The following is a 144179-nucleotide window of genomic DNA, read 5'->3' as shown; positions in this document are numbered from 1 at the left end:
TTCCATTTTTTTTTTCCATCTTGTGTCCATAATGTCAGATATCATCATCAGCCCTTTCTTGATACTTGATGAATACTATTAGCATTATAAATCCCAACAAAGTACACAATGACCCAAACACAAGATAAGCAATGCCAAGAAATGGGTTTTTCCCTCCCATCCAGGAGACACTGCTGAACACAACCTTCTTGCGCCCTTCAAAACTTAAAACAGGAAAATCTGAAGAGAAGTTAAGGTTTTGAACAATACATGAAAATGGTTATAATGCCTTTTTTAGTTAGCTGCCTCAAACCAATTTACCAGTTTGGGCATATAGTGTCCAAATTACAGACATATTCACTTTTTTTGTACATTTTTTTTGTAAGTCATTTGTCATCTTATATTAGGCAAAAAAAAGGATACTGTAAATGATCTTTAGCAAATACTGCCCCACAGGAAGTCCTTCTGTGAAATTTCCACTCTCAATTCTACGATACAATTTCCGAAAAGTTGGCAAAGCAGCTGTACGCATCCAAACAATGAAATCCTCGTTGATAAAGCCATTGTTAAATGGGTCGTCAGACAGGTTGAAAACTGGGTTTGACCAGTTCAAAGGCTTTACAGTAACTGTGGTGAAAGAGCATAAAGGACAATATATAATCACATAAACACACACACATTTCAATGTCAGCGGTCTATGAGCAAATCCTTCACTTTGTTTTAGACAAAAACAGGACACACACTCTTAAAGCATCTTAAAATACCTATGTCATCTGTGCACATGCCTGTACTCATGCTTATAACTCCTAGGAATTAAGTCGTAAGAAACTTAGAGATGCTGCATAAACCACCATTGACATGTATTTAAATGTAGGCTCAGTAAAACATCTGTAAGACATGAAAAATGTCCAATCTCTGCACCACAGACCACTTTAGATAAGTAATATGCACATAGTTGTGTCTAAATCAAACCTTTGTGATCATCATTTATCATCAGGCTACCCATTGTTCTCTGTTGTTGTGAAGGGGCAGGACTGGCCACGTGTAGGAGCATGGCCAAACATCTTTCCACGATTCAGGCCTAGGGCAACTCCTTCAGCTGCCCCTCTGCAGCTGGCAGGGAGACTGGATCCCACCCCCCTAAGCCAGAATAAGTCACTAACGGGAAGCATGGCTTCACCTAGACACTCTGGTCTACTCCAGAGGGGTATCAGGCATGTCTATTTGGTACCATAATTCATGCTTTCATGTATTAATATGGACATATATTTCTGATTCATAATTCGAATATACTCATTGCAGTAGGATTCACAGCAGGTTTGCATGAAATTGTTTGGTGTGCTTGGTATTTAACATACAGCTTATACAAACCTTCATAATTACCTTTAAAAACATCGCTTATGTTTCCGTTGCCGTTGGTTGGATTCCGAAATTTAATATTGTAATCTGTCCACCAAGAGATACCTTTTACAACTAACGGAACTTCAATATATGCCCCATTGTCATTGTAGTACAAGGTAAAAACATCTGGTATTGAAAGAAAAAGAAAAAAAAATGTGGGTAGCACCAAGATTAATCATTTGCAATGTCACGTTTGCAGGGAAAAAAGTAACATTTCAGATAATGCCCAGTTGGAATTCTTAGGTCTATATACAATAAATAATTTTTTTCATGTTCAGCTAAATGTTAGCATATCAAATATTATTCTCTCTTTTGAGAAGAAGAGGTGCAAGAGGTGGTTTTAAACTGCTGGTTTACCCAAAGATATTTGTGTTAACAGCTTTCTAGGAGATGTGAACGGTTTCAATGCACACACACACACACACACATTAACCCTATATGCTCCCATACAATATCGCATTCGCATGGGTGTGTAACAAACACCATACGCGCTAGCACCACACATACACATGCGCGCACACAGACACACTGGCAAACACCATACTTACATAACTTTGAACACTAACACTATGAACATGTAGAATTGTATATTAAAGTGGATGGCTGAGGGTCATGAGAGTAGTACTGAGTGAATCTCTGTTTCTTGGCATTTATTGTGTCAAGTCAGTAAGCAGCTATGTCCATTGAATGTGTGTTTGTTGATTGTTTGCGAGAAAGCTTGCAGGGTAGGTGCAAACCCACCCTATATAAGCATTCACTCTGTATTATTCAACAGACTATACTTTGGCTCTTGCAGAGCTCTGTAGTTTACCTTGACTGCCATTGTATTTAAGGTAAACACTTCTCAAATTCTACCTGCCTCCATATCAGTCAAGAATACCACATACACACTGACTGGCACTACAATGCTGTAGACATACTGACTCTGGCACTATACATATACACACACATGGACACTAACACTACACTACTCCCACTCTCACCTTGTAGAGACCAGCCACGCAGCTATCTTCTGCCATCATAAATGCAGTACCCTATGATTTCCTGTGGGTGTACTGCGAGTCGAGTGCCGTGAGGCACCCACTACACCACGGCCCCACAGGAACGCATAGTGTGCCGGATTTATGATGGCAGCCCTGCAAACCCCCGGGTGACCTGGTGGGGTTTGGCCCAACTGTACATCTGTAGGTCATTCATCATTTCAAATCACTTACCATTAAACATGCTATTAGCAACAGCACCACATGGAGCATATGGCTTATGTTCTGAATTCCACTGATATGGTGCACAATAATTTGAAGGGTTCTGTAAGGGAGGTAGAGGTTAACTGCAAGAGTAGGCAACAAAAATTGTGTTGATGTAATTTGATTTTATGTGTTAGCACTTAAGACGTCTGAATAGATGTTTTAGTATTGTAAAACTTCGCTATTCTAGATCTTGAGAGAAAATTCGTGACAAAAAAAAACAAAAAAAACAGTTTAAACGCAAAGAAGCCAATTACAGTTCTACTCAATAAAGAACAGCTTTCACTTCACAGTCATGGACCACAAGACATATAGAGTAATGGAACAAATATACCACACATAATCACAACATTGCATACTCTATATCATTGGTGATCTTTTTTTCCTTAAACTGGACCTAAGCTGAAATGTTATCACATATTTAAGAGGGAAAAGTCACCATCACAGCCTTTAGCACAAGCTAATTCACTTACTAAAGCTGTCCACAGCTTGTGCTTTTTGTATGCAGATCAGTAGAATTGTTTGAGATATGTAATCCTTTTAATGCCAACTTCATATCACATACAAGGTTGACAATGCTTTTAGCCAAATATGGCTGCTTGTTATCATGGGGATTAAAGTCGCACCATGTTAGCTGAATGATGGGAGTTTAGCCCTGCAAAGCGGGTTCACCATAAAGGTTGACATACCTGTGGATATATAAATATATTTATTATTATTTATATAATTACAGTATATATAATAATAAATATATTTTATTATTATTTTTTGGTTTGTTTCATTAGCATGATTATTGAACTTAACCCCGTTCCTATTGGTGCCTAAACTGTAATATGTACTGTAATGCTAAAGAAAACTATCTCCCTAAATAGAATAAATAAATAACAGCCAAAAACAAAAATGGAGAGTGGACTATTTTTTTGCGCTAGTGATCATCTATGGCTGGTTTTGATCACTGTTGCAAATAAACCTGGGCAGCCAAGTGATTGTAAAATTACTTTCTCAGTATAAAGTAGTGGAGAAACCAAAAGCCTGATTAATTTCATAAACCAGATTCGTCTGAGCCATGCTAAGGAGATCATGATCATCATCGTCTCTTCAAATCTTTTGCAGAAACTTAGAGGTAAAACGCCAAACAGAAAAATGCCAAGTGGATATGGCATTGTGCGATTTCCTATTGAAGAACAGCTAACATCTGGCCGCAGCGTTTTTTCACTAATAAAACGCCGTGTGGCTGAATTGGCGTTATTATGGGCGTTTTTGCAAAGAATACCCAAGTGGAAACCCAGCCTAAGGAAGGTTTTTCAGCTTGGCATTACCTTCAGTGGACACAATCTAAAACATGCCAATAAAGGGGAAGCTGCATCAACAACATAAAAAAAAACAAAAACAATATGGGTAGTGAGGAATATTAAAGTTAACCAGCACCTGAAGGCTGGTCGGTGTTTACCCTTTCACACCTTATACCCCCATTCACATGTTGGCTTAGAGCCTGGCCTTCTTTTGACACAGATCCTTCATTATTAGTAGGACAGAGAAAAGAAAAAAAAAAAATCAAATGCAATTTTAAAAAAGGCAAATCTTTTAAAGGAGAGGGTGAGAAGGAGCTTTTGAACAAGAGCACCATGCAAAAGTATTAGGTGTGATAAATGATTAAAAAAATAAACAAGATGAAGAGTGAGTGAGTAGAAGAAATCTAAATCAATATTTCGTGTTGCCATCCTTTGCCTTCCAGGTATACTTGCACAAAGCCAGGGATTTTGTAGGCATATAAATTAGGTGTTTGATTAAACATTTATACCAAACAGGTGCTAATGATCATCAATTTAATATGCAGGTTGAAACAGAACCGTTAATTTCAAGACCAGACAGGTCCAAGTGTGGTCGGTCAAGAAAACTTTGGAAGATGAACGACACATCAAATTGCCAAGGGAAGTAAGCATGAAGATGTCCAGGAGTGCCATCAGCTCACCATTGGCAGAAAATGGTGTATTCCTGATACTGTCTGGAGAAATCTAGTCAGAAGTGTGATCAGATGTTTTTATGGAAGACTCACAACCAAAAAAATACCTCCAACATGGAAAGCACAGGAACTTGAGCACAGAAAAATTGCAGCAGGTTCCCTGGACCGATGAATCAACATTTTAAATATTTGGCAGCAGCTGAGGCAGTTTGTTAGCCCAAGGGCTGGAGGTATAAGAATTAGTGTTTGCAGGCATCAGTGAAACATGGTGCAAGTTTGGGGCTGCAAAATTAATTCTGGTCTCCCCAATGCTGAGAAGTACAGGTGCAGTGGCATAACTACAGGGGTCACATCTGTCATAACTGTGATGGGGCAACCACTTGTTCCCGTCTCCTTTTACCGGTTCAAAATGTTTAAAACATATCAGGGTCATATCACCCTATGGTGAAACGGAAGCTGCTTGCACATTGTAAGTGCACATTGTACATTGCACATTGTAATTTGTGTTAGTGTGTTGGCATTTGTGTGCCAGAATGTATGTTGGAAGGTGTGGGTGGGAGGAAGGTGCACAACATCTATTTGAGGGTACTGACAAGCTGGGGGAAACTGGCTGTTTGGGGGTTAGGATGGCACGATAAGCTGCTTGGGGCAAAGATGGCACTGTGGGACACCTTGCTTGGTTAAAGTGGGGCCCCCCCATGCAACTTTACATCCCTGTACAAGGGAAAACCTATCCATCGTGCAACACCATCAGGGAGGCATCTGAGTCACCCCAAACATACAGCCAAAGTCATTAAGAACTATCTTCAGAAGAAAAAAAAGTGATGGTATGGCCCCACAGAGTCTGTCTAGGATTACATGAAGAGAGAGAAGCAACTAAGGCTGCCTAAATCCACAAAAGAACTGTGGTTAGTTCTGCAAGATGTTTGGAACAACCTACCAGCTGCGTCTCTTAAAAAACGGTGTAAGAATTGATGCGGTTTTGAAGGCAAAGGGTGATCACCCTAAATATTGATTTAATTTAGATTTTGTTCACTCACTTTACATTTTGTTAAATAATAAAAATAAACTATTAACGTGCCTAAAAGTTTTGAACAGAACTGTAAATAATAATAGTAATAATGAAATACATGCTTAGCGTTTGAAATGATGACTACTGAGAAACATACCTCTAGACTGTCGAGGAATCCACTTAGCTGTTTGTCATCTCTAGAGGTCATATAACGGAAGTGGTTCTGGTAGAAATTTGATAGCTCATAATACATAAAAACAGGCCCCTAAATGATAAAAAAAAAAAAAAAACATCACATCATTCATTATTAAAGAAAACACACAAATATTTTTACATGCACAAAACCCCTCGTGCTGACTGTTTAGGAGAGGTCACGGTTGCCTATCATTGAGTATCATTCTGAAGAGGAGACAATTTTTTTTTTTTTTTATCTAATACAGGTTTGTCTGTATGCTTTACCTAATGGATAGCTTTGTCAGTCTGTCAATTCTAGTTGTTGTACCTTTTGAATGTATGTATTGTAAGAAGTGCTGCTTAAATTGTTGACGATATATAAAGAAGAGAATAATAATAATAGTAAATAATGTGGCATTTACCCCCCCCCCTAAATTTTTGCTGGGTCAACCTTTTCAAAATATTGGTTCTCCAAAATTGTAGAGTCAATAGTTCTAGTGCAAAATTTCGGAAGTGGTCACCTTATCAGATAATTTAGGAGCCCGGAGATTAAAGCACACTTTTCTAAAAACAATGTATTATAATCCTAGCATTCTGTGTGTTTGTGCCAGATTTGTTTCTAATTCATCAACTTCTGCCATGTCCTTGTTAGATCTGCACCAAAATTAGTTGAAAATAACGAATGCAAAATAACATCAATTTCCTATATTCCAAGCATTTGTATTGTGATCCACAATATGAAAACCATATTTACCTGGAAGAACTCTGTGATGTTAAAGGTGATATTGCAATTGCAAGGGCTTAAACCACTGGCACATTCATAACAATTATCTCCTGGCTGGGCACCAGTGTAGTCATACTACAAAAAATAAAGTAAATGTGGGTTATGAATAAAGAGCATTTTTTAAAAAAATAAATGTATTAACTTTCCATTGGAGACACAGATTGTAGCCAGTTACATCATTATATTGATAATACATTTCAAAAATGTTACTTTGTATCTTGTATATCTGTCTACATTCAAACATGTATCTTGCCACCGGTAAGGGTATCGGCGGGCGAGACAGTGCTAACCTGAGCCGGGGAGAAAGATGGAGAGAGCCTTGCAGTCTCTCTCCGCATCTAGTTCTGTCTGTTATTTGACCAAGGGGCCCAAGTTTTTCAACAAAAAAAAGAAATGTTTCTCCATTCTGTGTTGGTAATTTATGTATGTTATAATGTTACTCCAGTCCACTGGTCCTTGTTGTTTTCAACCACTGGCTATGCATATCTTAATTGCAAGTAAGATATTAATGCTTAGGTCTCCTTAAGTTTTAAGTTTATAGGGCAGATTTATATGGAAAAGAAACATTAATGGCGAGAATCTCTTGCAATAATTTGTCTGTCTTTTGCTTAAGGGTTGTAAGTTTTTCACACGCCCACCAAATATGAAGCATAGTCCCCTTTGATTTGGAACATCTCCAACACGTGTCAGGCATTGTTTTAAACATTTTATGAAGTTTTGAAGGTACCAAGTACCAGCGATGTAAAATTTAAAAATATAGTTCCTGATGACTAATGCAATGAAATGATTTCCTTGTAGAGGACCATGTTGTATACCAGATCTCTTGTTTAAGAGTTTTTCCTAGATCAAGTTCCCATTTTACTATAGAACTCAATTACTCTAAAATTCCCTCTTTATCGAGTACATGAGTAATTTTTGCTATAGGTTTGGTCTTATGCTTTGCTTCTATTAGTCTATTGCTGTGGATGGAGCCACTTGATTTAAATTTAAGTAGCTCTTAAATAAGTGAACTTTTCTTTATTCATTAAACTATATTTAAATCGAAGATCCTCAAATCCCATTGGCGGTCAGAAGTCATCCTATCCATCAATCTTTTTATTCCCGAGTCAGACCAAGATTTAAAATGTAGATCTTTAATTTCTCATTGTATAACTTCCAACGGAGTAAAGGACGAAATGGAATTATCTGAAGTAAATCTTTTTCTAATTTTAGAAAATGTTTTGAGAATTCCTAACACAATGGGGTTTACAATGTTCAGATTTGTAAAATTTGTCTGGGGATAACCAGTGCAGCATTAGAGGTTCTATATTACTACAAGACCACTTTTCGTATTTGTACCATCTTAAGTTCCTGTCTTTCTTTGTTTCCCTAGCATACAAATGGGCAAACATACAAGATTCATAGAGTTCTATCAGGTTGGGATCATTTAATACATCATATTTCATCTGTCTTTTCAAAATATGCAGAGGAATTCTAGATTTTTTTTTGTCATGCCATACAAATTCTCAGAAGATTTTGTCAAATTTTTGTATGATGAAAGTTGGAACTTAAGTCAATTGTTCTAAATAAATATATCAATTTTGGTATTATATAAGCCTTCAGCACATTTATTCTTCCCAACCATGATAGTTCGATTTTAGCCCATTCTGTAAGTTGTGCCTTCATGTCATTAGCAAGACCTAAGTAGTTACTATTTATAATTCCATTAAAATCTGTTGACAGTTTAATGCCAAGATATTCTATATAACTTCACCCCCAGTCAAAGGCTAGATTATCTTTTAAATATCTTAATTGCTCCGTGATGTACTACGGAATAATAAGTGTAATGCAAGATTGCAAATCAGCAGATCTCTTGGGTCATGCACAAATCTTTGGTCTTTTGATTTATACATTCTTGTTATGCAGGGCGCGGGGTAGTACATGATGCTGAACCCACGTAGCAGAGACAGGGCAGCGAACTCTCGAGGTAGCAGAAACACAGATCGATAAATCCAGTCCAAGGTCGGGGCAGGCGGCACAGAATCAAAGTCCAGGATATCCGAGGTCAAGGCAGGCAGCACAGGATCAAGGTCAAAAAGCAAGCCAAGTTTCGGTACACAGTAGACACAGGAACAAGCGTAAAGCGAAATAACCAGAGCAAATTACAGTGTGACTCTTTGAACGGGCACTGCAATAATGGGACTGAAGGTTTAAATAAGAACAAGGGCGGGAAAACAAACAACCAAAACGTGTATGACGTCATCGCGACCGACACAAGCGAATAGTGTCGTCGTGCATGTCATACCATAGGCGTGCAGTGTCTGTGTGTGCTACACACCTGAGCATTGCAGACGTGCCACGTTGACACGCACATTCATTTACTGTGCGACTGCCATGGGAGTGCGGCACAGCACAGTTTCTTTGTTTTGTTTTCTATTTTGAGATCTTTCACACAATCATTACTTTACATTGTTCCTCGGCGGCTCGCACACTGCTGTGCAACTGCTATGGGCGTGCCGCACAACACTGTTTTTTTGTTTTGTTTGCTACTTTAAGAGATTTTTCACACAATCATTAACTGCTTATCTCCTCAGAGTGAAGGAAAAGTAGAAAAATAAATTAATAAAAAACAATTTACTCGAGTTTGCTTGAGTTTAACCACTTCTCCGCGTTATCTCTGTAAACCACGATGACATCCTGGACATGCAGCCTCGATCGTGCAGAGTCCTTCTGCATCCCACCTCACACTGCCCTCAAGCCGCTCCCAAAATCAATATATCAATATATATAAAAAAAATTTACTTCCCTGAGAAAGCGTACGAACGATTTCCCTGAGAAAGCGTACGAACACTCGTTGGATCCTAAGGCACAGGGGCAGCAAGCTTTCAGACCCCAGTGGCCCTCGCATCCCAGCCTGCAATATCTAAGATGTCAGATTTGGCCCAGAGCTCATGCTCAGCGGAGTTCCCCACCATCCCATCCCAGACTCATGTTCCCATCGCTGCCAACAAAGGCAGACTTCAGTGTGATGACTGTAGACATAAAGCAGGCCTTTCCGAGACAAAGTGACCATGTTGAGAGCAGATTTGGCAGGGATGAATCACCACCTGGAGACCATGGAGACAGCAACATCGCAAACACAATGGCAGCTTAAGGACCTCAAGCTTCTCATATGCCAACCAGGCAAAAAGCAGGCTCTGGCCCAAGACAGCTCTTGAGTGATAATGCTGGAATACCATATTGTTCTCAGCACAATGACGGTGTATGGGCTCTATGGTATTTTAACCCTATATTGATCTGACTTAACACTCCTGCTGCCACAAACACCATATGGCCACCCTGTTGAACCTCTGCAATATGCTTCAGGCGTATATATATATATATATATATATATATATATATTCATTTTTTTCTTCTATTGCTCCTTATGTTCTGCGTGTTGGAGGCTATTCTACATATAAAACTCTCACAAGTACTCTGAGGGTGTGGGTAGTTACAGCCACATCTTGTGTGTTGATGTTGTGAGGCAGGTGATGGACCCCATGTCTCCTTTTGCTGTGGGTGTGATGCTCCTTCACCTGACATCTTACTTGCTTTCCAAGTATAAACTTTCACTAAGTATTTGTGGAATGCTGCAAAATGTCTGGTACTTTGCTTCTGGAAGGAGAGGCACCCCCTTTGCTCTGGGACTGGATCACCATGGTAGAAGAGATTAGGTCCATGGAAGAATAAATACATTTGTGACCATCGAGAACGTGGTGGCTCTCCTGGGCTCTCAGGTTGGGGTGGAGGCATGATTCCTGGACAGGCACATATCACCCTTAATATCTCTCCTTTCTTCTCTCCCTCTTGCTCTCCTTCTTAAATTTGTTTTTGGGTCTTTTTTGCCAAATGTCACTGCTAGCTCCAGTGTAATGTGGCAAAGGGGCTTTCTTACAAGGAGGGGGTGGAATGCGTGTGCATTAGGATGCAACAAATGCACCAACTGTCTTTCTTCCCACAAAACAGTCCCACTTCAGGACACAATACTCCATTTACTTTTCTAGAAGCTCCAAAGTTATAAAACATCTTGTGAAAGTACAGGAGATCAAATAAACAGTTTGTATGTAGAGCACATGTGAGAAAGGTATATAAATCATCAGGAAATTAATAACTTCCTTCATATACAGTGCTTAAGTGGAAGAGCATGTATAAAATGGTAGAGCGTCACATGAAATAAGAATTAATGAAGGGTAGAAAAGACACAGGCTGGGCACAGAGCATATGAAGCAGCTCAGGCGGTACCAAGTAATGTAAATTATTTATGGTTTTGAGTGTAAGAACCTGGATTTTAAATAGAGGATTTGTATGGACACTACTGCCAAACATGTGAGAGAACATGGTGGCAGCACCTTCCACCAGTTAGCACCATATTCAACACAGCAAATCAGCTAGTAATATCTTAGTTTTAAAGTAAAATTTACTTTTGCAGTGCATTTTTTTTTTACCATCATAACAGCTGTATGTGACAAACAAAAAAAAGTGAAGCAATGTATGCTTACCTCACATTCTTTGATACGATCGGAGGTATATAATAATCCAATTCCAATTGCTATAAAAGACAATCCTGCAAGAAAGAAAAAGGGAAGAACAAGACTAGCCGATAGCAGCGGCTGCCAAGCTGGCAGTCTCTGTTGAGTGAATGCAGTGTTGTCAGGTCTTTGAGATGGGAGAGGTTCATGTTTGTTGGGGAACTCTTTTGACGTTACGTTCATTTCCCAAATATCACTACAGATAGAGAAGAAAGAAAGTTTAGTGAAGTCTATACCTCCATATTATCGTTTGATCCTTAATGATAATAAAAATGCTTAGCACCACTCAGCATTTTCTTAAAAGCTACAGACGCTAGCATGTTATATAAGAGGGTATGCAAAGAAGTGGATCAGGACATCTTTCGAGGTACCTGCTATAGCGACCAGGAACCCCAATGCATAACTGAGGAAGGATGTACGTATAAAGAGCGGTGTAATACGTTGGTGCTTAATAAATAAAAGGATAATAATAATAATAATCTATGTTACAGGTGCACATCCAGACAAAACTGGTATGTATACACGTCAACGAGACAAACAGCTGCAGGACCATGGAGCTGCCACGCCTTTTGGAAAGTGTGAAACTGGCTGAAGCTGTACTAGTTAAATATATTAACACAAAAGAGGGGTAATGTACACATTGGACACTTTAACCCTTTTAAATACCAACAATGTATATGTAATATGGTTTGCAATCATGTATTTCATTGCTTTTAGCAATTGTATAAGTAAAACAAAAAAGTGATAAACACATTGCTCATTCTCTCTCGAATATATATATATTACACACACACACACACACACACACACAGGCTTGGACTGGCCATTTTGCACATGGAACAAATGCTTAGTTTGCTGCTGGCCATCAGCACCCGATACTCAGCCAATCTTTCCCTTCAGCATGCGCATAAAACTGAAGCGTGTGGCCACGCATATCCAGCAGTCGGTCATTAAAGGGTCAAGGGTAGCCTTGTGGTTGGCAGCCTGGCCCTATGTGTGTATATATGTGTTATTCAAGGCCATCCATGGTTAAATAAAAATAAAAAAAAATGTGTCGCAACTCCAGGTAGTCAATGGTCAGAGGTAGCAAGTAATTGGTAAGGACAAACCAACAATCCCTGTAGTTATTATTTTAATCCATCCTATTCAATGTTTAAAAATAAATAAATAAATAAATAAATACAACACACAGAAGAATGATTCATAAATTATAAACATGGACAGCAATCCTTCTATAAAAGGTTCAAGTACTGTCCAACAACCTATTTGGTTGCAGTTTAGCATTTGCTTATTTCAAAGGTAGCAAACTGGTACCAAAATACTAGCTAAAACATGAACCAACGACAGTCCTTGGTCTAGCCCTGCACCTTTGGGATTTGTTGCTTGCCAACAGATGAAAAGTATACTCGATGGTTGTATGTACATTTTTGAGAACTAGGTTACTAAATGAGGAAAATATTTCATATGAATGTTTTCACTGTACATTAGTACAGGGAAAATCAACTTTTCAATTAAGAAGGACTGAACTGGCCTTGAGCGTTCACTTTGTTGTTTTTTTTTTTTTAAGGGCGGATCATGTTTTACCAATTTGGGGGCAAATGCATAGATTTAACCCCACCACAGATAGATTTTTTTCATTCCTGAATAGCTCAGTGATTAAATGTTGATAACAGTAAAACATTAATTGTTGTGGAAAAACGTGTGCATTGAGTTAAAAGCTAGAGGTTATAGCAGAAGGACACACAAACCTGACAACAAAATGTGGAAATCTGGTTCTTCCTGTCATTGTCTTTAAAACGGTCTTCTTTCATTTTTTTGGGAAATGGTTGTATAACCAGATCATTTAAGACCAATTAACAAAAGGTTACATAGCCCACATTTACTAAAAAATCTCGTCCTTCAACACACGTTAAGGGTGTGGATCCCAAGACACAGTTAACTTATGCTTTTCTTTTAACCATGGATGAATATAAAAATATGAGTATGGGTGCAGTAAATGCACCCATACATTTTCCATAAGTGTCATTGATTAAAGATGCCTCCAGATCACCCTACCTACCTTGTTACATTTACATATAGTTGGACTAAACAATTAACCAAGGAGCCAAGAAAAATGTGTACAAAATGGGCTCAATTAAAATGCAGTGCTGCTTTTATAACAAAACCTCAGTTGAAGGCCTCATCTTACCACTATACATAGGACGAAAGGATAAGGAGTAGCGTCTCAGCTTACACAAAACTTTAGACTGTTTCCAATACCACACGAGAGAAGGAATGGTGGAAAGACACTGTAAATATGAACCCTAAAGTCCTTCAAAGTTTAAGATTTCCTCACATGTGAATAGGTGGCTCCTTCATTAGTGTAGATAGATGTCCCAGAATGACCAAGATTAGAAACTGATTCACCTGTGAGGAGATCCTACAACCATGCCCTTTTAATCAGTACTCCTGAAAACATTTAACTCATTAGATGTCAGATGTATGAACATTGATCTTTAGATTGAACATCGCTCTGTTATACAAGAGCTAAAAGAAAAGATCAGATTTATATTAGGCATAGCGATCTTCTTTTTTCTAATTCTCATGTTCTATTTAACTCCTTCAGTCTCAGGGATATTTGGTACCTCGAAGCCCCGAGCAATTTTGCCATTTTTGCGGTATGTCGGTTCAGCAATGTACCCATGTAAACTATATATTGTTTTTTCAAGGAGAGATAGAGCTTTCTTTTGATACCATAGTTAGATAATTAGCTGAAAATTTAGGATGAGAAATTTAGTAAAAAGTAGCAAAAAAAGTGGGATTCCAGGCTATCAAACGACAGCCTGATCTCCTGCAAGAAGGGCAGGACGTACCAGTACGTCCATAGGGGTTTCTTGGGATGCATTTTTTGGATGTTCCGGTACATCCATAGGGGACTGAAGGGTTAAAAGAAAATTGTCTGTTTTTAGAAAAGGGAAATAAAAATCCTGTTTTGAAGACCCTTGAATTATTGACTCATAGCCATAGTGTCCTACATGATGCTACTTAGTAAGCTCTACAACCTCAAACAAGTTTAAGATTTACGTATTAAGTCAGTTGTTTATGTTTTCTCAACAGAAGCTGGGGAAGATTTGGTATAATAAATGGTGGTTTCTACCTGGCCCTCATAACTTTACTAGTCACCAAGAGAGTGTCTAAGAGTTCCAAAGTATATGCAAAAAGCTGTACTGACAAATTCCAGAATTGCAGAATCTGGATGCGTTGGCCAGCAACATGCAAAAGTTTTGTGTGGGATGCTGGATGTGACATCCAGCATACCACACAAAACTTTTGCATGTTGCTGGCCAACACATCCAGATTGCTTCCTTGGAGTCAGAGGCGTATCTAGGGTATGGCACCTATGGCTCGTGCCATAGACATCATTTGAAAGGGGGCGCCAGTGAGCGCCTTCTTTTTTTTTTTTTTTTGATGCGGAGGAGAGAGGGGGGCGTCTAGCAACCGCTAGGAGAGGGGGTAGATATAAGTAAAGAGTGTGAATTAATGTGTGGATGCATTGAGTGAATGAGGGAGAGCATGAGTTAATATGTGAATGTATTGTCTGTATGAGGGAGAGCATGAGTTGTCTGTATGAGGGAGAGCATAAGTTAATATGTGGATGAGTGTTCTGAATGAGGGAGAGCATGAGTTAATATGTGGATGAATTGTCTGAATGAGAGAGAGCATGAGTTGTCTGAATGAGGGAGAGCATGAGTTAATATGTGGATGAATTGTCTGAATAAGGGAGAGCATGAGTTAATGTGTGGATGAATTGTCTGAATGAGGGAGAGCATGAGTTAATGTGTGGATGAATTGTCTGAATGAGGGAGAGCATGAGTTAATGTGTGGATGAATTGTCTGAATGAGGAAGAGTATGAGTTAATGTGTGGATGAGTTGTCTGAATTAAAGTGTGAATTAGTGAGTGACTGTAAAAGTGTTTGTGTGTATCATAGATGTATAATTGTGGAAGGGCAAAGATGGCACTAGCAGGAGGTTTGAGCCTTGGGGACCAAGATGGCACAGGCAGGGTATATATGGGACAAAGATGGCACAGGCCAGGCTGTTTGGGAACACAGTTGACTTGTGCTGGGCTATTTGGGGACAAAGATGGCAAATCTTATGTGGGTTATCTGGGTGCCTGCCAGGTTCTATGTGGGCAGTGTGGACGCCACGGCTGGCTTTGGGGTGTGCAACCTGTGATCTATGCCTGTAATTTAGGGGGTTTTAAATATACCTTTTAATGCCGTGTTTTTATGTGAATTCCATTTGATCTATACCTGCAAAGCTGGGTTTTTGTGTTATTCTGTAGATCCATATCTGCTATGCTATGTTTCCATACATTATTTATGTATACCTGCAAATACAGGGTTAAAATGTCTTATTCAGTTGATTAATACCTGCAATGCGGTTTCCATGTATTTATTTGATCTATACCTGCGATGCTACGTTTCATATATTATTATTGTGTACCTGCAAATACAGGATTTGTATGTCTGATTCTGTTTATTTGATATATACCTTCAGTGCTGAGATCACAAGTGAATTTCAATTGATCTGGGTTTGTGTGTTGATCTATACCTGCTATCGGCAGAAGGGTCTAATATATATATATATATATGTCCTCCCTCCCCGAGATACGCTGCCGCTGTCCTCCCTCCCCGAGATACGCTGCCGCTGTCCTCCCTCCCCGCGATACGCTGCCGCTGTCCTCCCTCCCCGAGATACGCTGCCGCTGTCCTCCTCTGCCCCCCCCCTCCTCGACTTACTGGAGCAGACTCCCGGGTGTCTTGCGGGGCCGGCGAGGGACATCTACGCAATACGCGTATGCAACTTCCGGTACCGGTACCGGAAGTTGCATGCGCGTATTGCGTAGATGTCTCCCGCCGGCCCCGCAAGACACCCGGGAGTCTGCTCCGGTAAGTCGGGGGTGGGCAGAGGTAAAACGCTTAGATAACCTCCCGTGCCGGCACCCCCCCCGTGGGAAGTGCTGGCAGGGGAGGCTGTCTGAGCGTATCGGGGAGAAGGATGCAGGTCCCCTGCACCGCTGCGGGGCATCTGTATCTTAACCCCGCTGCCTGCGCGGCGCCCGGGACTGCATGTCCCGGGCGTCGGGCGCTAGACCCCGAATATAGGCCGCACCCCCACTTTAAAAACTTAAAGTGGGGGAAAAAAGTGCGGCCTATATTCGAGCCAATACGGTATATATATATATATATCGGCAGCAGGGACTAATATTTATATATAATAAATGGGTTTTAGATATTTGGACAGGGGCGCAATTTCAGTGCTTGCCATAGGCGCTATTTTAAGTAGATACGCCTCTGCTTGGAGTATAAGTAATTGGATTCTCCACATACTACTCAGTAACACTTTACATATTGTATGTCAGTCAGCAATATGTAAAATGTACATATGTCCTGGAAAAAAACCAGTTTGTTATTATACTCATTATTCTCATACAACATGTTAAACAGCAATATATAATGGGTTATACCGACAATAACAAATATAAGCAAACAGAGAAAGAGGGTGCGGAGGGCTGTTAAACCTTGCAGTCTAATGGTCACTCTACTACCTTACGTTAAAGTAAGATTTTTCACGTAGAAGCCCTTATGGGATGTTTGGTGTACCAAGACTACCAAAAAGCAATAGGATCCATCCTATATCTTTGAATGGTTTATGGCCACCACATGACAAAAGCAGCGTCAAAGAAGCTTCATAAGTGACACTGGGGCAAAGCATAAAATCCTGCAACCTATGTCAGGGAACTATGAAAGACGTTGCGTACACATTAAAGCTACATGTTGTATTCTTAATATATTTAGATCATGAAAACCTAAATCCTTAATAATGACTAGGTAGCTATAACATTCCCATTATTTAAGTAATGAGCAGTCAGATCCTACTTAATTAACAGCGCCATTTACAACTTAATTTTGAAAGAAAATAATGGTACTTACCAAGCATCTACACCCAGAGAAGTTTTGCTGATCTTCTGAACACATGAATTCAAACAGGATGCAATACACTAAATATTTCTAAAGCTACTCCTATGTACAGACGTGAGAAACCTGTTTGCTCACATCTCAGCCCTTAATGATGTCTTACTTTGTACATAAGTGTACTGTGACTTTTGTTTCAGATTTCAGGGTTTTATTGGTTGTTTATCCAGTTTCATTTCTAAAAGACAAGTGCTGTTTCCAGAGAAAAACAAAATGCGTTGATTGAAAACTTGTGATTTCGTAATGAAATGCTTAACCTTGGTTTCTGGGGGAAAACAGAAGTTTTCATGATTTCTTCAGATGAGCTCATATATCAAACAGTGTCTGCCTTCCAGTGAGTTAAAAATAGAAACGGGGATGGGGAATTGTCACCAAATGTTTTTTTTTATTATAAAAACATACAAAAGATTGTGTTTTTTATTGTTTTAAACAATTCTAGGTTTCATATAACATTTTTAGAAAGTGGCATAATACCCATTTGTATGTGTTTTAGCTCTATTATCTAAGCTTAATATACTAGACAAACACCCTTAGTCCTCAATGTACAGGCTGTCGGGGCCAGAATGGAGATGAGATAGCACTTTAGACTGATGATGTAAGTGGGGCCGATGGCTGGTTATAGGTGGCTGCACGCTAACTTTTTAATGCACGTATAGAGTATGACCAGTCATTTCCACCTGGTGGCCGCACGCTGCAGCAGTTGCCTAGTGTACTACCGCCTTTATCAAAATTTGTGATGGTATTTTTTTTATGTTTTTTTTCACGCACATTGTACTTCAGGTATAAATTTACCACTCCTGGTATATGTCACTGTCAAACAACACCCTTATAGGTGTTCAGCAACATTACTTGAGTACAGTGATACACCCCATTCATGGGTTTGTTTGGTTGTTTGGGGGCTAAAAGGCCACATTTGGGAATTGCGCCTTTTTTCCATTTTGGTCAGTCTGTGCCTATGAAATTTGATGGGGTAAATTGGAGTAATTTACCCCATCAATTTTTTTTTAAGAAACTAGACACGCCTTGGGTATTTGAAATACTAGTATTTTAACTCTTTCCATGTCAGGATTTTAGGTAAGATACAGCACTAATTTTAGCACTTGCTCATAATATTAAACTTTATTTGTTTTATTTTATTATTATTGGACTTTTACATTCTTTTTTTTTATTCAAAAGTTTAAGAATATCGTGAAGAATAACATGATCACTGTTTTGTTCCACTGAATTTTCATCTAAAAATGTTTGCAGTAGCAAATGTTTTGATTCCAAATTCAAAGGGCAGTGTACATGTATATGTGTGTGTGTAAGGGCAGTGTATATTTGTGTGTGTAAGGGCAGTATACAAGTATATGTGTGTGTATAAGGGAAGTGTACATGTATATGTGTGTAGGGGCAGTGTACATGTCTATATTTTTCTTTAAGGACAGTGTACGTGTATATGTGTGTGTAAGGGCAGTGTATGTGTGTGTGAGGGCAGTGTATGTTTATTTGTGTGTGTGTAAGTGCAGTGTACTTGTATATGTGTGTGTGTAAAGGCAGTGTATGTGTATATGTGTGTTTATGGGCAGGTGTGTGTAAAGGCAGTGTGTAGGAGTCCTTGGAGAGAGACTGACATTAGCCTTTTTGTAATTAAAAAAAAATCTCTGCTGCTGTGGACTACTCTTCCAATGATGCTCAGCCAGCATTATGGTAGACACCTGGCTGGCCGAGAATCATAGGAATTTTAGTTCACAGTTAGCATCTGCAGCTTTACTGCTACAGCTTTACAGTATGTCTGGCTGAGCCTTATGGGAATTCAATTCAATGTGGTGGTTATTTTCAATATGCATGACTGCGCTGACAAAAATAAAGCGTGTTTTAAGTGGCGATGCAAGCGCGACATTTTAAAGTGCAAATGCTTGTATTGGTGAGTTCCGCGAGATTTAAAAAAAAGTGTCCCTCTTTCACATTTTGAAATGTTGGGAGGTATGACACTGGGACTGCTGCCAAACCACAACCAATGAATAAGCCGGGACAGTGGCCAAACCACAACCAATCAATAGGCTGGGACAGCGGCCAAACCACAACTAGAACACTGGGAGAGCTTCCAAACCACGACAAGCACACCAGAACAGCAGCTAAATACTTCTTCTCACAACAAGAACCTAAATACCTAGGTAGCGGGACTCAGCTCCTTATTCAATGCAAGAGTCCATTTCAAATTTTATTAAACCAAAAATATTTAAAAAAATTAAATGTAATTTGAATTTAGCTGACATCACAACAATGAAAGTTGCCTTCATTAATTTTATTCTCTCTTGGACTGTTACTATTTCATTTCATGTGCATTTTTTAAGCTTGGCACTAGATATTTCTGTTTTAAAGTCCGACACGTCATTGAACAGGCGCCTGTTACTTTAATGCCTGCCGACAGCCTGATCGGCCCTCTGTCAACAAGAGCCAGGAGCATCACTGTCTGCATGACAGATACGTGGTGGTAGGAGGGATCCATTACAACTCAGACCTGACAGGTATAAACATGGTTGTTTTCTGGGGGATTTTGTATCTTTTTGGCCGAATGTTGATAATTTACCTATTTAAATGTGCATTCTTTTCCTCCCCCGTTGTCCTCCTACAGCCATGACTCTTACCCTTCTTACCTAAAAAATTGCGATCTCTCTTATTTCTCTCTCTTTCCCCTCCTGTAGCACCACAAGCGCTCTACTAGCCACCATCTTCATCCAAGCTGTAACTCGCCCATTGGTTCATTTTATTTATACACCCTAAAACCACTTACCCCTAGTTACTGCAACAAGAGAGCTACTACCCCTGATGTATCTGTTTGTATTACTTTACATTTGTTATGTGTGTTAACTGCCCCAATTAAATTGTCCAGCTCTCCGTAATTTGTTGGCACTTAATAAATGAAAGGTAATAATAATTCTGTGCAGTGTTTTTTTTATTTATTTTATTTTATATTCCAATCAATAGACACATAGATAGAAAATCCACATATAGACAGAAAACATAAAAGTCTCTTTACGGTATGTTTCTTATTATGGTGCCTTGATCATCCTCGTCTTTGTCGTGGACTGGGACAAACATACAAGAAAAAAAGAAAAAAAAACTAGGAGTTGTGCAGGGGAGAGGTAAATCAATCAATATAAGTTTATAATCACTCTAACCATTTTGTCTGGTGTTCGATTCTCAGGTCATGAAGGCATTTTTGCCTAATCTCCATTTTCATCTGATAGCATCATATGTCTCCCAAATATTGAACGCTCCTATCCTCCCTCTTTTAGGTTATTTGTTAAGGTACCTGCCTTTATTCTGGGTTTTCTGCCATTCCATCTGGTGAAAGATGTCTGTATCATTATGAGCCATGGTTTAGGAATCTTCAATGGTATAATTCGTAGAAGATAACAAAGTTTTGGAAGAATATATAATTTTAAGACATTGATTCTGCCCAACCAAGAGATTTCTTTATTTGTAAGATCTTTTAGTTGTTTATTCAAATGATTAATAAATGGTAACAAGTTTGACTCCACCATCCTACCGGGATCTCTTGTCACTGCAGTTCCTAAGTATTCTCAATGGTTTTTTTGCCCATATGAATTTATAGTCTTTTTTTTTATATAATCTTTATCATTTTTTCTTAAATTATTGCCCATTATTGTTTATTCTATATTCAATTTATAGTCAGAGTGTGCTAAAGCACCCAATCACTTTCATAAGTTCTTTCAACTACATTGCAATGAGAATATCGTCAGCGTACATTTTGATTTCATATTCCTTATTTTTTAGTTTATATCCCACAATGTTGTTGTTACTTATTATTATGAGTGTCTTGAGGAATGCCCATCCACCCTTGTTAAAGGCTTTCTTGGCGTGTAACAGGGCTAGTTAAGTTGCATATATTTTTGCTCAGCAGTGAGATAGGGCAGTCATTTCATACTAAATCAGAAGGCTTACCAGGTTTCAAAACTGGTATGATATTGGCTTTCAGCATTTCTTCTAGTGTGTTCTTTTTGTTCTACTATTACATTGAATGTTTTCATCATAATCTCACCGGTAAAGGTTTTATAAAATAAGTTTGGATATCCATCTGGGCCAAGGCACTTCCATTTTTTTTTTTTTCAACATCTCTAAAGCCGATTTTACTTCCTCAGTTTTGAAAGGGCAGCATAGACTCCAATTCTCTAGATACACCGTAGATCTCATATTTTTATCTGAGGAAGACTTCTGTTTTATCATCTTTTGTGAGATTTAATTCATAGAAGTCATGAAACGCCCCTCGAATGTTTGCTGGGGGTAATTTGTATGCCTTCTTTAGTTTTGATCTTTTGAATGTAGTTTTTCTCCCCCTTAACTTGGCTAAGATTCTTTTAGTTTGATTGCCTATGTAACACCCTTCAATATGTAACAAAAGGATTTGTAAATTTATTTGGTCTGCTTTGATGTTATTTATTTTAGCCCTTACCTCTCTTATTCTGTCCTATAGTGATTTTGTTGGATTTCGTTTAGTTTCTTCAGTCATTGCAGCCAGCGATATATACAGATTTGACAAGGAGGCTCCTCATCTTTTTTTACTTCTCAATAAATCGAAGAGTTCTTTGATGCTCTATTCCGAACCAGGCAGTTTTTTTAAAAGCTAATATTGTAGGAGCCCTGCAAACTTTGATCCTCCTCTGTATTTGTATCTTGAGGATTTAATATTGTAGTGAGTTGTGAACTCCCTTTTGTTTTATTACATAACGGAATGGATAATTGTTGATTTGTAAGAACCCACATGAATGGGCAGAGGATTCAGTAAAACAGGGTAAGTTATAATGCAAGAGCCCAGATCATATCCACTTTAGTCCCAAAATCAAAAGGTGGTGTTTCATATAAAGGGCAGCCTTGTAACATCTCAGAATGAAAGAAATGTGGCGCAGGTTGTCCTTCGTACCGTGTCTGCAACCAGCAAGTGGAAGAGCAGGTAGCGTCACTCACCTTCAGTAAATCCTTCTACTGGGGCAGCCAGCATTCAGTAAGACCATGAGGGAAAAACAACCAGTATATTCATTGACTTGGAAACCGCCCTACAGGCCTGACACTTCTATTTATGGGGTAAATGGCAGATTGTTAATTAAGTTCATAGTTTCTCAGTTTAATGACTTCCTTACACAGTAGACAAAAGCCATGACCAGCTAGTGCTGAGATGTAAAGACAATAGCCTTTAGTTTGAAAAATGTACCATGGGTACAATGTTTTATTGAAGGAAGTTACAATATGCAACAGGTAGAGAACACAAGCTCCAGAAACATCCAGATATTGGCAGCTTGCCCCTATAAAAGACAAAACAAAAACACACATTAGCCAGTCTAACAGTATATAAACATTAAATAGAAAGTCCCATATCTGCAGTTATACAGCCAGCCTTCCCACTAAACAAGACTCGGGATGCTGTATTCAGAGTGGAAAAGTAATCGTCAGTTATCGCATCGGACGGCACTTCCTATTCCATAGTCTCATCACACTACAGGATTAAATAGCACCATTAGAGTCTAATCAATGGAGCAGAATACTTACAATTTTAAAACTGGCAGATCCTTCACTTTGGCACTGAAAAAAAAATGCAAACTTAATCCCTAGTGACAATGGTTTTCATTAATGTTAACGTCATCAGGATGTAGTCAGAAAGACACATGTCAACAAGAAAATTCTGCCGGTAATTCCAGCTATTTTATGTTGTTTCATCATAGACATCCTCTACTTGAAAGCGGTCCGTTAACTAGGAAGTCACATTAGCAGTTATATGGAGGTTCTTGGAAACATCCTAAGTTTCCCAGGTGACATGACCAAGTCATAGTAAATGCCAGTGTTCATTTGCACCACAAGCTTCAGTTATTCCACTTTAAATTTACTGTTATTACTGTTATGTTCAGCCTTCCATGTTTTAAGTATTGCATACCTTTTGCTCCTGAATCATCTGTGTGCCAACAGCTCACCTACAAGTGCAAATGTAGGAACGCTGCTTGAAGAAACTGCTGGTACAAGGAAAAAAACCGAAACACTATTAACCTTAGGGGCAGGTAAACATAGTACAGTAAAATGTTAGACAAGCTTAGAGGATGTGCATGGTCTGCTAAAACTAGATGTGCCCCACCAACAAGTTTAACTCAAATTTCCAGGACACCATGGAAATATGCTAGGGCCACATAGCTACACCAACATGTTAGCAGTTTGATGTAGTCCCATTGGAGGGTATAAGCCTTTAAAATCTACACCCTTTTGAGAGATTTCTTAGCTTTTGGAAGAGGTTTAACCAAGCTGCTGGTTTAACATAAGCATCTAGAAGTATACAATAAGACCCTTAAACAACCCTGTAAAGCAGGGTCATAGTGTATGCCGACAATGATCCAACATTGATAACACTTGTTGACTTGCTAGTGCTATGCCAACATAGCAAGCATCAAGGGCCAGCCATTGTAACCATGAGAGATAACCCATATCCAAACATCTTTAACAAGGCAGAACACATTTCATGTTCTAAGTGCCTTTGAAACTGTGCTCAGTCCCATATCCGCAAGATTCATCCAACAGTCTCCAGACAATAAGACTCATCATTGCACAGTCAAGATTTGCTTATCTTGAGATATCAAGCTTAGTTATAAGCCAAGTTTCTAAATGCTTATTTCCCCACAATACTTCAAGCCCTATGACACCCGTGTTTCATGAATCATGGCGCACATTGGAGTCTTAAGAGATGATCCACAAACAGTTTGCCAAGCTAGTGCTGGAGTAGACTAGGAACCCATGAAAGGAGAGATGCCTGTTCTGCATAAACCCCATAAGCTATCGAGTGGGCAACATGGAAATTACGTTTATGATAACTGGTGTCCCTTTAACATTTCGAAAAAACAATGATCCAAGACACCAAAAGCCATAGATGTATGAAGGGCAAGATCACAAGATTCACTGAACAGAAAACAAATGACAAGTTGCCAACTGAATGGACATTTCTTCAGTGAAATTTTACCTTTAAAAGGCATGCCATGTAGTTGGTCCGTCCCAGCTCTTTCCCTGCAAAGAAGAAAAAGGCTTTAAGTTTCTCATTTCAGTTAGCTTGCAATATACGAGATGTGCCATACAAATTGAGCAGCATCAGCTTGTTAGAATCCATTCAATCTGGCCAGTTTAATAGGGAAAGATGTCAATACAATGCAGCATTGTAAGAGGGTTGAGTGACAGCTTGTAGAACCAAGAAAACACAACCTGTCAAAGCCCCTCAGTTTTTCTAGCATGCTGTTGGAGAAACTGCTGCCATAGTCGGTTGCAGCCCTCGGTTAACATGCATTAGCAAGGTGGGAGCCATCAATTTAGGATATTGCAATACAAGGACTCAGTAAAGTAGAATGGCAAAAGGCAGGACACCAATGTAAGTGCAGCCATTAGGACAATGGCCACGTGTCCCAGTCTTTGCTGCATAGCAGTAACTAAAAGGCAAGTACTTAGTGGGTCCCACTGCAGCAAGCCTGTACTAGCAGCTTAGTTTCTGGTCAATGGGCCATAACTTAGATGTCTTACAGCAGATTGAAGGACAAAGTTTCAAATATTGAGAACTAAGCAGCCATCGTATAGCAGCTGACAAAAAAAGTTTGCTATTACACACATTGAGTTTCCTTAAAGGAACAGTCCATTCCAAGTAGTTTGTCTTATTGAATGCATTCAAGTTTCAAAATTAAACACATCTCATCAAACTCTGCCTCTGGTCACCACCAAGTGTGGAAAGCATCAACATGTTAAGTTCTTACACATGCTCAGTAACACGCAAAGCAGCTAAAGGCATGTCCTTCAGGCATTGTTAAAATAGATTTGCTATCATTGTCTTCTAACATGTGCAACTTTATATGCCAATGATTCCTAGACAACATATAAAGGCAAATTATACTTTCCAACTCCAATATCGCCTAAATGCAAACATTGGAGTGCGTGGATCCAATATGCTCCTAGGACAAAAGCTTTGTTGAGTCCTTAAACTTCTCAATGCAATTTTAGACTATCACATGGCTTTTAATGCACATACTAACCAGAAAGTCAAAATGCTTTATAGCTTGGCCAGTTACGCAGATTCCAAGTGGTTACCTGCAACAGAACAAAATGAGGTAAAAATTTACATTTGACCATAACAAGTTGCCATCATAGGATGTTTGCAATGATGCACTAGTGCACAAAAAGCCTGACCATGTGTCACTTTCTGAAATGTTGCTAGTCAGTCACAAAGTTATACTGAGCAGCGACCGTCAAGAAAGCATTACTCTTGGCTCACTTCTATCCACACCAGCTATGAAACTGCTGCCATGGCTTGGATTGGGGCCGTGTAAAAGACATGAGGTTACTGCCATCTAGTGGCAGGAAGGCTTTAATAGATAAGATTCATTGAAACTGAGTAGTTAATATTCACGCCCATCTATATCATAACGGAGAAGTACATACAAGGAGAGTTATAACTGGAGCTAGGGTGTCAGAAAAAGGGTTTGAATTAAAGAGAACACTGCACATCGCGGGCGACATGTCTCACTTAAATTATAACAAAGCAAGTAAAGCAGTTACCACATTTGACAAATATAATTACCTGTAACACGCAGGGAAGGATTACGCACGGAAGCACCATTCCGATATCGTACACGGCGGTAACCTGAAAACATACAGAAATAAGGATTCGTTAAGGACAAATCACGCATGCGCAGGCCTACTTCCAGGCAACAGACACATGCATCTTTACAGAAACGAGTTATTTGAACAGTTTATCATGTAAACACGTTGTATTTCCCCGTAATGTTGCTGACTTCTGGCACAAATAAGCCCGAGCAGCGACCGTCAGTGGAAACAGACTTAATCTGGGCCTCTGTTTGACCACGTTAGTTACACAAAGCACTAACCCGGCTTCGATCAGGGCCTGCGACGACAAAAGTCGTAAACACGTTACCAATATTTACCTGGTCTATCTGGCAAAAAAGGTATAAGAGAAAAGCCGTACACACGAGGCATGACAGCTTACACTCAAGGCGGATGGCTAAGGAGTGCCATACAGCAATAGCGAGTTCTTCCCACATGCATGGCTGCAAAGTCGGAGCACGAGAGAACGAGATCACTCAGTCCTCGCCCCTTTATACCTCTGGAGCGCGCGTTTCCTGACTTGGTTTCATTGGTTGGCCCCGTCGGACTAGCAAGCAAAGCATTGTGGGTGTTGTAGTTTGATTAGACGTTCCGCAAAAGAGACGTTTGTCACTCTATCCAAGCGCCCAGTATCCACTGTTCCAGACAACATTAGCCATTCCTGCTGTAGAGAGAGTGGAGCCCGAAAATCTGGACAGAGTATAACCCAGGTTGTGACCGCTTCCCAATAGAGTTATGAAAAATTATATTGTTTTGAGATTCCGTCCAATATATGGTTTTAGAAACTCCACATAACCATTATACCCCCTGAGAATGTGTCACTATTTCTGCAGTCTTCCAGCTCTACAAATATTTAAAAGGCCAGTTTACTATCAGAGACCCCACTATAGAATGCACATCAAAATACTCAGTGCTCTTACTTCTTGGAATATGCACATAACAGACCTTACACGAGGTAAAAAAGCTTTAGGTGCCCTCATTCGCAGAGGATTCTTGTCAATTGGCAGCTTGAAGCAACTAAGAAAGTGCTCCCATTATTATTATTATTATTACCGGTATTACTATTACAGTATTATCCCAAATTGCTTTGTTATACCGTATTTGCAACACACGCCCTCTGGTGTCATTTCCGAATATTGCAACTTAGTGTTGCTTTCCTTTTTGAGACATCTTTCTCTCTGTGACACCAGAGTAAATTGTTTGGTTGTTTGTTCAGATGTTTTTATTAATTTTTTTAGTTGCAAACTGCATTTAAACTCCATTAGAATCCTTCAGTGCTTAGGTGGCTTTTGACAAATCCCTATGTGTGAAACATGTTAAGTGTTCGCCTCATTGCAGGATGAATTCGTGAGATGCACTTCCGTGCATCTCACCTTCCGTTTGATAATGCCCTGCCTGCTGTATAATTTACTGGCTCGAATATAGGCCGCACTTTTTTCCCCCACTTTAAGTCTTTAAAGTGGGGGTGCGGCCTATATTCGGGGTCTAGCGCCCGACGCCCGGGACATGCAGTTCCAGGTGCCGGGCAGGCAGCAGGGTTAGGATACAGATCCCCCGCAGCGGTGCAGGGGACCCGTATCCTACTCTCTGATACGCTCAGACAGCCTCCCTGCCAGCACTTCCCACGGGGGGAGTGCCGGCACGGGAGGTTGTCTAAGCGTATCGTGCAGACGTTCACCGGCAGCAGCGATGCACATAAACAGCCTCCGCTGCTGGCACGTCTGCACGATGTGCTTTAACAATCTCCCTTGCCGGGAATTCCCACGGGGGGAGTCCCCATGGACGCAGACCTTCCCCGACTGTCAGAGAGAATTCCCTGCAACTCTGATCTGTGACAGCTGGGGAAGGTCTGCGCGATGGACGCAGACAATCCCCGCTGCTAGCCACACCTCCTTCCGGCTGCAGCGTAAGTTGTCTACGCGAATCGCGTAGACATCTACACACTGCCCCGGCTACACACCGGGGACTCAGAAGCACCGGTAAGTGGGGAGACAGGAGGATCCAGGTCCCCTGCAGCTGCTGGGGATCTGGATCTTAGTCGTCTCATAGTCAGACCTATTTGAGACGCATTTGCTCTGAAAAAAACCTCGTCTTATAATCGAGCAAATATGGTACCGTATATTCCGGCGTATAAGACGACTTTTTAACCCCAAAAAAGCTTCTTAAAAGTGGGGGGTCGTCTTATACGCCGGGTACTTACCAAGCCGGAGGTTCCCACGAAGCCACCAATCTCTCTAATCACTACGCGCCGGCTATTGATGCCGAGCGCAGGGATGCCGTCATGTCCCGGCGCCCGGCATCAATTGCCGGCGCGTAGTGATGAGGGAGCAGGGAAGCCGAGGTCTGAAGTGCCAGACCTCGGGCTTCCCTAGGTCTGGCACTTCAGACCTCGGCTTCCCTGCTCTCTAATCACTAGGCGCCGGCTATTGATGCCGAGCGCAGGGATGTCGTCATGTCCCGGCGCCCGGCATCAATTGACGGCGCGTAGTGATGAGGGAGCAGGGAAGCCCGAGGTCTGAAGTGCCAGACCTCGGGCTCCCACAACTGGATGGAAGAAAGAAGACAGAAGATAAGGTAAGAGATGGGGAGAAATATATATATATATATATATATATATATACACACACACACACACACACACACACTGGTGTGTGTATATATATATATATATACTGGTGTGTGTGTGTGTATATATATATATATATACATATATATACACACACACGTGTGTATATATATATATATATATATATATATACATATATATATACACACACAGGGGTGTGTGGTGAGGGCAGTGTATAAATGTGTATGTAAGGACAGGCATATGTGTAGATATATATATAGATATATATATTATATATGTGTGTGTGTGTGTGTAAGGGCAGTGCATGTATGTATATGTCAGCAAATCAACCAGCAAATCACCGGTAAGGTACATCGCTTGCCGTGATTGGCTGGTTGTTGTACGCTGGGTAGAGGGGTAGTCTTATACGGCGAGTATAGTCCAAACTCTATATTTGGACTGTAAAAGTTGGGGGTCGTCTTATACGCCCAGTCGTCTTATAGGCCGGAATATACGGTACTTACTGTTAGATGAGTTGCTGTCTGAGCAGTGTGGATGCCATCAGGAAAGTGGAGGGAGGGTGCAATTGGCAGTGAGTCAGAAGGGGGCAGGGCCACTTGGCAGTGTGACTGCAGGGAGGTACTGGGAAGTACCGTAGTATCTACAATCTACAACCACTGTATATGACGCACCCAGTTTTTAGACCCAAAATATTTCGAAAAAAGGTGCGTCTTATACATGGGGAAATAAGGTAAATCAAGATGGTGTACTATGTCATGTGTTGTTGTTCATTTGAGGTTGTATTTACCTAATTTTAGACCTGCTAAGGACAGATTATTATTTCACAGGACTGTATGTCCTGTGTTAAAATGTAGCGGACGTTATTGCTGGAGGTCAGTGGCAGAGGCTGTCTTGGACGCCCTGTGGCAATACGATTGTGGCATTTTAGGAGTTAATGTTCTGTGCCTTCAGTTAATGTTTGAAGGGAGCAAATCACAGTCCATGTTGTGCTTCTGTGGAGGACCAGCATTGAGTTGCTTCCAGGTCAATTGCTGTCAGCTAGATGCTGGATCATCACCCCAGGAGGAAGAAACAAGGCAGGCATAAAGACCTCTCTCTCTAATACAGTCTTCTGTGCAGATCAACAGTCATTTTCAGCACTCATCCAGAAGAGAGAGTACTCCAACAAAGATTCAGATGTAAAGGTCTTCTGACCCGCTGCTTTTCACCATTGCTTCAGACATAATCAAAATGTTTGAGATCTGGTTTGGCAGAGGTAGTGACAAGTTATTTTTCTGCGCAACAAGGTTCTTCCCGTGCTGCAGTACGTGGCTCAGGCATGGCCCTTGTTCACTACAGTCAGTCGAGCCATCACTAGGACAGCTTTTTTGCTTCATCCAAAGTAACGTGCACATTCTTGTATAAGGACCCTTCCAAGGGTGGCAAAGGAGTGCCTGACATACACCCTCATGTGCAACTGGGTGCCCATGACACTGAGAGAATGTCTATGTCTTTATTCTTTTAAGGTTATACGCTCCCCTTTCTGTACATATGGTGCTGTGGAGTTCTACTTTTAACCCTTTTGGAGGATTCTGAAATAGGACAAGTGAGACAGCTCCATGCCTTACAACTGGAATACATCCTAGTTTCACCCGGATGTTAAACTTTGTGAGTGGAACACCAAATGGAGGGGATGAAACTGGACTTGTGGTCACCTAGGGTGATCAATAAACATATGAGAGCCAAGGACATTATGGAGCAGATTCCAAGGCAGGTGGCCATTCCACCCACATCCAAGTGGGCCATGGCCCTTGTCACCAACCCCTACTTGCCACCCTGAGACATGGATCTAAGCTTCCATGATATTATCTTTTAAACTAAATGTTTAAAAATTACACTGGAGTTAAACTGGAGGGAAACAACATACCAGGTTCCACTGCAGAAAGCAGCTACAACACATCATCGGAACCAGATCAACATATCCCCATCCAAGCAGTCCTCTCCTATTGTCTCACTTCCCCCTCAACGATTAGACTGTAAGCTTGCAAGAGCAGGGCCCTCTTCTCCTTTTGTACTAGTTTGTTATTGTATGTTGTTGTATGTATTTTTGTATGTGAAATTGTTCTACTGACTGTAACAGCGCTGCCAGTGCTTTATAAATAAATGTAATGTAATGTTAATGGCATTTATTTTCTAAACTGAGAGTTGTGGTTTTAATTCACTATGCATAATGAAGAGGCAACATGGAAAATATTCTACAGTAATTAGAGTTGAGCTAACTGTATAAAATGCATAATGCAGTGTGTAAGGAGAAGCTCACCGGGGATGGCTTCTCTTATACAAACAATGTCCATATTTATGTATAGCCGCTTTACAATGCATAGTGAAATGAAAGAGCTGAAACAACTCTCACGCCAACTCTTTAGTGAATAAACCACCATCATGCCAAACAAAAAGCAATATGTAGTTTTAATTAATAAATGTACGCTAAATTCCGTGATGGCAAAACTTCCCCGTTAAGTCTACCTATAGCACGTGCAGATGTTTGGTGTAAAAGGGACTTGTCACTGAAGCCTCCGTGCCATGGGCTCCTGGAGGAGACAGAGTGCCACATTTCCCAAAGTACAAGAGACTCTAAAGACTGTGGAGCTTGGACAGATTTGGGGTTCCTGCATTTTGGGAGGGGGTTTATGGGTGTTTTACTCTCCATTGGGTCAGGACTTACAGGACACAGGCCTTTATGGCCAGTATGTGTACCTGGATCTGACATCCAGCAGGTTTCAGCCAGAAGTCAGGAAAACGCCTGTGTTTACCATCCTCCCCACAGACTGCAGTAGCAACCCCCTTACTGGGCTGAGGTGAGCCGAGTGTAAATACTGAGCCACGTGCAAAGGAGGACCTGATGGAGAACTTTGTGTGGCTTGTGTCTATTGTATGTAAATTACCCCTTGTACTGTTTAACCCCTTAACGTCCATTGTTGGGTCAGGCTTGCCACGCAAAAATGGTCACTTAACGACTAATGACGTGCCTGACATGTCATTTCATTAAAACAAGCTGGTTCTATGATCACTTTCTTTGTTTAAACTGTTTTGCTGTAATGCCTCGATGTCGAGGCATTCAGCAACTCCGAGATCGGCACCAGGGACCATGTCTGGCCCCTCTCCGGGGCGTCAACATCCGCCATACACTGTATGGCTGGGGACACCCGTTTTAAAAAGTTTAGTTTAAACTTCAATGGTGTCGCTCAAATGCCTCGATCAAGATATTTAAATAATAAATATTTACAGGTGAAAGCTGACAGGTGAGCAGACTGGATGTGATAAGGGAGAGGTTGGAGTCACCGGGTGCCATCCATAATGCAGAGAACCGGTTTGGAAATAGGATGGGCATAGAGGTGGTACTGGAAACAAAAGATATTAGTTTGCCAGAAGAGGTGTAGACTGACAAGAAGTATAACAAGGTTCAGTTAAAGAGCGATAGAAGAGGACACTAAAAGGTATAGCCCGAGATATTGTCAAAAGGTGAATTGCGCCACAAGTGAGCCATGTCACAGCTACTATACAAATAAACAGTTTTCAGGAGAAAGTTTGGTCAATAGAGCAAAAGGAATGAGTAAGGTGAAGCTAGCTTTTGGAAGCTTTTATTCTGTTAGGTTGAAGATGCTGGTCCGTTTCTCATACATAAAATCTGTCATGCCATTTATTCTGAGACCCCCCCCCCCCAAACTACACTTGTCCCTAATTACTAGTCCCCTTAATGACACAGTGAGCTCAATGGTCCTGATACTCTGGAAAACATATTGATGTCTACAACTGATAGGAAAAGGTCAATCAGTAGTGTTATAGCTGTATCATTATATATCAATAAATATCTTAAAAAATTACTTTACCAAAGCAAATACCATTTAGGAAAAGACACAAACATAAAAAAAGAATACTTTATTAGGCCTTAAAATGGAAAAAAAACAAACAAAACAATCAAAAATTACATTAGTGACCAGCCACAAAGTAACACTAAAGAAGACAGACAGATTCTGTTAGAGGGGAGGATGTACAATAGTCCTATATTCTCCTTGGAATGTTTATTTTTTTAGAAACGTTAGTTTTAGCTCTCCAAAGTGTGCAGGTAATTTATTCCTTCCATTTGAGATGGTCCAGGGACACCTTCAGCATGTTTCAAACCTACATAAAGTTTTACCTCTCATTTCAACAGAATGAGGCTCACCAGAACTTACACATAATTTATACACCAGCCCTTCACACATCTCTACATAATACAAAATAAAAAATTTTAAAGGAAAAAAAAAAAAGTTGATTACTGTGGGTTAAGTTTAAAATATGATTTTGGAAGTTCTGGTTTTTTTTTTTCACCCCTGCAACAAATGAGCTGTTAATTCGACTGGATATTCCATAGGTGTATATGAAGAGGTTTTTAGATACTTTTAGTGGACATTTATGTAGCAAGATGCAATCTTAAACAACTATACATCTAACCCTATAAACATTGGCACTGAAAATTTATCACAATCATCTTTAAAACAATCTAACCTTGAGCACATACAGCAAAAGATTTTCCAATTTATTTTTGAAAATAAGATGTGGATTTTAATCACTGTCTGCTAAATTAGACAAGTGAAAGAATACAATTATCACCTCGTTAGAAGAGACAGCAAAGCCTCAAACCCATGAGAAAATGGAGGACTTGATTTGACATATCTGTATCCAGTTAAGATGCCGTTCCCATTTTAAAACCAGTGAGACACTAGGTGTGTAATATATATATATATATTCTATATAAAAATTAGCTACTCTCACAACACAGGTTTCCTTATCCCAAAAACCTCCATTTTCTAGAAAAGCTTTACTACCTCCATGAATCTTTAAAATAAATATTGTAGTCGATTACTACCTAATAACTTCTTTCTAAAGAAGGAAGATGAAAATGAATGCATATTAAGATAAATGTTTATTTAAAACATCAGTGTGCAGTCTTTATGATGGAAAAATAACTAGAGCATAACAAATGATGTAACCATTCAAAGTTCCACTCCATCAGGAAAACAAGGTTTGTAAGAAGACTGGAAAATTAATGCTTGGTTGATGGTTGGTCTGGTAAAAGTTCATTCAGAGATACTTGTAATTCACTATAAATATATATGTCATCATTAAGTGTAAATTCATTCCTCACACTTCGGAAGTCTATAACTACAAAGTAGGCGCAGGGACTCCTGGCGTAGCCTGACGAGGTAGATTATACATGACACCAAGGAACTGGTCTGCGATTCGGCCAGCCTCCCTCAATCCACTCAGGAGCGCTCCATGGACAGTTGCAGGGTAGTTCCGAATTGTGTGTTCCCCAGCAAAGAAAAGTCGTGGAATGGGCTAAAAGATAAACATAATGCAAACTTTGCTTGTTTTTGCCTCAAAAAATATTAGATGTCTGTGTAAAATGAACATGAAAGAGTGAAAATGGGAAACGTCATGAACAATCTTTACAGATAGAGAGGAGGTATGTGGAGGGAGATAGATACAGAGGGAGGCCATTGAGTTATGTAAAATAGAGTAAGGACAAAACTGCATTAAATGTATTAACTTAAGGATTTATCCGTTTGTTGTTAAAGAATGTGTAAATGTTTAGTAGTTTTTCTGCTTAATTCACCTGTGGCGCTCCAGGAATCGCAGGTCCAGGAGTTATTGGTTGAGCCATCAAATCATAATCATTCCCAGAAGATCCAGCTGCCACATATGAATAAGATCCACGGGCCCATGGGTCAGCACGCCAGCGGCTAACAACAGTTTCTTTTGGCTATTGGAGAGTGGACAATAGAAGTATTTTGTTAAAATCTATTATGCGGTTTTAAAAAACAAAGAAAAACCCACAGGACCACCGAGTTAGAGATTATACATCATATATGGTTGCAAGGATAATTTTCTGCATCACTTGAAATTATAAAGCTACCCAAATTGCAGGATTCGTGGTTATAGCTGGTATGTTATAACATTCTCTTGTCCACAAAAACTTGCTACAGTACGATATTTAATACTCCAAAAGAGGGGGTGAGACCCTCCCTGTTACTTGACCCAAATTAATTTTTTGGTGTCCTTAATATATATACATAGTTACACCGCAAGACAGAGGTTTAACCCCTCCAGTCACAGGGGTTTTCATAACCAACAGGGCCAAAATGTGTCATTTTTACCATGTTTGTTAATCCCTTTGGGGATATACATTTTTTTTATGCTTGTGACATCATGGTGACATCACTGGGCTTCCAATCATTCTTTTTAAATTGAATTTGCATTTAGTTTTCCCTTATTTAACTTTTTTAAACTAATCTTCTCCCTCTCCACAATGTGATCAGCAAGCAGGGTTCCAAAAGCCCTGTATTGCACATTGCAAACGCAAGGCTTTCCTGTCCTCAAGCGAACATCCGCTTGGTGTCAGCAGTGACACCTACCGAAAGGAATGCCCGATCACCTGATCCTTAAATGATAGTGTACAGATGCTCGTAGCGATCACTCTTTCACAAATTCAGCTAGCAAAATCTGCTGATCTCCCGCAAAACAGCAGGGAGATGTCCCTAAGGTTGCAACAAAGTCAGGACATACCTGTATGTCCTAACAGTCCTAACAGGCTTCTTTTACAGGATGTAAAGGTATGTCCTAAGGGGACTGAAAGGTTTAATCCTTAAAAAAAAAATAATTTCATAATTTACAAGGACTCAACAATTATATTGTCTTTCTGGCTACTGTGCAGCTGTGCTGGGGTGACAGATATTAATTAACTTCGAGAGAGAAAAATTGTGTAAGGACGAAAGGGCCACAGGTCCAATGATTGCGACGCTGGTGATCTCCACAGAATTTTCACAATTTAAACATAGAAAACCTAGGAGATAGATAGATTCCCGATTTACATTTCAACAAAAATTACTTGTAAATGGATAATATGTTTTTTTTCTCCTAAACAACTTAAGCAAAATAGTAAAAGTAAACAGCCTTTTATTAAGATGCACCAGTAGAAATATAGTCAAAGGTCTAAGTAGCTGGTATAGGAAAGAATACAGGAATCAATTATTCTATGATATTTTAAAGAAATATTAAAACGTACCTGTGGAACAGCGCTGCTTCCAAATATCCCTTTGAGAATGGCCAAGCAGCGTCCAACTATAACGTCATCGCTGATATTTTCCATTATGCCTGCAGCTTCACCCGCCACCAGGGCCAGCAGAATTGGTGCTATTGCCAAAAGAACAATACATGTTGTATGTTATATTTTATCCTTAATATATTAACTTGAAATATACTCTAACCTTCATCACGGATTTCATATCTTGTTGTGAATACTTCCAATTAATAATTTTCCTTGTATAGCTACCAAAACTAGAAGTATGAAAAGTAAAAAACCTTTAGTGGCAAATCACCAAAGCTTTGGAAATGAACATGCAACAGAGAATAATTATTTCTAAAAATCTGTCCACTGTCCTGCTAGAGGTCGTCAAAATAATTGGCAGGTTTCAGGTTCACAAAAGGGACTTAACTAGAACAAGTGCAGCCCTATTGCAACAGCTTCGCGTTCTACATTGCTTTGTGTAATAAATCAAATATAATCCTTTAAATACTACAGGGAATACACAGCTCTTACATGTGGCATTTTAGTGACTGCTGCGATGAAAAGCAGTGAACATGATGCAAAAGAAATCTTGTTTTTATCACCAGAAGGTGACACATTTACATCAGTCAAATGCTTTTACATCTTCCCATAGATGAAAACAGCATGTCACAAGAGAGCGAGAAAAGAAGTAAATACATACCCTTGTAGAGATTCCAAAACAGGAAAAGCTCGCCTCTGCTAGCTGTGGTGCTACCAACATGACCAAATAAGTTTACCGTTTGATCCCAAAACACTCGGTCAAAGCACAGCACAACCTGGAATGTTAAGAAAGGGATGTTGACTTTTTAAGTTTATTTTGCATTACAATATATTTCATGACACTCCTTACGGTCCTGCATATATGTGAACATTGGCTATAGGTAGTTTTACTAAAACAGAGAAAAACTGCACATGACAACCAGTCGATTTCAGACAGTTACCTTGTTTAAGTTCCCAAAGCCCATTCTTTGCACCGCTGACGTCTTCCACTCTGGAAGTGGAGGCACAAACTGGACCGCAGGAGGCTGTTGTTTTAGCACACCCAGGGGAAGAGTACACAGTACAGCATCACACTTGTATATGAAGGTCTGGCTGGTAGACCGTGTGTTCACAGCAATCACCTCGCAGCCTAGAAAAATTGGCAAGTATTGGAAAATGCATTATAAAATATGCTCTACATACATTTCTAGGCAAAGAAAAAAAAATTAGGTATACTCCACCATGACGTATTTGCTGGTGTTTTATGAATAATTAAACTACAACCCCTGTCAAACCTCTCCAAGCTGCTGGAGAGAAAGGGAATGCATAGCAGCGCAGGAAACGGACAATGTGCTGACATTCATTTTTATCTAGCGTTATTTTCTGAAAATAAGTACCAGCGTGTTTACAGTGAGCTGTAAGGGATGTCTTGAAACAAACTATGCATTAAGCAGGGCCAATTTAGCTCCTTTATGCAGAAGATCTCAGTGTTAACCCTACATAGCACATGGGGAGACTTAGATTTTTTTTTTGTTCTCAATGTTGGACCAACATAATCACATTCATTAAAATTATCTGACAATACAAGAGCAACTCAGAATAAAGTACAAAGTAAAGCTACATCACTTACAGGAGAGACAACACTTTAATATTAGATTAATCTGTGGGACTAAAATGTTTCGGGAATCATATTTATAGGTTGATTTACATCAATTATCCTATAAAGAACAAGGAAAACGCATTCATTTCCAATTTAAACATTGGAAAACTTTGATATAGTTTAAAACCTGCATCCCAGTTAAAACGACCCCGTTCGTTTATCTTGATTGTTATTACATACCAGATGCTGTGTAGCGCACTTGTCGGACAGCTGTGTTTAGCTTGATGTCTAATCCTTCCGCCAGTGCCACAGGAACACAAGAATAACCATTGCGAACGGTTAAATGGCTGCCAGTGAACTCAAAATCATCATCCTTAGAAAGTAGACCAAAAAATAAAAAATACATTAAAATGCTGAAGGAGTGTTGATATCTAGACAGCATCATAGCCTCAGACTTTATGTTTGCTTTTTACTTTTTAAACACACAACATAAGTCATCCTTTGCACTGCAAGCCTCCATCTTTAACATCAACAGATGTTGATCTGGCCCAGATTTGAACGCTAAATTAGGACAGAGATTGTGCGTTTACACACCATAAATTTTACCAGATCACAAAGAATGATTTAACAAAAAGACAGGATATACCTGATCCCAGTGCTTCAAGGAGAGGGTGGACAATGGTGTTGCATTAGCAAATTCTAAGTTTGCAAAATGCCAGTCAAGTATTTGCCTGTCTCGTGAGGACAAGTAAACATCACTGAAAGAAAAACAAACAGGACAAAGATAAATACATACAAATGTTTTAGAGTTATATTTCACCATTCATTTTTTCTGACAAATATTCACATATTCTCACCTTGGAGGGTTGGCTTCAAGTTCCTGCAATTTTTCCTCTAGTTTAACCTGGGACTCCGATAATTGATCATATTCCTAAAGAACAGAAACAAAACCTCACGCGTTAGAGAACTCAGAGCATCCCGCGTAAGCAAACATTCTGCAGAGCTATAATAACCGGTACCTTGATAAGTGCGTTTAAGTCCCTGAGTTTGCTTTTAACCAGGAACTCGGCTGTAATGTCTCTTGGAGGTTTCACCTCTGATGCCTCTTTATACTGCTGATGAAGCTCCTTGATCTTCTCTTTCAAGTTGACCATCTGTTAACATTAAAAGAAGAGTGTGAATAAAACTACGGAGTTAAAGAATTTTCCAGATGACAGTTAAGACAAATCAAAAACACATTCACAAGGTTAGAAAGAAATCAAAACTGTTTGAATCGTGTGCTATGCAGATAAAACATTTTAATATAACAAGACACTTGAATTCCCCACCAAAATCTTGTGACATATGGTATGATGGTTTGGTTGCATGTTCTGCATGTGCCTCGTATCTAGCGTAGGTGAAAGTCAATGCTAATTAAATTCAATGGAGGCAACACACTGGGATTACAAAAAGGGCAGAAAGCAAGCAAATTTTTGTTTTAGATTAGCACTAAACATTTTGACCAACAACTCTAATAATCCTTTATGTCTAACAAAAGTGAGTATCAAACAACATGTCCACCATGAATGATTACATATAATTAGCCTGATATCTAGCATGGCCCGGCTGACACACCAAGGCCCGGCTGACACACCAAGGCCCGGCTGACACACCAAGGCCCGGCTGACACACCACAACTAACTACAGGGCAAATTACGCCAATGCTCCTTCAGATGGGCAATTACTTACTATGTCAACTGGAACTACTTATTCAGTAAATCAGCACAAATTACATTTTCTATGAAAGGTCAATTTATCAACTCATTTCTACACAAATACAAAAAAAAAAAACCTACCTTATTCAACAGGTCTCTTAGTTCCTCTTGAGTTTTCACAATTTTTTTCCAGTGTTCAATTTGTTCATCTTTCACATGTTTTTCCTGCAGTCTAAAGAAACAGAAAGGAAATATTGGGATCATTTTTTTATTATTATTATAAAGTAAAAATGTCCTTAAAAGCCCTTTTAATCCTCCATGGCGTTGCATGCCATGAAAACATTCAGGCCACATTAAATCTACCATGACAGCATACCGTTAACCTATTCTTGACAGAAGAGACGTTACATCAAATCAGTAAAAGCTAGCAACGATGACGAGAGCGGAGACCCAAGGCTGTCTAACAACAGCCTGATCTCCCGTGTAACAACAGGGCAACGTCCCTGGCGCCGTTAAGCCATAGGATGTACTATTACATCCTTGGTCATCTAGGGCTTGTTTCCAAGGATGTAATAGTACGTCACAAATTGGATGTTAAGTAGAAAACAGTCTAATTTCTGTCGGCTTAAGCAATAAAATAACAAAATGAAACCTACTGTATAACAACCTCCAGTGCCTGCCCGAGTGACACAGGCTTGTTGTTAAGAATATTAAAGTCCAACTGATGGCTGAGGTAGGATGTCGCTTCCAGGAGTCTGTTGAATTCTTGTTCCACCATCTCATCTTTCTCTTTGGGTACCTGAAGCTCAAGTTTGAACACATACTTACAATTTGGGTTCTACTTAAAGACAGCAAATAGAATATATCAAAGGAAAAAATGCTTATCAGAGAGGTCATATCAACTTACAGCTTGTCCATTCGCTTCATAAAGAGGGCATTTTTGTTTGATTTTTGCAAGTTCCATGTTTACTTGTTTACTAATTACAGCCATTGGATTGCCACCTAAAACATTGAAACATTTAACAGATGTCAAACGCAACTTGTTACTCAAGCATACAAAAAAACAGATACAGGAACGTCTCGGAACAAAAACTATGTATTCTCTATACTGATTTAACATTGGTTACATTTTCTTTTCATAGATGGTTAATATACAGCACTTACCAAGGCCTGTGACCACCATCGCACCTAAGTCAGCAACATAATTTCCTTTACGGAAAGTGGCGACTCTTCCTCCGACGCGGTCCTATTATTTTTGGTTTAAAAAATAAATACATAATATTCTCACTTAGACTCTACTCAGCTGGATGTTATATAATAGATGAATATTTGTCTACTACTCTACCAGTAGCATAAAATGAAAAATAACCAATAAACAATCAATCTTCAAAATGAATAGGTACTTACTCTGGCCTCCAGGACTGTTACATCCATGCCAAAGCTCTGCAACTGTCGGGCTGCAGCCAGGCCAGACACACCTGCACCAATGATTATTACTTTACCGGTTTTCTTGGCTAAAGAACACAGAGACATAAAAATCAGAACCAAAGACAACAAGGTGACATTTACACCACAACTACCATTTGTATTCATTTCAAGATATGAAAACATTGGGGGGGGGGACCACTTACTTGGCAAAGGTTTCAATCTTTTGTAGATTCCAAAATTTATTAAACCATGCCTTTCAAGGTAGCAATGTACTCTGTGGACAAGCACCGAATCACCTGCAACAAAAGAATATAGTAAAACAAATACTATCATTAAATAATCTTGTAAATTTATTTAAACGTTAAAAGATATTAAGGGATTTTTAAAATGGCTATTGGTTGACCTTTCACCTAATCTCACACACACAAAAAAAAAAAACCTTGGAAGACAACTGAAATATTTTAACCCCTTCTTAACCAGGGGTTCGTTTTTTTTTTTTTTTTTTTTTTTTTTTTTTTTTTTTTTTTAAATGTGTTCCCTTCGTGATGGAGGCTATTTTAACATTTCTGTGATATTTGTGTTTAGCTGTAAATTTTCTTCTCTTAGTGTACTCACACCAATTATATAGTTTTTTTCAGGACAACAAAGGCTTTCTTTAGATACCATTTTTTTTTATCATATCTAATTTAATAAAAGAAAAAATATGGCAGAAATTGGTAAAACAAAAAGCATTTTACTCATCTACAAAAAGGCTAATGAAAAGCATTGTAAATAGATTGTGCTATTTGACCTGAGTTTAGAAATACCCAAGTTAGGGTATTGCAAGTTGCAAGTTAAAGGGCAATACGTACAAATAGCAAATTGCTATTTAAACTTTTTTTTTTTCTTCAAATCTGGTCATCCTGCACCCATATACTATTTGGGACATGTTTAAAGATGACCAATTCAATGTACCTCACCAAACCATACATTTTTGAAAACTAGACTCCCCTGGTGGTATTTTAACACTTTCCATGCACTCATTCTACCAATGGCATGTGCCAAAGTTTGTGGTAGTAATTCTATTTGTGTTTTAGTTTTTTTCTCACACACACGTTCTATATCAGGTATGAATTTACAGATCTTTGTCACCCCAGTGTGGTTCTTACGTATATTACTGCAAACTACTGTATCAAAACAATAAAGTAGCTTGAACAAAGGGACACTTGTGTAAAAGTTATCTACATGCAAGTGGTACCCTTTGTCCATAAGGGGAGATATTAGATCTTGGCACTGGTTCCTAGATGTTCTGGGCAACCTGGAGAGTTGAGGTGGCTATCCTTCATATACCTGGAAGGCTGGAGTATACCCAGTCTCGCCCTCACAGCCTATACACCTTCACTCCAAAGCTGGAGCACTCGGAATATACTGCTTGAATCCCAACCTTTCCTTATACTTAACCAGGGATTCATAGTTAATTGTTTTCTAAGCTCATTTAAACCCAGGCAGAGCAATTGTGGTTAACTGTATGCATTTCTGTGGTATGTCAATTTTTCAGAAGTTTAACATACACCAGAATAAACTTGGCAGAAATATGTGTATTTTTTTGTGAGATAGATATATATACACGTATGCGCACACAAAAAAACAAGCATTCACTTACTATTGTAGGGTGCTTCCAGCTGTTGAAGTGTTGCCTCAAATGTAAGTTGAACCTTTGGGTTGTCCAACCACAACTGTAACTATTTTAGACAAAAGAAGAAAGGCGTTTCCCCATTAGGTTAAAGTTACTTAACCCAGTTCATTGCACTTTTAAGAAACAAAAAATCCAACTATTCATAATACGATAATAACGAATCAGCAAAAGACAACAGCAAAATTACAGGCATTATAATGAATACAACGTGGCTTGTCCGTTTCAGCTAAGGTAAATAAGCTTAAGGCCGGCAATAATTCCACAAAATACCATAGGTGGTAAAACGTACCAACCCTACTACTATTCCAAGAGACAAATTATATCGTAACAAATAAGTATTTTAGTAGTTATTTCCTATAAATAGCACACAAAGGGAATTACTTACAGTTCGATTTCGGATATAAAGGAAAACCTTCTGGGTTGGCTGAGGGCCACTGATAATGTCTGGGAAGCATGCTGCTTCTTGGGAGGTCATTCGGTCATGTGGAAGCCTACTCTGGAATGCAGCACCCTCCACTCCTATGAAGAGAAATCAGCAAACAGTGGATAACATGGTATATGAATAATAAACAATTCATATAAAACTAGCAAGTTACTGCTGACCTGCTAAGTAACACACAAAATGAAAAAAAAAAAAAAAAAAAAAAAACTCACCAGAGGGCTCTTCAGGCTCACTGTCGATTTCTTCTTCTGGAGGAGCCTGCGGAGGTGGTGGTGGCACTTTTTTCTCTCTTTCCGCCTTTGCATTTCTCTCCTCTTCGGAATAATATTCATCTTCAGAAAGGTTTGCAAGACTTTCATCCATTTCTCTGTATTCAACCTTGAATTTGAAAAAAAAACCCAAAACAAATATTAAAGTAATGCAAAGAGAAAAAAAAATAGACACGTACTGGAACTTATCATGGCAGATAGCTTCACCAGCAACACACAGCCCGTATATCCTGATCCAGGAAGTGAGCAGTTTATATCATATAGTCCCTATACCGTTTCATAAATGTATTCTGAAAACTCATTATTAGCTATTTCGAATGAGGACAAGAACTGCTTTACATGTTATCTAAACAAAAAATAAGGGCGGTAATATTTGGACAGATCTACGCTTTCTATATATCATATAGTTATTATCAACAGCCCTATAAAACAAAATTACACTGTTTATATTGTTGCTCCCAAAGTAGCGTTAAAATGTTAGCAATGCAAATCTCACTGGGTTTTGTTTATTCAAATTGTTCTACAACAGGACAAGTCCATTAAATGACTAACGTGACCTCAGGACACCCTACATGTCCAACAGACTTAGAGAACAAGAAACAGGGTGTGTGGGGGGCAGGGGGGGGGCAAGATGGAAGAGGGTCTTCTTCTGGTGCTATACAATAGTAGCGACAAAATATGTTATAACATAGGGAGCGGTAGATGAATAACGCTCTCCAGTTTTAGGTTTACAAGTGACAACCAAAGAGGACAAGATCTTTGACTGCAAGCCCCCCTGGACATGTTCAAATAAGCATAACTTTGACAATTCAACTGTGGCTAATCCCTTTCATGCCTATGATGATTATGTGAATACGATGAAACAGTTCAAAATAACCCAATAACCTTTAATAAATTAGAACGTTACATGATATAAAATTTTAAAAAAAAGGGGTTGCACAGGAGCAACGACGTAAGTTTCTATAGATGCATTGCTTTCAGAGTTCATCGCGTATGGCATGTCCTACTCGTTAGCAGTAAGGTGAAAAGGGAAATGTCCCAACTGAGTTAAAAGCATAAAAAAAAGGCATAATCAGGAACTGAAAACCATCTATCGCTTGTTTAAAAAATAGTTTTATTATCCATTTATTTCATCACAAAACGCAACCATGATTTAGGAATTATATAAGACACACGGCCTCCACCATGTCTACCACTAAGGTGACACTTGAGAAAATCTCATGGACAACCTAGGAACAGCTCAGACGAAAAAGGGGGGGGACCCTAAAAATGCCCAAAATGGGTTATTTGGAGCCTCTTGGAGAAGTTCATAATGCATATTGATGTCAGCGAGGAGAAATATTCAGCTCACCCGCAAGCACCTGCTTTATGAATTAACAACAAAATACTAGTTCTGTTAGACAATGTGGAAGATTTAAGACCAACAAAGTAGATCCAAGCGGTAGGCGTCAGTAGCAAAGCTATGGCTAGATGGCAGTATGGCTTTGGCCACCACGGTGGACTCCTTTAGATCTGATGTAGATCCATCGAAGGTAAAAACCATCAAAAAGTCAGTTTTCTGGCCCACTTGGCTACCCAATGTGTCTTCTGTGTGACCTTTAATCATATATTATTCCACCAAGTGAAAGGTTCTATGAAGAACAACATGGTTTTGAAGGCCCCTTGCAACTGCTCCATCTTCCACGTTCTCGTCACCCCCTGGCGGTGAAACTTACGGCAACAAGCAGATATAAATCGCCTCATATGGAAGCCTCTGCTATAGGGAAGTGTTGTGTCAGATTAGCAACGTGCTCTATTCACTAAAGAGAGACTTCAGCTCCTTGACGTCACCACACATTATGAAGGTCCAACCCCAGTGAGCTTCTCCTGCAGAAGGATCTTGGACGCCCCTGTGTAACGTACAGTTAAATTAACGAGTTCTTGAAAGTCTCCTAACATATTGAACTATGCATTATGCAGGGCCACCTGAGCCCTTGTCACAGGCCCTTTGTAATGAATAGTGACATGAATGAGTTGAAACCAAGCGTTCGTGAACAAACCCCCCAAAATTCGAGCGTTGAAATGAAATATGCTAATAAGCCTCTTCTTTATCTTCTTTATGCTATACGTATCATCAAGCGCGTGATATAAGCAGGACACCCAGGACTTGCCCAGTAGCCCCAACTTCCAGGTCGTCATCCTCTGCCTCCCAGTATAAGCCAGTTTCTCCGCTGAGAGATAAATGGCCACAGGCTGGGAGCCTTTTGTTAGAATTGGGCTTCCCTGTCTTTGTTTCCAGCAGCAGATGGTCTCTATTCTACAGCACAAGGGCCAGACGTACCAACACAACAAGGAGGTCTCCTACCGACCACGTCCAAGTCCTCTACCCCGCGGGCCCGCTCCAGGCCAAGGGGTCCGGCTAAAACAGGGGCCAGATGAAAGGCCGTCTTACTGTATACAGCTTTCAGGGCGCTATTTAACCCCTTCAGAACTGCACCACCTCCAATAAAAAAAGAAAGGCAGCCATTTCACTGTAGAGATGGGACCTTACCCCCACCCCAGCGGATACCGGTTACCAGTTTGAAGGACTCGCAGCCAGCAGTAACTTTTTGGGGGCCACAGCTCCATGGCTTTAAGCCATACTAACCGAAGTCTGGCGGCCACAGGGCTTTTTAATGTGAGGAGCGGTATCCCTGTATACCAACACACGCTAACACCCTCTCTGCTGCAACGCGCACACCAGTCCCTTATTGTGGGCAGACGGTATACCAGGCACTGTGCACATTTACACAGATTGTTCCGTCTGCAGACAAGACTGTGGAGGCTTTACGGCCTTACATAACACGAGAGATATATTCACGTACACGCTCCACGGGCCATCCACAGACACGACAATAAAGGAGATCATGATAAGCACAAAAGGATAGTATGCAGGCAGGCTGGCTGCATACTCGGCGCTGTGCGCGCAACGAAACGCCTGCCCCCTCACACGCGTAGGTGGGAAAGATAAGCGGCGCTGTACAAGCAAACGGAACACCGGAATGGCTGTGTGGGGTCACATGCAGGTAGTATACTCAGTGCCGCTCGCGTATGCACAGGGGGGTGAGGCAGACAGCATTCGCAGAACCGTGTACACTAGCTGTATACAGAGGATTGCGAATCAGCAGTGTGCTCAGCACCGTGTAGACTTTAGCAGACAGATATAATAGATACAATGGGCTGGAGGCGGGCAGCGTACTCGGCGCTAAACATAGAGCTGCATAACCAATTGAGGAGGTGGTAATTCTACCCCTAGAGTGTCAGTGCCACCTACCTTGGCCCTCTTTCTCCTACTGGTCCTACGACCCTCGGGGGTCTCCGGTAGCCCCCCATCCGCGCCCGCCATGATACTCGGTCCCGATGAGGATCCATGCTCGGCCCCGGGAGAAGACCTCTCTTTTTTTCTTGGGGTCCTCTCTAAGGGCGCCCCTGTGTCAGGCGAGGCCATGATACCGGAGGAGGACGACGATGAGGATGAAGAAGAGGCCGGGGGCAATGGCTCGGTGCCGTTTTCGCCGCCCCCAATTGACTCGATTTTCTTAACTGTAAGCATCGAGGGGGGAGGAGGGATCAACAAGTGGGGGAGGGTCGGGCGCACAGCCGAAAGATGAGAGCGATAACGTATTTGCCGAACTTTCCTGGTAGTAGTAGAGACACAGCCCTGACACCAGCGGCAGCCGCTTTGTGTGGAGCCAGGAAGACCAAGAACCGATGTACGAGCGGCGTGGACGCGCACTGAGATCCGTCTCCGCCCACATGGGCTGTCCCTCCCGTTGCCCATAGGTGGCGCTGCCATTTAAGAATCTTGGTACGCCTTCATCAAGAGCAGACTTGGGCACGACGCTGCATGGGCGATGTGGCACAAACCGCTGTAACGTTCACTTGGTTTCCATGGTGACCGTGCCACGGAACGGTATCTCGCAGTGGCATTTTATGAGAATGCCCCATTGGTCCAAGTGGGTAGATGGCGTAAGGCACGTGTAGCAGATGTCCGCACACTAGTAACCCCACAGGAAGCATAAGTAACACGGAAAAATATTATATGCCGCATTGGGAGCTCATGTTGACAGCTATACGTACCAGTACTGTATACCGGTGGGGTTGCAAATCATACCCATTGAATCCGTTGCCCAAAACCTTCCAGTTCAGTAAATAAACCCCTCAGATTTTATCCAAATATTAGAAACAAGTTATTTACGTACGTTTCTCCCACATGTAAATGTTTGGCATATACAGTATATGATGGGAAAAGTCAAGACTTTCCTAGTGCATTATTTTAGTTCTAGGATAAATACATATTAATTATACATTTAAGGGCTATATTTTTTATTTCAGACTATATCGGAATTTTTGTGTTGTGTTGTTTAGACAATAGTATAAGATTTCAGGCAGGGAAAGCTTTTAATGAGCAAATGCATATAGGCGGATTCAGCACTTGCAAAGATGATTTAATTGTATATGATGACTAGAGTGTCCCTTTTTGATATATATATATATATATATATATATATATATATATATATATTTATATATAACTATATCTGTTTTGTGATTTTCCCAATTTTTGCATTAGTTATAATAGCATTAGGGGTACCCCTATTAGCATACCTGGGAACTTCTCGGCTGCGGCTACCCGGAGCCTTCTCTTGTGGGATGCGGCCGGACTGCACACTGCCATTTTGGCGGATTTGTTTGCGAGAGGTAACGTCCGTGGAAATGCGGACGAAGATAGAAAATGAAAGAGAGAAGAAAGAAGATGCGGAAAAGGTTGCCAAAAGCAGAATTTTGTTCCCAAATTAAAAATGCTCCTCCCCATTTTCGTCCAAACCAAATTGGCAGGGAGCATAATTTGTTGCCCGAAAAACGAATGGGCCAAGAACCAATCCAAAAATTTTAATGGTTTTTGGCCCATTTGCACATGTTTATTAGGTTAAATAATAAAAATTAAATAAGTTATCGTCTAAGAAGATGTCAATAATTTAGGACAATTTGACCTCAACTGTTATAAATGGGTTATATCCTTTTGAAATGTTGGGAGATAGTTACTATTGTTACATAGTTACAAGGTCTGTCGTACAAGACACTATCCATGTGTTTGAACTTCATATTCATGTTCAGACCCCATCATGGGTTTGTCACAAAAAGTGTACAGCACATGCACACCTCAATACTGTTGCTCAACCTTCCCCCATGAGTGATATGGGATATCTTCTTCCTTTCATATTGATAGAATTGGGTATTGGAGTACTGAAGCTGACCAGTAGGTGATATTCTTCCATGAACATTATTATAACATAAAGTTCTTTATTTTCAATATCACCAGTCTGTTCTGCAGCTGATCTTTCACAGAACAATGTTGACAGGGACCTGTAATGACTTTAATACGGATTTTATATAAAGTTGCACATTGTGAGGTTGAAATAGTTATGTAGAAATTAGGAGATTATACCGTTCTCTCTTCCATTGCCGCAAGAAGCCCTGAAAGCGAGGAAAATGAAAAATGTTAAATTAAAGTTTAGTTCTTGGTTTTCAGCCAGAAGAACACATTCAGAATTCACATTAAGGTGACTGACTAAGGACGTACTGAGGTTTCAGTGTGTTTATGAACATGAGTATGTCCATGAATGTATTAAAGTGTCAGTGTATGTATGTACGAATGGTGGGAGTGGAGTTTTGTATCACACTATTATTAATCATTGACCTTGTTTAGAAATCTTTATGATTCGTAAAGGATCAAGCAAAGATCTATGTTGCTCAAACAACAAACAGCCAATCTATTGCAAAGAGTAAACACAAGCTTTATTAATATGTCAAGGAGTAAGATGTGGAAAATATCCCATTAGGGAACAGAAAAACAAACTGGACCTTTACGGTTCAATTGTTAAATGTACTTTAGTGTCTGTCACAGACAGAGGGCTGCAGAAAACCTTTAACCCAATTTCAATGTTTTTCCTGTTTTATGTTTCCCAAAAGGAGTATAATCATACCCCTTGTGTACCGGACCCTCCTGAATTAATCCTTTACCCCGTTTACTTCCTGGATTCCCACTTCTCCTCATGGCTTTCCCACGTCCTCTCCTCTGATGTCCCTTCTGTCATCCTTGGTGACTTCAACATCCCAGTAGACACCCCTTTAAGTCCCGTGGCTTCAAAATTTCTTTTTATAATCTGATCCTTTTATCTCATACAGCAAACTCCCCTACTCACGACGATGGTCACACCCTGAACCTTTTTTTTCTAGCATGCGCGTTCACTAACATCACTAATTCCCCTTTCCCCTCTCTGACCACCACTTTTTATCTCACTTTGCCTATTACTCTTTCCCTTTGCTCCCAACAACTTCACCTAACCATAGACCAGGGGTGTCCAAGTTTTTTCTGCAGCGGGCCACTTCATCAGAATTGTATACGTGCAAGGGCCGCACTCATTTTTCAGTGTGAGAAAATATGGCCTTTAATAAAATATGCAGATTAAAATAAAGTAAATGACATTTTTCCTCTCACTGATTTCTGGGCCTAGAAAGTGTTGTGACTACAAATTCAGGATAATTAAAAATGAAATAGTTCTAACAGCAATCACACTCCTATCATACCCAGACAGGCAACCAGTAAATGCTGGTACCTAGGCATGATGGGACTGTGCATGCTGTGATTGCTGTTAGCAATCATACTTCTATCATGCCAAGTCAGCCAGTACATGCTGGTACAGGATGGCTGTAAGTGATGTGCAGACCCCATACTTCTGGCAGCATCAATACACAAAGGGGGGCAGCTAGCCAGGTTTCAGCATGTACTGGCTGACTTGGCACAATAGGAGTGTGATTGCTAACAGCCAGGGCCGGCTTTTGGGGTGTGCGACCTGTGTGACCGCACAGGGCGCCACACTCCAGGGGGCGCCGCGGGGTCCGCTGCCGCCAGTAGCGTACCTAGCAGGGGGGGGGGCGGTCCGCACTGGGTGCCGCTCATCAGGGGGGCACCCGGCACCCCTCCAGAGACGGACAGTAATGTCCGCCGCTGGAGGAGCAGGCTCGCAAGGGAGCGGTATCGGAGGTCTTTAACAGACCTCCGGCTCCCTTGAGTGATTTTAAGCCGGTTCAAGGATCTCCCTTGAACCCGGCTTAAAATCACTCAAGGGAGCCGGAGGTCTGTTAAAGACCTCCGATACCGCTCCCTTGTGATCCGTGCGGCAACAGCTGCTGTGCGCCGGCGTTTGTTGTCAGATCCCGGCGCACAACACTGAAGCCGCGCCCACCGCTGTCCGTGCCCTCTGACCCGGAAGAAGATAGAAGAACTGAAGAAGAGGAGCGAAGAGAAGGAAAAGGAGCTGTAAGGAGAAAAGAGGAAAGGTAGGAAAGCATTCAGTGAGAGTGAGAGTGGATTGGTAAATGTGTGGATTAGTGTATGTGTGGATTGGTATATGTGTGGATTGGTATATGTGTGGATTAGTATGTGTGGATTGGTATGTGTGTGGATTGGTATATATGTGTGGATTAGTGGATTGGTGTATACGTGTGGATTGGTATACGTCTGGATTGGTATATATGTGGATTGGTATACGTGTGGATTGGTATACGTGTGGATTAGTATATGTGTGGATTGGTAAGTGTGTGAGAGTGATGGGTGTTATGCTGAACCATTTCCAATGTCTTTTTCATGATCTAATTATGCTCTAAAAGTACATCATAACTCCCATCACTCTATACTGTTCCATACAGTGGCAGAGCTGGGAGGCAGAGGCCTTGCACCCCCCACCGCAGGACTCCCGAAAGGTAAGTGAACTTCAAAGAGGGAAAGGGTAGATAGTTAGGAGGGGGTAGATAGGGAGAAGGGAGTGAGACAGGGGAAAGGGGGTAGATAGGGAGAAGGGCGTGAGAAGGGGTAGATAGGGCAGAAGGGAGTGAGAAGGGGTAGATAGGGCAATCATACTTCTATCATGCCAAGTCTGCGAGTACATCCTGAAATCTGGGTGTGCCTGGGCATGATAGGAATGTGATTGCTGTTAATCATATATATATATATATATATATATATAATATTGTTATTTAATTGTTTTGTCCTATTTTGGTGTGTTACTTACTTTAAATAAAAGTGTTAGATTTTTTTATGGTGTGGGGGGTCATATTCGGTTTTGGCCAGGTAAATGCTGCACTTTCGGTTTCAGTCTAGAATTCGTTTCGGTGCATCCCTACTACTAAGCCAGGCAATGAAGTGGTAGCCCTACACCACATCAATGTTTGTGGCGTAGTATATAGTGATTGGGGTTTTGTTACAAGTTTTTATTCCTTTCTTTTTTTGGGATGGGGGGGTGCCAGAGGAGTAGTCCGCACAGGGCGCCAGAACAGCAATCACAGTCCCATCATGCCTAGGTTCCAGCACTTACACATCCATGATATCACAGACACACTCATTCATTCATATACTCATTCATTCACAGATTCATTCCCTCAATCATGCATACTCATTCAAACACCTTCCCCACCCCCTTACCTGCACTGCAGCTCATCGATGCCGCTCACAGACTTCAGCAGGGGGCGCGGCCTCCCTCTGCGTTCTCTGGTACTGCTCAGAGGAAGCAGGACTGGAGCAGAGTCATGTGATGTCACGTGAACTCTGCTGGGTTCCGCTTCCTCTTTGCAATATATAAGACCCTCCCACTGGTAAGTAGCAGGGCTCTTGTTGTAGCAGGGCTTGAGGTATGGCCCGAGTAAGATCTGTTGCCCTGGCTGCATGTTGGACGCCACTGCCATAGACCTTAGCTCTTCCGAATTTCTCTTCCGATTTACTCCCTCTCCTCTCCCCCATCTCAAGCATGTCATGCCTTAATCTTGCTACCTCTCTCTATAACTCCACCCTCACATCTGTTCTTGAGGATGTAGTCCCAACTACTACTCGCTCTTCACAACTCTCAAATTTTCAACCCAGGTACACAGTAACCAGATACCTTCGACATTGCTGGCAGTCTCATTCTATGCCTGACTTCCTACACAATAAATTCATACTACCTTCCTGCTACTCTGCTCTTACCTTTGCTAAGGAAACCTACTTCACCTCCCTTATCTCCATTATCTCCTCCCTGTCTCACAACCCTAAAACGCCTCTTCAGTACTTTTTTCATTCTTCACCCATGACTACCCCTTCAACTAACCTTACTTCCTCTGACTTGGCCACATACTTTAATAATACAATTGAAACTATCAGATGTGATATATCTGCACATCTATATCGGCCACTATAATTAAGTTGAATCCAGGAGGATGTGTGATTGTCCATGGTCACGTAACATTTACATTGAAGAATAGTCTACAGCAGGATAATTTAGTGACGTGAGTTTGATAGTGTATATATCCGTATGTTATTGTGGACGTGTGTTTTTTTCTGGGTATGTTGTTATGTATCTGGGTATGTGATTGTGTGTCACGGGGTATGTTAGTGTGGACACATGTTTGGGTATGTCAATGTTTGCATGCCCCCCAACTGTCCCGATTTAGTCGGGACAGTCCCGATATTGGGTCTCTGTCCCGCTATCCCGTCCTCTGTCCCGCTTTGCAGGGGCAAAGGAAGGGTGAGGCGAGATCTGTACTCACCTCAGGTGCAGCTGCAGGGGGCGCACAGCCGCCCGGTCAGGAGCTGCAGCCTGCAGACTAGATGGGAGATCGCAAATCTCCCTGTAGTCGGCTCAACATTAGGGAGCACAAGGTCTGTCACCTCAGACCTCGTTTTACTGTTCCCTAATTACTACCCGCCGGCAAATAATGCCGACCGCGGGGATATGACATCATCCCTACGCTCTGCAGCAATAACTGGCGCGTAGTGATGAGGGAGTAGTAAAGCGAGGTCTGAAGTGACGGATCCCACCACAGGATACAGGATGGAGGCAGAAGGAAGAAGGATGGTGGATTGTGGAAGAGGTAAGAGATGGGGGGGAAAGGGGTGTAAGTGCAGTGTACATGTATATGTGTGTGTGTGTGTAAGGGCAGTGTACATGTATATGTGGGTGTTTAAGGGCAGTGTATGTGTATATATATATGTGTGTGTGTAAGGGCAGTGTATGTGTATATGTGTGTTTATGGGCAGGTGTGTGTTAGAGCAGTGTATATGTGTGTGTAAAGGCAATGTATGTGTATATAATATCTGTATCTTTAAGTTGATATTGCATGGCCAATAGAAATCCTGTGGGTGTGTAATGGCAAGTCAGTTTGTGCCCTTGGTGATGTAATCAGCACCATAATAACTAGGTGGAATTACTTTTTACTAATTATGTGGTAGGACAGAGTGGGGGGGGCACTGGGTCAGTGAGTGTGGTAAATGTTCAAGAAAGTATTTGATAGTTGTGCTGGAAAGTGTCTCTGGAATTATTTTGTTGATAACTATGAATTACACTCACTGGCCACTTTATTAGGTACACCTGTTTAATTTGCTTGTTAACACACAAAGCTAATCAGCCAATCACATGGCACATCAAACTGAGCATCAGAATGGGGAAGAAAGGGGATTTAAGGCAGGCTGGTCTGAGTATTTCAGAAACAGCTGATCTACTGGGATTTTCACGCACAACCATATCTAGTGTTTACAGAGAATGGTCAGAAAAAGAGAAAATATCCAGAGAGAGGCAGTTGTGTGGACGAAAATGCCTTGTTGATGTTAGAGGAGAATGGACAGACTGGTTCGAGATGACAGAAAGGCAGCAGTAACTCAAATAACCACTCATTACCGCTCATCTGACCGCTCAATGTCAAACTTTGAAGCAGAAGACCACACCGGGTGCCACTCCTGTCAGTTAAGAACAGGAAACCGAGGCTACAAATCACACAGGCTCACCAAAATTGGACAATGGAAGACTGGAAGAACGTTGCCTGGTCTGATGTGTCTCGATTCCAGCTGTGACATTCAGATGACAGGGTCAGACTTTGGCGTAAACAACATGAAAGCATGGGTCCATCCTGCCTTGTATCAACTGTTCAGACTGGTGGGGGTGGTGTACACTTTGGTCCCCTTAGTACCAATTGAGCATTGTTGAAACGCGACAGCTTACCTGAGTATTGTTGCTGGCCTTGTCTGTCTCTTTATGACCAGAGTGTAGCCATCTTCTGGTGGCTACTTCCAGCAGGATAATGCATCGTGTCACAAAGCTAACATAATCTCAAACTTTTTTCTTGAACGTGACAATGAGTTCACTGTGCTCCAATGGCCTCCACAGTCACTAGATCTCAATCCAATAGAGCACCTTTGGGATGTGGTAAAACAGGAGATTTGCATCATGGTTGTGCAGCCGACAAATCAGCAGCAACTGTGTGATGCCGTCATGTCCATATGGGCCAAAATCTCTGAGGAATGTTTCTTGCACCTCGTAGAATGTATGCTACAAAGAATAAACCCAACCCGGTACTAGCAAGGTGTACCTAATAAAGTGGCCAGTGAGCGTATGTTCCCAGCATGTTCTCAATCGGGGAAAAAAAGTGTTGTCTTAACAACCATAAGAGGGAGACAGAGTTCTACAACTAAAAGTCCTTCACAATAAGAAACATGATACAGCAAATTAAGTAGTGTCAACTATACAATTTGCATTACTAGTGTTTGAGTTGATATGCTTCTTAAAAAAACCCAAAATGAGGCCATAGACTGCCAAAGCATCTAAAGTATGTCACAAAATACAGAAGCAATATACCAAGGACAATTTTTAGTAGCATTGGTTCAAGTGAACACTGATTAAATGTGTACATTATTATTATTATTATTATTTATTATTATATTTTCTTTATAGTGTCAAAGATTTATGCAGTACATGCATTCAAAGATCAAAATTAGAATCATTAAGACAGACTTAGGAATAGGTAAAGAGGGCCCTGCTCACAAGCTTACAATCAAGAGGTTTATAAACCAAATTACTGCTTGTCCTTCTGCACTATGAACATTCTGTGGATTTACTAGATGTTGTTTGCCAATGACCATCAACTAACAAGTGAATAGGCATGTACTTTTCTTTAAACCAGACATGACGCCTTATCTCACCATGGCAGGGCATATGCTCTAACCTTCGATGCTTTGGTGGGACTGTTTATATTTGGGATGAAGTAGCTCTTTTTGGATTGGCATTCAGATATTACATTTTTCTTAGAAAATAACCTAAAGTCAATATGAGCCATGCCTAGCTTTAAGCTGCACATTGTGTATGGGCAGAGCACAAAGCTGCTGAAATTGGGGTACTTTAACATAGTTGCGGGCTTAACCATATGTGGCCCTATAGCGTGATGGAATTCCCAATATTTGTACCTTAGATAGAATCATATTTACTTGCTTTGTCCTGATTACTTGTTCTGTTTTGTAACAGTTATTATTATATAGGTAGCAGCAACTCAAGAAGCTGAATATGCCATTTATGCTCTTTAGGCTGTGCTCCTGTTCTGAAAATGTTATGCTGTGCACATTTGCAGGTTCTGAACAAATCTTAGGGTTGAGCACCCCACAGGTGCCCCATTATTAGTGTCCAGAGAAGGCTTTAAATTGCTGGAGAGTCTTAGTGGGTTAACATGGAGTGCAGTCTCTCTGATTCAGCTCCTTGGTGAGCAAAATAGTCATGTAAAATTAGATAGGACACATGGTAGGCTTCTTTGACCAAGCTACCTATGCCACCTCAGGGCTGCCATCAGGGGAGTATGTCCAGTACTGGTGTTACCTGTAGCTTGGTCCAAGCAGCATCACAAGCAGAGAAACTGAGTGACAGTCTTCGCGCTCAGCCCCTCCCGCTATTTCCTCTACCTGGTGCTCCGTCAGGCATCCCAGGGTCTCACGGCAACCTCCACTAGCGTGCGTTACCGCAATCACAAACTGGCATGTGCAGATGGCTCTCTCATACATATTCATGAGACTAGTTAAAGGGCCATTATTTAAAAATCATTCAGCTCCCCTCCCCTGTCTAGTCCTCTAATTATTTGCTGATATTGTGGTTTGATATTGACACCTGCTTGCCTCCAAAATAACATGGATTGCTTCTACTCAGTCCTGTTCCAGTGTATCTGGTTATCCTTGTCTGTTCCAGATTTAGTTGGCTCCTAGAGGGCGTCCTTCACCATTTCTCCATTACAGGTCTGCTTCCTTTTCTGCCAGCAGGCTACAACTGGTATACTGGGCCCAAGTAGGCAAAAAGGCCAGGCCTCTCTGCTTGCCCAGAGAGGTGCACTGAAGTATGAGATGTAGTGTACAGCACCTAGACGCACGATAACTGAGGCGCCCAACGGGGTCAAGTAACATGCATCACGTATAGTGTATAGTGTTAGAGTCAGTATGTGAGTGCCTGGGAGATGGAGAGAAGAAGCAAACTGTGTGTGTATAAGTGTAAGGTGGTAGAATGAGATTGTGTGTTAGTATGTATGCTGTTTTGAAGGGGCAAACTCTGCTTATAGGAGCATGGTGAGGTGATGGGTGGAACATAGGTGGAGCAATGCATGCTCCTCAACTGTCCCGATTTGAGTGGGACAGTCCCGATTTTGGGACTCTGTCCCGCTGTCCCTCCTATCCTTACCTCTGTCCTGCTTTGCAGGGTCGGAGGAAGGGTGAGGCGAGAGGGGTACTCACCCCGGGCACAGCTGCGAGATACCGCTCAGCCGTCTGATCAACAGCTGCAGCCTGTAGGACTAGTTGGGAGATCACGATCTCCCTCTAGTCGGATCAACATTAAGGAGTGCTTTACTGCTCCCTAATCACTATGTGCCGGCAAATGATGTTGAACACAGGGATGATGTCGTACCCCTGCGCTCTGCATCAATAGCTGGCGCATAGTGATGAGGGAGCAGTGAAGCGAGGTCTGAAGTGACAGACCTCACGCTTCTACCACAGGATAGAGCAAGGATGATGGGGTAAGAGATGGTGAGAAAAGAGGTGTAAGGGCACTGTATGTGTATATATATGTGTGTGTTTGTAAGCTTGTGTGTGTAAGGGCAGTGTAAGTATTTGTAAACTGGTGTGTAAGGGCAGTGTATGTGTATATGTGTGTGTGAAGGCAGGTGTGTGTAAGGGCAGTGTCTATGTATATGTGTGCAAGGGCAGTGTAAATATGTGTGTGTAATGGCAGTGTGTGTGTGTATATGTAATATACACAGTATATGTGTATATGTGTGTGTGGATATGTGTGTGTGTAAAGGCAGGTTTGTGTAAGGGCAATGTAAATGTGTCTGTAATGGCAGTGTATGAGTATATGTGTGTAAGGGCAGGTGTGTGTTTATGGGCAGGTGTGTGTGAAGGCAGTGTGTATGGGCAGTCATGTGTAAGAGGAGTGTATGTGTATATGTGTGTTTATGGGCAGGTGTGTGAAAAGGCAGTGTGTAAGGGTCCTGGGAGGGAGGCTAACATTAGCCTTTTTATATTAAAAAAACCAATCTCTGCTGCTGTGGACTACTCTTCCAGTGATGCTCAGCCAGAATTATGGTGAACACTAGACTTTTCGTTGTTCAGCCCAAATACCGACCATACAAACATGGCGGCGGCAAAACGAAGACGAAGACGCACAACACAAAGAGTCCTTTCGCCGTCAGGGTTAAAGGGCCGTGCAAACTACTCTATTGGTCGCCTGCAGGGGCCTCCTCTGCATCAACCAATTGGCTGCAGACCAGCGCCGGACCCCGACAGACACGGTAAGTTTGCACTACTGTCTAGCTTTGAGTGTCCAGTAATAATTATTTCTGGTAACAGTTATTAAAAGACCTTTTTCTATGGCCCAAGTATGTAACAGGAAACAAGAAAGACAATAAAAATGATTTATTCCACAGAAAAGTTGGGTGAGGGGGTATGTGGCTCTGCATAAGCTTAGTCATACTTCAGACTTGAGGTTGAGCTGCATGCAAGCTTAACAGGGTTTGCCTGCTGCCCGAGGAAAGCCAATTTGCATTTTTCTTCTTTTCACAAGCCAGATCAAGCCAGTATTTAGGCCCAAGCCCAGCTCAAGCACATGACCCATGCACTTCACATTATCATTACGGCACTGTGTATTAACTGTTCAAACACCAAAAAAAGGACACGGAGGCACATTGGATTTAGAATTGGCCACGGCATTTATTTACTAAATGCCGCGACATTGTTTATTACTCCAAATTTAACGGTGATAAAGAAATGTACACATCCTAAAATTCTGAACTTAAAACTGAACCGACCATAACTTAATCGTCCTATTGACAACACCAGCCCCGCCAGATACCACCGGTCGTTGTAAAACTCAGGACACGATGGGTCGGGGCAATAAACACCTTGAATGTAGAAAAACCTGTATGGGCATCACTCTAACATCTATCATCTAACCTACAACATGAATGTATGCCCATACCACAAACTAGATCAAGGTCTAAAAACCTCTGGATCACTCCGCAAGATCCCAACATCCAATGCAGCATTCCTCCACTGAACTCCTAGACTCGGGGAGGGAGGGCGGGAATCTTCTCTCCTCTGTATATCAGTTGAAATAATAAATATGGTTATTTTCACATAAATTTATACAGTATATTTTCCCTCCAAAATAAATCCCACCCAGGTGATACTGAGTAGCTGACCGATGTTTGACCCCAAATCCTCTCCAGTTCCTTCCTGAGTGCATGGCTGGGTCATGTAACCCCTTCTGCCTATACATCTCCAGGGGTCTCTTACTGTCTCCCCCAGCTAAAATAAAAACAGTATTTACTGGGACAAATAGTAGCAATTAAAAAGCCTTGTACGTTTATAGTTTACAACAAGCAAGGGTGAACTGGCAACACTCATGGAGGGGGTGCGTTGGATTCCAGCAAGTTGGTCTGGTAATAAAGCAGCCTAAAGCTCATGGAGGACAATAATACACATGAACAGACAGGGCACTCTTTAATGCGGGGCAAAAGGGGCCCGGAGCCCAGTCATTCAAAGGAGGCACACAGCAATTGTCCCTTGAGTCGGCAACAAACTAGGCTTCCCCTGGGCGGTAAAAGAAGTTCCTCACGCGGTGTGCAAGCAACACAGAGGTAAGCAGTGGGCCCGTATGAAAGTATGTGAGCTCCACAGGCAAATATGCAGTTGAGGTAAAGGGACGCGGGTATATGAGTATGTGTGAATGAATGATTATTTGTGAATTAGTGAATGAATGAGTATCTGTCAATGAGTGAATTAATATTTGTAAATGAGTATCTGTGAATGAGTAAGTACCGTATTTGCTCGATTATAAGACAAGGTTTTTTTCAGAGCAAATGCTCTGAAAAATACCCCTCGTCTTATAATCGGGGTCGTCTAATAATCAGACCTCAAATAGGTCTGACTATGAGACGACTAAGATCCAGATCCCCCGCAGCTGCAGGGGACCTGGATCCTCCTGCCCCCCCCCGCCGCCCCACTTACCGGTACTTCTGAGTCCCCGGTGTGTAGCTGGGGCAGCGTGTAGATGTCTACGCGATTCGCGTAGACAACTTCCGCTGCAGCAGGAAGGAGGTGTGGCTAGCAGCGGGGGTTGTCTGCGTCCATCGCGCAGACCTTCCCCGACTGTCAGAGATCAGACAGTGCGGGGAACTCTGATCTCTGATAGTCTGGGAAGGTCTGCGGGATGGACGCAGACAACCCCCGCTGCTAGCCACGCCTCCTTCCGGCTGCAGCGTAAGTGCGTGGGATCTACACGCTGCCCCGGCTACATGACAGGGAAGTTAGAAGCACCGGTAAGTTTGGGGGGGGGGTGTTAAATGGGGGGCATAAGGCATTTCTGGAGGCAGAGTGCTCTGTGAAATGCCTTTTAACCCCCTTAATGCCACTCTGCCTCCACAAATGCCTTTTTAACCCTCTATACGCCACTCTGCCTCCTGAATGCCTTAAACCTCCCTAGATGCCGCTCTTCCCCATAATATGCCTTTTAACCCTCTAAATGCCAGAGTGGCATATAGGGGTATAAGGCATTTCTGGAGGCACAGTGGCATTTAGAGGGTTAAAAGGCATATCATGGGACACAGTGGCATATAGGGGGTATAAGGCATTTCTGGGGCAGATGTGCATAACTGGGGGACAGGTTGGAAAATAGAAGGAAATAAAAACAAAGTAATTTTCTCAATCATAGCTTTTATTAAAAAAATTGTTTACATGAATTAACATTTACTGGTAAAACTTTTTTCCTATAGGGTCGCCCTATATTCAGGCTTTTTCTTTTTTTTCCTAAATTAATATTCAGATTTGGTCGTCTTATAATCAGGGTCGTCTTATAATCGAGCAAATACGGTAATCTGTAAGTGGGGGGACAAAGATGGCACAAACACGCTGTTTGGGGCAAAGATGGCACAGACACGCTGTTTGGTGACAACGATTGCAGGTCCTATGCATCCAATCTGGGTCCTGGGCAGGTCCTGCGGATACAATCTGCATGTTGGGACAAGTCCTATACATACAATCTAGGTGCCAGGGCTGTCCTTTGAGGTTTGCAACCTGTGATCTATGTCTGCAATGTAGGCTTTCCATTCATAATTAATATTTGATCTATACCTTCAATGCCGAGTTTGTTTGTGGTTTCTCAGTTGATCCATAATTGCAAGGCAGGGTTTGTGTGTTATTTAGTTGCCCTGTACCTGCAATGCTGTCTCATGTGTTATTAGTACCTGCAAATAAAGGATTTGTGTGTGTACATAAAGGTACATAAAGGGAAAACCAAAAATATAAATAAGTACATTCTCTAGGTAGCCTGAGGGCTATATGTGGAATTGTGAGTAAAACACATAAACGTTTAAGTAATGGCACAAAATCTTTAAATTAGAGCAGCTAACTGCCCTATAGGCACCCGTAACACCCACAAGTCTTTCAGTTTATATGGGAAACCATATATTTAATGTTGTACATTCTTGAGAGAATTACTGATGAATTGACATGCATTAAAATTCTTCTTAAAATGGTAATGGAAATATTTCCTCTCAAGGTATTTCAAAAACCTGCGAAATGTGTTTTTGATCAGGAACAGTTAAAGATTTTAGACTACATCCTGTCTTAATCTTAGATTTAGGCAGTACATCAGAGCACTGGAAATCTCACAGCCATTGTGTGGTTAATCCAATGTACATTGTGTCTAAATGCTTTGTATGCTTCAAAAAGCAGCCCCTCACCCTAAAAAGCCCTATGTACAATGTCATAGGAGCTGCCTTATAAAATATTCATATAAATGTAAATGTCGCAAGGTGGATATATACTATGCTGCTTTGATTTAAAGTGCCAGCTCACTTGGCTATTGCTATCCAACAATTCAACAAAGCTTATATTGTGACCAAAAGAGCTGAATGATAAATATACTGCATACAACACTAAATGAGGCAATGCCATCCAAGGAACAGACACTATGCCACAGCTAGCCACCTCCCCACCTGTCAAATACTCCTAACAAAATTGGCAAATGTTGCTTTTTTCATTTTTTTTAAATATATTACTGATACTGAATGTTGGACTATACATTAGATGTATACATCTATCCAATTTGGTATCAAAAGAAAGCCCTATCTATCCTTAGAAAACGATGTATGCTTCATGTGGTTACTGTAAAAATATAAAAGCGAATCATGGGTGAACAAACATTTTGGAAAACGTACCCTCAAGAAGGCATAAACAATAATAAAACACCTCACCTATTTTTTCTTGTAGAAAAATCAGATTAAAAAGTGTCAGCTTGAGACTAAAACGTGATTCACTTTGAATTGCTGAGGCGAGTTTGTTTCAATCTCTACCTTGGCATTTTCTTTAGCACTCGTAGACCTAATTTAACAAGTGTGAACTAGACAGGTTGTTTAACTGCTTTTATACACCACCGTTAGCACCAATTGATGTTTAAATGGGCAAGTTAACGTGACCTCAGTCAGAATGCTTTATAAAACAAACTTTTATGCCTAATCCAGTATGTTTTGTTATTACCTTACAGCCACATACCTCTCTACTCTAGTGCTAAACATTGAGGGTCACATCATCCCTTCCTTCAAGACAAGTTTGTAAAACGTCTTCTACTTCGCCTTCTTCCTATCTATGCCTAGCCTACAATGGTTTTTTTTGTTTGTTTTCAGGGGAAAACTATTCCTTCTACTTATGGGGGCTTGGGCTGTAAATTCCACTCTGATTACCTACTGTATAAAAAAAAAATCAGCTACACAGATTTATAAAAAAAAATAGATATTTGCTTTTGCCTTACCACTTCCTATCTTAATGTGAATTCGCCAATGAAGGAGTTTCACAACCAGTGAGCTTCTTGTGTAAGAAAGTCTAAGATGGCCCTATAAGGCCCTAGAATTCACAGAAACCAGCAACACGTTAATTATGCATTATGCAGGATAAGCTCACACATGTTGGCTCTTTATAAACAATAATTCATTCTCTTGGGATAAGGACTAGACCCCTTGAAGGAGCAAATCTTAACAATGTTTAAAATGTTAAACACCCCATAAACTTTAGTGAATAAACTCCATTGTTTCCGACCTTATTGGTAATCTGACCCCAAAAACTTAAACCAGGCGTTAATTCATATATCAATGCTTATTTAAGGTAGGTTCATTTAGCAGCATCATTCTTTTTAATATAGATAGATATTGAAAGTGTATCCTCTACTGGGTTTCTTTAAAACTAGTTTACCAACATTGAACTGGAATGCGTAATGAAAGAAGAATTCAATTGTAGTCAAAATAATGAAAGGTAGAATACATTTTAAAGCCTCACCAAAGCAACTTTATATATATGTACAATATGCACGCACAATACAAGTTAAATATAATCTACTACGGTAAACTACGACCACTAAAATGTCAAATATTTGTATGCTTACATATTTTGTTAACACAGGTGGATACACCCTGAATGTGTGTATTGTGATGGCCATGCAATACTTTTAATAGAACGTTTTTTTAAGAGTATATTTGGACTGTCAGCAGATACATTGATTCACTTTTTATATTCAATATACACAGTGTATGAATGTAGAAAAGACAGATTAAGTAAACCACACTTTAATTTTTTAGTGAGACTTCCTTTCAATTAAACCAGCTTGTGACTATACAGACCCTCAAACCCTAGTTGTTGTACCAAGAAGACTGTTCTGGCTGTTCTAGAAACTATACTAGACACTGATGGTTTTGGCCATTAAGATAGTTTTGTACACAAGAGTGCGGTACACTTGCATAGAAACCCCAAATCACAACCACACTATGGTCAAAACACCAATTTTTGTATGCATACAGATGAGCAAAAAGAAAGGAACTGTTGGGAAAATGAGCTTTGGCACCACTTAACAATAGTGTTTTTTAGAATAAATCGCACAAATCAATGAGTTTCAAGAATCTCTACATGTTAACTATGCATTTTACAGAGCCAGCCCTTCATGTAGGAGAAGCTCACTAGGCCTTCATATTGTACAGTAAAGTCTGAGAGCATTAATGTTTAACTATCCTGCAAACTACAGGTTTAGGCAGAGATGTATTTATCTTTGGCTGTCCTCTAGGCCAGACTCAGGGTATTGACCCAACCAAAACCCCCTGACCACCATCCTCACTACATTGTGTCCCATGCAATCTTTGGAGGCTATGCCACCACAGCACAAGCCTCCATAGTGTAAGTGGGCCAGTAGGGGAGATCAGAGATCTGGTCCCTCGTGCAACAGCACATCGGAGCACCTGATCGCCCAAGAAGACCCCCTTGGGCCTGCCGCCTCTTGGCAAGAATCCAAAGCTGGGATTGGGGGAGTTAAAACTCTGAGTAACGTCTGAGCTTTAACAAACTTTGCTGATGCTATCTGGGCTTGTTCTGTCAAGTTCTATGAGGAGCAACCTGGACAGATATAAGTGTTAAACATTGTATATTTTTTGTTTTTTGTAAATGTCCAGATGCTGATGTGACAATTGATTTCAAATAGTAGCACTTTAAGAAACACAATCCCATTTGGAGTGGCAAAATATTTTTTTTTATGAAAATTATTAGTATTCAACAATGCAGCATGTAGTTTATTTTCTTCCACTCTTGCACATTTTAATTTAGCCAACATATAAATCACAACCATCGCTCCTTGACACACAAATCAGGCTGTCAAATGGCAGCACCATTGTAAACAGGAAAGGAACAGGAGGAAAAGAGGATGTGTCCCTTATGCCTTCATCGCTCCTACACGCAGCTCACTCCTACTAACCCCAATCATGCAGGAATGCAAAGCGGGGGGGGGGGGGGTAGAAGACATAATGTTTCGGTCGGCTAGTGAAAAGGGGAGGTTTGTGGGTCTCTTTCCAGATGGGATTCATGTCCTGGAAATTGATGAAATCTTTATAATGTGGTCAATGATGTCAAGAATATAGTTTCCTTAAATAATTTTAACACACACAACTAAAGATTTTAATGATTCTCCTCATTCTGGAATGGGCAAGATGCATTTCACAGTTTTAACTGTTCACGTTACAGATAAGTAAAACTGTCTGTTATCAGCAGGGTTAGGCACATAAAATACTTGTATAGCTAAACAGTTAATCTTAGCATTTTTATTTTTGTGTGTTACATTCCTTACTATATTTGTTATAGGGTGGGTCGGAACTAGTTGATTTATTATTCATCAGATGTTTAGGTTTTACAAAATGTACAGTCGGCTTTTGTCTACAGCTTTTTCTAATTTATTTTAAAAGCTACTTTATTCTACTAAGTTAAACCATTACATATGTGAAACCTGACAACTGCAAAGTAGACAGGGTTCATAGCAGGCCAAACCAGGTCTGTATTAGTTCACATGCAGTTTGTAAACACGCCTAGTCAATTTGACTGACTGGCATACCTGGGAACTCTGGGACAACCCTACTCCAAGCCATTTCCCCCTTAAACAGTGGAGTGTCCCACGACACCAGTGGGTACACCAACCCACGTCAACAGGGCCACCAAATGACATCCCAACTGCATCCCGCAATGGGGGCTTTTGGTATGCCACTGGCATTGTAACCTATTTCCCTATGTTTCTGATGGTCTAGCGAGGCAATTGAGAGCAGGGAAATGTATTATTCCATAAAGTTAAGTATTTTTGTCATTAAATGTATTAGGGCATCTGCTCTGAGGTGCGTTATCTCAGGGACAGCAACATAATATCAAATATGAAGAATGTGTATATGTATTGTTCAAATATTCAACATAAATATATACATAAGATACCAAACGTACCCAGAGAGATGTGTTCCAGTCATGAGTAATGAGAATGGCTACTTTGCAAACAGTTAAACCCAGCATATTTGATGTCTAGATGTCACAAATATATAATGAATGTGACTATGACAAGATGATGGAGGTGTGTTGTAAATTGCATGTCCGGGGAAGCCTTATATATGTTCACATAAAATCTTTGCTAGAGTCAGGTCTGATCGAGTTGGCCATAAACCTTCAGGCCAAACCTCTGAGTCTCCCTGGTAACACATAGGGGGTCTTGCCTCTTTGAAATAACTGTGGGTTCTCTATAAAATAATGGGTCTTACCAATACCAAGGGGAATTTCTAATTTACCAAATCACCTCTGGTCTTTGTTGTCTAATATGAACTCACTACTCTGAAGAAAGCTCAGGTAGAATTACTATGTCAGGGGCGTCCAACATGCAGCCCGTGGGCCAAATGCAGCCCGCTGGACCTCGAGGTGTGGCCCGTATGAGATCTGCAGGCAGGGCAACTGGGCACTGTGCGAGGAGTGTCTTTTGTACCGTACAGGGGAAGCATAACCCAGCAGAGTCACATGAATTTACGTCACATCATATGACTCTACTCCATTTCTGCTTCCTCTGTGCGGTACGAGAGAAGTTGCTCGCGCGGAACGTGAACAACGCAGAGGGAAGCAGCGGCCCCTGCGGAAGTCTGCAAGCTGCACCGAGAGAGCTCCAGTGCAGGTAAGGGGGTGGAGGTGGGTGTATGAATGCGTGATTGAGGGAATTAATCTGTGAATGAATGAGTATGTGAATGAGTGTGATAGCATGGATTTGTAAGTGGGGGGGGCAGGGCACAAGGAGGCTGTAAGTGATGTGCAGACCCCCATACTGCTGGCAGCATCAATACACAAGGGGAGCAGCTACCCACGTTTCAGCATTTACTGGTTGCTATATATATATATATATACCCAGGGCCGGACTGGCCCACTGGGATACCGGGAAATTTCCCAGTGGGCCGGCCGCTCCGTTGGCCGGTCCGCGGCAGACCAACCTTCAAAACAGCCGCTGAGCCGCTAAGCAGCTGCGAGCAGGATTGAAAGCGCCACCCAGGCCGCCTCCTCCCGCCTAATGAAGTTTAGGGGCCAGCCTACACACACTGCGCCGCCCAACGGCCGTGCCTCAGCACTTTGTCCCACGTCTTAAAAGGGCTGGGACGAAGAGAATTGGGCAGTGCGGTGGGTGAACACCGGCCCCTTTAACTTCATGAATGCTGGTCTCCACCCACTGCCCTCACCGGACACCAGAAGCAGTGGTATGTCGGGGTGTGTGTGTGGGGGTTATATTGGGACTTAAGGCTTTTCTGGAGGTAGAGTGCCCCATGATATACCTTTTAACCCCCTTTATGCCACTCTGCCTCTAGAAATGCCTTTTAACTCCCTATATGCATATAGGGGGTCAAAAAGCATTTCTGGAGGCAGAGAGGCATAAAGGGGGTTAAAAGGCATATCATGGGGCAGAGTGGCATATAGGGGGTTAAAAGGCATATAATTGGGCAGAGTAGAATATAGGAGGGTATAAGGCATATCAGGGAGGCAGAGTGGCATATAGGGGGTATAAGGTATCTCTGGGGGCAGAGTGGCAAGCCTGGGGGCAGATGTGCATAACTGGGGGGGCAGGTTGGCAAATAAAAGGAAATAAAACCGAAAAAAATATTTTTCTCAATCATAGCTTTTATCAAATTTGAAAAAATAGTTTACATGCATTAATAAAAAAATTATTACAAGAATATTGTGAAGAATAATTTTATCCAGGGGCGTAACTAGACGCCTCAGGGCCCGGGTGCGAGAATCTGTTAAGGGCCCCCCACCCCCGCCAAAAAAACATGATTTTTACCCAACAATTTTTTTTCAACAAATTCAATTTACATATTGAATCATATCTGTAAAAAAATCAAAGAAAAAGGGACGCATGTACAAATGGCATAATCCAGGGGTGTCCAAGTTTTTTCTGCAGTGGGCCACTTCATCAGAATTGTATACGTGCGCGGGCCGCACTCATTTTTCACTGTGACAAAAAATATGGCCTTTAATAAAATATGCAGATTAAAATAAAGTAAAATGACAAAACCTTTACTCTTCCTCTCACTGATTTCTGGGCCTAGAAAGTTTTGCGACTACAAATTCAGGATTCCCTAGATTTATTCTAGGGATGAACTAAAATAAAAATTCTGGACCAAAACATTCAGGGTTCACTTAGCCAAACCAAAAATGACCCCCACCTTAAAAAATAATAATAAAAACTCACATTTTTAATAAAAGTAGGTAACACACAATTGGACAAAATTAGCAATATGACTTGACATGATAGGAGTGTGATTGCTAACAGCAATCACACTCCTATCATACCCAGGCAACCAGTAAATGCTGGTACCTAGGCATGATGGGACTGTGCTCGCTGTGATTGCTTTTTGCAATCACACTCCTATCATGCCAAGTCAGCCAGTACATGCTGGTACAGGGTGGCTGTAAGTGATGTGCAGACCCCATACTGCTGGCAGCATCACTACACAACGGGGGCAACTAGCTAGGTTTCAGCATGTACTGGCTGACTTGGCATGATAGGAGTGTGATTGCTAACAGTAGTCACAGTCCCATCATGCCTAGGTTCCAGCACTTACACATCCATCCAGTAAATGCTGGAACCTAGGCATGATGGGACTGTGATTGCTGTTAGCAATCACACTCCTATCATGCCAAGTCAGCCAATACACGCTGGTACAGGGTGGCTGTAAGTGATGTGCAGACCCCATAGTGCTGGCAGCCTCAATATACAAGGGGGGCAGCTAGCCAGGTTTCAGCATGTACTGGCTGACTTGGCATGATAGGAGTGTGATTGCTAACAGCAATCACAGTCCCATCATGCCTAGGTTCCAGCACTTACACATCCATCCAGTAAATGCTGGAACCTAGGCATTATGGGACTGTGATTGCTGTTAGCAATCACACTCCTATCATGCCAAGTCAGCCAGTACATGCTGGTACAGGGTGGCTGTAAGTGCAGACCCCATACTGCTGGCAGCATCAATACACAAGGGGGGCAGCTGGCCAGGTTTCAGCATGTACTGGCTGACTTGGCATGATAGGAGTGTGATTGCTAACAGCAATCACAGTCCCATCATGCCTAGGTTCCAGCACTTACACATCCATGCTATCACACACTCATTTATTCATATAATCATTCATTCATAGATTCATTCCCTCAATCACACACACTCATGCAAACACCCTCCCCACCCCCTTACCTGCACTGCAGCTCCTCGATGCCGCTCACAGATTTCAGCAGGGGGCGCGGCCTCCCTCTGCCTTCTCTGCTAAAGCACAGAGGAAGTAGGATGTCACGTGAACTCCGCTTCCTCTGTGCAGTCCAGAAGACCCTCCCACAAGTAAGTAGCAGGGCTTGAGGTGCGGCTCGCGTAAGATCGGTTGCCCTGGCTGCCGATCTTACGAGGGCCGCACCTCGAGGTTGGACGCCCCTGCCTTATTTAAAAAAACAAAAACAGAAAAAAGATTTCGGGCGGCCCCTTGGCTTGGGCCCCCCTGCCGCCGGGGCCCGATTTCGGGCGGCCCCTTGGCTTGGGCCCCCCTGCCGCTGGGGCCCGGTCGCAGTCGCGACCCCTGCGACCCCGGTAGTTCCGCCTCTGATGTTATCACTGTTTTGTTCCACTGAATAAAATGGAACTTTTTCATCTAAAAAATGTTTGCAGCAGCAAATGTTTTGAGTTCATTATGTCTAATGTATTTCATTTATTAGGGCCTTTTAACACTTTTGCTTTCTGGCATTTTAATACAAATAATGTGATAAAAAGAATGTTTTATAGTTATTTGTAGACTTGTGCATTCGTCTTCGGGCGAACATGAAAACGAACACGAAGAGTGCGTTTTCGTGTTTTTTCCGAAGACACGAAGAAGAGAAGACAGCGGCAGTAAAACGTAGACGAAGACGAAGACACACACAAAGAATCTTCGTGATCGTCTTCGTCTTCGTCTAATAATCTCCCTGGTCGCTTCCCCATCTAGCCTACCTTATCGTCGCGGCATCGCAGGAGTTGACGGAAGCAGAAATCCGCAGGTTCGTCGTCAGGGGTTACAGGGTTCGCCGTCAGGGGTTACAGGGCAGTGTGAGTGAGCCTATTGGTCGCCTGCAGGGACCTCCTCTGGCATCAACCAATTATCGTCGCGGCATCGCAGGAGTTGACGGAAGCGGAAATCCGCAGGTTCGCCGTCAGGGGTTACAGGGCAGTGCGAGTGAGCCTATTGGTCGCCTGCAGGGACCTCCTCTGGCATCAACCAATTGGTTGATGCCAGAGGAAGACCCTGCAGGTGACCAATACGCTCACTTGCATGGCCTTTTTAAGTCCTGACAGCGAACCTACAGATTTCCTCTCCCCTGCGATGCTGCGTTAGATAACGGGAGCAGAAATCCGTAGGTTAAAGGGCCATGCAAGCGACCAATAGGCTCACTCGCACTGCCCCTTACCACTGGTTGCTATTCAGAAAAAATAAAATAAAACAACCTGGGACCCTGCTGCAACAGTTAAAAGTCTGTGCCAGCGACCAACAAAGTCGCTGGTACGGACATTCAACTGACACAGCGGGGACACCGCTGGTCTCCCTGCTGTGTCAGTTAAAAGTCTGTGCCAGCAACCAACAAAGTCGCTGGTGCGGACATTTAACTGATAGAGCAAGAACACCACTGGTCTCCCTGCCGGACAAGTTGCTGCATTAGGAGTTTAAATGTCCGTATGTCCGTATGAGGGGACCTGCTGACGACCAATAGAGTTGCTCATATGGACATTTAAACTCCTGGCGCCAGAGCTGCTGCGGTACGCGTTAACCCCGTATTAACCCCTTAACCGGAAAAAACGAACACAAAGAATGTCCATGAATATTTGCCCGAAGAGAAGACAGGAACGGGCGAATATTCGCGGAATACGAAAAACATTTTTTTTCCAAAGACGAGCATGAAGATGAAGAGCCCCCTGGTGCCCAAGTCTAGTGGAAACCATCCCATGCAGGCTCCCGTCCAGCCCCAATCCATCCCAACGTCTATACAGAAAGGAGGGGAAGGCCACTAGGGAGCACACCCGAGAAGTTTGTAGATGATATACCGTATTCTGGATCGGTAGAACATTTTACATTAATCCTTTCACATATGATATAAATGTAGCAATACATACGGTGGTGTATTGTGGCCTGACTGATTAGGCCTTCGCTTAGGGTAGCTGGTCAGAGGACATTATAGGGGCTGATGTGTAATGGATGTTATGTGTAAAAAGCTTTGGGGTAAAAAAGGCTTATAACCGTAAGTTAATTATCCATAGAGTTCTACAGTCATAAACATATCTTTTATACATAAGCAACAAAGTACAACAATCTAGTTTAACTCCTAGTGTATAAGAGGCTCAGCTGAAAATAAAGCATAGGGAGGATCGACAAAACCACATATTTTACAAAAGGTAAAAAATAACGCAGATAGGAAGAGGCAAATGTTTCCAGTTTGCACAGTAGAAAGACTTATACAGAGATTTGTTATAGAATGTTTCTTTTTTATGTTACAACGTTTCTAGTTCAGAATTCACCTTCAGTTGAAAGGAATAGAAAAAGTACTGTAAAAAATGTCCTGTATGTTGGGATTCATAAAATTATCCTTTAAAACGTTTCATTTCAAACCACAGACATCAATCTTCCGTCACTTTTAAGGACTAACCAGCAATTTAATGTTTGCTGAATCTTGCATAACAGGTTTCTTAAGATCTTATTGCCAGAAACTCTGCTGACATGTCTATATAGCAGATGGAAAAACAAGATCCTGCACTTTCACTCAAAATCGTGTGCAATCAAAATCGTACCAGTTTTAACATGCTTATACAGATTACAGACATGATTATTCCTAAACAAAACCCAACATTCCTTAACGTATTCCCAGAATATGCCGTTTTCTTTTTTAACTAAGTTTAATTTTTTCTTTCACTGTTTTTGTGTATTTATAACATATATATATATATATATATATATATATATATATATATATGGGTCATTATTTATTGTGCCTATAAGTAATGTTACAGATTAGAAACTTGATGGGAGTGGGAGTGCTGGGTTTTTAATTTTTATAACTCAGCCCCACTTGTCTGTGTAAAGAACCTGTTACAACAAGAGCCTTTACAACATATTATTGAAAGCCACCACCTTCCTTTCCTTAGGGCTTGATGGGACTCAGCCCTTGCTAAGGAATATCTGGAATCCTCAGGCAATCCAGTAAAGGTATGATATAGGTAGTATGCTTTAGATTTATTGCCAACTCAGCTGATGCCAGATGATTCATTGTCAGGACCCTGTATCTATATGGCACACAACTTAGGGGGTAAGTGATCTATATTATAGATTTTGTGATAAATTACCTTTGCATTAGGGGTGTCCGCTTCTGCACATTCCAATTGCTATAATACCATTTCTCTCCAAGGAAACAGCATAATTCATGTCAACTCATTAATATAGATCTGCATGTGATACCAGATGCCAAGAAGATATTTTTAAATGATAAATGTAGTGTACTGGCAAAGTTTACCTAGTGGGCTCCACAACTTAAATGAGCAAAAAGCATGACAACCTTATAACTAGACTTGGGTGCCGTCCAACTCTTCGTGTTTGTCTTCGTAGGGCAAATATTCGTGTACGTTTGTGTTCTTTTTTTTTTTTTTTTTAAGAAGGGGTTAATACGACGCGGTACGTAGCAGCTTTGGCTCCAGGATGTTAAAGGTCCGTACAAGCAGCTCTATTGGTCGCCAGCAGAGGCCTCCTCTGCTCTTCATTGGTTGAGGTCAGACGAGCCCCCTGCTAGCAACCGATAGGGTCTCTTGTACGTACTTTTAAAAACCTGGAGCTGAAACTCGGCCTGGGGAGACCACTGGTCTTCCCGATCCAGGAGTTAAAGGAGCAGAATGGCAAAAAGGGGGGAATAAGGCATTTATGGGGGGCAGAGTGGCATTTAGGGGTATAAGGCATATCAGGGGGGCAGAGTGGCATATGAGGGAGGCAGAGTAGGGAGGGTATAAGGAATATCTGGGGGGGGCAGAGTATAGGGGGCACAAGGCATAATCAGGGATTTTGTAACCAGACTTTTTGTGGCATTGGTGCAATAAAGGCTTCTTTCTGGCAACTCGACCATGCAGCTCATTTTTGTTCAAGTGTCACTGTATCGTGCTCCTTGAAACAACACCACCATCTTTTTCCAGAGCAGCCTGTATTTCTCCTGAGGTTACCTGTGGGTTTTTCTTTGTAACCTGAACAATTCTGCTGAAAGTTGTGGTAAAATCTTTTTTGGTCTGCCTGACTTTGGTAAGTGATTAAACAGTACTGGCTGGAACTTTTAAGGCTTTGGATATCTTTTGATATCCTTTTCCATCTTAATAAAGTTCCATTTCCCTGTTACGCAGGTCATTTGACAGTTCTTTTCTGCATCCTTTGGCTTAGTATCTAGCCTGCTGAGTGCAACCTCATGAACACTAACAAACTCATTGACTATTTATAGACAGACACTAATTGACTTTTATAAAAGCCACAGGTGTGTGTAATTAACCTTAATTGTCATTGTAACCTGTGTGTGTCGCCTTGTGTGTCTGTAACAAGGCCAAACATTCAAGGGTATGTAAACTTTTGATCAGGGTGATATCTGTTATTATGATTTGAAAAGGAGCCAAATAACTATGTGATAATAATTGGTTTCGTATGATCACTAGCCCTCTATAACAGACTGTTTTTTTTTGCATGATCAGTCATATTTTCTAAATCAATGCCAACATTTAACAATTTCTGCCATTGTATGCAAACAAATGTTCCTGCCGGTGCAAAAATCATGATGTACTCTGTCATCAAGAGCATGTTTTAGAGGACGTAATAATAATAATAATAATAATAATAATAATAATAATCCCACCTCTGTCTCGAAGTGGTTTTATCTGCAGACCTGGAGGCTGCCATTGTCTTCAGTCGTGTTATTACGTCTGACTTTCCCTGCTGTCGCCACATTGAGCTGATTCTTTATGACAGTGTTACTGTAGTCTATTTTTCCATATAGTGAACCATTTTAATGTATAGCACAAGGTAGAATGATAAGGAGTCAGCACTACATCTTTGAAACTTTATTTTTAATTAAAAAATAAATAAAATAAAAACCTTAAGTTTTTTATTCATTTACATTTGCTATTTATTTCGAGTCATTATTGTAACACATATATGCACACCTAAAGAGGGCTGGGGATGTTTTTAATTTAGTAAAAGAACAAACCCTACTCCAATGGTCATACTCATTATAGATTTTCAAATATTATCTTATTCACACACACACGCAATTGTCAATCTTACTTCAATAAACATATGTGCAGATTGTGAACTACAGCCTACTTGATTAAGATGAACTGGTTTGTGTTCTTTTTTGTTTAATAATTATTATAAACCTCCATCGACAAGGGTGTCATAATTATTAACGAAACCACATTTGAAGTTTTTTGTTTACAAAAGCGTGTATATATACTAAATAAATAAATACGGAAAACTACCCAGAGCAATTGTCTAATTCAATAATTTGATTTCTGATAGACAACTTTATATAGGACCAATATTTTAGAATAGTTAAACTAAAATAAGGTAGTGTCTTTGCTTGAAGGCAAATTTTAAACCTGGGGCCAAAGTGAAACAATCAGAAGGAACAGTATCAACCTTATCACTTTGCACCACAACGTCTCCTTTCTTGGAGCTGAAAGAAGGCTTTGTAAAATCGGGGAAGAGGATGTCTACCCATCCTAAAATTATTTAAAACTCATCTCCCTTTATGTAACAGTGACAAAAACATGTCTTGTGTATTTCACAATGGTAGATGATTAAAGAGCAAAAAAAAGAGTGATAAATATCCAGCTTTTGGACATTCTGACAACTTGAACTATATACCACATACACAATGGTACCTTATATAGAAGAAAGGAAAACAAATACTGACAACCAGTTGGTGTATTTGACCATTTTTCAGTCTTGATAAACCCCTTCAATTTTATTCTTTAATGGTGTTGTGAAAGCTGGCCTGGTACCTGATCGTGCTCCATCATGTCGCCGGCTTTTGCCACGAGGAATCGGTAGTGACTGGCAGCAATGTCCTGCTTGAGCCTCTGGTTTCTGTTACAGTGACATTTATCATAGGATTAAGCAGCCCCACCTGCCACACAGCCTGCCTAATTAATGGCATCGAAAGAAGGCTTTAAATTGCATTAGATTGTTAAAATGGAAAGCAGTGCCACCGATTCAGCTCCTCAGCGGTATAGTAATGAAAAATTAGATAAGACTTACCAAACTTTGACGTAACTAAGCAATACATGACCATATAGTGTGACAGAATCCCCAATATTTATGCCTTAAATAAGTGCTGTTGGAATGACATTCATAGTGTATGTGCTTTTTTTTTTTGCTTTTTTCTTTTAACATGCATATATTTTTTTTAATTTGTTTTGTGATAAATCAAGGGATACACAAATGAAAACGCATGAAGGAAAGAACGCATCCCCCCCCAGGTGCATGCTAAGAAATACTTCTCTCTCTCTTCAGTGAAAAGTTGAAAGATGCATCATCACAAAAACACTGCTCAAAAATATTCTCCCTCCCTACCCTAGCATCTGGGCAAGCAGGAAACTGGTTTAGGGTGTTGCTGCGAAACTTAAAATGACCTTGATGTACAATAGTATCTGAGATAGGTGTCACACATGAACAATACACCAGATATTATTTATGACCAGCTGAAATTAAAAACCAACCCAAAAAAAAGGTTTCCTGGTCAGAAAAGTTATTAGCTTTATTGTTTACACCATGTGTATCCAACATGTACCTCACAAGCTAAGAGTAGCTAAGTAGTGATCACTTATGCCATTTCTAGAGGCGAAACGAACTACACAAAAAATATAGCCATAATCCCTAGACTTTCATAGAGTATATCTACACAAAATAAGCTGTGATGGGGTAAAGGTGTACAGAACTGTAAAATGTAGGATTTGGGAAAAGCGACAGATCTGAATTCACTGAGGCTCCAGTGACTCCATGCTCGTTTAACTTGGACTAAATGTATTGCAGCCCTATAAATGCAGATGTCCTAACGTGTCTCAGGTTAAAGAGGTTATTTGGGCACCCTAAGCCAAGTACCTCCTCTTTGCTAGATTGCTAGTGTACAGATGGACTTACCCAGTGGCAAGGAGAAAATTATGCTAAGTAATGCTATTGACCAACAGGCAGCTGCTGCCAAAGCGAATGCACTAGTGTTTCTCAATGATAGGTTTCTCGGATTTCGTAAAACAAATACCGTATATACGAACAAAGTGTTCAGAAACAGCTGGAATAACTTTACTAAAGTTTCCTGTTTGAGCCAGTAGACCATCTTTGAAAAATAACATTTTGTCCAATCTATGTCTGATGACAGGAACGTTGCAAAATATTTAAAATACTGGATTTTAACTAATGCTAATTTTCAACAGAACCTTAAGACTATAACCAACTTCATTTTCATATACACTACACAACCCTTAAACATTTGTCTGATGACTTTTTGTTAACCACCTGTCACTTTGTTTTTAATGTTCAATTTAAAGTTATTTAAAGAGAAAGAAGCGATTCTGCTTTTATTAAAAGTAAGACAGGAGGCATGGTTCATATGTATTTTATTATCAAAGATCCATAATGAATATCATCTGTACAGCCACAATTAAAATAAAACAACTGATTAGAAGAGGAATGTATCAGAGTTTATACAGCAAAAATGTCATAATAAAAATATACATATTCCTGGTTTTGCGAGAGATACATTTGCACATTGCAACATTAAGCAGCTTAGTAGAAAAAAAAATTATATACTATCCATGGGGAATTCGGTTCTGGCATAATAAGGCAGAGATCCATGTTGAGATCTCTTGGTTCAGGCGAACATAATTAAATAATAGAAACCATAAATAGATATGTGTATACAGAGTTTTATATAAAGGAAGACGCTTTAATACCCACAATTCCTTTAGCGAAAGCTCACAACCTAACCCAAACATCAGCCATTAAGAGCAGTTTTTGTATACAATGCATAAAAGCGAACAACCTGAGCAAAGATCATCAAGAGCACAGACCACCTAAAAACCACTCAGAATACTTCTGCTTTTAGACACCCTGTCATAGTCTAAAAAAAAAAAAAGACCGGAGGTTCCCTCACTTATACCCAAACACTCCAGAATCCAAACGTTACTTTATAATCAAATTAACAGGCTAGTGTTTAAATGTCGCTATGAAAGGACACAGGGCTGGGGTGCCTTAAGATGGTTTTTGTGTTAACGCTGCTTGTAAAGTGATATGTTTAAATCACTAATTTTATTATGATGTATGGTTCCACAAACATGCCCGCACAAAACAAATATATATCCAATTGTAGATTACAGCAGTAATCTGCAATGAACAAAGAGATAGCTATTCTTAGTTTACCAACATATAAAATACATGCATAAAACAGTTTCTGTAGTCAAAACGTTATTCGCAGATTTGATTCTGGCTTTTAGGTACAGTTGGGCTACCTAAAACACAGGGACACAGAGGAACTGTGTACTATCAGGCCGGATCACAAACTATACAGTTAAAAAAAAAAAGTCACAAGCAGTTCTGTAAGTTTTTACAAATCACATGTAATATCAAACAGTTTGGTTAACCGCCATATTACAAACCAAACCTGAAGCAGTAGACAAAAGCATGAAACAGACAAGTGTTTGCTTAGGTGTGTGGGACTAGACCAAAAACACATTTCACAGTGATCAGGGGATCTATATGGTTTAGCTTTAGGAAACCATGTTCACCTGACAAAATTAGGTAAAGCACATGTATTGCTCTTAATGACATTTGGAAAGCAGCCATCACTTTGCCCTTACTCACACTACATCCAAGTACAGAGGGCAGCGAAACACGGCTGATTAGATGAGAGAAGCCTTTGGGCTAGCTACTTAACTCGTATCTAGCCATGTCAGAGACGGTAGTAAAGTCCGGATTCAAGCCAGTGCTAGCTCATCCAGCTATGTATGGACATTAACATTAGAAGCGGGAGAGTCATCTGTGCCAGAGCACAAGGCCCAAATCACAAAGCCTCATATGAAGAAGATGGCTGAAGAGACAATAACCAATTTGCTTCTCCACACATTCAGCTTAAGCTCACACTTGCTTGCCCTTCGTTAGTAAATATCCCTGGTAGGCCTAGGTAAATGTCACAGTAAATTAAATCCTTCTAGGCCAAGATAGGCATGTCAATAAGGTATGTAAGAAAATACATTTTGAACTTGTATACACAGACACTTAGTTCTGTAAATTACCAATTTAATGTGGGTTTCGAGTGTGATTCAAAATGTAAAAAGTAAAGCAAGCTCTATAAACTTCTCATATGGTTCTGTGATGAATGGTCCACTTCTCCATTCCACATAACCCTGAATGTATGAATATTGGAACTAGATATTTTGGTATTCCGCACACTTGCTACTCCTCACAACTAAAATGATTTGGCTTCTTACTGTACAGGTTCAATAAAACCCGCCACCACTAACTTAACTTGGATTGTATTATGGTTTTAATACATATATGAGATGGCTAATGTTAAAAAAAAAAAAATGTTCCATATGCCATTCAATATCTATTTTTTTTTAATGGAGGTGAAAAACCGAAAGCTTTACTAAACTCTCCATGTTAGTGTTTTTCTTACTAGTGATTATTAAATAGTAACCAAACATTACTCATAAGTGCCCATTAAAAAAAAAAAAAAAAAAAATTAGTTTTAGCTTCACTGCAAGCACCTTCTAAGATATGGGTTTCAAACAGTTTATTCAGTAGTTTTTTCAAACATGTCTGACTGTAATTAAAATACAGTTAAAAAAAACACAAAAAAAAAAAAACGTGTAAGGTTTTGCTGGGGTAGGTAATTGAAGTATACAATAAGGCTCCATTTTGGAAACTCTATTAACGCTAAAAGCACAATGAAACTATGATTTCTGCACATGCTTCTGAGAATCTGCTTCTTGCCGTTATATACACAGTCATTAGATTTTTTTTTTTATTCATAAGAAACCATACATTGATCTAGAATTTACACAATAGTACATGCTTATGATCCGTTAAACTGAACCACACTGTACAGAGAATTTGCACAAAGTGTTTTCATAACAGTCCAAAATGTCCTTTATAAATTAGATTTAAAATGTACTTTTAGTACCTAAGCATTTAAGAGCAGTAGCCATGCAAAAAAACAAAAACAAAAAACACCCACATACATACATGCACGCACGCCTCTAGAGCAGTTATTTTCCACTAATAATGTGCCCTTTTTATTACCCTGAGAGATCATGCAGTTGCTTCCCTTGCTGAAAGAAAAAAAAACAAAAAAAAAAACTGCAAGTTGGTGGAGATCTATTGCATGCTCCAGATGTAATTTGTGGGTGAGCATTAATTCGCCAAACAAGTAGGGTAGTCTTCCAACCTACATGGAGTGTAGAGTTCTGGGTGCTTGGTTTAAGTTGAGACCTAAAAAAAAAAAAAAAAAAAAACAATTATATAGGATATAATATAAATATAAATATATATATATATATATATATATAGGATATAATATATATATATATATATATATATATATATATATATATATATATATATATATATATATATATATATATATATATATATATATATATATATATATATATAATCATGGTAGTTCAAGTGGATGAAGCAACCGCTTTGGTGTGATGTCACCTTGGGACCTTTCTGAAACCCACCAAAATCGCTAAACAAACAAACCACATATATTGCTCGTTTTCATGGTTTCCCCACTTGGACAGTTCCTTCTTTAGTACAAGTGGAGCTGACACTGACTAACCTACCTACATTCATCTATTGGTGGGTAATGAAATCCATATATGACCACTAACAGGATTAACAGTACAGACAAACAGCAGGTAATGAAAGTAAATATGAGGGGGCACAACACCTAATATATTTCACGATGATCACTACCATATGAATAACTCAGTAATTAAGTGTGCAAGTCAGTGAGTGCACGTGAGTAACTTGCCACAAACTCTTACAAGCCTCCTCTTGCATGGCAGCTACTGTGCACACTAATGCCAAATAACCCCACCCTGCCAAACCTTGAAGATGGCCCTCAATAAAAGTTCTGCCTATTTTAACAGAACAAGAAATACAAACACAAGGAATGCAATTTATATTTTAATACATGGCAAAAGTGTTGATTAGCCTGTTAGAACAATACATGCTAGTATGGGACAGGCTGTGTTTAATTTTTCTGCATCTTTATTACAAAGAGACACAAAATGTATGTATTAATGTAGATTTGTTATGTATGTGTTAATTGTAACAATGTTGCATAATTTGTTTGTGCTTCATAAATAAAAATAGAAAATGGTTTAAAAAATATAGTATTTTTAAACATAGCCTAGTTTGTTTAGGAATAAGCATCATGGATTGGCAGAACAATGAGGCAATGGTGTCATTTCACCACGACATTTAGGAGATGTTTTGAAATGCCCAGATACAGTACCTGATTTAAAAAAAAGGAGATGTATGTACTTTAATACTCCTGTTCGTCACCACATTAGGAAACATTTTGCAGAGCTGGATTTATGGTTTGCACATGTCTGGGTAGGAATGTAACCGTGAAGACCATCTTTGTTGGGATCATAGTTTTGGGATAGTTTACCATTCACTCAGTGTTAGTTACAAATGGGGGTCTAAGGAAAATCCAGAACGTGGTGCTGCTGGCATCCAGAGTGCTTGCATTATTGGAAATCCAGCCATACCACTTTTAAAAGGCTACTTATATGTGGTGCCACATGTGTGTGCCTAGAGCACATTTTTCTACTAGGCGCTTTGTGGCAGTCCCACTTTACGTGATGCCCCCAGAACTATCAATTATTCATGATTATCTATGAGTATTCTTCTGGTACACTGAGCAGCCGGTTTCTGTACAGTCATTAGGCCCGGAAATTACATAAATGCTGTGGTTAGTTACCCAAAGCTGTAAGGCAGACAGTGAACCTTGATTGGCTTTGATTATTCAAATACGCTACGTGGACCAAAGTATTGGGACACACTTCTTAATTACTGAATTCAGGTGTTTCAATCAAGCACCTAGACAAGCAGTCTTCATGAACAAACATTTGTGAAAAAAAATAGGTTGTTCTGAAGAGCTCAGTGAATTAAAGTGTAGTTCTGTGATAAGATCCCACCTTTGCAATAAAGTGAAATTTCATACCTGCTAGAAATTGCACGTTCAACTGTAAGTGGTATTATTGGAAAGTGGAAGTGTTTAGGCACAGCAGCAACTCAGCCATAGTAGAAGACCATGTAAAGTCACAGAGTGGGGTCAAAAAAGTCGCCAATGATCTGCTGATTCCATAGCAGAAAGTGCCAAACTTCCACTGGCATTAATAATCGGCATAAAAACTGTACGTCGGGAGTTTCATGGAATGGTTTTCCATGGTTGAGCAGCTGCATGCAAGCCTCACATCACCAGGTACAATGCTAAGAACCGGATTGAGTGGTATAAAGCTTGCCACCACTGGACTATGGAGCAGTGGGAAGCGTTTTCTGTGGAGTGATTAATCACTTTTCACCTGTTTGGGAGTCTGATGGTCAGGGTTTGGCAGATGCCAGAAGAATTTTACTTGCCTGACTAAATTGTGCCAACTGTGAAGTTCGGTGGAGGAGGGATAACGGTCTAGGGCTGTTTTTTAGAGTTGCGCTAGGGCCCTTACTTCCAGTGAAAGGAATTCTTAATGCTTCAGCATACCAAGATATTTTGGACAATGCTATGCTTCCAACTTTGTGTGAACAGTTTGGGGAAGGCCATTTTCTACTCCAGCATGACTGTGTCCCATTGCACAAAGCAAGGTCCATAAAGACATGGTTGGATGAGTTTGGAGTGGAAAAACTTGACTGTCCCGCACAAGGCTTTGACCTCAACTACATCGAATACCTTTGGGATGAACTATGGAAGCTGTTATAGCCGCAAAGCGGGGACCAACTATATATTAACGTATATAATGCTGCACTGGAGTGGGAAATTCAATATTTTACCTTGTGATTTATTAGTCTGGACTAATGCTCTAATTGTCGTATTCGTTCCTCCACCATTCCCTTCTGATGTCGTTGGTTTTGCTGGAGTTCTAGTCTGGAAGATGGCTTCTTTCCTGCAGAATCCATTTTTGTTAACTTCTCAGATCCATACTTTTTTCTCCTTGAATTTATGAAGTCTTCATCCTGAGAAGGTCATATAGGGCGATGAATTAGCATGCACCTATGTCTAGACTGTCTTCACCAGGGAAATATTTATGCATGTTAGTGTATACAGCTGGTTTTCAATGTCTATTGAGATATCTGTCTACTTCATATGAGACAAAAAAAATGGATTGGAGTGACATGGGGTTTTAGTCATTGAGCAACAACACACAGTCCAATAACTAGTGCATAATATTTATACATTACATACAAAAAGATTTCATTAGTCCCCATGGTGATTACTTTAGACTTTATGGCCCTGTACGCTTTGGTATTATAAGAAACTGGCCTCTGTGGCAAAAAATGGAGTAGCGTCCATTTTCTACTGTTTAAGTATACCTTATAAACAGTTTCAAGAACTTACAGTTTAATACAGATGACCACTCTGATTTTATTATAAATACTGCAAATATGATCTACATAATTTCAAACATAAAAACCTTTGTTGAGTGCACATAAGATAGCTTTCAATGGAAGAGTTGAACAGTAGTTCTCTAAAACTGTATCCTTGTAATATTACGTTTGGTTTTCTGCACTGAATAAATGGATAACCATGCCTCATTTTGCTATACCATACCGTTCTCCCTTTTGCATAGATTTGTACATAATAGAAATAAATGACTATTGAGATCATCTGTAAACACACCCAAGGATATTAATAGAATTTCTTCAATGGTAAGAAATCACAAGGTAGGTTGCTCACCTCTATACTGAAGCGATTCCAGGAACCAAGTTCAGAAGAAAAGGTTTCAGTTGAAATATTTCGTCTTATTATTTCTGTCGCAGTTAAACTGCTTTTGCTCCTTTCAGAAATAAATTCGGGATTAGTCCAACTGCTCACGCTAGAAGTTTTCTTTCTTAAATACTGATCACGACGTACCCGCAAAGGTTTCTCCTCATCCAAAAAGGATTTACGCTTATACTTACTATCTATGGCTGTATCTCTCTCTTTAATCAGTATGTCTAACTCTTCTGTAGAACCCAGAACACTCTTCCTCCAAGACTTCTTGTCATTCCCTTGTTTATTATCTAAATGATTTGAGTCCAAGATGCTATGTCTTTTCCAAGTTACAGTTTCAAAGCTATGGTCACTGGTTTTTACCAGTTCTTTGTCAAGACTTTTGTCAGAGGCCTTGCTAATTTCAGTAATACCAAAGCCGTTGTCGCCACTGTCACAATCTTCCACATTCACTAGCGTACCGTCTTTCTTTATTGATATTTCAAACGGGATGCTAATGTTGTTTAATACTGGTTGATCATTTGCAGATATCCGAATTCTACTAACCGATGTATGTCTTTCTTTTGGGGGATCTTCATTCTGTATACGAGGAGTAACATCGGATGGATAAAATTTTATACTTGATACTTTGTTTGTTGTTGCATTGATCTGGGATCTAGTTTCCGAGTTAGACCTTCCATCGTAATCTCCCATAACTACCTTGGTATCTCTTTCAACAACAATTGGCGTAATTGTAACAGCGGACTGTAAAGATTCTCTGGGGCTATATGATCTTGGCTTTATTCTAGTTGGATTATGTGGCTCTGTGTTTTCAAAGCCATCAGAAGACATTTTTCTTGATATTTCAGATTCCAATTCTGTTTGATTGTCCTGTTTAGCGTTTTCCATACTTGATTTTAGTTTAGTGCTTGGTTGTTTTCTAGCATGAAGTCCAGACAAATATCTTTTCTCCGGGTCTTTCCGGTCTGTTTCTAGAATGTGTGGTTTTTCAGGAATTTCTGGTTTTGGAGAAATTTTAGAACGTCCATTGTCTCTAACATAATTCCTTTGCAAATTTGCTTGCTCATTCACTGTATAGTTTGTTAATCGGTCTTCTCTACTGTGAGAATACCTAGATAGTCTTTCATGGGGAGTAGCAGTAGCATCTTTAACATTTCTCTCTTCTGAATTCACATCAGCTTTAGGCAGTTCCCCAGGTGTTTCAGAGCTAGTACTCTTGTTAACCTCCACCTCCAACTCAGAATTCATAGGCTTTGTGTATGAGGTAGAAGATAATGAGCAGTTTTTAACAGGCATTCCTTTTTCATTTTGATTTGAATTCATTTCATGTTCAGAGCTGGTATCATGGGGTGCTTCTGCAACTCCATCTTCTTCATTTGCAACCCCTTTCTTTGAGTTAAGAACACTTTGAGATACTTTAACAGAATCATCTTCCGTAAATAGTTTTGGAAACCTGTCTGGTTTCTTACCTGTAGAGACTTTCCATGACTTTCGTTCTTGAACAGCTGGAGGATACCGGCTTAAGACAGATGGCTGATCTTTAGACCTTTTGACATCATTATTCACGGTTGCAACTCTTGCACCTGAAATGAGGGTAGACACTGAAGTATCATCTTCTTTCCTTGCATTGTTTATTGTCGTCTCAATCACAGTGGATTTTCCAGGTTTCCTACAATGCCGTTCATTCTTTAAATGTGGAGGGGACAGATCTCGAGAGTTATATCTTGAAGATAGAGCGTCTGATGATACTGCTTTATATTTTGTTCTTTCATTCTTGCACTTACCACGTGAAGTTATTTCATCACTGGTTAGATCACCATTCTTAACCTCACTGTATGCATTAACTAGTTTCTTTAATGCCTGAAGTTCATCTACAAGCTGTTTGTTTTTATTCTGTTCGGTGAAACAGGTTTCTTGTAGTTCACGGTTTTTCTCCTTAAGCTTTCTCAATTCCTCATCAGTTCCCTCAAAGTGTTTGAGCTGATTCTTCAGTTTCTCAATTTCTTGGTTCAGGTCTCTAATTTTATTGTCTTCTTGAGGCTTGTTTTTGTCATTTTGATTTTTGCTAGTTTTTTGGTTTTCAGATTGCTTGATATATTCCAAGCAACCTCCTTGGAAAGATTTAGAATTTAGGTTGTCTTCAATCCTGAAGTTGTTACGCTCCATATTTTGACCAGAAGACCTCTCCAAGAGGTTTGACTCTTTTCTTGTTTCATCTTCCGTGTTAACTTTCATTTTTAATTCTAACTGCTGTTTGAGATCTAAAATTAACTTTTCATTCTGCTTTTCCTTTTCTATAAAATGTTTTCTTTCACTGACAAAGTTAATAGTCAGAGACTTAATTTTTTCCAACTCACTTGTCAGAAATTGCTCTGCTTTATCCAGTTTGCTTTCTGAACATTCAAGTTCTTTAACCCTAGCCCTAAGTAGTTCCAGTTCAGAAGAGAACTTCTTAGACATGTTTTTTTCTTCATTTAAGCTAAGCCACAACTGAGAGCAATCATTTTTGCTCTTGTTAAAAGCTTCTTCCAGTTTCTCTAGCTCGGTCATCTTTTTCTGGAGCCACTCAATTTCTGCTCTAAGTTCCCGGGTGAGATTCTCCTCATTTTCTAGCTTCTCTTTTATAAGTCTACACAGATCCTCTGCTTTCTTTACTTCTTCATCTTTCCCTTCAATCTTCTGAACCCGTTTTCTTAAAGCTTCAACATCAGCCAACATGCTTGAATTACTCCCTTCTGCTTGTATGATTTTATCCTGTAGATCCAAAACTTCATCTTCTGCCTTTTGAAGATTTTTAGTTGCTTCTTCCAGGTCATCCAGGCGCCGTCCAAGGCTTTGTAATTTAAATCTCAAATGACGGCTTGTGTGATCCATTTTGCTACAGTAAATTGAGGGTCTGTTCTGACTGCAGAGTTCAATAAACAGGGATTTATAGACAGGTCAAATGCTATCCTTTCTCTTCCTGATGAGCACGCTTTGCGGGACATTCAGGGAACATTTTAACCTACAACAAAACACAGTGATAGTGGTGATTACATACCGTCATAAGCAACTGGTAAGACATACTCAATTAACACCCCATTATCAAGCTCAAAAATACATTCTGTACATCACATTGCATTGTTTAGATCACTGTAACCCTTATTTAACCCCTTCCGTACCGATGACATACCTGGTACTTCCTGGTTGGGTGTCACCCACAGATCATGTACGTCATCGATAATGCGCGATCCAGCGTCGCTATGGACGCTGGGATCGCGAGGGGCGGCTGCTACTGACTGCAGGGTGTCCCCAGCGATCCGTAGCAGCCACTCCCCCTCAATTAAAATATTTAAATAATACTGCGAACGCCGGTATGGAAGGGGTTAATGGACCCACTTTTTTGTTTTATAAAGCAAAACAAAAATAAATTGCAACCCAAGCACTTATGTTTATGGTGAACAAAATTACAGATCAGCGATAATATACCATAAGTGCATATGGGTTACATTTATGACTAGATAATCATATTTAATTTATTTACATTTAAAACACAACCTTATTTGGTATCTTGCAGTTAATCTTTCTAACACGTTCCAAATGATGTAAAATTCTTCTTTGGTTCTGTTTTTGCTAGTTAATATATTGTTGCCAGAAGAGCATGCAAATCATTAAAAAACTATGAACGCAATACCTTTTCTGCCATGGAAGCCATATATATTTAATGATGCTTCGGTACTGTAACCAGCAACTAATTGTTATCTTAACTGAAAATGAACATTCAATTCAGCAATAAAAAAAAAATAAAAAAAAATCAGAATTACAGACACAATGAATCAGCAGTTATTGGGAATGCTATCATTATCGGTTTGTCTCTTCAATGCAGACTGCAGAGATGCAGAGTAAAATCTGTATCCTAAATTTTATTTGTTAAGCATGAGTTAAGTTTCGTTCCCATTAACCAAGCATTTTTTCCCTTGAAAACCACCCATGCGTAATTTAGAGGTGCAAGTGTACTACCAAAAATATTGGTAGTACACTTGGACCTCTAAATTATACATGGGTATTGTACATGTACCGTACAAGTATTTATATATGTTAATGTTTGCCCCTTAAAAGAAGTATTGGAAAATATGGAACATGTTATTAAGAGACAGCAGATGCCCAGTTATGGCTTGCTCACAGTTCACAACAGAGCTGTCGTATTGCATTTTCTGACATACAGTATCTCACAAAAGTGAGTACACCCCTCACGTTTTTTGTAAACATTTTATTATATCTTTTCATGTGACATCACTGAAGAAATGATACTTAGCTACAATGTAAAGTAGTGAGTGTACAGCCTGTATAACAGTGTAAATTTGCTGTCCTCTCAAACGCTGCCTCCGAACAGGCTGGAGTTCCGAATAACATCAGCTAAGGCTGATGGTTCAAGTCCCAATGTAGTTTACTCCTAGTGGTCAGGTTCAGGATTAAACCCCAGAGTTCAATGAGTCAGAAGAACATCAATAATGAAATAATGCCTGCACTGATTTTCATGCAGATAAATGTACTGGTGTCAATGCAAAATGGAGGGTAGACGGCTCCTTTAAACAAGCATAATACGCTCATAATCTTGAGGAAAGGAAAATTTGTCTACTCAGACCTTATACATCTGCAACAGACACATGCGGGAGCATAAAACAAATCTTTGTAAACACATGGATATTTGTGTGCATGATAGAGGTTTGTGAATTTGCGGCCATCAGCAGATTTTGTTTGTACTTGACAGTCCATGTGTATACACAACACATTTACGACAACTTGCAGCCTTCTTTCTACTATGCTATTCCTCTTGGCAAGCGCTTTTGCGTGTAGGATTTTTTTTTTTTAACGGAATCTTGTCTGTACCAAATGTGGTTTATACAAAAGGCCAAAGAAGCAGAATAATTTAGCTCAGGCTCAAAAGCCTTCGCTTAAATTATAAGACATTTGCCGATGGGGAAATGGGGAAAGTCAGTCACGACAATCATATATATATATATAAAAAAAAATAAAAAATAAAAAAAAGGTAAAAAAACGTTGTCAATGTATTGCATCAGTTTTGCCTATAGTATCTTTACTTTAATAGATTTAATGTCTGCCCTGCAGTCATGCGTGTATGTTCTTGTCTGACAGAGGTCTGCCCTTTTCTGTCTGACAAACACACACAGCGTGTCCAGGTCACACTTGCAATTTAAAATGAATCAGACTTCCTGAGCTTGATTCAACGACCCTTCCATTTAGAATAAAGAGAACACACTAAAAATCCTACTTACGTGAATTGAGTCCCCCATTTCCTTAAGCGTAAAGTTTCATATGCAGTGATGTTACCAAGCAAGACAGGGTACATACATACAGGAAGGTTTGCTACATTTTTACATAAGGTTCTTGTCTGCAGGTAAGTTCATTGCATACAACCTTAGGCTCAACATGCCTTGCCCACACAGAAATACCTGTCTGAGAGCAAAATTAAAACCTGTATGGTCCTGCAGGTAGACACACCTGCTCCCGAAATAGATATCACAAATCTAAGTAAACATTCTTAAAGTATCAGAAGGCATTTTTCTAGGTGCCTACATTTAGATGTTTCACACCCATATATTAAAGTAAATATATATTGAAATATGTTATAATATGGAATAATTTCCAGGTGAAATCCAGGAAAGATTTGAGTAGTATTTCCAAGCATTAAGACTAGTAATTACCGTATTTGCTCGATTAAAAGACAAGGTTTTTTTTCAGAGCAAATGCTCTCTCAAATAGAGGTCTGACTATGAGACCAAGATCCAGATCCCCGCAGCGCTGCAGGGGACCTGGATCCTCCTCTCTGGCATCCGGTGGATGTCTGTGCGATGCATGCAGACAACCTCCGCTGAGGCTTCTATGACAGAGCGCCAACGTGATATGACCTTCCGGTGCTCCACCATAAAAGCCCCGGCCAGCAGCAGCGGAGGTTGTCTATGCGCATCACTGCCCCCACTTGACACCAGAGAGCCTGGAGCATGGGGGACAAGTCTAGGGCTGCATCAGTAAGTCGGGGTTGGGCGCATATAGTGGGTTATAAGGCATATCCGGGGGGCAGAGTGGTAAATAGGTGGTATAAGCCATATCAGGGGGGCAGAGTAGCAAGCTGTGGGGCAGGCTGGCAATAAAAACAATGCATTTTTCTCATAGTTTTTATTAAATATGAGAAAATAGTTTACATGTGAATTAATATTTACCAATAAAACTTTTTTCTTATAGGTTAGTTTTTTCTTTTTTTTTTTCTAAATTAATATTCAAATTATGGGGGGTCTTCTTATAACCGGGGTAATCTTATAAATCAAGCAAATACGGTATTTACAGGCAATCTGGAATGCAGCCCCTCGTCTGCCTTAACATACTTGTTTCAAAACATATTCATACAGGCAGCTGTACTAGTTGCACTGGAGAGAGAGAAGTGTGGGTGAGTGTATTAGGAAATGGTGTTAGAGCGTGTCAGAGTAGGTATATATACGTTACATGGTGGGGCAGGAGGCACTTTCCTTCCTGCCAGAAAGTACCAGCTGTATGTCTCCCTATTTTATTTATATAGCTGTTCCAGAAAGGGTGGAGTAATGGTATGAAGGCAAGTTCAACATTATAATATTGCCCACCTATGGCGGGACCCAAGAAATCTTGCTCCCAGGTGCCAGGAGCCCTAGACTCCCTACTATTGAGTTCACAACAATAATGAACCCGATGGGAGAAGAGTTGTTGAAATTTATTTTTAGAGTTTAATTTAAATATCGGAACCTCTACCCATTCATATAGCAAAGATTAGTATTAATGAGAAGCGCTGTCTTTCCAGTTTCAAAACGTGGATGGATCAGCTCATCGTCCAAAGCTGAACCTAAAGCCAACAGTTTGCCTCACTAACCCTAGAAGAAATGGCAACGACTACCACCTTATACAAACAATAGACCTGTAACCCCTACCAGATACGTAGGAGATGGTTAACCGGGCTCTCAACGGCAGCTTTGTACTTTCTATACACCTGGTTCTCCGTGTTACACTTCGTGGTAGCAAGAGCCAAAATGACCTTCTCGCAGCATAACGAGAATATCAATAGGCTCAGGAGCTGTCCACACTCTACTGTACAACCTCATCATGAGTCTGTTTAACTTTACAGACTTCTGTTACAGTCGAAAGAAGCATAATCCATCACCCAGAGTTTCCTTCAATCTCTTTATAGGGTAATAAAGATTTCATCTCGTTGATTATCTGGTTTTCTTTCGTTTTGAAGAATGCATATATAAAAAGTACTTACAGAATGCCAGGGCCATTAAACTGTACCTTTAAATGATAAAGTCCATGGAAAACCCTGCCCTAAAATAACCCATTATTTGACCTATAAATATTAAGCCGTGTGTTAAGCCTAAAGCGGTTCAATAAAACCTCTATCTGCTGCTGGCAGATGTTAAGAACAGAACAGGATTTTAATTTTGGATAAGCTTAAATTTCTCTGCGCCAGCACTATAGAAAGAAAAGAAAAAAAAAAGTACATTTCTTCCTCAAAATAACAAACAGCTCTTTGAGTAGTAATATCCTTCATAGAACTTCATGTCCCTTAATCCCTATACCACATCCTCATTCTCTAAACATGGACAACACACTTCGCTAGATGACCTGGAATGACTTGATATTAATGCCACTGGCCGTTCACATTGGTTAACTCATCATTCATTATACAACAATCAACACTACACACGTACACACAAAATGTACATTATTTAATTTAAATGAATGATGTGAAAACCAGACTGAATGAGCTATGTATAAGCAGCTGGGCACTCGCATGCCTTTAATAAATAGGTTAAGACAGCCTGATACAACAAGCATTAATTTTGCATACCTGCCAGTCCAACTACATTCCAGCGCAGCGTATAGGCATCTTCAGCAAACCAATGCAGCACGCAAGCTGTCTTCTTAACAATGACTGCTGAAGAAACAAGAACATAAAAAAAAAAAATGTTTCAGAGGGAATCAGGCACAGCAAAACAAAACAGAAGAACAGGATGCAAAAACAATGCAGCAACAAATAAAGCAAAGTAGATAATAAAGTGCATGAGAAAGACAGCGACTGCTAATAACAATTCATTGTTAATTGGCCAATACCCACACAATCCAAAGGACATCAAAATTGACTTAAGTCAATGTTTAGTAGAACAGAAATGATTTCCATGTAAATCTAAAACCGTGCTAGCACTCACGTGCAAGTAATCCTATAAATCATCTGAGAGCAATTATGTTTATGTAAATACCAACAAAATGGTTTTAATGTCAGTATTTTTCTTTGTACTAAAAGGGAAGGCAGAAAAAAAGAAAGGAATGTAAAAAATGCTAATTGTTTTCCTGCGTGCTTAGAATAACGAGGAAAAAAAAATATGTAAGGAAACAGACAAAAAAACAAAACAAAACCACACAATGCAAGGCTCATTTATCAGATCATCATTTGTGTTAATGAAATACACAGGCTGTGCTCTATAACAAAGAATGAAGAAACAAAACAGAAAGCTTGTATTGATAATACAAGGGCTTCCAACTTTGTCAAACTGGCTGATCTAATGGCCTAGTTTTCATTTTTAATTTTAATATGTGCTGCACACCAACCAAGCCTCTCTTATCTGGTTTACACTTGCTTAGTAGTGCTTGCCACAAAGACAATCTTTTGAGAGAGCAAAGAAAGAAACCATTCAGGTGCTGAAACTACTTAATATCAGAGCACCTCTTATTAGAAGTGCCCCCCAGTGGCCAAATCTGGAATTATGTAAAAACCTACTAAGCAAAATGTTCTAAATGCAGGTAAATGTCTGTTGGAGCATTCAAAACAAGATATGCACTAAAAGTAAAGTTAGTTATTGAGAAAACGTTAGTATTGGCTACATACTTCTTAATAATAAAGGGCAGTATTACTTAGAAGCGTGTAGCCATTTGTAGCATTTTCTTAATAAAATGTTATTTTATTATCCTTTATTTATATAGCGCCAACAGTTTACGCAGCACTTAATACAATACACATATTCAAGGGGTACGACAAGACAAGAATTGACAGACTAAAACAAACCGATACATTAGGTGGAGTTTTGGGTAAACTAACAGCAAGTATCAATGCAATGTAGATTAATTCTCTTCTTCAAAATAAGCAGTTAATGTTTAACTAACCCACCATCATCTGACTGTTATAAATGCAAATGTGTTGGGGCCTAAATTACATATACGCTAGTAGTGACAGAAATATTTTTCACGCTGCCTTTCTTTATTATTAATAGAATCAGAACATTAACAAAACATTTTATTTACATACACACACACACACTATGTTATAACAAAAAGAAATTTAGTGAGCCACATCTTTTTATCTGAATTGTTATGGTTTCGCAAAAAAGACAGAAAAAGCCTCTTACGACCAAATATATTTAAAAGAAAAAAAAATAGAAAAGAAAAAAGATCTTCATTCCTTATTCATTAAATACCATATAGAATACACTATAAAGTAAGCATGCACTTTTATACATTCATTGTGCTTGGGAAATGGCTAATATAAAGTTTCATTCATGTCATGGTCCAAAGCTGTTTGGGTTGTGGATGCAACCACAATACTCTAGATATGTACATTGCATCCATACTTTAACTCTTTAATCTCTAAACCATCGTTTGACAAAATCCTTCCAGCTGGTATATATTTCAGCTATACATTTTCAACCATAAGCGGCAAGAACAAAATACAGGAGAAAGAAATAAAAACTTATGGATTTGCTATAATTTCTAAAAAAATATACAATTCAATAAATGTATAGCATTATTCAAAATTTTGACATGTATTTGGCAGATGATGACAACAAACAGTTAGAATCACTACACTTATGAACTCGCTGTTCTCCAATTTAATAGTGCCAAATACTTCATGTTCCTTTTATATGTACATGAGATCGTTATGTTTATCTCCTTGTTGGCACACACAATTATAACTACTGGCTCATTTAGTTTTATGATTAAGTAGAACTAAGCTGTTTAAAACAAATGGTTTTGCAGGAGGCATGATGGGCAGCTCCGCTGATGACTATATTTGTGGATTGTACCTGTATTCAGATGTTAGCGAGACAAAAAGCGGAGCGACACAGAAAAAGCAGAGAGCGACACAGACACAAAAAGGGAGAATGAGATCACCAAAAAGAAAGAGACCCCCAAAACGGAGAGAGACCCCCACACACACAAAAGGCGAGAGCGAGAGAAAGATAGAGAAAGAGAGGGAGAGACTGCTTCATCTTTGAGGACAAGCAGTTATTCTGTACACCAGCACCTGCAAAGCATTATATATGTATGTAAAACTCCCCCTCCCCAACAGGAAGGCCTTAAAACACTGGGATAAAACGCCTCCCTTTCTTTAACTCTGGCCCCTTACTCAAGCATCCTGCCCTATTTACTTCCTGTTAAGCGATATAAGAAAAGTATAATAGGATCTAAAACCAAAAAAGGGCCAGTCAGGAATTTTATTTCACATCCGTTCATAGAAATATACGTACTAAGAGACCTACACCGGCCAGTGCCCCTTAATACAGCCTGTGATATTGCAGACTAGAGATCACTAACTAGATTATGCTTTTTCTCTGATCTACCAAAAATATGTATGGAATGATCAATACACAAACAACCCCACTCTAAAGCGAGGGAATTCAACTAAAACTGCGCTGAATGCTGTCCCGTCCATCTGAAGATGGTCCGTACAAGATGGACAACATTCAGCCCGCGAGTCAAGTGAACCAGTAATAAAGCAGCCCAAAACTGCTCATCAAGAAATGCTCCTTCATACTATGCAAATTACTAAATGTTATACCTGTAAACAGTAAATGGAGCCTACTAAAAAAAATATACGGTATAACAAGGAAGGCTGAGAAGATCACAACTGCAACATTCACATGGGAAATGTTATCCTAAAATTAAAAGTCAAAAAGAAACAAGTGTATACAATTTGAGAGACCTATGTACTCTAGAGGGGTGTTTTTAAAAAAAAAAAAAGATGAATTCTGGTTATGTGATGTGGAGCATTGGTGGGACTTGCTTCTATCAGGCACAGTTAATGTGACATGCCACAAATATGGTGATATAGAATGAAGTCTAGCTGTTTTACAGCACTCCAGAAATCATATGGAAACACCACAGGCTGCAGACATTTTATCTTAGGTATATTTTTTATGTACAAGTATTTATAAAATATATAAACACAACCATGGAAAATATGCAGAACAATAAAATAAAAAAGACTTAAAACAGAGTATCTATAATACCTGGTTGTGATGCAATGCAACAATGACTAAAAGGGTGGAGCTGATCAAAGTCGTGACGTTTAAAAGATGAGTCACAGGAAGATAACATCCTCATTCCCGGTCAATACGCAAACTTCTACACCATTGCTTTTGTGTAGGTGATGACTAGATTATGAAAACGATGTCTTATGCAGACATCTCGTCATAGGTCCTTCACCAACGTCTCCTAGATCTCTACACTCGCCACACTCTATAAACCATCAAGAGCCAACTATTCATGCCATCTTTCTATATTTATGTAATATATAGTTTTTGTTCTAAAGTTTATATCACAGACTCATACATTTTTTCAAAATATTGAATAGGTAAAGAATGAATTATTTTATACCATTAAATTGGGAGCCCACACAAGGTTGGGTCTTTGTACTTCTTGTGCTGCAGAAATTTAAACAAACACACGCTTCTCTTTCTGTTCATTTGTTAAAAGCCTTTTAAAAAATATCTAAGAAGAGACTTGGCAGGGCAGGAAGCTTTGAGGTCTGGTCTGGACCATTTTGTCTGCATATTTTTCCAGCTACTAAGCTTTGTCCTAAAAGTGATTAATTTCCTTTTAAAGTAGTACATGCATTTTAGTAATACTTGCAAAGTTGGCTCAGTCTTTAACATGCAGGAACAGGAACTGCGATAGCCAGCCAGGTCATACCAAGAGTTACCCTATATAAACGAACAGAAATATCATACCCTATATAGGAAAGTGGAGAGGATACAGGAAGGGAGGGGAGAGGTAGGAGGGAACGAGCAGGAGGAGAGGAAAACTGAGAGCACAATTATAAATGCTCCTTAAAGAGGTAGTAGCATTAAAATGCGTTCCTTTCTTTCAATGAAAAGTCAAGGCTATTGAACATCTTACATAGCCAGTTCCCAAACCATTTCTCGTAGGAGATATTCTCTAATCATACTGCTCTTTAAAAGGAAAAGTTAGGTCTTGACCTCATGTCTAGATAATGAAGGACTAATTTGTCCTTCAGACTACCAGCATACCAGTCATGGCTGACTAGCTGCCCTTTCAGTCATCAACACAATATAGAAAGACTTGGAGACAAATTTTATGGGTAAAAAATAATAATAATAATAAAACATTCTAGCAGTAGCTCGGAAACATTACTATCCCTTTATGGGTTTCTGTTGCTTCAGGTATAGAAAGAAAAAAAAAACAACTTATTTAAAGGCAGAGTAGTCTTTTGAGGCAGATACTGTTAAAACGTACCCCAAATTCATTGATATAGAAGATAAAACAGGAGATAAGCAATTGCATTGCTGATGCTCAGAAATAACAGGAATGGATACTCGTGCGATATAAAAAAATATGCACAGTAAGAAACATACATAGCAAACGTTATCAGTACCAAATATTTTGACCATAATTGGTTAGAGTAGAGTAAAAGGAAAGTTAAAATGTGTGGTGCTTAGGTACCACAAAACAAATTAACCATACAAAAAAGTATATAATGTTTCTGCATTGCTATTAAAGGGTACTTTTTGTGTTATAAATGGATTTGGGGGGGGGGGAGATTAATTTATACTTTTAGGAACATAGCGTTATTTGCATATTTTCTTTATTGCAAATCATAGGGTTTCCGGGTTCATTGCAAAATCCCATATTTCTGTATTTTACACATAAATGTTTAATTTTGAAGTTGTGACTATGAGTCACAGGCCGTAGCTCCCTTAAAGCATTCCTTTTCCCAAAGTAATGGGGTAATAAAAATAAAATCATACGCTATACCGTATTATGCATGGAACACCTTTGAATATAGGGATTTTCTGCCTATTCACTGGGTGATTCCTATATTTATAAGATTTATTCCACAAATAAGTTAATTGAAAAAGATTATTATTATTATTATCTTTTATTTATATAGCGCCAACAGTTTACGCAGCGCTTAATACAATATATATATTTCAGGGGATATGACAAGACAAGAATTGACAGACTAAGACAAACTGATTATTAAGTACATCTATAAAACACTGCTGAAGTCGAAAGTAAAAAGTCCTGGATTTGCCCGGACAGTCCAGAGATGCATGTTTATGACCCAGCCATTTAATCAGCACCTTTACACGTACAGATCCTGAACCACATAGCGTGTGGGCAAGACAAGGGGGGGGGTACCGCATGGGACATGTCAGCATTGTTCAGTATGAATTTAGTTTGAAACAATAAAGATAACAATTACATAACTCAAATGAAGGGGCAGCAAGCTGTGTAGATAACCTGCTTGCTCTTTTTCCCTACGGTTGACTCTTGATGGCAGTACGGACACTGCACCAGGCATGCTTTCAGGTGTCCCAGTTTTGCCGTGTTCAGGAAAAGACCCATCAAGGCCCACTGTGCCACTGACATGCCAGCCTTCTCTAACAGATCCTCATTTAATGCCCAGTTTAATCAGCTACATTTAGTGTACATGCCATTTCATACTTTGTAATTATTTTTTACATTTCTCCAACAAGAATTTCTTCAGCACTCATTATTATTAATATATAGCATATTTGCTCGATAAGACAAGGTTTTTTTCAGAGCATCTTATGCTCCTATCTTAGGGCCATCTTATAATCAGACCTCAAATAGGTCAGCCTAAGAGACTTAGATCCAGGTCCCCCGCAGATCTATACGCCACTCTGCCTTCTGAAATGCCTTATACCTCCTATATGCCACTCTGCCCAATAATATGCCTTTTAACCCCCTATATGCCACTAAGGCATTTCTGGAGGCAGAGCGTTAAAAGGCATAGCATAGGGCACAGTGGCATTTAGAGGGTTAAAAGGTATATCATGGGGCACAGTGGCATATAGGGGTATAAGGCATTTCTGGGGCAGAGTGGCAAACCTGGGGCAGATGCACATAATTGGGGGGCAGGTTGGAAAATAAAAAATATATACCGTATTTGCTCGATTATAAGACGAGGTTTTTTTCAGAGCAAATGCTCTGAAAAATACCCCTCGTCTTCTAATCGGGGTCGTCTTCTAATCAGACCTCAAATAGAGGTCTGATTAGGAGACTAAGATCCAGATCCCCCGCACTGCTGCAGGGGACCTGGATCCTCCTGTCTCACCCCCCCCCCCATCATACACACACTTACCGGTGCTTCCTACTGCGTTGCCGGGGCAGCGGGTTGACGTCTACGCGATCCGCGTAGACAACGTCCGCTGCAGCCGGAAGGAGGTGTGGCTAGCAGCGGGGGTTGTCTGCGTCCGTCACATAGACCTTCCCCGACTGTCAGAGATTAGAGTTCCCGCACCGGTGCCGCACCGGTGCGGGGAACTTTGATCTCTGACAGCCGGGGAAAGTATACGCGACGGACGCATACAAACCCCCGCTGCTAGCCACACCTCCTTCCGGCTGCAGCAGAAGGCGACGTCAACCCGCTGCCCCGGCTGGAAGCACCGGTAAGAGAGGGGGGAGAGCGGGGGAAGGGGGGGGAGAGAGGGGGGGAGAGAGAGATAGTGTGTGTGTGTGTGTGTGTTAGTTAGTTAAATGGGGGTATAGGGTGTGTGTGTGTGTTAAATGGGGGCATAGGGCATTTCTGGAGTGGCGTTAAGGGGGGATTTAATAGCGCACTCTGCCTCCTGAAATGCCTTATACCTCCCTATATGCCACTCTGCCCCATAATATGCCTTTTAACCCCCTAAATGGCAGAGTGGCATATAGGGGTATAAGGCATTTCTGGAGGCAGAGTGCTCTATACAATGCCTTTTAACTCCCATAATGTCACTCTGCCTCCTGAAATGCCTTATACCTCCCTATATGCCACTCTGCCCCATAATATGCATTTTAACCCCCTAAATGCCAGAATGGGATATAGGGGTATAAGGCATTTCTGGAGGCAGAGTGGCACATAGGGGGTCAAAAGGCATACCATGGGGCACAGTGGCATATAGAGGGTTAAAAGGCATATCATGGGCCACAGTGCCATTGGAGTGGCAAGCCTGGGGGCCGATGTGCGTAACTGGGGGACAGGTTGGAAAATACAAGAAATAAAAACAAAAAAAATCTCTCAATCATAGCTTTTATTAAAAAAAATAGTTTACATGAATTAACATTTACTGGTAAAACTTTTTTCCTTTGGGGTCGTCTTATATTCAGGCTTTTTCTTTTTTTCCTAAGTTAATATTCAGATTTTGGGGGGTCGTCTTATAATCAGGGTCGTCTTATAATCGAGCAAATACGGTATATTTTTCTCAATCATTGCTTTTATTAAAAAAAATAGTTTACGTAAATTAACATTTACTAGTAAAACATTTTCCTATAGGGTCATATTATATTCAGGCTTTTTCTTTTTTTCCTAAATTAATATTCAGATTTTGCGGGGTCGTCTTATAAATCGAGCAAATACGGTACTATACATATAGTATAAATATATGCACAATGCATTGCATTATCAAGTTTAGGGAGTTATATGGGACCTATAGTATTTTAACTTCCAGTTTCACGATAACATCTTATTCCTTTATTGTCACAGAATAGTTACTAAACGTTTTAGGTCGGTTTCAAATGTCAATATAAAATCCGTCTACACTTGGATCCAGGTGCCTCCCCAATCTGCCCGCTTTTCGCCTTCTGTGATACAGTTCAGAGCCGTGACTATGGCAGCCGGTGTGTAGGCTGTTATAAATGGAATGAGATTAGAGTAGCCCTTCCTTCAGGCACTCTGGTGACTCATAAGCAGCACCTACCGAGATATAGAAATCAATGGCATGCAAGAGCTGCTTGGCCCACCCTTCATTTCTACCTCCTCATTAAATCGGATAGCAGATCACTCGGACCATTTAAACGCTACAACTCAATTCAAATTGGGAAGCTTTCCATAAAAACAAAAAGGAAAATAAAGCTACTGAACAACACTACCACAATGTTAAGAACGGTACAGTCTGTGTGAAAATAAAGGAAAAACTGTAATAGTAAGCAAAATAAATGAAAAGTAGAACCACTTGCAGAGATGTTCATGTGATATCACACACAATATTAACAGCCAGTACAATGGGGATGGGAGATAATCCAGCTGCGCTACACCCCCCCATCCCACCAATAACTCGAATTCTGAAGTAGTACAAGGTAGAGACGCACCTTGAATGATCAGCGGCTGAGAGCATTTATATTCTCAATCTCACTGACCTGTTCCAACCTTATGTACCCAATCACTAAAATCATGGGAGAATGATTGCCCTCCACCGGTGGAAACCGGAAACCAAAGATTTAGCTACACTGATTCATGAACAAATACACACTTGTACCATCAGACCTGCATTATATATATATATATATATATATATATATATACACACACACACACACACATTATATATATATATATATATATATATATATATATATATATATATATATATATATATATATATATATATATATATATATATATATATATACACACATACATATACACACACACACACACTGCTGAAGAATGGCATTGCATTTATAGCTAATGCCAGACGATGTATAGTTAAATGGAAGGTTATATTATGCGGCAACAACATTTCTTTGACCAAAACAGTGGTACTGAAGTATAATCAGATTGGCTCTAGAAACAACACATTATATACAAAAGACACACAGTATTTAGAATTGACCTTTGCATCCCAATTATTCACAGGCCCATATCCCTTTTAAAACAGAGTTGGACAATGCGGTTGTGATTAATAAAGTAAATGAACACATTTTAGGAGTGTTTTGTAACACAAGGCTATTGACAGGACAATAAAAGTTAATGGTGGGTTTTTAATGAATTAATGTAATTATGTTAAAAGCTATTAAGCTACTTAAAGTTATCTATAGCTCAAGGTTCTTAAGTGAGGATGACTTAATGCCTGTTTGGCTCCTGCTTGATCTCCTCGGTCAGTAGATTTGAGAAACTGTTACTTCCTCTCCCCAGAATTCCATGCTTACCCTCACCGATCACCAGAACCAAGGAGATTGAACAAAAGCAGAGGAACAATTTTTAAAAAAGTATACGTATATTGCATATTTAAGTCCGTTTACATATCTTACACCCACTTTAGTTATATATATATATATATATATTAAAAAAAAAAAAAAAAAAAAAAAAGAGGGGGGGCAAAGGGACCTGGCAAATCCTGTGGGTAGTTCCGATGACACGTCTGATTACTCGTAAACATAACGATATAGATTCAAAAGGGGCCTTGACATCATGACTAATTATTACACGGCAGGGTAACCATTATAATATAGTTTGTTATATTATATGTACACATATATATATTTGTTTTACATATACTATCTCGCTAGCAGACAGTTTATTAAAATTCAAATAAATATAAAGAATTGGATTGTAACAACTTAAATTGATCGGAGAGGAGAATAAACTGGCTTAAAAACCATATACAGGCCTTGTATCAAAACAGATGGGTTAAGAAAAAGTATATTAACATACCATAAATGAAGGTTATGTAGTTGAAAAGAGAGAGAGGGAAAAAAAGAAATAAATCACCAATTCTTTTTTTTTTTTGCATACACTACATGTACCAGGTGGTAAGCTCTGTTATGTTATCGCTGTCAAAACATTCCAGTATTTTTATGGTATGACTATAAGCAGTTCTTATCAGCTGTACTTGTGTCCTCTTCCCTGTAGAACTGTCTCCATATATGAACTAGTCGTAATCTCTATTTAACAGGAGGTTGGGTAGCTGAGGGGGCACTGACTCAGCAGACTATAGGATGCACAAAAACAACAAAAAGATTGACCATTATTAATTTTATTATAATGTATTCATGTATATAGCACATTAGCTCTAAGGACAATGCAAGAGTATACTCATTTTTTGTTCGTTTTTTAACATGTTTGATATTTGTGGTATTATTGTTTTTCTTCATTCTTCAGTAGCCTGCTGCTCACGGAGTTTGCGTCCAAGTCCTAAACCTTAATGACAGCTTTCCATTATACATAGACCACCGTGTAAGGACGATAAAAATACAGTATATAATTTGTGTAATAAAAGTATGAGCTATTGTGGATTATCATGCACATAAGCAACCTGAAGGAGGATGATTGTCATTGGAAATTAAACAAAATTGGGTGCATGAAAAAACACCATCATATTAGCTAAAGTGTTTTATGCCTAAACTGGTATATTTAATTGGACATTAAGTCACCTAAATGGGCATTTATGAATAGTTAAACTTGCTTAAAAGGCACCCACAGAAATTTCAACACAGATCTTTTCAACGACAAGCAGGGCTTTAGCTTTTAGGACATTTGAAACCATATATTATAGAGAACACTGTTTATTTGGGATAAATTAAAATACCAAGAGCTACGGAACTGGCTTTTTTTGCGGCATATCTGGTAGGTCACTGGTTGGGAAAAGGGTTAAAAACATAAGGGACTATATGGCAACATTCTACTCAGGATTTGCGACCAAATGAAAACATTTCCTTTTCACATACTAAAATAGAACAACTTATCAAAAACAAAACAGTGTTAGTGTTTGGAAAGAGTCTGACAAAAAACAGACTTCTTTATATTTAGAAATTGTTTGCTTGCACTTATCTTTCTTTTACATTTGAGTATTTTATATCCAAGGCACTGGAAGAGCACCAAGTGAAGTGTAGTTGAACAGCTAGAGATGTAGCAGTTGGCTATGCTGGGATTACAATGAATATGAACAGGCAGTGACTACTTACAGTTACAGGGTCCCCCCCCCACACACACTTCATGGTTCTTACAAACCTTCACATTTGGAATATGGTAGCCAATGCTGGATTCATTTTTTAATTGAATACCCCCTACCTTACAGCCTTAACATGGGATCTTGGCACATGGGACAAAGTCATAAGATGTACCCTGTCCAGGTGTCGCATTTGGTCCTAGAAGCGCAGAAAAGCACGAGACCACCCAGCAGCTTCAAGAATGCCCTTCACCCCATGGCACTGCAGGAAGCTGCCTCTCTTGCCCTTCACCGATTTTCTTATCATACTACATGCTGCTGTGCAGCTCTGGGGAACAACCACAGCTGTATGTTGGATTCGTAGCCTGAATGAATTATATACACTGGTGAGCTGCACAAGGTGTGCAATTTTAAATGGTCAACCTCGCAAGTGCCAGGGAAGTGCCAAAGTGCGTGCGCGTTGCTCAGAAACCGAAGCAACCAGCGTGGTCACCAAACGTGCGCTGCAGTGAAGTCAGGGCTGCCAAGATGAGAGGGCAAGAGGTATACATGTGTGTTACTTTATGGTGATAGAGTGCAGAACAGTGTGGTGTTAGAGTGTATAAATGTATGGCAGTAGAGCGAGATACTGTGTGGTGTTAGCATATTGTATTAGTGTGTGTGTGTGTGTGTGTGTGTGTATATATATATATATTATATATATATATATATATATATATATATATATATATATATATTAGATTGAGTGTGTATGTTAGTTTATGTGTTAATATGCATGTGTGTCAGCGTATGGTTCTACGGCGTCAGGCATTAGCAGAGAGTGAGTGGTAGCTAGAATTGCAAGTTAAAATGTGCGTGTGTTTTAATTACTGAAAAAAAATACTGCACCGGGGCGCTACTAACCCTAGGCTAACCCCTGTGTATAATGGTGCGCATGGATAAATATTGTATCTCTTATGTCATTTAATAACACACATGTAAAATACCATACAGTCACATGCTCAGAAAAACACCTGACAAGATGAGACAAGATAAGTCAAGCAGGAAAGGTAACCTTCTCCACCCCACCCTAATCTTAGCCTCATAAGACAATGCTCTCAAAAAGTGAAGATTTTTATCCAACACATATCACCTCAATCAACAAGTTTTCTTATAAAGGCAAAAATGTCTACGGCAAACCTGCAGCAAGACGTTAACAACGTTTTGAGGTATGTGAAGCGTGGAAGAGGATATATTCTGGTATTCTGGGTGGTGTCGTGGACCAATATGCAATAAAATAAAACGCCCAAATTCCAAAATGTCATATTTCTTCTCGGTTTATGCAGCCATGCATTTAGGCCAACACAATCAGAAAGAGGGCAGGTCATTCTCATTGGGAACACTAAAAAAATAAATAAATAAAGCAGAAATAGGTCGTCATACAACGACACAAGATGTCACAAAGATGTCATTTTGAAATTTGTGTATCGCTCCATCATACGGCAAAAAGAAATAGGTACTTTGAAGGTTCATTGAAAGTAGACCGAGATTGCTTAAAAGAAAACAAAAAAAAAACTGAAAACCTGGAAGGTTAAGACTGTACTGTATGCCAAAGAGAAACGCATTACTATTGCTGCAGCCCCAATGTACGCGTGTCTTTTATTGCAGACTGTCACTTTGAACATAACTATTGTAATCATACACAGAAAAGTAGTGGTTTATAGTTTGTCCTCATTTTTAAAACTTTTGATAATCAGAATTCCAAATGAAATAATGTATCGCAACTTAATTTACTGGAGTGGGATTATTAAAGGGTATACAAATATATAATTGTTGTTACCAGAACAGAAAGTACCTTTGTGAACCGCGATATAGCAAACTGTTGGAGGTCCGGAGGAATGAGCGACATACAGCGCGGCTGCGATCTCTGGAACGCACACAGTTATTAGGTGAAAACCATCCTGTTTGTTAGGTGAACCTGTGCATTTGGCTACAGAGCTCTGCTCTCCTTAAGATGAAGCAGTTTTTTTCTTTAATAAAAAGGCAAATTTTTATTTTTTTTCCCCCTTCTTCGATGGAAATTAGGAAAACGCGATCCTTAATTCCAATTATCTTAACAGAAACCCTAACCAAACACACTATACTTACAATCTCACTTCCCTTATCAATAATGAATCATGCAAGAGGGCTATTTTTAGACCAAAGAAAGCAAGAAAGAAAGAAAAATGTGCCGGTAGTGGGTGTTAGGCTAACCTAATTCTGAATGGTTCGTTACCACCCACACTATTTACTAAAACAACACTAATGCCTTGTGGAGTGACGGAGAGATTAGAAAACAGACACACACCTTCTAAGGAGAATAAGGACATGCAATGTACAGATTCCCTAGAAATGTCGTGTGTGTGTGTGTGTGTGTGTGTGTGTGTGTGTGTGTGTGTGTGTGTGTGTGTATACACGCTGTGGCGCACTAGCGGGTAAGGTGCTTTTTGCGCCGAGATTTATCCATATCAACCTTTTTACCCTCCATTATTTAGATAGATATTTTGTATCTTGTTTGCATTGTTATTTCATTTATCTTTACATATTTTTTTTTGTTCTATTTGCGTATTAGTATTAAATATGACTGATTTATATTAAAGATCTGTCCATTGAATTAATTTTTGTTACCGGCCTCTTTTTTTAAGGGATTTTTTCCAGGATAAAAAGCTCCCCCCCCTCCGCCGTTTTCAAACTGGGTTCCTAGTTAACCCTTCCCCTGGTTGGTATTTTACACTATTGGTGGGTGGTTCACTGGTGTTTTATAGTCATTATTACTGTACACTTGACATAGTAATTATAAATACATTATAGCGCGGTCTCTGTTGATTACTTGAAGCTAAAAGTGTGTTACTTACGGAATTCTTAGCAATCACATGAAAAACTAGGCAGGTAGAAGGCACATTCATTTGCAATGTTTAGTAACAAGTTCCTATTTTCTCAAGTAGGGTGAGGACTATGAAAAAACAGTTCAGGCGCTCATCAAACCCAGGAGGCAAAAGCTGCTAGACAAAAGCTTAAAGCAGACCAATTGCACATTTTGGTCTGGCTGTATGTCACTGGAGATCAGATCTATATGGAGATCCCTGTGTAACCCTAACGGGTGTATCAAGAGTCAGAGCAAAGGAAAGCTGCCACAAGAGGACTCTTTGGATGTAAGAGTACATCTAACATGTTTGGGGAGTTCTACGTGTTAACTGAGCTAATCCGAAAACGTAGTAGACAAATGGAACAGCCTTCCTTCAGGTAGCAGCCTTCCTTCCAGTCAGCCTTCCTTCATGGTAGCAGCTAATACAGTGAGAGAATTTAAATAAAAGCTATCCTAAATCTAAGACAAGACCAAGTACCGATTAATGTCTGAAAAATGGGAAGACTATATGGTTCTTATCAGCCTTCAATATCTATGTACACAGAACTAAACCAGCACTGTTCAGCTTCATATGTCCGAGGGTAAGCTCCCAACATAAAGAACATATATAAATATTGTATATACAAAACACACACACACACATTATATATATAATAATAATAATAATAATAATAATAATATACACATACCGTATTTGCTCGATTATAAGACGAGGTTTTTTCCAGAGCAAATGCTCTGAAAAATACCCCTCGTCTTATAATCGGGGTCGTCTTCTCAGACCCCCAAAAAAATGTCTGATGGGGCCATGCTGCTTACCGGTCGCGAGCAGCGTCTCTTCTGTTAGAAGCAGGAGGACAGGAAGCTTGCAGCGTCCTCACAGAGCTCTATCTCCCCCTCCCTCCTCTGGGGGCGGGGCCAGAGAAGTTGCTCTACAGCCGGTCCCCTGCAGAAGTCTTCGAGTGAGAGATCTGCAGTTCAGGTAAGGGGGTGGGGGAGGGTTTTTGGGTAAGTATGTGTGATTAATGTGTGTTTAATGTGTGAAGTATGTGTGATTAATGGAATGAATGAGTATTTAAATGTGTTTGTGTGTGATAGCATGGATGTGTAAGGGGGGTGGGGGTTGTAGCATGGCATAGGGAGGCTGTAATCCCACTACTATCATCCCCAGGTTCCAGCATGTACTGGCTGCCTTGGCTTGATAGGAGTGTGATTGATGTTAGCAGTTTGATATATATATATATATATATCAAACTGCTAACATCAATCACACTCCTATCAAGCCAAGGCAGCCAGTACATGCTGGGTTAAAAGGCATATCATGGGGCTGAGTGGCATATAGGGGGTTAAAATGCATTTCTGGACCTCCAGAAATGCATTTTAACCCCCTATATGCCACTCAGCCCCATGATATGCCTATATACCTCCAGAAATGCATTTTAACCCCCTATATGCCACTCAGCCCCATGATATGCCTTTTAACCCCCTATATGCCAGAGTGGCATATAGGGGTATAAGGCATATCATGGGGCAGAGTGGCAAATAGGGGGGTATAAAGCATTTCTGGGGGCAGAGTGGCATAACTGGGGGGGGGCAGGTTGGCAAATAAAAGGAAATTTAAAAAATATATTTTTCTCAATCATAGCTTTTATTAAACATGAAAAAATAATTTACATGAATTAATATTTACTGGTAAAACTTTTTTCCTATAGGGTCGTCTTATATTCAGGCTTTTTGTTTTTTTCCTAAATTAATATTTTGATTTTGGGGGGTCGTCTTATAATCGGGGCCGTCTTATAATCGAGCAAATACGGTACTTCAGATTTATATAACAAAATAAACCAATAAGACTTACTTTCAGTGTAACATAATTAGATGGTTTGTGCCAGAAGTATGGATTTTGTACTGCACTGAAACTTTAATGTAACTTAACCAAGAACATGTAACAACAAGCCTAACATTCCTCAAAGTTCTTAAACATCCAGCAGAGCTTTCAGGGCCTCATAGGCAGCACAAATAAACATTGTGTCTAGTTCTTCTCAAATAAAAAGGTACCGTTGAGCTGGCACTATAAAATGTCTTGTACAAGAAAAAACACTTCTTTTGAAGAAGAAAAAAAAGGGGTAAATAACACCAAGAGTCAGCCTGTAAGGTCTTGCCCCAGACAATCAAGCTATTGCTCTGGTTCAGTGTGTAACATATGCAGACATTAAAACGAATTTTACCGTGACTGATTAATGCTGGTTCTTTACAGTTTTTGACTTTGTAAAGGAGCCATTTTCAAAAAACAGTAATGGCAGACCTCTTGTGAATAAGCCGACTTGCGTCATGTTACACATATGAAGTTACCCAGTTTAACGCAGCGTAATCAACACGTAACCAAGTTACTTCGTATGCGGCTCCTAAAGACGTAAAGTGGTTCTAACACATTAACAGGAACAGTTCACAAAGTACTCATATAGGAGTCATGTTCATTAATGCTGCTTGTGGTGCATTTACTTAAAATTACAGTCCCTCTATGGAAGCAGTTGATTTGTTCTCATTGCCTTTGTTATAAAGGGGGGGTTCATAACAGGAAATAGATATTCTGGTTCTGCCATAGACCATGGCTTCCATTACTTTTAAATCAAATGTCGCCAAAACAATTATACTTTTTGCCAAAGCCCATCTCTTTCCATATGTACCAGAACCTTCATAGTGCTTATTGAAGATGCCCTGATGGTGTGACACGATCTAGAGTTTGGAGCTGCTAAAAAGGTTTCCAGAAGAGCAGATGTCCCTCTGGAAACCATTCCAACATTCCTAAGTAACTAAATCTGTTTATACACGTAGGGCTTTGTCACAGCTATCAAAACAATGACACTTTCCACTAATAAATACTTGGATTTTAACGTGTACTTAAGGATTTTGACACTGTAGGCATTCAGGCATTCACTATACTAAAACAAAAAAAAAATTCCCTCTACAACATTGTTGTAATGAAGCACCAAGTATGTAAGCAATATATATTAAATGCTTTATCTTCACCCCCTAATAACTTATATTATGGAATGTTGCACGTGGGTAATCAACGATGAACCCACCCATGATCCAATGGCACTCTAAAACCTTTCCTTCATGAACTGGAAGCTTAAAGGAGATTGGAAAACGACATTGATATTGCAAGTGGCCTCCAGTGTGCCATATGGATGCCGTTTATGGACAGACAAAACAAAAATAAATAAAAAAAAAACACGAAATAGAGCTTTTTTTAGGCAATACACAGTTTTGCATGTGTGCAACCTGAGCGAGTCAATGCAGGCGAGTACTACCCGGTTTAGTCTGAAGTCTAGCCGCAAGAGGAAAGTTCTTAGACTGCTACCAAGCACACATTGCTTGGTACCCAACTTACTACATACCAACTGAAAAGGGAAAAAAAACTAAACAAAAATATAGCTAAATAAATGCCTCCCTTACTGTAACCTAAGCTGCTCTTTGGCCAGTCTCATCCTCAGAGACACGGTGTCAGCATTACTGCATATACGTTAGCATGCGAAACACTGTCAGCCACTACGGATGAGGTACATAGACATTTACATGGAAGTAGATTTGTTAAACTCTCAGCTGGCAGAAGCTAATTTTCCAAATACTGAATACCACATCTAATATGTATAGGCTCTAAGTGAGGAGACTTACTGCACCCACATCAAACCTAACCTATGTTTGTATGTAGACACAAAGTACAGGTTCATGAGGGTTTTTGCCTAAAAGCAAACTCCATATGCACTTTATGGTAGCTGAGCACCACCTTGAAATAAATTCACATGAATCCCCTGAATACTTTTACACTTTGCCCAAGCCCTAACTAGATAGGTTTGGTTCTAGAGTCAAAGCAGTGGTGGTGGAGCTGTATGGAAGATTGGTACAGCACATGGTAATCTCGCAGGATGACAAATCCTTGTCACATTTGGACAGGTCTCTCCCCTCCATCCTCCCATTCCAATTTAATACATTATCAGGGCCCTAAATGTTTTCTTAAAAAGGCAGCACTTCCAATGACCAATTATAACCAATTAAATACACTAAAGCAGGGTGCTCTTGGCCACTATACCACTTTTATTGGATAAGGATTTTGGTTGGTCCCAGGCTCTTCAAAAGGTATACTTCTTTTAAAGCCCAGCCTCACGTGGAGCCAATGCATCACCTAACGTTGGCAAAGGACCAGTTTTGGTCACTGAAAGATTGCTAGTCTGACAACATACAAGATGCACCCGGCAGCTAATTTTTCAGGGTAGATTACACAGCAGGTTTCGCATTGTTTCAGATGTACAGGAGCCCAGGATTTTTCTGCCACGTAAAAAGCATACCTTTCATTCCAGCCAGTCTGTGGGGGGTTTAATAAAGACACAGATTAACTTGCTAAACCGATCAGACTTGAAATGCTTAACTTCCAACGTCTTATTACCAAATAAATATAATGTTGGCTTTAATCAATTTAGCACTAAAGAGTTAGATGAGCCAATGCTCGTAATTTATATTTTTATTATTCAGAGAAACTTGTTAGGAATAGCTACAATGATAATTTCTTCATTAAGCCATGTGTAAATGGAAGGGTCAAGTTGGTGCAGAAGATCATTGGACAATTTCTATACTAATGGGCATTAATGCACACACAAAAGGGTGAGACTAGCGCTTAAACATTCAAGTAAGTCCTGTATTTTAGCTCTCTTGTGTCAGAGGAAAAATCTCTTGTCAGCATATCAGACTAGTCCCAACTACAAGGGCAGTTTAAAGCTGGCAGAAAGGACTCAATAACCTCACATGTAGGTTTCGCCTTCTCCTGTGCTTTTTCTCTTCTAGTATTCCTCTAGTCAAATGAGCTGGGTTGGCCTCACCCCTTTTTTGTATATGTATATTCTCCCTTGGTAATGTCCCCAAGGGCAACGAGATGCCCCTTTAAGCACAATGCCCTGTTGTATGCTGAACACCCATTTTTATTTTCTTAAAATTGTTTAAGAGGTAGAGCCCTTCTAATGCAGGGTTAGCCTGATTCCAAATCATTTTCAATAAAACAACAACAATTGCATTCTTTAGTGAATCTGCTATGTTATGTGGCTGCACCTATTTAATATTCAGACAATAGAACCTATCACTCAGTGATGAGTGTTTAAATAAGAATGTAATTCAATATTAAACAATCACCAATCTGGCTGTTTGATTCGGGAAAGATTATTTTCACGCTTACAAAATGGCAACTAACCAAACTGCCTACATGGCATTTATGACGTAGGACAACAAACTCATCTGTGTAATGTTTAATCTTTAGGTATCCTTACACAGGTGTTTTCTTCACATGCACCTGTGATTAAGCAAACATGGCCTACAGAATGGGTGCTAAAAGCCTAGAGTTCTAAATATCACATAAAAAACAGCATTCCAATTTTACAAATGTTCGAAACATAGAAATTGGAGAAACAGGCCGTATAAATATCTAAATTAGTTCCTAAAGAGTATTTATAAATAACAATATATGCAACCATAGCAAAAGGACCTCATTGATCTGCACTTGGCAAATCAATACACTGCCCAATCCACTGTGCTTGGAATCTTTGGAGTATTATAATTGTACAATATAATTGGAGTATATTAGCAGCCTCCTGGGTCTTCTGTGGTTCATTATTTAACAGCGTCGTATGTTAGAAAATGCTGCACATGTGGCCTCTCAACTATTCAAACCCTTAAGGTAGAGTATATAGTAGAAGCCTTCATGTCCCCAGATGTTGTTCAGCAACAGGACAGAAAGAGGTCTCTGACGTTGACTTAACTATGCATTATGAAGGGACATCAACAGTGAGCTGCATCTGCAAGAACAGCTTAATGGGAAAGTTCCCTCAAAAGTACCGTATTTGCTCGATTATAAGACGACCCTGATTATAAGACGACCCCCCAAAATCTGAATATTAACTTAGGAAAAAAAGAAAAAGCCTGAATATAAGACGAGCCCAAAGGAAAAAAGTTTTACCAGTAAATGTTAATTCATGTAAGCTATTTTTTTTTAATAAAAGCTATGATTGAGAAAAATATATATTTTTTTTTTATTTCTGGTATTTTCCAACCTGTCCCCCAGTTACGCACATCTGCCCCCAGGCTTGGCACTCCAATATGGCACTGTGGCCCATTTTAACCCTCTATATGCCACTGTGCCCCATGGTATGCCTTTGGACCCCCTATGTGCCACTCTGCCTCCAGAAATGCCTTATACCCCTATATCCCATTCTGGCATTTAGGGGGTTAAAATGCATATTTTGGGGCAGAGTGGCATATAGGGAGGTATAAGGCATTTCAGGAGGCAGAGTGGCATTAAGGGAGTTAAAAGGCATTGTATAGAGCACTCTGCCTCCAGAAATGCCTTATACCCCTATATGCCACTCTGGCATTTAGGGGGTTAAAAGGCATATTATGGGGCAGAATGCCATATAGGGAGGTATAAGGCATTTCAGGAGGCAGAGTGCTCTATTAAATGCCCCCTTAACGCCACTCCAGAAATGCCCTATGCCCCCATTTAACACACACCCTATACCCCCATTTAACTAACACACACACACACACACACACACACACACACACACACTCTCTCTCTCACCCCTCTCTTACCGGTGCTTCCAGCCGGGGCAGCGGGTTGACGTCGCCTTCCGCTGCAGCCGGAAGGAGGTGGAGTTGGCAGCGGGGGTTTGTATGCGTCCGTCACGTATACTTTCCCCGGCTGTCAGAGATCAGAGTTCTGATCTCTGACAGTCGGGGAAGGTCTACGCGACGGACGCAGACAACCCCCGCTGCTAGCCACACCTCCTTCCGGCTGGAGCGGACGTTGTCTACGCGTACCGCGTAGACGTCAACCCGCTGCCCCGGCAACACAGCAGGAAGCACCGGTAAGTGTGTGTATGATGGGGGGGGGGTGAGACAGGAGGATCCAGGTCCCCTGCAGCGGTGCGGGGGATCTGGATCTCAGTCTCCTAATCAGACCTCTATTTGAGGTCTGATTAGAAGACGACCCCGATTAGAAGACGAGGGGTATTTTTCAGAGCATTAAATACGGTATTTAATTATTTAGGTTTGGCTCAGTCATCCTGCTTTAGTGAACGAATCTTGGAGCATTTTCTATGGTTCACGCTTTCTTCCAGTTGATGTTGTCACCACTTCCTAACTTTAACCAGCATTTACACATATATTAGAACCTATAGTGTATATAGTATGCCCTTTGGGTGGGAACCATGGAATTTTGATGAAAAAGTGTATTTGAGGAGCAACAATAGATGGCTGCACCATCAAGTAAAAGCCAAACAGCAATTCTCAAAAAAAAACAAACAAAAAGTAGTTGTTCTTAATTTCTTGTAATGTAATTGTGATTAGTGGAGAGATTGATCAACAACAATAAACAACTCAACAATAGGGAATTGGACTGAATGCGGGGTATAATCACCCATATCCTGGGAAATAGGAGGTTAAGGTGTTTTTCCTATACAATTAGAACCCACCAGGCCTGAATATGAACTTCAAGGATAATCCTTAGTTTGTTTTTGTTACACTTGGTAGAACATTGTTTAACAGTGATTTACCTTAACATTCTTTTGTGTCATAAACCCCTAGGAAGATACACCAACATAGTGTATGCATCTAACAGTCAAGGCTGGACAAGCGGCAGGAGGCTGGTAGCCATATTTACCAATGACAGGCTGCGTGTACCTTTTTTGTACCACTTTTATAGAGGTCTATGAAAATATTCCTGTCTTGCTAATAAATAAGGGAAAAGAAAAAATGTGTCGGTGCGCTAAGCTAGTCACAGGCTCAAATGATACAAATGTGGCGGGTGAGCTTAATTATGCTTTGGCCAATTCATATAACCAAAACCTCTCGTTTATATTATGTTTATATATTTGTTGCCAACTTTATTAGGGTAAGAAGCGCAGACAGTTTTTGTTTCTTGCTAATAAATAAACCTGGATTCTAGTAAATATTGGTAGTCTAGATGTTTCTCAAATTTAAAAAGCCTGAATATACCTGTATAGCAATAGGAATTAAGTCGTTTTTAAAATGTTCCCCATCTAGAAATATAGAATGTGAAATCAGTTGGTTACCCCTTGGCCCACAACATCTAAAGCACTAAACGCCGGACCATAACCCTGTATTCTCCTCAGTTACTCTGTTGGAGAAGCATTAGCCTTCTCCCCAAGAAACACAACTTCTGTTCCAGTAATAATCAGTGTTTGGATGCAAGGTGGTTAAAATTCCTTCTTCTACTGGAAAAAAAAACCCTAGGGAAGGTCAAAGAGATGAATTATTTACTTCATTACCCTTCAGCCTCTCGTTGTTTACGGTGTCATAAATACTGAAACAATAAAATAAGATTGTCTGTCTTCAGAGTGGAACGTGCCTTAAAATAGGCATTCCCCACATGGTCAATATATTCTAACTGTAATCAAAGCTTTGTTAAAAACAGCCAGGCGGTTGTACATAGTGGCCTGTGGCACAAGTACTAGTGGGCATAGAGGATCCATACCTTTTTGCCAGTAAATATATTTGAGATCTATTAGTGCTGGAAATATACCTTGCTGTATAGCCCATGTTGGGAAGAAAGCCCGGCCCTTGTAAACAATGTCTTAAAGAAAAGGAGGAAATGAGAAAAGTAAAAAAAAAAAAAAAAAAAAAAAAAAAAAAAGTACTACAGCCCTCAATGTACTGGCTTAGATTCACAAGGTTTGAATTGCTTGTGCAGCCTGTACGAAGACACTACAATAACCACTAGGCTTCAATAACCGTTTCTTCACCCCCTTCTAAGATATGTCCCTATGACTGGGACCATTTTAACTGGCAAAGAAGTTATTCATTATTAAAAATGTGTATGTATGATGTAAACTTTGAGAGTCTCCATAGTAACCACCTGCTCTTTGATTGGTTTTATAGTCTCTCGCTTATCTCTAGAGATAAGTTAATGCATCACTCTTTCCATTTAGGTAAACACCTATGCCTGTCACATCCCCACTGCCATTATTTCTCCACCAATGTGGCAAAATAGATAGAATGATCCATTCTTTGTACAAATAACTATAGACACGTTTTTCAACGTAGTAACCTGTAAACATGCATCCAAAGAATTAAAAGACTCCAGTCCCCCCTATGTGTGAACGGCAAAACACTAGTTGGGGTTTCTTCTTTACCCCACTAGAGAATAGCCAATTATTGTCTTATATATTGTAATGGGGGAATAGATTGCGTGACAGTGGGGGAACATTTTTATTGTGATATATTAGCTTATCTTTGAATATATCTTTGGGACCTTATGCTTGCTAGGTCCATGGTTTAGCTCTTCTATTATTTAAGCTTATAAATAATATTAAGCTGTCAAAAATAAATGTATTTTGTAAAAAAAAAAACAAAAAAACAAAACAAAAAAAAAATTGTTAGAATAAAACACACATTTATTGGATCTGTGCTTGATTATTCATCACAAGTTTTTTCTCCAATAATGTCTTCCATTCAAAAAAGGATGACAACCAATCAAACTCCTTTTTGACATACATGTCAGGCAAAGAATTGATAACGTTCTTAATACTGTTTAGGTCAATGGTAGACATCCACAGAGCAATCAGGAAAAGAAACTTACAGGGTATGAATGAAATGGTTCAGGAAAAGATACATTTTTTATAGCATTTGCAGTCAAAGATGGATTGAAGGGGGCCAGGAGGTTAAGAGTACTGGACGGCACAAAGAGAAGCAATACACAAGTCAAAATATTGATGGGGTTTTATATATATATATATATATATATATATATATATATATATATATATATATATATATATATATATATATATATATATATATATATATATATATATATATATATATATATATATATATATATATATATATATATATATATATATATATATACACACTTTTTATGATACAATTAACCTAAGATTATTCATCAGGTGGCAACTGAATACTCATTTGAAATGGGTTCCTTTAGAAACCTTCATTTTAGTTAAAAAAAAAATCAACAGCATCTCTGAAAGTTATGATTTAAAAGCCATTATCATTTCCATGTCTACCTGTGGCAAGACCAGATATTGTTATGGTTGTTCTACTATATACAAGTATATAATTAAAGCCCAAATCCAGTTTTATGACTAAGCCTGACCATTAATGGGTGCCTGCCAATTTTTTGGGAGGGAAAAAAATAAAAATAAAAAATTAGAGCTAACATTTTAGTGATCATCCTGCCATAAAAAGCAAAAATAAAATTCCAAGATTAGAGAAATATAAACATGCATTAGGTACGTCAGCTTGGTTTACAGTATACCTAGCCAAGCCCTTTTAATTTCCAGGTTTCACTGCCTCACACATTTATGTTTAATGGCAACAACAATATACATTAAGAGTTAAACATGCTAATTACCGGTAATTCTCTCACTGAAATGGGGATGCACTGTATTATAATATATTTATAAAAGAACAAAGGAATTCTGTGGCAACATATAATGCAATGTAAATTCCACCCTTTGTTTTAAACAGAATAGACAGGAACTGCACTTCCTCCACAAACAAAAACATAAAATAAAAAAAATAAAAAAAAATCACATCCACGGACCTCTGCCAGGAGTGCCAAGAACTGGGACCTCAAAGACCACAAAAGATAATTAAAGGGAATACGATTAGACGTGCGCTCTGCTTGCGCACAGCTTAGGTTACTAAAGTGCTCCAAGTCAATTAGAAGGCCACTTTGCAATTTTTTCATTTTCATTTTGACACCTATAGCATAACTTTTAAATGACACCTTTTCAACTTCAAACACTTGAGACATTCCTCTGAGTCAACAGGAGAGAAACACAGAGAGTATCTGCCTGGAGGGAAAGTGAAAAGACCTCTGAAACTACAAAAATCTTATCTGTGGTTTTTCTGACCGCATTGCTCAGAAAAGTATTTGCTAATTGCCAGTGAATCGCTCTCTTCATAGGTAATGTTCTTCTATCTGTCTCACTTGTTTTGTACATTCCTTTGAAAGGGATTTTCTTTGCTACATGTGCTGCAAACACACCAAAAAATAAACAAAAAAACAGTACAGTCTAGTCACCTTTATGCTTTTCTTCATCCTATTCTATAATTATAATTAATTCTGAATTAGAGGCTGATACGAGCCATCAGAGTTAACTTAGTTTTCCCCAACTACATGTCACTACCAAGAGACCAAGCACCTCAGCATCAAGTTATGATCCGATAACTTTCTCCCCCATTCTATACCATTACATGGAAACGAAGAAGCCTCAGAGATATCCTATAAGGGTTACATATATAACAAGCAGAAAAAGTACCTGGTAATTCTGAGATTCTGGAACTGATGCTTCATACTCTACAATGATATCAGAATATATCCCCCCCAAAAATCTCACCACTATGTTACAGTTTAAGCTCCAGCTTGAACGCAAGCAACAATTCAGAATATTTTTATCTACCTCCTGATAAGTAATGGTTTTCATAAGGGTCATTATAACCGATTTGGTTGCAGGGATTACCATTAGTAGTAGTATCGTTGGGTAGATTATTACAGGGTCACTACATTTATAAGTTTCCTAGATATGACTTGGTTGTAAAACTATGCCTTCCAGAACATTCATGTTTACAATTTAGCCCGCTGACAAGAATCCATACGCTTGAGGGTTTTATGTAACTATTATTTTAAACTCACTAAGAACTCATCACACGCTCATTTAAGTGGGGTATATAAAGAATAGAACTCCATTATCCATAACACAGTAAAAAAAAATCATATTTCCCAGACTGTTAGAAAAACTCCCACCTTATCCTGTCTTCAAGCATGAGAGTTGTAGTACCATAATAGCACCAAAGCATCCCTCTATCTGCCCCAAATCTACAGCCTGTAGCTATAGCTTCACGAAGAGCAAAGTTTAAAATAGAGGAGGGAAATCATCATTGGAAAACTAATTGGAGTAATTCTTGTAAGTTTCTGGCCTCCAACATTGTTTCCGTGGATGTTTCATGAAGGAACTGAAATGATTTCAGACCTAAGGCTTTAAAGGATGGGTTTATTTCTCTTAAGTATACTGTAACAATTTAGTTAACCTCTGTTGATTTAACATAGATTTCACAACGGACTCTATGCTTATTAAAAGAGCATCACTAAATGAAGAACTCTGTGAGAACTTTATTCTGTTTCATTTTTGAAGAACGCACATTAAAAGGTAGCCCTGCAGCTGTAACTGCCCTTCTCCTCCGTGCTCTGAAGATTCTTGAACCAGCCAATCACCATCAGGAATGCACTGCAATTGAAATGAAGTGCTCTCTGTGCACGGGGGTCCTAACTCCCACCGCAGCTTTCATTAAACCAGAGCTGGAGCTGACAGGACTGTGTTCCCAAGGCGGACAACACGAAATGTCAAGTGACCATGCACCCATTGTATGTGTTAAGGTGCATATGATGGCTGGAGTGGCTCTTGTTGCCACAAATATTGTCCGTCACATGTTTTAACGTTATTACCTTTTTGCTTCTATTGCACAAGATTCCACAGACCTATACATAGAAACATATGCAGTATTTAAATTAACAGAAAGCATGTGAAGGATCCTACAACTTTGAACCTTCCCAATGGAATATTTTATTATTTATTTTACAGAAAAGCAGGTATATGTAATGAACAATAAATTGTGGCTGAAATTAACCCCCAATGAGACATGGACAACACTGGGCTGCCGCCTCTCATGTGACGGATTCTAGCCTTGCTATACTTATACCACTGCACCATTTCTAAATGAGAAATGGGCCATAAAAAAAAAAACTACATAGTGCAGCTCTTTTTCATATATGATATTGTATATAAAACAGTTTAAAAACCCAAGCTCCTTAATTTACATATTTCTTCCCATCTACGTCTAGATATTTACATGTTCCACACTAATTTATACAAGGTCACATGTTGGCACGTAGTATCCATAAATAGCCAAAGATCGAGATCCCTCGTCAAGGGGTTGAACTGTTAAAGCATGAAGGCTTACCAAACATTTGCTTTACATAACAAATACAGTACAGATCATGGAATGGCTATTGATGATTTAAAGGGACACACCAGCTGTTTGCAGGGCAGGAGATATGTCCGGCCGGACAGATCTCCCTGCACATGATATACTCACCTCCAGTCGGCTTCAACGTTGTCTCAACAAACACTGCGGGCAGACTCCTGTGTACATACGCAAAAAGAGTTCCTATTCACTTCATTCCAGCGACAACAAATGTCAGACCACAGAGGAGGGGGCAGCTGTTGCAGCAGGGCTGCAACTTCTAGGTCGAGTAAGTGCTTCCCCACAATTGGAAGAATCCATATCATCATCATAGTACTTTAATGTAATAAGTAATAAGTCTTCTCCAGAGGGGGTGGCACATTGTTTCTTTAGTCTGTTACCTTTTCTTATAACTCTACCTGTCAAATCATGCTCTCGTAAAAGTCACAGCAATTTAAAAATCTTTTAAATGCCAGAGAAAGATGGGGGTGGTGGTAGTTTTGCAACTTTTATTGAACAATTAAGAATTGCATGTTTTGTGATTATTTCAAGATGTCATAAGATTGGCAGAGATATCCCTCTATTTCTATTAATTCAAACAATCATTCTTTATATAATACTGAGCATCCCTTCACCGACTCCGTCTGAAACTGGCCTTTAACATTTAACACAATGTTATATAATACCCTATGTCAGCACAGGCACAGTAATAGTATGTTAAGTACATCAAGAACACTGGTGCCCAAGAAATAATGAGACGCAGCTTTCAAAACAGTTTCATACAATTATGTTGCAACATGGATTTATCATGTGAGGCACTGGGGAAAACATTGTCTAAGGGACTACATTGGGAATTGAGAAAAAAAATGGATAACACCCCTTACCCACTTAATTATGAATTACAAAGGGTCAATATTTATCTTCTCTTTGAGGACGACTACGTTGGCCCAGCATAATGCATGCTCAACGCAGTGAATACACCCTTGTACTTGAGGGTGATCTACCTACCAGTGCAAAGGTATACTGCACTATTCATTAAAACAGGACATGTACCGGGATGGGATAAATGTTAGTCATATGGCCAACATGCCAAACGAAGTCCCCGGTATTTCAGAATTGACATTACGCTACATTACGACTGGTATCAAGCAGGGTACATTGTTCATCAATTAACACACTTCCGAGCCGTACTAACAGTGTAAATATTTTAGACATTGTGTCCTTCATAGCAGCACTGGATATGTCAAGACATGTTCTATGGTGTTATTTTTCTTAAATATTTTTTCACCGAAGATCACATTCTCTTTCATACGTTCCATAGATTGGATGGACAGTTATTGTCAAGATGGACAGCATACTGGGAACACTTCCCACATGCAGGTGTAACTATCCTTATCAGCGGATGGAGATTGGGTCAGTTCCACTTTTACATAAATGCCTCTATAGCAGAGTTGGTTGATAAATAACAAGCCACTTGAGTACTTTATGACAACTGTACTAGAGCTGGTGATCTGATCTGAAGCGTACGCTCACCCTCTTGGGACTTTGACTTGCATTAGAATATATATACAAGGGTGCAGAGACTGGGTGTCGGGGACATTGGACTTGGGACAATTGATTATTAGCTCCTGTGTGGCATGTTTGATAAACATTAAATCATACAATGCCTTTTAGATATGCAAAGGTATGACCATTCTGTAAATTCAGAGTGCAGTAGAAACCATTGCAAAGCATGTCTGAACAGTCAGAAACCAGTAATTATGCTCAAGCTGTGCAAAACTGACCTTTCCAGTCAGTGGAAAACAGGTTTGACAAGGTTTTAATTCTTAAGAATGTCAGACAAAGGGTTAAAATTTGATCTAATTAAGGCCTTCAACGTATCACTATGGGTTAGTTTTCAGATGAAGGAGATTGAACATCATGTAATGCGTTGTACCTCACTCTTAAATATGTAGGCACATCAGTGATTATAATTGACGGCTTTGACACTGCACTTTACATAACTTTGGCTGATGTAATGGTAACACTTGCCACTTGCTGTTTATAAACCCACAACCAACCCATCAATATGTGTGATTCTCAATATACTCCTACCATACATCAGTGGGAACATATATATTTATTTACACACACACACGTTTACAATTTAAAAGTAAAAGGTTATTGGACGGCAGGGGAAGTCTCGCAACATTCTGTCGAATTTGGACGTTCTGCCAAGTAGACCCTCTCTGTTCTCCTCTCCAGCCCTCTTCTGAGTAACACACATATGTGCAGGACAACCCTTAGGAGCTGGTCAGCCACAGCATCAAAGTTTCTGGTGTAACTTGTATCACAAATTCAAGATGGCGCCCAAATGTCTAGTCTTGCTTATGTGTTAGTGAGATAAACCAACATACAGTAGTCACATAAGCGTTGCAAAGGTCTAATGTTAATCTTTCCTACCCAGCCATTAAAGTTTTGTCACCCAGTGTGTTAACGGATGTACCATTGCACAAGCTAGGAGATAGAGTCCTACAAAAAATAAAGAGGGGATCATGTAGACGTTAGTAGTGAAAGGTCTTTGAACTATTAATGTGCTAAAATATGCACAATTAAATAGGCCCTTTGTTCAGTACAAAAATAAATTGGCATGAATCTTTATTTCCCTTCATTCAAATGCCATATAGGCTCTCACTAAGAGAAGAAAAAGAAAAAAAAAAGAATTGGGCATCACAAAATACTAGGCGTTATTCACTAAACTTTAACACAGCTTCAGAGTTTTTCAGCTTGTCTACTTCATTATGGAGTATTAAAGGTCATCCCTGGGGGACTGAGCTGGCCATAAGGAATGTATAGTTAAGGAGAGGCATCCAAGAAATGTCTCTGGGGGTCTATTCACCAAAGAGGATGTCTGCAGGAGACAATGATAATTCCAACTCCCTGATATCACTATACACTTTCAAGGGTGAAAAGGGAAAACAGAACAGGATTTTCCAAAAATACAATGGGCAGTAGAATTAAAGCGTGCTTAAAGTGTACCTTCTACATTGTGTCATCTGTATGGAAACAGCATACAAGTGTGAAGACAACCCTGCTCATATATATTTGTATTTGCCTCATGAATTGTACACCACAGTAAGTTTTCCCAGACAGATGCGGTTTAACTTTTCGGATAGCACTCTTTCCAAAGGACTGTTCATTAAGGAAGCTGCTATGAGAGGTAGTGCAGAGCTGACTTCCATGTTAAAAGAGCAAGATCATTATTATTTATTGCTTTATATAGCGCCATCATATTCCGTAGCGCTGTATATTACCTGTCATGCTATGTGACTTGGGTTCTAACCCCTCATCCCCATTATCTTTTTCCAAAGCAGCGGTCTTTGGGTTCTCTGGCTTGCTTTATGACATAGTCAGCGACAAACTGACATAGAATTCTCAGAAGCAAGCAGCTACAACCTGCAGTTATATATATATATATATATATATATATATATATATATATACACATATATATATATATATATACATATATATATACATATACACATATATATATATATACATATACACATATATATACACATATACACATATATATATATATACATATACACATATATATATATATATACATATATATACATACATATACATATATATATACATACATATATATACATATATATATATATACACACACACATATATATATATATACTATATACATACACACACTACTTTTATGTACCCCAATAGAATTATTTCTGACTAATTAACATTTAACAGAAAACAATATCCTGGGTGCCATATATGGTCTAATTGAGGTTAAGGGTGCGAGACATCATACATTACAGAGTTTACCTCAACTGTCAGGATGGACACTTACAACCAATAACTTAAATCACACCTGGGTTTGTACAACAACCTTAACCTTACATGAGCTACCCATAGCGTGACTTTCTGCATTTACAAACCACTGCATTCATCTACGTTTGACGTCACGAGTAAGATTCACCAAGTGCTGATCTGCGTTTTATTAAGCCAACCCCGAGAAAAATAAATAAATAAATGAGTCCAACGACATCTGGCTATAAAAACACTGGAAAATCATGAATATTAATCATAGTGCCAAGGCTGCAACTTAATTCAAAACAGACTAATGCGTTAAGCTCACTTGTTCTAAAGTCAATTAGGTACAGCTTATAATAAAAAAAATAAAATAAAATCATGCCGTCTTAAATAAAAATGTAAAACGAATTCCATTGAAACTCAACATGTCCCAGTATCACCCTCAGCCATCCCATAAACATATGAACACCAATGAAAAAAACAAAATGTAAATGTGAAACGTAGCAACCGAAACAGAAAATCTAATCTTCCAGAGGGAATATACACCGAAGAATCCCATTGTATGATCTGACCCTCTACATTTTTACACTTTGACCTTTTTCTTTGGGGAACACTAAAAGCAAATTCTTAACACATCTGTGCAATGTCCCTCGGCCCACGGGCCAACTCCTGGTCCACCCCTCTCTTTTTAAGAAACAAGGTGAAGGACGGGGCTAAATCCAGACACCTTAATACATTCCTTTCTGAGCAAATGTCTTTCCAGACAGACTAATTAAGGAAACTAGCCCAACAGCACTATGACTATGGAATTTAATAAGGAAGTCAATCTTTAATGTTGCCAAAAAAACTGAACAAGGAATTCATGATTGGCTTAAAGGGTTACCCAGGCCTGTTCTTGTTAACCATTTAAGAGGAGCAATACATGGATTTAAAGCCTGCAGTGTAACTGGAGGGTTAAAGGATGTCCTTGCTTGCAAAAACCTAAACCAAATGCCTTAAATTCCTCCATACACAATGAGGTCTCCCTGCAGATCTAACGCTGAAGTGATCCGTGTTAAGGCAGCTGTTCGGAGCCACCTGATCTCCCCCTCTGCAGATGAGGTTACTGCAGTAATTTCCCCCTGACTAACCTCTGCTTGGACTCTCACATACCTCAAGTAAGATGCCTCCTCCTGCGCTTCCAAACTAAACCCAGTGATCCAGTCCAAAAAACCTACCGCAGTGTGTAACACGATTGCTTAGGTTTCGCTGATTCAGACAGGCGATCTATGGAATTACATCAATTAAAAAAAATAAAAAAAGATCGGGTAAGGTTTGCTATCTACACTAAAAAAAACAACAACAAAAAAACCCCACCATTAAATATTGATCTAAAGTGATCTTGCGGCAGGTATAAATAGCAATGCATGGAATGAAGAAAGATCGCCGCAAAATATAATAATTGATCGCAGAGATGTGAGTAAAAGAACTCACAGCCGGGGGGGGGTCGCACAGTGGATGTACTGCAGAAAGTAAGACGACCGGAGGCAGCAAACCGATCCACTTGGGAGCAGCCTGGATAGCTTAAAAAGGGGGCTTGGTGGGAGGCACATGGAGCGAATCCAGAAAGCTGCTATGCTAATAGATCCCTTACCTTGCCATAAGGTAATCAGCAATCCCAGAACAGAAAACGTGTAAAAGTCCTTCGGAGACGTGCCTTCCACTAGATCCTCTCGCTCGATCTCCTTCTCACTCCCCCCCTTCACTTCCCTTCCCTGCAGTGCAGGGCTCAGACATCACATTCCAGGCAGGGGATAGTAACAATGCTAGGTGGGCTTCCCTCCGCCAGGACCTGCCTCCAGTCTGCTGCCGTCAGTCCTCTGCCATATAAGGAGAGGCTGGGCCAAGTCCCTAGCTTTACTCAGCAAAGGCGGGGCCCCAGGGAGCCCAGGGGTAGGGATGGCCAGGAGGGGTGAAGGAAATAAGCAGACTTGGAAATGGGAGGGGGAGGAAGACAGTACGGGACAGGAGACCACTAGGAGGAGAAGCCGGGGTTCGCAGGCATGGAAAGAGAAAAGGGAGGGATTTAAAGTTTGAGGGCAATGGTAACAGTAAGGAAGACACACGTGCAAAGTCGGGAAAATGAGGGGAGCGATGGAAAGGAGCAAAGAGGGTTTCTATGGAGGGGCAGGTAAAGTCAGAAAGTAAAAATATTTGGTGAGTAGAGGTGAGAAACAGCTTGATTTCAGAGCACCCCCTCTCTAACCCTATGGTTTGCCCTCAGCGATCGTTAGACTTCTGGTCCTGTCAGCACATGCAGCAACTTCCTGTGGCGGGAGTGTTTGCTCGAAGACTCCTAGTGCTTTTGCTAAGGTGCAGAGTCTTCTGTTTGTCTAGACTCTAGGTACACAAAGCTGTAGCACAGTTTCGTGTGAATATAAAATGGCGTGACCGCTGGGTGTAAACAATTAATTAGTTCTAAAGAATGTACTTTAAGTGTTCTTAGGCCCTGTGTAATTTGGAAATAAAGTGCTCTCGAAACTCCTAACAATTATTGTAACTAGTGGGTACAATAGTGCTGTTCCACAGTTGTGTCTATATACCTTTTTGGAGTTAAATATTACTTGACAACCCCTTGGTCGCTGTAAAAATTTAGATCGTACGGTCACCTCTCTTGGAAAGAAGTATTAAAATATAACTGTAGCATGGCTGCTCCTTGTAGTTAGGACGGTGGGGGTTTAGCTCCATGAAGTCACACCTATGTGTTAAAGGTCAGAGGGGTTTGTCAGTATTCGTCCTAGGAAGGTCAAGGGTGGGGCCAAAAAAACAAGTCATTATCCACACCTTCGGACTTGAATAATTGCTGTCTGCAGCGTGTTCGCTCCTTCTAGATCCTTCCCACTGGAACTTCTTATTCAACATTGTTCCCTGGTACCCAGTCTCAGTGACGGTATGGATGGCCATCAATAATTGCAATCTAGTATAAGGTTATGCTAATTTTAAAGATCAGTTTTAAAACTAAACATTTTCGCTTTGTCGACAGAGCTCTCCTCCCCTTGGTCAACGCATTTGTAAACCTGTTCTCAGGTATGACTAAGAGGCCTGCTATTAAGGATATACTTGCTTAAGAATAAATGAGTCAATAACTATTTTAGTATTTTGACTCATCACAGCATTAAAGGAAATGTGTACCAAAATGTTGTTTATCCTTAAAGGGATAGTTTACGGCATCTAAAACCCTCACTAACTACTTTGAGTACTTTTTTTTGGGTGGAGGGTTTCTGAAGTTATCCACCTTCTCTGTGGTCTATTCTTGCCACTGATTGGCTGCTTCAATCAGCCAATCAATGGCAGAAAAGTCCATGTCCCCCATTGGGAAAGGTAGGGACTGGAGCTGACTGATGGTAAGTATTACATGTATACTCATATGCATTAAAGTGCATATGATGGCTGTTAGGTGAATAATATAAAATATATACAATTTATGTGCCAATTAGATGTCCCTGTCCTCGCTTGATATTCGGAAAGCAGTGGGAATGGCTATGAACAAGGAGAAAGTATTGATGTTCTTTGATTCATATAGCATGATCATATTCGGCCAAGTTGTACAATAAGTAAATAGGACATAAAAAGTAGTAAATCATACAATTATTTTAAGAGGGCCCTGGTCACACATGATTAATCAGAAACGTTACACCTAATGTTTAATAAGCATGGTGTAGGTTGAACTAATCGCTAACACCTCACTAGTGACTTTTTTTTTCTCCATTAGTTTAGAAAGACATTTCCTGCAACCAATTGGTGCAAGTGCGTGTACCATTTTTCTAAAAACAAACAAACAAAAAAACATCGTAGCATGTTACACATAAAACTCTTCATCACACACACATAACTACTTCTTGATAGCCCCGATAAAATTAAATGCTGGCGGTGTGCCCACACTCAAAATAGTACCTCTGGAAGCAATGGTACCAGACAACCAAATAGTTTGCCTGTTTATTAGAACAAACCTGCAGATTGTGTGTCTCTCTCTCTCCCCCATATGTTAGTTAGAATAACTTTATTCTCGGCTTTCCATTAACCCCTTCCTTTTCCCATGTCGTATCTTGGTGGGCTGAGTAGGGAACATGGGAGTCAAAGTCTATAGCTTCTGTAGCACTGAGGGATTTTGTACTGATTCACAATGAACACACCTTAAAGCTGGAGGTCAGTTTGGATTACTTAATTATCTATGGCACGAAACTGGCTCTATGCTGTAATTATATCTTTTGGGCTTAAGCATTTCCTCTCAGAAGTATTTTTCATTTGGTTAGATAGAGCTAATCACTAGTTAACAATATAGTAAACAGAGGTTAAACGCTAACTTTATTTTCCTTCTATTTTCCCTTTTTTGTATACACACCAAAATCCTTCTATTCGCACAACTATTTTATCTGTGTGCGGGTATGTATTATACGAGGGATGTTCGAAAAGTTTCCTCGCTTCTGTATTTTCGTTGGAAACTGTTAAGGTGGGAGTAGTAATTGGCCGTGTTCTACCGTATCATGGGACTAGTTCTGTCTGGCAAGCCGGCTGCACTTGCAGTTTAGGATAAACGTTTTTACCCTGGGGTGAAGATGGCTGCGAAACATATAAATGGCACCATAGAGGAACAGAGTTCTGTCGTACACTTTTTGCGGGCAGAAGATGTGCCAGGAGCACAAATTAATCTTCGCATGTGTGCTCAGCATGGGAACGAAGTTCTCTCATGTACAGTCACCTATGAGTGGATGCAGAGTGCTCCGGACGTCCATCTACTGCCACAACCACGACGAATGAAGAAAGAACCCTGCAACTGATTCACAACAGAAGAGTAACAGTTGAGGTTGCAAGAAAGCTGAATGTGAGTGTTGGATCTGCCTATGCCCTGATTCATGTACCTGTACCACTGAAGTACAGCTTTTGAAGTGATCCGATGCTGGCAATGGCAATAAAAGCATCCAACCAGACATTCCTTCCTACAATGTTGATAACGGGTGCACAAAGTTAGCCGTTGGTTTACACTGCCTCCCTGTGTTGCCAAACTGATATTACAAGTATAGTGTATAGTTCTCTTCTGCCTTGCCTTATACATTTTGAAAAAGTCTGCATCCCAACTCAACAGAATCTTGTATCAAGTGCTTTGCCAGGCCCCATGAACATCTGTGTTGTGCCTCAGCTTTAGCACTCATGTAATGAGTTAATTTAAAAGGAGACACTTAAAAGTACTTTAAGAAGCTGCCCCTCCCCTTTCAACAGTTTTTAGAGAATTTAAAGCACTTCTTCAATTACCATAAGTCCAGAATTTTGGGGAATGGATTTGGTAATCTTGCCAGCCAGCTCATGTAGGCTACAGGGTTCAGAGCTGCATGTTTTGGTGACCAATGCATGGCTCCATATCTATTACACTTCAAATTTACCAGGCATTCATTTTACTTTTGCTGTGAACAGAGAGCTTATCTGTTGCTCTAAAACAGACACACGTCATTCTCAGTAGGTCATTAGTTCCAAGAGTAATGTGTAGCATTTTCCCTGTAAGTTTAGTAAGGACCCTCGCAATGTAGGTGTGCTATACCAAGACTCTGCATATAATTTAGTAAGCATAATTATAAAATAACTGCACTAAAGACATGTAATTCACCCAAATTTATTGTACATCACAGTGAGTTATAAAGCGACACATGCAGTTTCATAATTCGTTCTTATTGCCTGCGCAGTGTCTCAGGCCAGCTGCAAAACGTCAGCTAGCAGACTCACATTTTGAGTTCAGCTTGTTGGCTATGTATAAACTAATTTTACTGTGTTTGTTAAACAGTTTTTCCAGTGAAACAGGACAATGATGCATGTAAAACGAATACCGAGGTACAGGCCATAATCACAATTTGTGGTTATACAGGCACATATGGATAATCTGTCTCTGCTGCCACCATGTGTTGGTATCACACCTTGCAGCAGTAAACCCTTAATTTCTAATTTAAATCTAGAGCAATCTACAATTCGGAATTTGCAGACCTTGGGAGAGCTGCCTAAAGATCTGTGCAATAACCGGCAAAGACCTCTCTCCAAGCAGTTTCTCCCTTGCGGCTGCAGAGAATTGAGACATGAGTGTATTATGTGAAGGTCCAGTCACAAGCAGCATCTGTGGAGAGGGCAGTGTTTGCCTAGACTGCTAACTTGCACTTGTGGGGCGGGGGGGGGGGGGGTTAGGTGCGTTTCATAGGTACCATTTCATATCTAGAGGACCCTGGTCAATATTGGAGTTTCCAAATAATATTTTCCCATTGTTCATATGGTTTTTAATAGTACATGTCCATCTTGATTTGAAAATTCATGCCTGATTTGCAAGCCTCTACTTAGAACCTTTCAATAACAAGGTCAACTAAAGTGGTAAAACTACATTTAAAAAAAAAAACCTTGATTATGAGTTCAGACTTAGAGTGATTGGGACCAAATGGTAAAAACAGGTCAGTTTTAATCTGTGGTAAGTAATTCGGCAAAAAAACTAATTTGGAAGGCCTTTTAACAGATATTTACGGCAAAGAATAATAAAGTAACTTGCTTTAACTGATTTACATTCTTGTAACACAGTCTTAACAGAACATTAGCATAAAAAGCAGCAACCTGAATTTAGGAAGGACTATCTGGCAGCATCTAAGGGTGGTGCCTCAATTATGCAGGATATACTAACATGCCCTAGGTTAAAAAAAAAGAAAAAAAGTTATTTTTCATGAAGGACATTGTAGTCATGTAACCGCAAATAACACGGGTGAAAAACAGTTGAAATTAGCAGAACATACCTAAAATTGCTGTCATTTTTCTCTACCGCCCAATAAGCTCAACTGAATTTCTACAGCTGTCATGTCACTGTTGAAGACAAGCAGCGTTATATAATGTAACAGATCTGTCTAACCATTAGCTTATATCATCCACTTCTTTTAACACACTCTTCCAAGGCAACAGAAACACTAACAGTTGCTAAAAATGTACCAAATATACATTCTTGAAATATTTTGATTTATTGCATTCTTGTTGTGAGTCTCAACAAGCTGTCAAGGAACCAATGAGAAGGCACGTGTTTGCAGATAGTGCCAGATCTAGAAAAGAAAAACAAAACATGGTGTGCTAAGTCACTGCCCGAACAAAATGTACTCTTAATTCTGTTCATTTTTTCATGTGCATTTTATAATCATTTTTATTTTAATGAAGTTACGTACCATTTAAGTACTGGCTTTGTACACTATAAGATACAGTTATGTATTTAGTGGTAAATATTTTTTTTAGAGGCTGCAGCACCTTCAAAGATATGGAATAAAGCTATTTCATACATATTAACCATACCTGAGCCTACTGTTTCTATGTGGAAATCAATGCTACTGGTCAGAGTACACTGTCAGTGTAAACCAGAAGGCCACATGGCAAACCTTGTTCTAAATCCCTGTTTACCTCCACATTCCACACAGACTGTTCTGCTTTTTAAAACCATGTTGCAGTGACAAATTATTCTATATGGAGAGCAGATTGTGTGGAAGTACTGCTGTTCCTTATAGTGGAACACCCTATAGAGGCTGGCATAGGGCAGTTTATGCAAAGATATAGAAAAGCCTTTGCTAACATGTGTATACGCCCTAGTTCCCTTTGACATCAGGTTGTTGACCGGCCAATCCTTTCATTCAGACATTCTGATTCACCTACGTTTCTCCGTAAAGCCTCAAATTACGTAGGTGTTCCTTAGCAACCAATACCAATCAAAGTATATAAATTCACCATGAGCATTACCTACTTTTAGGATGCATTAAAAATATTTAATCTAAGTGCCGAACCCACTTGTTTCTGGAACCAAGTATTTTCCATCAGTGCTTGGTTAATGTATCTAAATTCAAACAAAAGCAGAATAGTGTTGTCCTTGAGGTATTTCATAACAAAATAAGTGACCTTTTACAGAACTGATACAGGAAGAAAATGTTAAATTTAAATGCTCTTTTTAACCTCTCCTTGGTCACAGAGTGCAAACTTTTGCTTTAAAACTTCAGATATAAGATTGACTGGATCATCCTCTTTGTGTAAATATTGGCTTCTGCTGGACCTGTCAAAGAAAAAAAAAATGTTTTAGCAGATTTATATATAAAAGTAATATTCAATTACTTTTTTCCCTGGTACTGCCCATTTAATTTATCCCTCAAAAAAAAAAAAAAAATTATTTGAATACAAAATGAACTCAGACAACTTTATATAAAATGATAATGTATGCAACGTTACCAGTCTCTGTTAAGTTTCATCTTGTGAATATCTTTCAAAATTCCCATCATGTCTGCAAAACTGTTTGACTTTGAAAGGCAGAGAGAGTCCTCATCATCATCGGACACATTTGCCTCAATATGCCTCTGCTGACTGATTGAAGAATCAACAAGAGAAGCTGATGAGTATTCGGACACATCTAATTCATCTTCTTCTGTGATATCGCTAATAACAAAGGAAGTGTTCGACTGGAAAGAGGGGCCAAAGTCAGCGAAGGAGGGATCAAGTTCCAAATTCCCAGGTAGAGCATTTGATGTGCTGCAAGGTGATGCTGCAAGGGATAGTAAACATGTACATGGAACATTTGCATTTGCCACGGGTCTCAATTTTTGCAATCTGTTCACGTTTCTGATTTGTATTACTTTTCACCTCATATGCAGGTAGATTGTTGCTAAATAACCACCTATAGAGTACTTTAGTATCTGTACTCTGAAGATAGCTATCCCAAGTTAACATTAAACTTAGTATGAGACCAAAAACTGATTAAGGTCCGAGTTGGTACATCAGTAAAACAGGTCAGCTAGTTCTTATCTGCTGTCAAATGTTTCTATGCTATAACCACACACACACACACACACACACACACACACACACACACACACACACACACTACAAAAAAGAGCCAGTTTCTGTTAGTTGAAATAGAAACAAATTTAACACAATTTTCAAGAATATGCTTAAATTTTGGGAGTCTACATATCATCTAGTTTGGGATTTCTAAAACTGGTTTGTTCAACTAAAACATTTGAGGAGGGGGAAAAACGGTGTTGTCACTTTATTCTCAGACTGCACAAATAACCAATTAAGCATACTGGGATCATGTGGAAATAGGTATTGGCTTTAATGAGCAAGCCCCCCCCCCTTACTGTATGTTTGAAATCTTCAATCATCCAATCCAAAAGAGCCTGGACTCCCCCCTGACAACAGAAGCCAACGTAGCTGGCTTTCTGCTGCCTGATCTCATGTAACAGCTTCTGGCACGAACACCGGAAAACTGTTACATTTTTAAATGGGCATTCCCTTCCGGGTCACGTCACTTCTGACGTCACCCCTAAGGTCATTGGAGGACAGTATATCTGGACAGAACCTGCAGGGGATATCCTGTCCTCCGATGAGGCACAGAGGCTGTCTGTTGGGACTTGCATAGAGATCCGTGTGATCAGGGGATCGCAGGGAGGAGAGTGAGAAACCAAGTTTCTCACTCTCCTCCCATGCCGGAAAAATGGGTGGGCTGGCAGACCAATGTTCACGGGGTGCGGCCACAAGGTGAGGTGGTAAGACCGCAGTGTGTGCATGCTGGCCGCTTTAATTTTTTTAGGCGGCCGGCTCAGCTGCTGAGTGGCAGTGCCTCAGTGAGGTTCTTCGTCCTGCCCCTTTCAAGACGTGACGTTGGAGGAGAGCGGGGGAAAAAAAAGAAAAGTGATATGGAGATTATATATATATATATATATATATATATATTTATTTATTTCAAGGAAAGTGGAACTATATTTAAAGGAGGGAGGGGGAGAATTCCCTTGGGACATCATTAATTTTTGTTGTTGAAAATAAAACTGTGTAAAAAAAAAAAATATAAATAAATAAATCCTGGCTCCTAACTTTTTTAGCTGGCTCCTAGATTCAAAACAAATTTGTCAAGCCCTTGTTTACATGGGTACACTATTCGCAGGAAAAGAGAATAATCGCTGAACCGACATAGCGCAAAAATGGCAAAGTTACTCTGGGACTTGAGGTACCAAACAACCCTGGGACTGAAGGGGTTAGAGACAGGAATGTGCTGAAACAAGAGGTGGGAAAGAAAACATAAGGGTGCTAACAAGTCTCTACCATGTAAGTTTCTGTTAAATGCACTTCGATCCATACCTGTGTCTGTAGCGACAATTCTCGCAATCTGACTCCTTAGAAAGCTCAGTTCATCTTGTAAATCTGCAGATCTGTTTAGAGACACGCCAGGCTTCTTTAAACAATACATTCTATCTTCTTTCATTTTCAAATTGGGAACAGACGCGTTTCTCTGCATCACCAGAAGTGGGCTTGGCCTCCATTTATGCTTCAGTGGCCTTGTGTCACTCCTAAAACAGAGTAATACTTTAGTATATAATAAGAATGGCAACAATTCACTCATCAGAAGAGCACCTGAATCTGTAGCGTACCTAGCGGGGGGGGCGGTCCGCACCGGGTGCCCCTCATCAGGGGGGTGCCAATTTGCTGGCACCCTGCACCCCTCCAGAGACGGACAGTAATGTCCGCCGCTGGAGGAGCAGGCTCGCAAGGGAGCGGTATCGGAGGTCTTTAACAGACCTCCGGCTCCCTTGAGTGATCACTCAAGGGAGCCGGAGGTCTGTTAAAGACCTCTGATACCGCTCCCTTTCGATCCGCGCGGCAACAGCTGCTGTGCGCCGGGGTTTGTTGTCAGATCCCGGCACATAGCACTGAAGCCGCGCCCATCGCTGTCCGTGCCCTCTGACCCGGAAGAAGACAGAAGACAGAAGAACTGAAGAAGAGGAGCGAAGAAGAGGAAAAGAAGCTGAAAGAAGAAAGGAAAGGTAGGAAAGCATTAAGTGAGAGTGGATTGGTATGTGTGTGGATTAGTATATATGTGTGGATTGGTGTGTTATGTGTGGATTGGTGTATATGTGTGGATTGGTGTATATGTGTGGATTGGTGTATATGTGTGGATTGGTGTATATGTGTGGATTGGTGTATATGTGTGGATTGGTGTATATGTGTGGATTGGTGTATATGTGTGGATTGGTGTATATGTGTGGATTGGTGTATATGTGTGGATTGGTGTATATGTGTGGATTGGTGTATATGTGTGGATTGGTGTATGTGTGTGGATTGGTATATGTGTGTGGATTGGTATATATGTGTGGATTGGTATATATGTGTGGATTGGTATGTGTGTGTGGATTGGTATGTGTGTGTGGATTGGTATATATGTGTGGATTGGTAGGTCTGTGGATTGATATACATGTGGATTGGTATATGTGTGGATTGATATACGTGTGGATTGGTGTGCGTGTGGATTGGTGTGCGTGTGGTTTGGTAAGTGTGTGGGAGTGATGGGTGTTATGCTGTACCATTTCCAATGAATTTTTCATTATATAATTATGCTCTAAAGTACATCATAACTCCCATCACTCTATACTGTTCCATACAGTGGCAGAGCTGGGAGACAGAGGCCTTGCACCCCCACTGCAGGACTCCTGAAAGGTAAGTGAACTTCAAAGAGGGAGAGGGTAGATAGTTAGGAGGGGTAGATAGGGAGAATGGGTGAGATGGGGGATAGGGGGTAGCTAGGGCAGAGGGCAGTGAGAAGGGGTAGATAGGAGTATGATTGCTCTATCATGCCAAGTCTGCGAGTATATCCTGGAATCTGGGTATGCCTGGGCATGATAAGAATGTGATTGCTGTTAACAATCATATATATATAATATACATATAATATACAAACCAAAGGGAGCGGCTGCACACTCAGAAATATTGTTAATATACACAGGCTTTTATTTGCCCGGGTGCTCCAAAAATAGCCAGATATATGTTACCAAAGAAAAAATGGGTCTTTGCCTTGAGAAAGGACCGGAGGTGGTCCGAAACATTGGCCGTGCTGATTCAAATAAACTACTGCAAAGACCCGTGAGTGCCCATTTTTTCTTTGGTTACAAATATATATTTAATTGTTTTGTCCTATTTTGGTGTGTTACTTACTTTAAATAAAAGTGTTAGATTTTTTTATGGTGTGTGGGGGGGTCATATTCGGTTTTGGCCAGGTAAATGCTGCATTTTCGGTTTCAGTCCAGAATTCGTTTCGGGGCATCCCTAAGCCAGACAATGAAGTGGTAGGCCTACACCACATCAATGTTTGGCTTAGTATATAGTGATAGGAGTTATGCTGCACTATTACGAATGTCTGGCTCAATGTATAGTGATAGGGATTACACTGTACCACTGTCAATGTCTGCCTCAGTATATAGTGATAGGTGTTATGCTGTACCACCGACAATGTCTGCCTCAGTATATAATAACAGTAATGCTGTACCACCTTTAGTGTCTGCGCCGGTATATAACGGTAGAAGCTATGCAGTTTTAAAGTGTATGTGGGGGGGGGGTGTGCCACATACAGGATCCGCCCCAGGTGCCAAATACTCTAGGTACGCCCCTGACCTGAATAAACAGAGTTCTCTATAATCTAATATGATAGATTGAAAGCTCACAAGAACAGAACCAGTATGTCTTAACATGTTCATATTATTGGTAATTTGTATATCTGGAATGTTTGTTACATAATGTGTTAGTACTGTACAAATAACTTAATGTAATACACTACCCTTAAGTCCAAATAAAACTAGAATTGACAGACTAAGACAAACCGATACATTCAGTGGAGAGAGCCCTGCTTGCAAGCTTACAATCTTGAGGGAATGGGATGAGGACAAACATTAGAAACAGAGAAAGGTAAGAGGTAGTGTGGCGGTTGTTTCAGTGACAGGGAAGTTCTACCCCACACTGCCAACAAATCTCAGTGCTCTTCCTTGTAAGTACATGCAGCGTCTGACGAAACGAAACCGATAGAGTGTGCAGACTCGGCACAGTGATATCTCTTAACTGGCCCATAGATCAATGGCGCTACAGGTGGCTTGATCATCTCAAAGAAATTGGCTCCCAGTTATGTGGCAGGGGGTCTGCCACCCCCTGGACCTGCCACCCTTGGCCAGAATTTGCTACTGCCCCTTATTAAATTTCCAGTTTTATTCACATTCTGCTGTTGGTCTGCATATAGCATAACCCAAGGTTTTATATAGTATATAGCCAAACAATAATATATAATTGTTTGGCTAGCACAATGCTATTATGTAAAATACCTGATAATTATAAATAACTACATATTACAAAAAAAGTGTATAGAAAATAATAAACATAGATGAACATCTGTGCTCTCTCTAGCGGACACTTCAACATCCAGAATGAGTATATAGAACCTCTCCCGCAGTGCATGAACACTTAGAATATACACTTTAATGAAGATTTGCAATACAGATCCCTAATTTGCTGGACAGTGGGACATTTTAATTCTGACATCACTATGCATTATGAAGGGCCAAACCGAGTGAGTTTCACCTACAAAAAGCACCGCATTCACCACGCATAGACAATAAGACTGGAAGATTTCTTGAAGCTAATTTTATTCATTTACAAATGCATTATGCAGGTTCAGCTTGCCGAGGTTGGACCTATTTAGTAAATACATCTCTGTGGAATTGGTGTAAATTGACATACAAGAGAATGGTATAACCTTTTGGAATGCTTTCTTGGATGGGCTTTTAATCAATTCATTTAAATGGGCATTCTTGCTGAGCTGTATGAGAACAACTCCTTGAGAACATGGCAACATAAATGCATGTATTAGTTATTGAGTTTGTTATTTCAGTGTTCCATATAGTCTCTTTGCAAAAGAAAACATACCTGACTCTTGCATATGTTTCATCATCATCTGCAGCGATCCACTTTATATCAGCGAGGGTAGGGACCATGGGTGCATTAGTAAAATAGAGATCTGAAGCGCTTGGCAAGGCCTATGAGAAAGTTACCAGTTACAAAGAAAATTGCAGTTTTACTTGCTTGTTAAAAAACTACATTCTTATAAAGGAAAGTCGCTTACAGAGCGGTAAAACCTTTACTTTAAATTGCCTAAAGCATATAGGTAATAAATAGGTATATATAATGCATGCATATTAAAGTCTTACACAACAGGTTATCTTTAAAGAGGAACTCCAGCCAAGAAAACATAAAAAAATACATTTTTAAAAATACTGTGCTGTTATACATTTAAAACAAGTCATATTTTTTCATAATTGTATACGTTTATGTGTTCTAGATCTGACACCTTGTGGCTTTTAGGGGTTAATATCTGTCTCATTAGGGCACCAAGTCAGTGCTGGGCTCCTATAGCACAACAGCATTGAAAGAGTGGGAGAAAAAAAAAATTCTAGCTCTGACCAGGAAGTCATAGGCATACCTGGGAACTTCTCGGCTCCGGCTACCCGGAGCCTTCCCTTGTGGGACACTGCCAGGACTGCACGCCAATGTCGCACACCCGCTCCTGCGACCCGGAGGAGCAGCGCTCACCCGGCAATCTCCGGGTCAAACCCGGAGAGTTCCCAGGTATGGTCATAGGTGCTTCCATGTCAGTCAGTTAAGGCTCTGCTGCAGTTCAAACGACTCCTCTTCAAGTCCTGTACTGCATTGTAGGCCCAGAAATTAAAACTCAAAACCAACAAACTACCATGTATTCTTCTTTCTTAAGATATACAAAAGTATATACTGGTTCCACATGTTCTGCAATTTCATCAGTAAGAGGTTTTGTATGGCAGTCCACAGGTAAAACAGAACAGAAGCCGTGCAGAGTGTAATTAATCATGGAGTCTACAGTGTATAAGTTAAAATGTTCTATTCGATAGGGTGGGTGACCAAGTCATGACATCCAATTATGAAAACTTTAACTGTACTTTCTCATTACCTCGAAGCAAGCTCTGGGGCAGGGCTTCAATGGTAGATGAGACCCAATTCTCCTCACAAGACTGCGTGAAGCACCACAAGGCTTGTTCTCCCAAACTGGAATAGTCTGAAATAAAGAGGTCACATAAGTATACATTACAGCCATTACACAAGACGGATCTGTACTGTGAAAAATGAAAATCTCTATACATTTTTATTCCACAGTGCAAAATAATGGGGGGGGGGTAAAGTATGGAGATGGTGGTAGATTAATGAAACAGCCTCCAATCAGAAGTGGTAGATGATTCTACGGTAGGGAAATAAACATGCATGGGTTAGGTATAAAGCTATTGCCGTTATTTGGCAATATTTTGTTCTATACTCAAGGCAAGTGGACTATATTGAGGTTTTATTACTATATTATAAAAGCACACATTTCATCTTCCTAAGAATTAAGTATTACAATGGCCAACATGTGCTCAGCTGGCCCTGCAACATGTATAGCTTAATCAGAAACAGCTAATGTCACCCCATGTCTACCATTAAATCCATGGGGCCAGTTCAGCCCTGCTGGACCAATACATTAGGCTTACACTTCATCCATTGATAAAATAATTTCTCTGAAATGTCTCAGTGGCAAACACGGCACAGCACTGTTACATCTCAAGGTCAAGAAACAGTCATTACTATAGCATACAACCAAAAATGTGTTGCACATCCTGCTCTACAGTTCTGGCTGTAATGTTTTATACCTAATCTATAAGCATCCTGTTGCTCATGTACAGAATACTTTCATAGCTAGTCCTCGCAACCTGGAGACAACACACCGATGCGGCATAGCATGCAATGTAATCATGTAAATACGGATGCTGCAACTGGAGTCCAATACTGCATACGCAACCCTCACGTAGTTAAAAACCGGCTCCCCCCCCCCAATAATACAGGGCTATGCGTAAGTTTGACGTCAGCACAGGCTACTGTCGCCCCCCATGAAATCTGGAAACGTAGTTAACAATGGATTTACTGCAGTCTATTCACACTGGGAAAAGTCCAAACTAAGGACACGCATCAAGAAGACATTATGTACATTTTCCTTCAAGTAATAAACTACCTACTCAGCACACATTATTATGCATAAATTATATCACTTTAATTAAACTAACAGGTCGCGGTTTGTGCGGATTTGGCTAGACCAGTATACTTAAAATATTTACTTTAGATTTTTGGTTTTGCCTGTAGTGTATGTATAATTGGATTAACTTGTTTGTGATGTTTGTGAGGATTATTATTTAGTGTTTTTTTTTTTGTTTTTTTTTTAAAGAATAAGGTTGCCGTAAATATCTAGGCTCACACTACAAAAAGGGCTAATCCTAAACATATTAAAACATTTGAGTTAAACGCAACTCTTGATGTGTCTGTATTAATGTATATATATTTTTTTTACGTATGCGTTAAGTGCCCAAATTAACTTGTACAGTGCTGTTTAATTTGTTGGCGAAATATAAGGTAATAATAAGAATCTCAATGAGTGGCATCTTTAAGAGTTGATACAATAAGCTTTTTTTGTTGAGACTAAGTTGATTTACTGTGGTTTATTTTTCTCTATTATTTGGTTTACATCAGATTTTGCTATAAATTGATAAATCGATAAATTGAGCCGACTCTTATTACCCAATACTATAATATATTCATACACTTTATTCATTTGTGCGAAGGAACTTTTGTGGGATATTCTTGACCAGAGCAGATTAAATGTTAGGGGTTTTTTTTTCAGTTTATTTTTTGCTTGTTTTTGTTAGCACTGTTATTTTGGTGTATATTTGTGAAAGAAGAAGGAACCTGGTTAGCCAACGCCATCCTGTGTAAAAATTTAGCTGGGCTCCTGACCCTCCCCTGCTTTCCGGATGCACCATGAGAGTGATTGTACAGCGTTAATCCCATCATAGGTGCGATCGCGCAATTTTAGGGGTTAATATTTGTGTCTTCAGTCCCCATAAAGTTTGGGGAGACAGAATCACAGCCCACGCTGTACCTTATGGAGCACCAGCATTTAAAGAGTACAAAAAAACAACAAAATAAAAATAAAAGCTTCAGTAGTAGTGACCTGGAAGTCAAACATGCTTCCAGGTCACATGCTGTCAGACTCTGCAGCAGTTTAAACAGAGACAGTCAGGAGTTCACTGTTGAGCAGATAATTATGACAGCCACTAGATGTCCCCCTCCCATAAGCGACAGCAATCACAAAAGAGGGGGTCATCAAAGGTAAAGAAAAAAAATTATTCTTTTGGTCAATTTAGTGAAAACTACCATTTTTTTTCTATTAAGTTGCTTGAAATCACTAAAGTATTGCAAGATGAAAAAATGCCATCTCAGCTCATCAACTACACAGTAGAAAGGGACAAGTCAGCCGCTCTTTAAAAGGAGAAACACTCGGATTCTGGCCGGACTGAAAGGTAGCAAACTTTTCATTGCATTGTACAGTGACTTTAACCACTTGTGAATGGAGAGAATAACTTTTCTACACGTAAACACGGTGATCAATAAGATTTACTATGGCCTACGCATCAAAGAAAACTAAACGAACAAGGACACCACCGCACACTAGACATGAAGTTTATGGTAGCAGGCTTTTCAGCATGCAGCTACAAACACCAAGACACAAGGTCATGTCGGCAATGTCCTTTATAGCCTCGATAGCAGAAAAATAGAAAGAGAAAAAACACAAAACAGCAAGTGTGTTGCTTTTTGAAGCTTAATAGTAAACCATGATTGTCCTATTTCCAGTGTAATTTATCAGGCTGATTTTCTAGATCTAAAGAACTGCATAAATCTGTAGCCTCTATATGTAAAAACGCACAAACGCTCTGATCCGGATGCTTTGATACACTGAACACAAGCCACCCCCCCGGTAAGTATGCGTCATGCTGATTTAGGAAAAACATACACAAGGCTTTCTTTTATATACATGCCACACTGACCCTCCTAGGCTCCTGTACCCGAACTCCCCACTTACCTTGTTTCTCTTCCTCCGCCCGTTTCTCCGCCCCTCGGGGGTCCCGCAGGCCTCAGCTTCTTCCATCTCCTGAGAGCCTCGATCCGACGCAGTCGCTGGGTCCAGCGAAGCCATGGTGAATACCTAAAAAGCACTGATTAAAAGCTGTACACGAAAGACCCCGCTCAAAATGCCGCGCGGCGCCCCGTTACACCGGCAGCTGCAACGTCTTCTCCACAAACAGTAGCAGACGAAGGGAAGCGCTGCAGCCAATCAGAAGGAGAGATTTCTGCATTCCGCCAACGGTAAAGGATTGGGCAGCATTCTACCCAATGGGAATTCGTCGACATGGAGCTCTCCAACCAATTGAAGAGAGAGGGGCGTGCGACGACGCACACCCAATAGTATGCAGGACGTGTCTGGGGAGCATCCAATGGCAGGCACTTTGTAGCCGAGATGTTGCTGTCCCGTTAGATGAGCTAACGGAGATTACGTGATACGGTTTGTGGTTGGTGGCTGTCAGACAGAAACAGAAGGCTGACATTTCAGCATGTTGGAGGCGAGCAGCCAAAAGACCATTTGGATGATAGTAAAAATATATTTATAGGCTGAGGTAGATGTCTTATTCGGTCAGCTTCTAATTCAAACCAATAAATCTTTAACATCAAATTAGTCTTATGAAAAACAACAAATACCGTATTTGCTCGATTATAAGTCGACCCCCCAAAATCTGAATATTAATTTAGGAAAAAAAGAAAAAGCCTGATTATAAGACGACCCCATAGGAAAAAAGTTTTACTAGTAAATAAATAATAATTCATGTAAACTATTTGTTTGTTTTTAACTTCCTTTTATTTACCAACCTGCCCTCCAGTTATGCACATCTGCCCCCAGGCATGCCTTATACCCTCCTATATGCCACTCTGTCCCATGATATGCCTTTTAACCCCCTATATGCCACTCTGGCATATAGGGGGTTAAAAGGCATATCATGGGACAGCGTGGCATATAGGGGGACACTTACATACTCAGACACTACCCACCCAGACACTTACCTACCCACCCAGACACTTACCTACCCACTAAGACACTTACACTTCCCTACCCACCCAGACACTTACCTACCCACTGAGACACTTACACTTACCTACCCACCCAGACACTTACCTACCCACTGAGACACTTACACTTCCCTACCCACCCAGACACTTACCTACCCACTGAGACACTTACACTTCCCTACCCACCCAGACACTTACCTACCCACCCAGACACTTACACTTACCTACCCACCCAGACACTTAACTACCCACTCAGGCACTTCACTCACCGTGATGCCTCAGCAGGCGCTTGCTGCAGCTCCCGCGGGATTACAGCATGACGCTGTTTGACCCCGCTAGGCCCCGCCTCCTCCAGAAAATTGAAGAGGTCTGTGCAGGGACAGCGCAGTACCGCCGGGTTCCGGTCTTCTGGAGGAATCTCCCCAACCGGCTCTGCTTCCCCACAGTGGGCGGGCTATCCCGGGAAGGTATGCGCTTATGCAACCTCGGCTGCTGCCGGCACTCATAGATAGACGCCGGCAGCAGCTGAGGTTACCATACAGGAGGATCCAGGTCCCCTGCAGCGATGCGGGGGATCTGGATCTTAGTCTAATAGTCAGACCTCATTTGAGGTCTGATTAGAAGACGACCCCGATTACAAGACGAGGGTTATTTTTCAGAGCATTTGCTCTGAAAAAAACCTCGTCTTATAATCGAGCAAATACGGTACATTGGCTCAGCTCAGTAATGTTGCCTTTGTCTATTCATTGGGGAGGCCTGTTATGGTACTGTGATAATTACATCCTAGGAGATAAAGGTGAGCAGGCAATGCAATAAAGCATTGCAAAAATTACTAGCAGAAAGAGGTGGTTCTGCCACTTTATAGATCTCTGGTCAGGTCTCAGCTAGAATAACATATACAGTTCAGTAGACACCATGTTCAGATGGATAATTACGTATTTGAAATAGTAAAATGCTTTGCTGGATAAAAATTATCAGAAAAAACAAAAATCTCAATCTAATGTAGGGTGACCAGACGTCCCCGGTTTACGGGCTTCCACTGGGGCCCTGCTGCTTACCTGTGCGTCGTCTCTTGTACCGCCCAGGGGAAGCAAGAACCCAGCAGAGTCACGTCCATTTGCATCACATCACATGACCCTGCTCCATTCCTGCTTCCCCTGGGTGGAAAACAGCGGTCCCCGCGGAAGTCTGTGAGCAGTGCCAAGAGATCTGCAGTTCAGGTAAGAGTGGGGGAGGGTTATGAATGGGTATGCGTGATCGAGGGAATTAATGAGTTTTCGACTGAGTGAATCATTGAGTATCTGTAAATGAGTATATGAAAGCAAAAAGGACCAAAATTCCACGTGTAAAAACAATAAAATAAAAATAATACTTCCCAAAATGTAAGCAGCTACCAACGACATTCTTCCTCAAAGTGTATACAAAAACGAACGGTAGATCATGGAGCACATATACATAGGGAAGAAAACAAAATACAATAATAGTGTAATATGTTAAAAATAAAAAAGATTTAATATGGTGTAAGATCCACTCACAAGCAGGCTGGATAAAGCAGGCTCATCAAGAGTCAAAAGATCATTCGTATTTAATAGCTTCTAAAATCTTTCACGTTTACTGAACCCACACAAGTTATATATATATATTTTTCAGCACAAGAAGGGCTTTCTATAGATACAGTTATTTGGATTGTATCATATTTACTATAAAAAAAGTATAAACTATGGTGAAAAATTGAGAAAAAAATTACTTTTTCTGACTTAAAAAAAAAATCTTTTACTCATCTATAAAAGCTAATGAAAAATCCTGCTAAATAGATTCTACTATTTGTCCTGAGTTTAGAAATACCCAATTTTTTTTTTCTGCATGTTATGGGGTTTTAAGTACAAGTAGCGTTTTGCTATTTTTTCCAAATCTGGTAATTCTTCCCCCATGTGCTATTTCGGGTATCTTTGAAGCTAGTCAATGTATATCAAACCATATATTTTGGAAGACTAGACACCCCAGGGCATTTCAAATGCTAGTATTTTAACTCTTTCCATGCACTAATTCTACCACCAGCCTTTGTCGAAGTTTGCAGTAGTATTTTTGTGTGTATTTTTCCCACACATGTTGTACTTTAGATATAAATTTATAGCAGTAGTATTTTTGTGTGTATTTTTCCCACACATAGTTGTACTTTAGATATAAATTTATAGCTCCTGGTATATGACACTGTCACACAACACCCCTATATGTGTTTAGTAACATCTCCTGAGTACAGTGATACCCCCCATGCATGAGTTTGCCTGGCTGTTTGGGGGAAAAGGGCCACATTTGGGGCATGCACATTTGCACATGTTGAACTTTGGCATTTGGTGATCCACTGCCCACGCCCTATTGAGTACATCTTTGAGCCCGGCCAATTCAGTGTGCCCCATAAAACCATATATTTTGGAAAACTAGACACCCCAGGGTATTTTAAATGCATTTTGCTGTAGTATTTTTTTGTGTGTATTTTTCCCCACACACGTACTTTAGGTATGAATTTACAGCTCCTGGTATATGTCACTGTCACACAACACCCCAATATGTGTTCAGCAACATCAACTGAGTACAGTGATATCCCACATGCATGGGTTTGTCGGGTTTTTTGGGGGCTAAAAGGCCACATTTGGGAGGTAGGGAGGTGAGTCCGACAGGGCGAGAGGAAGGCCCAGATACATCTAAAGAAACGTTGGCCACTAAATTAAAGTCACCCCCCAAAATGACGTTGGGGGCCGAAATTTTCAGCAGGAGCGAATAAACTTTGGCCGGAAAAGCGGGCTGATCAGAGTTGGGAGCGTATATATATTGACAAAGGTGAAAGATTCATTAAACAATTTAACCTTAAGAATAATGTATCTTCCCTCCGGGTCATTAATCTCAGACTCGACAACAAAGGGTAACCTTTTGGAGAGTAGGATAGTGGCACCTCTAGATTTCTTAGTATAATATAGCGGAGTAACAGGCGCGGAGCCACAGAGCTTTTAGCGCATTTTTGACAGGGTCACACCAATGGGTTTCTTGGAGATAAATAACATCCGGACGCATACGGTTGAGATGGGTAAGTACTTTTTTAGGCTTAACAGGTGTATTTAAACCTACATTCCATGATACAATACGCAACGAGGATGGTGCATCACATCTACTATGTGATTGTATCATAACCACAATGACGACGGAGCCAGGATTTCACCCAGTGCCCCGCTGAGGAAAAGATAAAGCAGAGAGTGAGCCTGAACATTGTGGCCTAGGGAGGTCCCAGCCAGCCCCCCCAAACACCCAACAGACTATGTAGAGAACGCCATTTTTTGTTTTTTTGTATAAACCAAAACTTAGCACATAGAATTTTGTGCCTAGGAACACAACAGAATAACCAAAAAAAAATAAGAATAACTAAGAGCCAACAAAACATTGTATAATGACAAATAAAGGTGATCCGGAAGATACATAACCAGACACCAACGGTTTTCAAAGATCTCGAGCCCTAGGGGAGACAGGCGATGAGGAACGAGGCAGAGAAGCAAGGTGAGAGCGAGAAGAAGGAGGGGGGGCCTCAGGCACTGCTGAAATATCATTCCAAGAGGGAGGAGATCTGGATCCAGCACGAAGAAATTATTTGGCCGCCACAGGGGTGTCAAAAAAGTAGGCATGCCACTCATGGGTAATCCTGAGCTTAGCCGGATAGAGAAGAGCGAATTTCACTCGTTTGTTGTAAAGTTCTGTACAGATTTCAGAGAAGTGGCGTCGCTTGACTGTTACCGCTGCAGAAAAATCTTGAAAAAGTAACAGTTTATTATTGTGATAAGAGGGTGACGCAGCCTTTCTATAAGCATCCAGGATCTTGACTTTGTCAGTATAGTTTAGGACCCGAAAAATCACCACCCTGGGGCGAGATGTAGTAGAAACTGGTAATTGACCAATACGATGCACTCTTTCGATGATCAGTTCACCCTGAGGAAGCACCAGGCCCAAAGACTTGGGAAGCCAGGTTGTTACAAAGTCGTGTAGCGCTGTGCCCTTAACCTCCTCCTCACGTTCCCATCTTCTATGTTAGATACCCTGGATTCCAAAGTAGTGATTCTCTGCGAGAACGGCATTGATGGAATCAGACAATTTTTCAAGCTTGTCATCCAAGAGCGGAGATATGACATCAATAAGGTCTTGAGCCGTCAGTGGATCTTTGTAGGAGGCGTCGGACACTGAGTGTCCCTCCGCTACAATAGAGCCCGACCCAGGAGGTGCCGCTGGTTTGAAGGTCGTTGAGGATTTATCTCTTGTCTTGCTTTGTCGGGTGGATGTTTTAGGTGGGGGATCCATATATTTTTCCATGTGTAGACAAGATGCCGTGAGGAACTCACCCCCAAGAGTAGGAAAGAATAGGGTAGCACAAGGAGATATGACACAAAACTACAATCTGGTCACAGATATGTTGATAAGGTAAATTTTTGGGCAATTGTACGGGAAATAATAATGGCAAGGTCGCGAGTTCCATCCCGGTACAAGTCAGTCGCTTCTATTCTCTCCTTTCAGTACAGTCTTAAAAGGTGCGTGAGCTTTTGCAGTGTACAAACCTTGCACCACACACTCTTTATATCTGTCTAACGAAAGTCACTGATACAGGTTTTAGGGCTTTTGGGAGCGGGTGCACCCACCGCTAATCCTCTTAAGTATAGTGGTGAGTATCCCTGCCTGTCACGTGGGAGACTGGGGTTCGATTTCCCGACGGGTAGGCCTTCCTTTAG

General features: G+C 40.1%; 4 protein-coding genes, 1 long non-coding RNA gene and 6 other non-coding genes across 13 annotated transcripts in view; all 11 read right to left on the bottom strand.

The window, feature by feature from the left end:
* Window positions 1-17163, bottom strand: part of LOC128472781 (cell cycle control protein 50B-like) — a 17413-nt gene extending 250 nt beyond the window's left edge. Inside the window, exons 1-8 of the mRNA XM_053454730.1 lie at window positions 17084-17163; window positions 11078-11303; window positions 6528-6632; window positions 5757-5864; window positions 2595-2685; window positions 1363-1506; window positions 403-606; window positions 1-219 (exon numbers count right to left, since the gene is read on the bottom strand). The exon at window positions 1-219 is cut by the window's left edge and continues 250 nt beyond it. Coding sequence (XP_053310705.1) covers window positions 35-219; window positions 403-606; window positions 1363-1506; window positions 2595-2685; window positions 5757-5864; window positions 6528-6632; window positions 11078-11290 — 1050 coding nt within the window. The 5' untranslated portion in view covers window positions 11291-11303; window positions 17084-17163 and the 3' untranslated portion in view covers window positions 1-34. The remainder of the gene's footprint in view (window positions 220-402; window positions 607-1362; window positions 1507-2594; window positions 2686-5756; window positions 5865-6527; window positions 6633-11077; window positions 11304-17083) is intronic.
* A 5158-nt stretch (window positions 17164-22321) lies between these two features.
* On the bottom strand, window positions 22322-26258 carry LOC128472782 (uncharacterized). Its single transcript, XR_008346213.1, has 7 exons — window positions 26086-26258; window positions 25722-25784; window positions 25177-25231; window positions 24126-24169; window positions 23058-23130; window positions 22676-22708; window positions 22322-22431 (listed from the first exon to the last, which is right to left on the bottom strand). It is a non-coding gene; the product is annotated as an uncharacterized LOC128472782 (long non-coding RNA).
* Window positions 22554-22625, bottom strand: LOC128476032 (small nucleolar RNA SNORD49). The gene has a single exon (XR_008347060.1). It is a non-coding gene; the product is annotated as a small nucleolar RNA SNORD49 (small nucleolar RNA).
* On the bottom strand, window positions 22778-22848 carry LOC128476076 (small nucleolar RNA SNORD65). Its single transcript, XR_008347100.1, has one exon. It is a non-coding gene; the product is annotated as a small nucleolar RNA SNORD65 (small nucleolar RNA).
* Window positions 23650-23721, bottom strand: LOC128476077 (small nucleolar RNA SNORD99). The gene has a single exon (XR_008347101.1). It is a non-coding gene; the product is annotated as a small nucleolar RNA SNORD99 (small nucleolar RNA).
* On the bottom strand, window positions 24314-24443 carry LOC128476043 (small nucleolar RNA SNORA44). The gene has a single exon (XR_008347071.1). It is a non-coding gene; the product is annotated as a small nucleolar RNA SNORA44 (small nucleolar RNA).
* Window positions 25332-25467, bottom strand: LOC128476024 (small nucleolar RNA SNORA16B/SNORA16A family). Its single transcript, XR_008347053.1, has one exon. It is a non-coding gene; the product is annotated as a small nucleolar RNA SNORA16B/SNORA16A family (small nucleolar RNA).
* Window positions 25908-26049, bottom strand: LOC128476025 (small nucleolar RNA SNORA16B/SNORA16A family). The gene has a single exon (XR_008347054.1). It is a non-coding gene; the product is annotated as a small nucleolar RNA SNORA16B/SNORA16A family (small nucleolar RNA).
* A 7020-nt stretch (window positions 26259-33278) lies between the features above and the next one.
* On the bottom strand, window positions 33279-46286 carry KDM1A (lysine demethylase 1A). 2 transcript variants are annotated; one of them, XM_053454727.1, is made up of 19 exons: window positions 45861-46286; window positions 42512-42677; window positions 42243-42376; window positions 41825-41903; window positions 40386-40478; window positions 40162-40268; window positions 39919-40000; window positions 39662-39756; window positions 39411-39559; window positions 38896-38986; window positions 38080-38214; window positions 37918-37991; window positions 37707-37818; window positions 37301-37433; window positions 36423-36610; window positions 36143-36257; window positions 35440-35567; window positions 33991-34137; window positions 33279-33713 (listed from the first exon to the last, which is right to left on the bottom strand). In XM_053454727.1, exons 1-19 carry the CDS (start codon window positions 46137-46139, stop codon window positions 33537-33539), a joined length of 2484 nt encoding a protein of 827 aa, XP_053310702.1. In that variant the 5' UTR covers window positions 46140-46286; the 3' UTR covers window positions 33279-33536. The 2 variants fall into 2 exon arrangements, with proteins under 2 accessions (XP_053310702.1, XP_053310703.1); XM_053454728.1 differs by having other exon boundaries at window positions 39411-39553.
* Window positions 46287-77812: 31526 nt separating this feature from the next.
* Window positions 77813-122421, bottom strand: LUZP1 (leucine zipper protein 1). The gene is made up of 5 exons (XM_053454725.1): window positions 122207-122421; window positions 89696-89782; window positions 81787-84826; window positions 80883-81065; window positions 77813-78308 (listed from the first exon to the last, which is right to left on the bottom strand). Exons 3-4 carry the CDS (start codon window positions 84694-84696, stop codon window positions 80904-80906), a joined length of 3072 nt encoding a protein of 1023 aa, XP_053310700.1. The 5' UTR covers window positions 84697-84826; window positions 89696-89782; window positions 122207-122421; the 3' UTR covers window positions 77813-78308; window positions 80883-80903.
* A 4606-nt stretch (window positions 122422-127027) lies between these two features.
* On the bottom strand, window positions 127028-138655 carry MTFR1L (mitochondrial fission regulator 1 like). 2 transcript variants are annotated; one of them, XM_053454724.1, is made up of 8 exons: window positions 138377-138655; window positions 135386-135490; window positions 134332-134441; window positions 130729-130937; window positions 128827-129136; window positions 128335-128653; window positions 127368-128258; window positions 127028-127263 (listed from the first exon to the last, which is right to left on the bottom strand). In XM_053454724.1, the coding sequence occupies exons 1-6, from the start codon at window positions 138488-138490 to the stop codon at window positions 128539-128541; spliced, it is 963 nt and encodes a 320-aa protein (XP_053310699.1). In that variant the 5' UTR covers window positions 138491-138655; the 3' UTR covers window positions 127028-127263; window positions 127368-128258; window positions 128335-128538. The 2 variants fall into 2 exon arrangements, with proteins under 2 accessions (XP_053310699.1, XP_053310698.1); XM_053454723.1 differs by having other exon boundaries at window positions 127028-128258.
* Window positions 138656-144179: the final 5524 nt, after the last annotated feature.

This window comes from Spea bombifrons, chromosome 2 (genome assembly GCF_027358695.1).
Source record: "Spea bombifrons isolate aSpeBom1 chromosome 2, aSpeBom1.2.pri, whole genome shotgun sequence".
In the NCBI taxonomy this organism is placed as follows: domain Eukaryota; kingdom Metazoa; phylum Chordata; class Amphibia; order Anura; family Pelobatidae; genus Spea; species Spea bombifrons.
The sequence above is the reverse complement of the archived record's forward strand: the minus strand, read 5'-3'. Positions and strand labels throughout refer to the sequence as shown.

Coding starts and splice junctions, on each gene's coding strand:
- KDM1A (XM_053454727.1), bottom strand. CDS start 46,139: ATGCTTACAGTTAAGAAAATCGAGTCAATTGGGGGCGGCGAAAACGGC. Junction 37,819..37,917: donor CTTGAAGCCAACCCTCCAAG/GTGAGAATATGT, acceptor TTTTTCTTTCAG/TGATGTTTACTTGTCCTCAC. Junction 36,611..37,300: donor AGTGCGCTACACAGCATCTG/GTATGTAATAAC, acceptor CAATTTTTCTAG/GCTGCGAGGTGATTGCTGTG.
- LUZP1 (XM_053454725.1), bottom strand. CDS start 84,696: ATGGATCACACAAGCCGTCATTTGAGATTTAAATTACAAAGCCTTGGA. Junction 81,066..81,786: donor GGAATCGCTTCAGTATAGAG/GTGAGCAACCTA, acceptor TGACCTTCTCAG/GATGAAGACTTCATAAATTC.
- MTFR1L (XM_053454723.1), bottom strand. CDS start 138,490: ATGGCTTCGCTGGACCCAGCGACTGCGTCGGATCGAGGCTCTCAGGAG. Junction 135,491..138,376: donor GGCGGAGGAAGAGAAACAAG/GTAAGTGGGGAG, acceptor TCTTTATTTCAG/ACTATTCCAGTTTGGGAGAA. Junction 134,442..135,385: donor GCCCCAGAGCTTGCTTCGAG/GTAATGAGAAAG, acceptor ACTTTCTCATAG/GCCTTGCCAAGCGCTTCAGA.